Source organism: Pseudophryne corroboree, chromosome 2 (genome assembly GCF_028390025.1).
Source record: "Pseudophryne corroboree isolate aPseCor3 chromosome 2, aPseCor3.hap2, whole genome shotgun sequence".
NCBI classification, from domain to species: domain Eukaryota; kingdom Metazoa; phylum Chordata; class Amphibia; order Anura; family Myobatrachidae; genus Pseudophryne; species Pseudophryne corroboree.
In genome coordinates, this window is record NC_086445.1 from 535,587,579 (window position 1) to 535,731,757 (window position 144,179).

Sequence of the window (144,179 nt, forward strand, 5' to 3'; positions counted from 1 at the left end):
TTGCACCGAGGTCGCTGTGTGAGTAAGATAAGCGACCCTAGTGGCCGACACAAACACCGGGCCCATCTAGGAGTGGCACTGCAGTGTCACGCAGGATGTCCCTTCCAAAAAACCCTCCCCAAACAGCACATGACGCAAAGAAAAAAAGAGGCGCAATGAGGTAGCTGACTGTGTGAGTAAGATAAGCGACCCTAGTGGCCGACACAAACACCGGGCCCATCTAGGAGTGGCACTGCAGTGTCACGCAGGATGGCCCTTCCAAAAAACCCTCCCCAAACAGCACATGACGCAAAGAAAAAAAGAGGCGCAATGAGGTAGCTGACTGTGTGAGTAAGATAAGCGACCCTAGTGGCCGACACAAACACCGGGCCCATCTAGGAGTGGCACTGCAGTGTCACGCAGGATGTCCCTTCCAAAAAACCCTCCCCAAACAGCACATGACGCAAAGAAAAAAAGAGGCGCAATGAGGTAGCTGACTGTGTGAGTAAGATAAGCGACCCTAGTGGCCGACACAAACACCGGGCCCATCTAGGAGTGGCACTGCAGTGTCACGCAGGATGTCCCTTCCAAAAAACCCTCCCCAAACAGCACATGACGCAAAGAAAAAAAGAGGCGCAATGAGGTAGCTGACTGTGTGAGTAAGATAAGCGACCCTAGTGGCCGACACAAACACCGGGCCCATCTAGGAGTGGCACTGCAGTGTCACGCAGGATGGCCCTTCCAAAAAACCCTCCCCAAACAGCACATGACGCAAAGAAAAATAAAAGAAAAAAGAGGTACAAGATGGAATTGTCCTTGGGCCCTCCCACCCACCCTTATGTTGTATAAACAGGACATGCACACTTTAATCAACCCATCATTTCAGTGACAGGGTCTGCCACACGACTGTGACTGATATGACGGGTTGGTTTGGACCCCCCCCAAAAAAGAAGCAATTAATCTCTCCTTGCACAAACTGGCTCTACAGAGGTAAGATGTCCACCTCATCATCCTCCGATATATCACCGTGTACATCCCCCTCCTCACAGATTATCAATTCGTCCCCACTGGAATCCACCATCTCAGCTCCCTGTGTACTTTGTGGAGGCAATTGCTGCTGGTCAATGTCTCCGCGGAGGAATTGATTATAATTCATTTTAATGAACATCATCTTCTCCACATTTTCTGGATGTAACCTCGTACGCCGATTGCTGACAAGGTGAGCGGCGGCACTAAACACTCTTTCGGAGTACACACTTGTGGGAGGGCAACTTAGGTAGAATAAAGCCAGTTTGTGCAAGGGCCTCCAAATTGCCTCTTTTTCCTGCCAGTATAAGTACGGACTGTGTGACGTGCCTACTTGGATGCGGTCACTCATATAATCCTCCACCATTCTTTCAATGTTGAGAGAATCATATGCAGTGACAGTAGACAACATGTCCGTAATCGTTGTCAGGTCCTTCAGTCCGGACCAGATGTCAGCATCAGCAGTCGCTCCAGACTGCCCTTCATCACCGCCAGCGGGTGGGCTCGGAATTCTGAGCCTTTTCCTCGCACCCCCAGTTGCGGGAGAATGTGAAGGAGGAGATGTTGACAGGTCGCGTTCCGCTTGACTTGACAATTTTCTCACCAGCAGGTCTTTCAACCCCAGCAGACTTGTGTCTGCCGGAAAGAGAGATCCAAGGTAGGCTTTAAATCTGTAAAATGTAGTGCTCTGATTTCAACAGATTGACCACCCGTGAATCCTTGTTAAGCAAATTAAGGGCTCCATCCACAAGTCCCACATGCCTAGCGGAATCGCTCCGTGTTAGCTCCTCCTTCAATGTCTCCAGCTTCTTCTGCAAAAGCCTGATGAGGGGAATGACCTGACTCAGGCTGGCAGTGTCTGAACTGACTTCACGTGTGGCAAGTTCAAAGGGCATCAGAACCTTGCACAACGTTGAAATCATTCTCCACTGCACTTGAGACAGGTGCATTCCACCTCCTATATCGTGCTCAATTGTATAGGCTTGAATGGCCTTTTGCTGCTCCTCCAACCTCTGAAGCATATAGAGGGTTGAATTCCACCTCGTTACCACTTCTTGCTTCAGATGATGGCAGGGCAGGTTCAGTAGTTTTTGGTGGTGCTCCAGTCTTCTGTACGTGGTGCCTGTACGCCGAAAGTGTCCCGCAATTCTTCTGGCCACCGACAGCATCTCTTGCACGCCCCTGTCGTTTTTTTAAAAATTCTGCACCACCAAATTCAAGGTATGTGCAAAACATGGGACGTGCTGGAATTTGCCCATATTTAATGCACACACAATATTGCTGGCGTTGTCCGATGCCACAAATCCACAGGAGAGTCCAATTGGGGTAAGCCATTCCGCGATGATCTTCCTCAGTTGCCGTAAGAGGTTTTCAGCTGTGTGCGTATTCTGGAAAGCGGTGATACAAAGCGTAGCCTGCCTAGGAAAGAGTTGGCGTTTGCGAGATGCTGCTACTGGTGCCGCCGCTGCTGTTCTTGCGGCGGGAGTCCATACATCTACCCAGTGGGCTGTCACAGTCATATAGTCCTGACCCTGCCCTGCTCCACTTGTCCACATGTCCGTGGTTAAGTGGACATTGGGTACAACTGCATTTTTTAGGACACTGGTGAGTCTTTTTCTGACGTCCGTGTACATTCTCGGTATCGCCTGCCTAGAGAAGTGGAACCTAGATGGTATTTGGTAACGGGGGCACACTGCCTCAATAAATTGTCTAGTTCCCTGTGAACTAACGGCGGATACCGGACGCACGTCTAACACCAACATAGTTGTCAAGGTCTCAGTTATCCGCTTTGCAGCAGGATGACTGCTGTGATATTTCATCTTCCTCGCAAAGGACTGTTGGACAGTCAATTGCTTACTGGAAGTAGTACAAGTGGGCTTACGACTTCCCCTCTGGGATGACCATCGACTCCCAGCAGCAACAACAGCAGCGCCAGCAGCAGTAGGCGTTACACGCAAGGATGCATCAGAGGAATCCCAGGCAGGAGAGGACTCGTCAGAATTGCCAGTGACATGGCCTGCAGGACTATTGGCATTCCTGGGGAAGGAGGAAATTGACACTGAGGGAGTTGGTGGGGTGGTTTGCGTGAGCTTGGTTACAAGAGGAAGGCATTTACTGGTCAGTGGACTGCTTCCGCTGTCGGCCAAAGTTTTTGAACTTGTCACTGACTTATTATGAATGCGCTGCAGGTGACGTATAAGGGAGGATGTTCCGAGGTGGTTAACGTCCTTACCCCTACTTATTACAGCTTGACAAAGGGAACACACGGCTTGACAAATGTTGTCCGCATTTCTGGTGAAATACTTCCACACCGAAGAGCTGATTTTTTTGGTATTTTCACCAGGCATGTCAACGGCCATATTCCTCCCACGGACAACAGGTGTCCCCCCGGGTGCCTGACTTAAACAAACCACCTCACCATCAGAATCCTCCTGGTCAATTTCCTCCCCAGCGCCAGCAACACCCATATCCTCCTCATCCTGGTGTACTTCAACACTGACATCTTCAATCTGACTATCAGGAACTGGACTGCGGGTGCTCCTTCCAGCACTTGCAGGGGGCGTGCAAATGGTGGAAGGCGCATGCTCTTCACGTCCAGTGTTGGGAAGGTCAGGCATCGCAACCGACACAATTGGACTCTCCTTGTGGATTTGGGATTTCGAAGAACGCACAGTTCTTTGCGGTGCTACTGCTTTTGCCAGCTTGAGTCTTTTCATTTTTCTAGCGAGAGGCTGAGTGCCTCCATCCTCATGTGAAGCTGAACCACTAGCCATGAACATAGGCCAGGGCCTCAGCCGTTCCTTGCCACTCCGTGTGGTAAATGGCATATTGGCAAGTTTACGCTTCTCCTCCGACAATTTTATTTTAGGTTTTGGAGTCCTTTTTTTACTGATATTTGGTGTTTTGGATTTGACATGCTCTGTACTATGCCATTGGGCATCGGCCTTGGCAGACGACGTTGCTGGCATTTCATCGTCTCGGCCATGACTAGTGGCAGCAGCAGTTTCAGCACGAGGTGGAAGTGGATCTTGATCTTTCCCTAATTTTGGAACCTCAACATTTTTGTTCTCCATATTTTAATAGGCACAACTAAAAGGCACCTCAGGTAAACAATGGAGATGGATGGATACTAGTATACAATTATGGATGGACTGCCGAGTGCCGACACAGAGGTAGCTACAGCCGTGGACTACCGTACTGTACTGTGTCTGCTGCTAATATAGACTGGATGATAATGAGATGTAGTATGTATAAAGAAGAAAGAAAAAAAAAACCACGGGTAGGTGGTATACAATTATGGATGGACTGCCGAGTGCCGACACAGAGGTAGCTACAGCTGTGGACTACCGTACTGTGTCTGCTGCTAATATAGACTGGTTGATAAAGAGATGTAGTATGTATGTATAAAGAAGAAAGAAAAAAAAACCACGGGTAGGTGGTATACAATTATGGACGGACTGCCGAGTGCCGACACAGAGGTAGCTACAGCCGTGGACTACCGTACTGTGTCTGCTGCTAATATAGACTGGTTGATAAAGAGATGTAGTATGTATGTATAAAGAAGAAAGAAAAAAAAAACCACGGGTAGGTGGTATACAATTATGGATGGACTGCCGAGTGCCGACACAGAGGTAGCTACAGCCGTGGACTACCGTACTGTGTCTGCTGCTAATATAGACTGGTTGATAAAGAGATGTAGTATGTATGTATAAAGAAGAAAGAAAAAAAAACCACGGGTAGGTGGTATACAATTATGGATGGACTGCCGAGTGCCGACACAGAGGTAGCTACAGCCGTGGACTACCGTACTGTACTGTGTCTGCTGCTAATATAGACTGGATGATAATGAGATGTAGTATGTATAAAGAAGAAAGAAAAAAAAACCACGGGTAGGTGGTATACAATTATGGATGGACTGCCGAGTGCCGACACAGAGGTAGCTACAGCCGTGGACTACCGTACTGTGTCTGCTGCTAATATAGACTGGTTGATAATGAGATGTAGTATGTATAAAGAAGAAAGAAAAAAAAAAAACACGGGTAGGTGGTATACAATTATGGACGGACTGCCGAGTGCCGACACAGAGGTAGCTACAGCCGTGGACTACCGTACTGTACTGTGTCTGCTGCTAATATAGACTGGTTGATAATGAGATGTAGTATGTATAAAGAAGAAAGAAAAAAAAAACCACGGGTAGGTGGTATACAATTATGGATGGACTGCCGAGTGCCGACACAGAGGTAGCTACAGCCGTGAACTACCGTACTGTGTCTGCTGCGACTGGATGATAAATAATGATATAAAAAATATATATATATCACTACTGCAGCCGGACAGGTATATATTATATAATGACGGACCTGCTGGACACTGTCTGTCAGCAGAATGAGTTTTTTATTTTATAGAATAAAAAAACACCACACAAGTCACACGACGTGTGTTTAACTTTTACAGGCAGACATTCACAATACAATATAGTATACTATATACTGGTGGTCAGGTCACTGGTCAGTCACACTGGCAGTGGCACTCCTGCAGAAAAAAAGTGTGCACTGTTTAATTTTAATATGTACTCCTGGCTCCTGCTATAACCTAACTGCTCCCCAGTCTCCCCCACAATTAAGCTGTGTGAGCACAGTCAGATATTTTACATAGATGATGCAGCAGCACACTGGGCTGAGCACAGATATGGTATGTGACTGAGTCACTGTGTATCGTTTTTTCAGGCAGAGAACGGATTATATTAAATAATATAAAACTGCACTGGTGGTCACTGGTCAGTCACTAGTATAACTAACTAATACTATCAGCAAAATTCTGCACTCTCTGTCTGAGTACTCCTCCTAAGCTCCAGTAAATGAAGTGTCACTGTCTCACTCTGTCACTAGTATAACTAACTAATACTATCAGCAAAATTCTGCACTCTCTGTCTGAGTACTCCTCCTAAGCTCCAGTAAATGAAGTGTCACTGTCTCACTCTCACTCTCCTATCTATTTCTTCTCTAAACGGAGAGGACGCCAGCCACGTCCTCTCACTATCAATCTCAATGCACGTGTAAAATGGCGGCGACGCGCGGCTCCTTATATAGAATCCGAGTCTCGCGATAGAATCCGAGCCTCGCGAGAATCCGACAGCGTCATGATGACGTTCGGGCGCGCTCGGGTTAACCGAGCAAGGCGGGAAGATCCGAGTCGCTCGGATCCGTGTAAAAAAAGCTGAAGTTCGGGCGGGTTCGGATTCCGAGGAACCGAACCCGCTCATCACTAGCGGAGACACCACATTAATTTGCTCCCGCTCTGCTTCCACATAGCCTTCCTCATCAGACATGTCGACACAAGCGTACCGACACACCACACACACAGGGAATGCCCTTTTTAAAGACAGTTCCCCCACAAGGCCCTTTGGTGAGACAGAGAGAGAGTATGCCAGCACACACCCCAGCGCTATATAACCCAGGAATAACACAGTAACTTAATGTTAACCCAGTAGCTGCTGTATTTGTGTTTTTAGCGCCTAATTATGTGCCCCCCCCCCCTCTCTCTTTTTACCCTTTTTCTACCGTGATCTGCAGGGGAAAGCCTGGGGAGCTTCTTCTCAGCGGAGCTGTGGAGAAAAAATGGCGCTGGTGAGTGCTGAGGAAGAAGCCCCGCCCCCTCGACGGCGGGCTTCTGTCCCGCTAAAATACATATCTTTTTGGCGGGGGCTCATACATATATACAGTGCCCAACTGCATATATGTTTACTTTTGCCAACAGAGGTCCATATGCTGCCCAGGGTGCCCCCCCCCCCCCCCCCCCCCCCCTGCGCCCTGCACCCTTATAGTGACCTGAGTATGTGAGGTGTGTATGGAGCAATGGCGCACAGCTGCAGTGCTGTGCGTTACCTCATGTGAAGAACGGAGTCTTCTGCCGCCGATTTCGAAGTCTTCTTTGCTTCTCATACTTACCCGGCTTCTGTCTTCCAGCTCTGCGAGGGGGACGGTGGCGCGGCTCTGGGATCGGACGACGAGGGTGAGATCCTGTGTACGATCCCTCTGGAGCTAATGGTGTCCAGTAGCCTAAGAAGCAGGACCTATCTTCAGAGAGTAGGGCTGTTTCTCTCCCCTCTGTCCCACGATGCAGGGAGTCTGTTGTCAGCAGAGCTCCCTGAAAATAAAAAACCTTACAAAATACTTTCTTGCAGCAAGCTCAGGAGAGCTCACTGAACAGCACCCAGCTCGTCCAGGCACAGATTCAAACTGAGGTCTGGAGGAGGGACATGGAGGGAGGAGCCAGAGCACACCAGAATCTAAATTATTTCTTGGGGTGCCCATGTCTCCTGCGGAGCCCGTCTATTCCCCATGGTCCTTACGGAGTCCCCAGCATCCACTAGGACGTTAGAGAAATATATAAAACCGAAACATTTTAATAACATTGATATGAGACAGGCTATGATTAGCGCTGGCTTTGGGGTCAGGTCACCCGCTCTTTTTAAGCACAAAGCTAAGAATAAAAACAGGCATACGATTAACAAAAAAGCTATTAATATGATTAAAATGAAAATCCAACTCAGCTGGAGTTCTAAATGTGTTGTTCATTATGATCAAGGCTCTGGCTGTGTTAATTTGTCATTGGTGCAAATCAAAATCAGTGAAGAGGGAGATCATGCCTTCTGCCAATCACTTAGTACTAGTGATGAGCGGGTTCGGTTCGTCGGAATCCGAACCCCCCCAAACTTCACCCATTTTACAAGGTTCCGAGGCAGATTCGAATCTTCCCGCCTTGCTCGGTTAACCCGAGCGCGCCCGAACGTCATCATCCCGTTGTCGGATTCTTGCGAGATTCGGATTCTATATAAGGAGCCGCGCGTCGCCGCCATTTTCACTCGTGCATTGGAGATTGAACGGAAAGGACGTGGCTGCGTTCTCTCCCTGAAAAGATCCGTAATCTGTGCTCAGTGTGCTGGAAATATCTGTGCTCAGTGTGCTGAAAATATCTACGTTCTCTGCCTGAAAACGCTCCATATCTGTGCTCAGTGTGCTGCAAATATCTTTGCTCAGTGTGCTTTATTTTGGAGACTGGGGACCACCAGTATATAATTATAGTAGCATTTTTGTGAGCAGTATATATAGTATTACAGTGCAGCATTTTGGTGACCAACAGTATATAGTTGTACAGTAGGCCATTGCTGTATCTTGCAGCTCTGTGTCACTGCAAGTATCCATATCTGTGCGGCATTATTGTGAGCAGTATATATAGTATTACAGTGCAGCATTTTGGTGACCAACAGTATATAGTTGTACAGTAGGCCATTGCTGTATCTTGCAGCTCTGTGTCACTGCAAGTATCCATTCCATATCTGTGCTGCATTATTGTGAGCAGTATATATAGTATTACAGTGCAGCATTTTGGTGACCAACAGTATATAGTTGTACAGTAGGCCATTGCTGTATCTTGCAGCTCTGTGTCACTGCAAGTATCCATTCCATATCTGTGCGGCATTTTTGTGAGCAGTATATATAGTATTACAGTGCAGCATTTTGGTGACCAACAGTATATAGTTGTACAGTAGGCCATTGCTGTATCTTGCAGCTCTGTGTCACTGCAAGTATCCATATCTGTGCGGCATTATTGTGAGCAGTATATATAGTATTACAGTGCAGCATTTTGGTGACCAACAGTATATAGTTGTACAGTAGGCCATTGCTGTATCTTGCAGCTCTGTGTCACTGCAAGTATCCATTCCATATCTGTGCTGCATTATTGTGAGCAGTATATATAGTATTACAGTGCAGCATTTTGGTGACCAACAGTATATAGTTGTACAGTAGGCCATTGCTGTATCTTGCAGCTCTGTGTCACTGCAAGTATCCATTCCATATCTGTGCTGCATTATTGTGAGCAGTATATATAGTATTACAGTGCAGCATTTAGGTGACTAACAGTATATAGTTGTACAGTAGGCCATTGCTGTATCTTGCAGCTCTGTGTCACTGCAAGTATCCATTCCATATCTGTGCTGCATTATTGTGAGCAGTATATATAGTATTACAGTGCAGCATTTTGGTGACCAACAGTATATAGTTGTACAGTAGGCCATTGCTGTATCTTGCAGCTCTGTGTTACTGCAAGTATCCATTCCATATCTGTGCTGCATTATTGTGAGCAGTATATAGTAGGACAGTGTAGCATTTTGGTGACCAGCAGTATACTTATATAGTACAGTACAGTAGGCCATTGCTGTATCTTGCAGCTCTGTGTCACTTCTAGTATCCTGATCAGTGCTCAATATCTGCTGCATTGTTGTGACCAGTATGTACACTGTACTGTGCGATGTGTGTTATACACCTGGTGATTATACATCCTGTAATCTGTACTGAGTGATGTGTGAGATACACCTGGTGATTATACACCCTATATTATTATTATTATTATTATTATTATCCTTTATTTATATGGTGCCACAAGGGTTCCGCAGCGCCCAATTACAGAGTACATAAATAATCAAACAGGAAAACAGCAACTTACAGTTGATGACAGTATAAGACACGTACAGGGTAAATAAACATAGTTACATCAGCAGATGACACTGGAATAAGTATCAGGTGGCAGAAGATTGCTGGATGTGGTACGGTTGAAGATTATTAAAGTAAGACAAAGGATAAGCACATGAGGGAAGAGGGCCCTGCTCGTGAGAGCTTACAATCTAAAGGGGAGGGGTAGACAGACATGGGTGACACAGATGGGGTACATAGAGAACGTGGAACAGAGGGTTAGGATGATATTTGGCTGAGTTTGGTGAAGAAGTGGACCCCCAGAAGGAACAAGTCAATACTTAACATTGCAACATTTTACTTGGCTATGCAGGAGAAAATTCAAAATAAGGGAAAATAAAAATTACAAAAAAGAATCGATAACTTCTACCACTTTCAAAAAGGTCAATGGAAGCTGAAATAATGGACAACTACCTCATGGAAGCCAGATACAGTATACCAAACAGTACTTAGCAGAGTTAGGAATGAGTGCTTATGAAATACAGTAACATTTTGTCATAATATTTCAGAAACTGCATGGCTGGACTCTTGCACTCTTTTGCTCTAATACACCACCTGCTTTAGGATTTATATTCAAAAACATTATGTCTCCATAATCCCAAAAACGTCAGTCTTCTTGGAAAGTGGTTTGTTCCTTTGTAAGGGAAAGAGAACAAACGTTCTCAAACAACGGTTTCTCAATTTCTTTTTCCTCTGGGAAGGGATTGTGGATTCGCAGGAATATCTGAGCATTACTGTAATCAGAAAGCAGCGACTTTCTACAAATGTTTACGAATAATTCCAGTGATTTTGTCATTTTCTTCCAGTGATTTGGACCAATAATACCATTGATTAGAATGAATAATTCCAGTGATTTTGTCATTTTCTTCCAGTGATTTGGACCAATAATACCATTGATTAGAATGAATAATTCCAGTGATTTTGTCATTTTCTTCCAGTGATTTGGACCAATAATACCATTGATTAGAACAAATAATTCCAGTGATTTTGTCATTTTCTTCCAGTGATTTGGACCAATCATACTATTGATTAGAACGAATAATTCCAGTGATTTTGTCATTTTCTTCCAGTGATTTGGACCAATAATACCATTGATTAGAACGAATAATTCCTGTGATATTGAGGTGTTTGTGTCGCTTAGCTTAGCCGTCCAGCGACAACAGTGCACCTCTTTTTCTCTTTTCTTTGCATCATGTGCTGTTTGGGGCCACTCCTAGATGGGCCAGGTGTTTGTGCCGCCCGCTTGGGTTGCTCTGCTTAGTCATCCAGCGACCTCAGTGCAAATTTTAGGACTAAAAATAGTTTTGTGAGGTGTGAGGTGTTCAGAATAGACTGGAAATGAGTGGAAATTGTGGTTATTGAGGTTAATAATACTATAGGATCAAAATTACCCCCACATTTTATGATTTAAGCTGTTTTTGAGGGGGTTTTGAAAAAAAACACCCGAATCCAAAACACACCCGAATCTGACAAAAAAAATTTCAGGGAGGTTTTGCCAAAACGCGTCCGAATCCAAAACACGACCACGGAACTGAATCCAAAACCAAAACCCGAAAAATTTCCGGTGCACATCTCTACCCACCACTATTATAAATTTCCACTTTTTCCAAAGGTAAGTCTCTACTGCATCCGTCAATTGGCCTCAAAGAGAAAACAAAACAAAAACACTACTCATAGTGTACGTCAGTGGGTTGGAAACAAATGATAGTAGATGCTTGATTACGTTTGCTTCGTACCCTTTCTAGGCCTCCAATAGACCAGGTATTGCACGTGTACAACAGCAGTCGTCTTGAAAAAACTTCTCCTTCTTAATATTCACCTCAAAGAGATGTAAACAAGCTCCACATAGTGTAAAAAAATCATCCAGATCCAAAGCCAAAACCAAAACACAAAAGGGTGGTTTTGGCAAAAGCAAGCCAAAACCAAAACACGAAAGTGGAATTAGAACCAAAACCAAAACACAAAACACGAAAAGTGCCAGCTGCACATTTATAATTTAAAGGATTCACTCAGTGCCCCTACATGAGTGTTCTGTTGTTTTAGCTCTTGCTAGCCAAATGCATTATTCTGCTGTATTCTCAGGAAGGAGATAGAGCATAATTTATTGCCGTAATTGGCACTATGCTACACACCAAACCAGTAGAATGCAGCTAACCAGGGGTGGATTTAGAGGTGAGGGCGCCCCTAGGCACAACATCCGCCCCCACCTGCCTAATTTTATTCTTTTTGTTGATTGGTTATAAGTAGTGATGAGCGGGTTCGGTTCCTCGGGATCCGAACCCACCCGAACTTCACCCATTTTACACGGTTCCGAGGCAGCCTTGGATCTTCCCGCCTTGCTCGGTTAACCTGAGCGCGCCCGAACGTCATCATCCCGCTCTTGTATTCTCGCGAGATTCGTATTCTATATAAGGAGCCGCGCGTCCCAGCTATTTTAACTCGTGCTTTGGAGATGATAGCGAGATGACGTGGCTGCGTTCTCTCAGTTTCTGTGCTTAGTGTGCTGCAAATATCTGTGCTCAGTGTGCTGCAAATATCTGTGCTCAGTGTGCTTGCAAATATCTGTGCTCAGTGTGCTGAAAATATCTACGTTCTCTGCCTGAAAAACGCTCCATATCTGTGCTGCATTGTAGTATATAGTAGGAGGACAGTGCAGAATTTTGCTGTGACCACCAGTATATATATAGCAGTACGGTACAGTAGTCCACTGCTCTACCTCTGTGTCATCAAGTATACTATGCATCCATACCTATGCTGCATTTTAGTTGTGCGCAGTATATAGTAGAAGGGCAGTGCAGAATTTTGCTGACCACCAGTATATATATAGCAGTACGGTACAGTAATCCACTGCTCTACCTCTGTGTCGTCAAGTATACTATGCATCCATACCTGTGCTGCATTTTAGTTGTGCGCAGTATATAGTAGGAGGACAGTGCAGAATTTTGCTGACCACCAGTATATATATAGCAGTACGGTACAGTAGTCCACTGCTCTACCTCTGTGTCGTCAAGTATACTATGCATTTATACCTGTGCTGCATTTTAGTTGTGCGCAGTATATAGTAGGAGGACAGTGCAGAATTTTGCTGACCACCAGTATATATATAGCAGTACGGTACAGTAGTCCACTGCTCTACCTCTGTGTCATCAAGTATACTATGCATCCATACCTGTGCTGCATTTTAGTTGTGCGCAGTATATAGTAGGAGGACAGTGCAAAATTTTGCTGACCACCAGTATATATATAGCAGTACGGTACAGTAGTCCATTGCTCTACCTCTGTGTCATCAAGTATACTACAAAAGTTCAGTAAAATGACCCAAAAATCTAAATTAAAAGCGTCTGATGAGAAGTGTAAACTTGCCAATATGCCATTTACGACACGGAGTGGCAAGGAACGGCTGAGGCCCTGGCCTATGTTCATGGCTAGTGGTTCAGATTCACATGAGGATGGAAGCACTCATCCTCTCGCTAGAAAACTGCAGTGGCACTCCTAGATGGGCCAGGTGTTTGTGTCGGCCACTTGGGTCGTTTAGCTTAGTTATCCAGCGACCTTGGTGCGCATCTTTTTTTCTTTGTATCATGTGCTGTTTGGGGACTATTTTTTGAATCGGCCATCCTGTCTGACACTGCAGTGCCACTCCTAGATGGGCCAGGTGTTTGTGTTGGCAACTTGGGTCGCTTAGCTTAGCCATCCAGCGACCTTGGTGCACCTCTTTTTTTCTTTGCATCATGTGCTGTTTGGGGACTATTTTTTAAATCGACCATCCTGTCTGACACTGCAGTGCCACTCCTAGATGGGCCAGGTGTTTGTGTCGGCCACTTGGGTCGCTTAGCTTAGTCATCCAGCGACCTCGGTGCAAATTTTAGGACTAAAAATAATATTGTGAGGTGTTCAGAATAGACTGGAAATGAGTGGAAATTATGGTTATTGAGGTTAATAACACTATGGGATCAAAATTACCCCCAAATTCTATGATTTAAGCTGTTTTTGAGGGTTTTTTGAAACAAAACAACCGAATCCGACAAATATTTTTTACTAGAATAATAAAAAATCCACTATGATTTTTTTAAAATATTTTTATACATATTTACTAAGTGAGACAGCTTGAGGGGCAGTATATGCATGTCCTACCTATTTACATTCCATTCAAGATGGCACATGATATGGTACAGTGGAAATATTTTGCAGTTACTGATATTTGGCTGACAGTACCAACACAAGCATCCAAGTGCCGTCCCCAAAACAAGTGCCGTCCCTAGGCAGATGCCTCACGTGCCTAATGCATACCCTCCAACATGACCCATTCCATTAGGTACAAAATGCTCTGTTCCTGGACTTCCCTCTTAATTTATGATTACCATCACCTGTGAAGAAACACCTTTATATCATTTAACTAGTTCAACACAGGTGATGGCAATCATAAATTATGAGGGAAGTCCAGGAAGAGAGCATTTTGTATCTAATGGAATGGATCATGTTGGAGGGTCTGCTAAAGGGAAATTCGCCACTGCAGCTAACTAAAACCAAGATGCAGCATGTGTGCACTGATTAAAGCTAGGTACACGTGACAGATTTAACAATAACTAGACAAATTCTGATGACCCAAACTATCCTGATAACACCAGAAGGGGTATTGTTCATTATATCAACAGTAAAAAGGTTGAAAGTGTCTAGGTTGATCCCAGAAGGTCAACTTGCACATGGTCAACATAAGAAAAAAGTTGACACAAGCAAAATGTTGACATGAAAATGGTCAAGAAAAGATCTATAAGACATCGCGCTTAGGAATATATACTATAATTATATAATATAACGATATAGCAAAAAATATATATAATTTTTTTTGTTTTGAGAGAATGGCTGTGAAGTTGTCAGAAATGAGATTGGGAGACTGTTTATAAATAATAAAAAAGATACATTTTATTTTATACCAAATAATCCATCATATGAAAGATAAAATAACATGTGTATAGTTTTTAAAAAGCATCAATTAATTAATATATTCCAAAAATACGTAGCTAGCTGTTTATGCCAACTCTAAGTTGTATTTATAACAAGATGAATCCTAAAATGTCCTCTTAGGAAGCAATAAATATCGGTAATTACACTCCTTTGAAATATCCACACATTTATAAATGATGGCTGAGGGTGCCGGCGTCCCGGCCACAGTTTTTGGTTAAATAAGGACTGAAGACCGTTGCCCGTAATTCTCACAAATGTAGTTAGGCAGTCTCTCTTATCCCGGTGGTGAGGCTATCACCGCGCCGGGTATATGTAGCGTATGTCCGTACGGACATACGCTACATATACCCGGCGCGGTGATAGCCTCACCACCGGGATAAGAGAGACTGCCTAACTACATTTGTGAGAATTACGGGCAACGGTCTTCAGTCCTTATTTAACCAAAAACTGTGGCCGGGACGCCGGCACCCTCAGCCATCATTTATAAATGTGTGGATATTTCAAAGGAGTGTAATTACCGATATTTATTGCTTCCTAAGAGGACATTTTAGGATTCATCTTGTTATAAATACAACTTAGAGTTGGCATAAACAGCTAGCTACGTATTTTTGGAATATATTAATTAATTGATGCTTTTTAAAAACTATACACATGTTATTTTATCTTTCATATGATGGATTATTTGGTATAAAATAAAATGTATCTTTTTTATTATTTATAAACAGTCTCCCAACCTCATTTCTGACAACTTCACAGCCATTCTCTCAAAACAAAAAAATTATATATATTTTTTGCTATATCGTTATATTATATAATTATAGTATATATTCCTAAGCGCGATGTCTTATAGATCTTTTCTTGTTTAGTTTATGCTAGAGACTCTGACCAAGTCTCAAGACATTCGCTGCTGTCTGCTTATACTGGTATATATTTTTATATGCGCCGGGAGAGTGGGACTGGCATACCACTAGAGATCCGTCTATCTCTCTATATCCTAGTATGAAAATGGTCAATGCATGAAAAGGTCGACATTCATTTTTTTTAACGTTTTTGAGGTGTCAATTGTTAACTTTTTGCACATAGACCCCCAATTAGATTACCACGTCCCCTCAATTCAGACAAGGTACCTCGCTGCGCACGGTACAGGTTACCATTCCCAATAGTAGTCCACGTGGATGGTAAAGCTATAAAAATTAAAAACATTGTGATAAACTCATGTTGACACCTGTTTTTTTTTTTTTTTGTTTTTTGCACTAACAGTAATAGTGTTATAATTTTTATGTGAAGTACAGCACGCAAACTCTAGTTTTTTATATCACTAATCCAGCAGTCCCGCCCCTTATAGGACCAAGGGGCGCAGCTGGGAGGAAGACGGGGCACGCATCTGCATGATGGAGAGGAGTTGGTGCTGAATGGGACCAGTGGAGCCGTGATCCACAGCAGGAGAGCAAAAAGGAAGATCATATAGTTACCCCCTCCCAGGGCTGTGCAATGTAGCAATAGGATGCACAGCCCCCTCCAGTCCTCACTTACAGCTGAGTTGATATGACTGCCAGTGCCTGCTCCTTAAGTGCTGAGCTGCAATGGCTGACATAAAATGACATCTTTGCCAGTTATGTTAGGGTATATGGGGAGTGGGGGGTATAGCTTATGATAGTAATAGTAAGAATAAAGGGGTAATACTTGACTCTGGTTAATAGGAAGAGTTTTTAAAACTGACAGAGAGGAACTGTAATTAGGGGGTTCATTTACATGATTGGAATTATTTGATGATGATGATGATGATGATGATGATGATGATGATAATGGGGATTCTGATGGTAATGAGCATACAAATAGTTAATGGTTTTTAAGAAACGATTCATTATCAATGAAGAAACAGAATTATATAAGGCCGAGTTTACCATACTCTGCCATTACAAACCAGGTATTAAGGATATCCATGCTTGAGTCCAGATGGTTAAATCAAATTGACTGTGGTTTTAATTAAGTCACCTGTGCTCAAGTCTGGATATAACTAAAACCTGCACTGTAATGGCAAAATTGAGGAAACTCAAAAATATTCTGTATTATGTTATAGTTTCTGATGTTCTATATATAACAGTCATTGAATCTTTCTATATATGATGGTCTTTGATGCTTTCTGTATTGTATGTTGGTCACAACTACTCTAGTGTAAAGAGATTACTGATATTTTCTATATTATATGGCTGTCACTGCAATGATTTCCACACTATATAGCGGTCACTGTGATGTTCTCCACGTTACATAATTGTCACAGTGAATATTCTCTGCATTATATGGTGGTCCATGAGATGTTCTTTGGTGGGTGGGGTAGTGTAGTACAGGGAGCTCATTTGAGTCTTGAGACAGTGGAACCTACATGCTTCATTTAAAAGTGAACACTGTAGAATAAATTCAGCAGGCACTGGCACCCTAATGTAATGGGCACTGGACTTTACCCTCACCCTACAAACATTTTCAATGCTTATGTCTTGTTTCAAGCAACCCAAAGGTTAATTACTATTTACAGGGGAAGACCCGGCTGAGTCTTTAGCTTTACCCCAAAGTGGCAGAAAGATGAATTATGATCCTTCTCTATTTGTCCATTTGTGTGTGTTCATATACTGTAGGTCTCCTCTTTGTGTGTGTCTATGCCTTTTTTTCTCCCACATTATGTGTGACTATCTAAGTTCATAAGTGTATATGTCTCTTTATCATTTGTGTCCTTTCCTTCTCATTTCTGTGCCTTTCTGACTCCTTTAAACCCTTATACAGTATTTTTTATTTTCCTCCAACTTTTTCTCCCATTAGCCCCTACAAAACCCCTTTTCCCTTGTGCCCCTCATAGCCTACTTTTTCTCCTGCCCTTCACTCATCACCCCAATCTCCACTTCAGTCCTTTTCACTCCTCACCTTCCGTCTCCCCTTCTGCTGAAGTCAAAGGATTTCTGCAGGCTGACATAATTCTGAGGAAGGCAGGTAAGTACATTCCTTTGATTTAAAAATGTTTACCCTACAGAGCTTGTGAATCATACAACAAGGGCTATCCCTGATACTGGTAAGATTAGGCAGCTTTCATCAGTGAAGGCTTCTCCATACTTCTACTAAGATCTCATATGCCCTCCATAGTCAGACACCCTCACTTGGCTGCCCTTTTCTCTTCATTGGTGCGGTTTCATCTGCTTCTACAATTACATTTACCCATTGGAACCTTTATGCTGCAGACTGACACTGTCCTTGATGGTTTTTCTATTCACTTGAACCTAATCCCACATACTGGCTGCACCTCTTCCCCAAACACACTTCAGTACCAAGGTGAGGGGCACAGTTGCATGCACTTGCTCTGGGTACTATGGTTTCATGATACGCCTCATAGTGAGGGCAATATTTAGGCATCCTGCCACAGTTAATAGATGCTAGTAAATGTAATCAATGTGGGAATCCAACATGCACTGAATGGCAGCATTTCCAAGGAGGCAGAATGGTAAAGAGTCCTCTAGTGCCATGGCAAAGACCACAGAACTACTCCGACCAAAGTAATGGTATACTGGTGCCCACCATAGTTCAAGTGTTACAGTATGGGGGTAATTCTGAGTTGATTGCAGCAGCAAATTTGTTAGCAGTTGGGCAAAACCATGTGCACTGCAGGTGTGGCAGATATAACAATTGCAGAGAGAGTTAGATTTGGATGGGTTATTTTGTTTCTGTGCAGGATAAATACTGGCTGCTTTATTTTTTAAACTGCAATTCAGATTTCAGTTTGAACACACCCCACCCAAATCTAACTCTCTCTGCAAATGTTATATCTGCCCCCCCCTCCCTCCCCTGCAGTGCACATGGTTTTGCCCAACTGCTAACAAATTTTCTGCTGCGATCAACTCGGAATTACCCCTATGTTCTAATTGAAAGTAAGTGTTGAATCTGTGTGTACTGCATTACAGATATAAATACAAATGTTTGAACATATATAATTAAAATAAAAAAAATATTTATACAGTGTTTTTTTAATTCAAAACAAAAAATTCGTAAACTGTCTGTAACCGCTTTGTACAACATAGGTGTGCACAGAGAATCCTGTACACAGCCCATCCCGGCCTCTTTCTCTAGTCCAACTAATCAGTCTCTTCTCTGGTGCCTCAGTGTCGGATCCTCTTGCCTTCTCTTGCTCGTGTCTCTTACTCTTGTCTGGCTGCGCTCTGCTTTCCTCTGTCAGACCAGATATTAATGGTGCATAAAATTAGCCTGATTAAAACACAGCAATGCACTTCCAGTTAGAGAGAAAGCTAACTTAGACTCCAGATCATTTCTTACTACCATGTATGCACAATTAAGAATTCACACATCCTCGCTCAAAGCAGGAACCAGAACATAGTACTGTAGTACAGGTATAAGTGCTATATTGTGCATATTCACACATTAAACCTCTTGTCATACATTACATACGGTAGATAATAACAAGCTAGCCATGGCAGCTGCTGGATTACATGCTGTGCAGTGTGACACCAGCTTCCATTATTTTGTATTGATGCATTACCAATAATAGAGGTTTTATTCCATTTGCTATACAATATATTCATAATATAGGATAAAAAAAGTATAATTTCTTGCCACAGCAAACTGAATATACCATCAAATTAATCTCTGTCTGCCATTTGTAATATGTTAGCACATTAAGAAACAGAACATCTTTGCTTGCTTTTTTGTGCATGCTCGTGCATTTTGTGCAAACATACAATGGGACTGATTCGTGCACAGGGGGTAATTCTGAGTTGATCGCAGCAGGAACTTTGTTAGCAGTTGGGCAAAACCATGTGCACTGCAGGGGAGGCAGATATAACCAGGGACGTGCAGTCAGGGGAGGCAGGGGAGGCAGTGCCTCCCCTGACATTAATGATGAAAATAATACAAAGAAGATACTTATGACACATTATGTGTCATAAGTATCTGCTTTAGCCTTTGTATTATTTTAGTAATTTGTACCTGTGTTTGAGGCAGCGCTGTCAGTGCCTCCCGCTGTCTGTGTGTTAGGGCCGGAAGCGGGGGGGCGGGGCCAGGAATTAGGCAGGAGAAAGGCATTGGAAAAATCCCTATAAGCGGCACCTACTTGCAGTGCCGCTTTGAAGCGGCGATTGGGCAGTGCCTGATTAGGGGAAGACACTTTGCGGCTAGAGGAGACAGGCACATCACGTGGCTGGTTCCGTCAGAGGCGGGGGCGCAGCGCTGACTAAGCTGTATGGAGAGCGGGGGAAATCAGTGGCCGCGGCGGTGATAAGGTGATCTCTCTCTCTCTCTCCTCATTATGCTGCTTCCACTCTCTCTCCGCTATTATACAGCTAAGATTCAGCCATCTCACATGGACTATGGCAGCCTCCTCTCCATACTTCAATCCATCCTCTATGCTGCTGCTTTGTGTTAATTTCCTCTTGTTTCACATCAGCTCTCACTCTGCCAGTTGTTGCACAGGCTCCCTATCCCCTGTCTGTTCCACATCTATAAAGCTATATGTCATGAGTCTCCCTTTCATCTCCAGCATCCTTCCCATGCACTGTGCTCTGCAAAGATTTCCACCCTCAACTGATTGCTACTTCTTACTCCCACTCCAAGCACTGTTTCCCACCTATGGCACTCTTTCCAAAACCCACTCAGGATATGCACTTGTCTCCACAGCTTCAAACACACCCATAAAAACCTCATATTGGCCCTCATTCCGAGTTGATCGGTCGCAAGGCGAATTTAGCAGAGTTACACACGCTAAGCCTACGCCTACTGGGAGTGTATCTTAGCTTCTTAAAATTGCGACCGATGTATTCGCAATATTGCGATTACAAACTACTGAGCAGTTTCTGAGTAACTTCAACCTTACTCTGCCTGTGCGATCAGTTCAGTGCTTGTCGTTCCTGGTTTGACGTCACAAACACACCCAGCGTTCGCCCAGACACTCCTCCGTTTCTCCAGCCACTCCTGCGTTTTTTCCGGAAACGGTAGCGTTTTCAACCACACGCCCATAAAACGCCATGTTTCCGCCCAGTAACACCCATTTCCTGTCAATCACATTACGATCGCCGGAGCGACGAAAAAGCCGTGAGTAAAAATACTATCTTCATTGTTAAATTACTTGGCGCAGTCGCAGTGCGAATATTGCGCATGCGTACTAAGCGGATTTTCATTGCGATGCGATGAAAAATACAGAGCGAACAACTCGGAATGAGGGCCATTGTCATAAAAGCCAGCCAGACCCTCTTCCTAACAAACTCCCCTACGCTCCCACAGTGTCATCCCCTGTTGTACAGCCATTTTGATTGTAAGGTCTCACCAGCAGCCTTATTTCTTACGTTGTGTAACTGTCTGATTTGTAACGTAATATACTGTGGCGCCTATGAACCATGCTGCACATCCTGTTTGCACGCTATTTATAATATTCTTTTGACGGAGGTGGGTTAGCATGTAATATTCATAGCAAGCCATGGCATGAAGTAACTGGCATGAAGCTTTATCACAGCTGATGCTTTTTAGCACAATAATTTGTCATAATAATTCTTAAGGTAAATATACAGATCTGAAAATCGTGCGCAATGGCTTAATGCTTGGCAAATAGATAACTACTAATTTAATTTATTAAAATGGATTGAAGTACCACAGGAAAATCTCGTGCAAAGAAGAATTCTTGCTGAATTATTTTGCCATATACTGTACAGTAGCTGTTTCTATATATTCTAACAAGGACCTGTCTTTTACAGAATGTTACTGTTTATCACAAAGCACAATGCTTACATTAATAAATATCTATACATTCCTTCAGTTAAATTGCTACAGATGTAACAGGGGGTCATGAGATTACAGTAATGGTGGCATAGAATGTTACCCAGGATTAACTCTATCTCAAATGTGTGATGTCTGTCCCATTTGTCATTCTGTAACAACAAAATCGCCTTCACTGCTCGGTGTGTACAGGTGATTGCCGGGTCGCTACCTATGATGGCAGGTTTGTTGTGCTGCACATCAAGCCTAGCATAGGCGGATCCAGAGGGGGGGGCACTCGGGCCCGTGCCCCCCCCCCCCCCCCCCCTGTCGTTTCTGAGTTCTTTTTTTTCTTCAAAAGGAGAACAGCAGCACTACTGCTATTTCCGTCAGTCAGATTTGAAAAAAGAGCCGGCAGGCACTAGGACCTGCCGCGGCTCTAACAGCAAATCCGTGTGGTTACCAATGGGGAGGCTGGAGCTGCACCGCAACCTACCTCCCCCACTGCCAGCCAGCCAGAATCCAGCCCAGGCACGGGGTTCAAATGCCAGCATCGAGTAAGACTGTTACTTATGACGGCGCAGAAGGCTTATTGATTCGTATTTGTGGGCTCAGGGGCAGTGGCGGGCATTGGCTCGGCGGCAGTAGGGGTGATCAGTAGGATTCGGCAGACATTATGGCTGCAGTGCCTCACCAGCCACTGACCTCACCGCACGCCACTGGATATAACATTTGCAGAGAGAGTTACATTTGGGGGAGTTATATTGTTTCTGTGCAGGGTAAAAACTGGCTGCTTTATTTCTACACTGCAATTTAGATTTCAGCTTGAACACACCTCACCCAAATCTAACTCTCTCTGCACATGTTGGTTTTGCCCAATTGCTAACTTTTTTGGTTTGCTAACAAACCTGAATAATGCGCTTTGGCTGTGAATGGATTTGCAAACAGAATGCCAACACAATTATACATAATCATCTATTTGATTACACTGCCCCACTTTTTCCTGTAGCCTGCATCGTATTCATCAGTACTTACACCTACTCAAAAAAAAAGTTTTGTTCAAAATAGGAAAAGAACTAGCTGTATAGTTTTCTTGTTCAGAAATATTAATAAAATAATTATATTCTATGTTCAATCAATCTAAGCAGCCCTAATGATTTACGTGATGGTGATGGAAATGATTTGTGTTATCATTTTACTTTATTAAGGGGGAGATTCAGAGATGGACGCTAATTGCATCGCTGCTGCATCTTTGGACACAGCAGCAATGCTAAATTATGCTAATGTCAGAGTAGGCATCTGAGGTCAAAAGACGCTTACTGTTGACAAGGACGCCATCTGGGGGGAGATTGCTGAGACTACAGTCCCAGGACCGGGCAGAGAGGTTTCCTGCTCTTGGATCCTGCCCAGTGTAGATGGATGGATCCATCTATTACTGTGGTGTGGGGTCCAGGGCCAGGCAACTGCTGGCACTTGCAATCGGTTGCCTGGTACAGTGCAATAAAGTTGTTGTTTTTTTATTGAGACAAGGCATGCCTGCTGCACTGTTGTCGCACAGAGAAGCTCGCCACAGCACGAGGGGGCCAGCCGCAACCAGGAGAGACACAGAAGAAGGCAAGTGTTTGTTAGCTGTGAGGGCCAGCTGGAGACACAGAAGGGGGGCTGGCTGGAGAGAAAGGGGTAGGCTGGAGAAACAGAAGGGTGAGCTGGCTGGAGAGACAGAAAGGGGTGCTGGCTGGAGAGACAGAAGGGAGGGGTTGCTGAAAACACAGAAGGGGGACTGGCTGGAGACACAAAAAGGGGTACTGGCTGTAGACACAAAAGGGGGTCTGGCTTGAGCTAGAGAGACACCGGGGAGCTGAAAAGATAGAAGGAGGCTGACACTGGAGAGACACTGCAGCTGCACATACATGGAGGCTGAAGAGAACTGGGGGGAAGTGACTATGGGGTCTATTCATGAAGCAGTGAAAAGAGTGGAGAAGTCAGCCTGTGGAGAAGTCGCCTATGGCAACCAATCAGCTGCTCCGTACAATTGTATAATATGCAAATTATAAATGTTACTTCAATGCTGTTTGGTTGCCATAGGCAAATTCTCCATTGGCTCACTTCTCCACACTTTTCACTGCTTCATGAATAGACCCTTAACTACTTTACAACCCCGGCTACGCACATGTGCTATGAGGGGAGGGTGGATGGGGGGGGGGGGGTGGATGGGGGGGGGGCACCACCACAGTCTATTTTGCCTTCGGGGGGGACCTGCCTGTTTTGTAATGCTCCCTGAGAGCTGACATCACAGATCCGAGTGCACAGCATCAGAAAACCATCACGACCATCGGTCATCTGAGTGAGCCTAAAGCTACTCAGATTATCTGCCTCATCTGCGCTGCCAAGGCCAGCAGACAGGGCAGTAGAAAACCTGACTGGGCACAGGTACTTTTCGGGGTGTGTGACCTAATAATAGTAGGCATGGCCCTGCACACTTAGAAAACAATACAGGAAATTTTTTTTAATTTAAGTGCTTCCCTGGCCACACTGCAGCCCAGCACACAGCAGCATGTGCTGGACTGAGGACAAGAGCTGCAAGTGCTGTTGCCAGGTAATAGGGAGGGGGACTTGGGCCCACCTTTGGGCCCGGGAAATTAGTACCTCCCCCAGCACCACTGCCAGCAGACACTGGCCTCAGCACTCCCAGAAAACGGCTATGACACGCTCGCATTTTCAGGTATGCTGCCCAGCACCGCCCCCAAATGGTCACATTCAATCAGGCTGTGCCTTAGGGGACTCTGCATGCTATGATTCAGGACCCATTCTGCAAAGAGAATGGGTTCTGCGCAAATTTAGGGCGTACAACTATGAATGAGGCTTTACATTTGTTATGTTACTAATAGAGATGAGCGGGTTCGGCTCTCAGAGAACCGAACCGTACCGAACTTCACCATTCGAGTCCAGTTCCGAGCCAGGCTCGGTTTTCCCGCCTGACTCGAACGAGGCAAAACGTCATCATCCCGCTGTCGGATTCTCGCGGGATTTGAATTCCATATAAGGAGCCGCGCGTTGCGCCCATTTTCACTCCAGTCTCGGAGAGTGTAGTGAGAGGACGTGTCTCCATCCTCAGTGTCTGTGTGGGGGCGGGAAAGTGGGGTGGCGAGTCTTGTGCTGTGTTGTGCTGCTCAGTCCAGTCCAGTGTAGTCAGTGTCTTATGCTGCATCAGTCCAGCCAGTCACAGTGTTGGTGCCCTCTGCTGCTATATGTCCCCAGTGCTGCTGGCTGCTGTATAAGTCCATTGCATCTTTGCTGTGTTGTCTTGCATCAGACCAGGGGTAGTGTCTTGTGCAGCATCAATCCAGTGACCAGTCACAGTGCTGCCATATATCCAGTGTAGCTGTATAAGTCCCTTTCAGTGGTTCTGTGTTGTCCTGCATCAGAACAGGGGTAGTGTCACTGTCTTGTGCAGCATCAGTCCAGTGACCAGTCACAGTGGTGGTGTCCTCTGCTGCCTTATATCCAGTGTAGCTGTATAAGTCCCTTTCAGTGGTGCTGTGTTGTCTTGCATTAGACCAGGGGTAGTGTCTTGTGCAGCATCAGTCCAGTGACCAGTCACAGTGGTGGTGTCCTCTGCTGCCATATATCCAGTGTTACTGCCGCATAATTCCCGTGATACTGGCATATAATTTCTGTGACATTGCCGTATAATTCCAGTGACATTGCCGTATAATTCCTGTGATATTGACATATAATTCTCGGAATACTGGCGTATAATACCTGTGACATTGCCGTATAATTCTCGGAATACTGGCATATTATTCCTGTGACATTGCCGTATAATTCTCGTAATACTGGCAAATAATTCCTGTGATAGTGCCATATAATTCCCGTGATACTGGCGTATAATTCCTGTGACATTGGCATATAATTCCTGTGATATTGCCGTATAATTCTTGGAATACTGCCGTATAATTCCAGTTATCCTGCCGTATAATTCCATATAAATCCATATAATTCCAGTTATCCTGCCGTATAATTCCATATAAATCCATATAATTCCGTATAAATCCAGTCCAGTAGTGGTGCCATATAAATTCAGTGGTGCTGTCCTGTGCTGTATATTATTTACTCCAAATAAAGGGTTATTAATATTTAATCCAAATAATTTTTACAGGGTTTGCAGTAGAGGCCATGTAAAATCCAAAAAGCCAAAGTTCAGTAAAAATACTAGAGATGTGCACCGGACATTTTTCGGGTTTTGTGTTTTGGTTTTGAATTCGGTTCCGCGGCCGTGTTTTGGATTCGGGCGCGTTTTGGCAAACCTCCATGAAAATTTTTTGTCGGATTCGGGTGTGTTTTGGATTTGGGTATTTTTTTACAAAAAACCCTCAAAAACAGCTTAAATCATAGAATTTGGGGGTCATTTTGATCCCATAGTATTATTAACCTCAATAACCATAATTTCCACTAATTTCCAATCAATTCTGAACACCTCACACCTCACAATATTATTATTAGTCCTAAAATTTGCACCGAGGTCACATGATGACTAAGCTAAGCGACCCAAGTGGCCGACACAAACACCTGGCCCATCTAGGAGTGGCACTGCAGTGTCAGACAGGATGGCACTTCAAAAAATAGTCCCCAAACAGCACATGATGCAAAGAAAAAAAGAGGTGCATCAAGGTCGCTGTGTGACTAAGCTAAGTGACCCAAGTGGCCGACACAAACACCTGGCCCATCTAGGAGTGGCACTGCAGTGTCAGACAGGATGGCAGTTTTAAAAAATAGTCCCCAAACAGCACATGATGCAAAGAAAAAAAGAGATACACCAAGGTCGCTGGATGGTTAAGCTAAGCGACCCAAGTGGCCGACACAAACAACTGGCCCATCTAGGAGTGGCACTGCAGTGTCAGACAGGATGGCACTTAAAAAAATAGTCCCCAAACAGCACATGATGCAAAGATAAATTAAAGAAAAAAAGAGGTGCAATATGGAATTGTCCTTGGGCCCTCCCACCCACCCTTATGTTGTATAAACAGGACATGCACACTTTAACAAACCCATATATTCAGCGACAGGGTCTGCCACACGACTGTGACTGAAATGACTGGTTGGTTTGGTCCCCCACCAAAAAAGAAGCAATCAATCTCTCCTTGCACAAACTGGCTCTACAGAGGCAAGGTGTGCACCTCCTCCTCATCGTCCGATTCCTCACCCCTTTCACTGTGTACATCCCCCTCCTCACAGATTATTAATTCGTCCCCACTGGAATCCACCATCTCAGGTCCCTGTGTACTTTCTGGAGGCAATTGCTGGTGAATGTCTCTACGGAGGAATTGATTATAATTCATTTTGATGAACATCATCTTCTCCACATTTTCTGGAAGTAACCTCGTACGCCGATTGCTGACAAGGTGACTGGCTGCACTAAACACTCTTTCTGAGTACACACTGGAGGGGGGCAACTTAGGTAAAATAAAGCCAGTTTGTGCAAGGGCCTCCAAATTGCCTCTTTTTCCTGCCAGTATACGTACGGACTGTCTGACGTGCCTACTTGGATGCGGTCACTCATATAATCCTCCACCATTCTTTCAATGGTGACAGAATCATATGCAGTGACAGTAGACGACATGTCAGTAATCGTTGGCAATTCCTTCAGTCCGGACCAGATGTCAGCACTCGCTCCAGACTGCCCTGCATTACTGCCAGAAGGGTGGGCTCGGAATTCTTAGCCTTTTCCTCGCAGCCACAGTTGCGGGAGAATGTGAATGAGGAGCTGTTGACGGGTCACGTTCCGCTTGACTTGACAATTTTCTCACCAGCAGGTCTTTGAACCTCTGCAGACTTGAGTCTGCTGGAAAGAGAGATCCAATGTAGGTTTTACACCTAGGATCGAGCACGGTGGCCAAAATGTAGTGCTCTGATTACAACATATTGACCACCCGTGAATCCTGGTTAAGCGAATTAAGGGCTCCATCCACAAGTCCCACATGCCTAGCGGAATCGCTCTGTTAGAGCTCCTCCTTCAATCTCTCCAGCTGCTTCTGCAAAAGCCTGATGAGGGGAATGACCTGACTCAGGCTGGCAGTGTCTGAACTGACTTCACGTGTGGCAAGTTCAAAGGGTTGCAGAACCTTGCACAACGTTGAAATCATTCTCCACTGCGCTTGAGTCAGGTGCATTCCCCCTCCTTTGCCTATATCGTAGGTAGCTGTATAGGCTTGAACGGCCTTTTGCTGCTCCTCCATCCTCTGAAGCATATAGAGGGTTGAATTCCACCTCGTTACCACCTCTTGCTTCAGATGATGGCGGGGCAGGTTCAGGAGTGTTTGCTGGTGCTCCAGTCTTCGGCACGCGGTAGCTGAATGCCGAAAGTGGCCCGCAATTCTTCGGGCCACCGACAGCATCTCTTACACGCCCCTGTCATTTTTTAAATAATTCTGCACCACCAAATTCAATGTATGTGCAAAACATGGGACGTGCTGGAATTTGCCCACATGTAATGCACGCACAATATTGGTGGCGTTGTCCGATGTCACAAATCCCCAGGAGAGTCCAATTGGGGTAAGCCATTCTGCGATGATCTTCCTCAGTTGCCGTAAGAGGTTTTTAGCTGTGTGCGTATTCTGGAAAGCGGTGATACAAAGCGTAGCCTGCCTAGGAAAGAGTTGGCGTTTGCGAGATGCTGCTACTGGTGCCGCCGCTGCTGTTCTTGCGGTGGGAGTCCATACATCTACCCAGTGGGCTGTCACAGTCATATAGTCCTTAGTCTGCCCTGCTCCACTTGTCCACATGTCCGTGGTTAAGTGGGCATTGGGTACAACTGCATTTTTTAGGACACTGGTGACTCTTTTTCTGAGGTCTGTGTACATTCTCGGTATCGCCTGCCTTGAGAAATGGAACCTAGATGGTATTTGGTACCGGGGATACAGTACCTCAAGCAAATCTCTAGTTTCCTGTGAATTAACGGTGGAAACCGGAAACACGTTTAACACCACCCAGGCTGCCAAGGCCTGAGTTATCCGCTTTGCAGCAGGATGACTGCTGTGATATTTCATCTTCCTCGCAAAGGACTGTTGGACAGTCAATTGCTTACTGGAAGTAGTACAAGTGGTCTTCCGACTTCCCCTCTGGGATGACGATCGACTCCAGCAGCAACAGCAGCAGCGCCAGCAGCAGTAGGCGTTACACTCAAAGATGCATCGGAGGAATCCCAGGCAGGAGAGGACTCGTCAGACTTGACAGTGACATGGCCTGCAGGACTATTGGCTCTCCTGTCTAAGTAGGAAATTGACACTGAGGGAGTTGGTGATGTGGTTTGCAGGAGCTTGGTTACAAGAGGAAGGGATTTAGTTGGTAGTGGATTGCTTCCGCTGTCACCCAAAGTTTTTGAACTTGTCAATGACTTCTGATGAATGCGCTCCAGGTGACGTATAAGGGAGGATGTTCCTAGGTGGTTAACGTCCTTACCCCTATTACATTGACAAAGGCAACACACGGCTTGACACCAGTTGTCCGCATTTCTGTTAAAATAATTCCACACTGAAGAGGTGATTTTTTTTGTAATTTGACCAGGCATGTCAATGGCCATATTCGTCCCACGGACAACAGGTGTCTCTCCGGGTGCCTGACTTAAACAAACCACCTCACCATTAGAATCCTCCTTGTCAATTTCCTCCTCAGCGCCAGCAACACCCATATCCTCATCCTGGTGTACTTCAACAGTGACATCTTCAATTTGACTATCAGGAACTGGCCTGCGGGTGCTCCTTTCAGCACTTGCAGGGGGCGTGCAAATGGTGGAAGGCGCCACCTCTTCCCGTCCAGTGTTGGGAAGGTCAGGCATCACAACCGGCATAATTGGACTCTCCTTGGGGATTTGTGATTTAGAAGAACGCACAGTTCTTTGTTGTGCTTTTGCCAGCTTAAGTCTTTTCATTTTTCTAGTGAGAGGATGATTGCTTCCATCCTCATGTGAATCTGAACCACTAGCCATGAACATAGGCCGTTCCTTGCCACTCCGTGTCGTAAATGGCATATTGGCAAGTTTACGCTTCTCCTCAGACGCTTTTAATTTAGATTTTTGGGTCATTTTACTGAACTTTTGTTTTTTGGATTTTACATGCTCTCTACTATGACATTGGGCATCGGCCTTGGCAGACGATGTTGATGGCATTTCATTGTCTCGGCCATGACTAGTGGCAGCAGCTTCAGCACGAGGTGGAAGTGGATCTTCATCTTTCCCTATTTTACCCTCCACATTTTTGTTCTCCATTTTTTAATGTGTGGAATTATATGCCAGTATCAATAGCAATGGCCTACTACTAAATATACTGTGCACAACTGAAATGCACCACAGGTATGGATAGATAGTATACTTGACGACACAGAGGTAGGTAGAGCAGTGGACTTCTGTACCATACTGCTATATATTATATACTGGTGGTCAGCAAAATTATGCACTGTCCTCCTACTATATATACTGCGCACAACAACTAAAATGCACCACAGGTATGGATGGATAGTAAACTTGACGACACAGAGGCAGGTAGAGCAGTGGACTACTGTACCGTAATGCTATATATTATATACTGGTGGTCAGCAAAATAATGCACTGTCCTCTTACTACTGCGCAAAACTTAAATGTACCACAGGTATGGATGGATAGTATACTTGACGACACAGAGGTAGGTAGAGCAGTGGACTACTGTACCGTACTGCTATATATTATATACTGGTGGTCAGCAAAATTCTGCACTGTCCTCCTACTACTGCGCAAAACTTAAATGCACCACAGGTATGGATGGATAGTATACTTGACGACACAGACGTAGGTAGAGCAGTGGACTACTGTACCGTACTGCTATATATTATATACTGGTGGTCAGCAAAATTATGCACTGTCCTCCTACTACTGCGCAAAAATTAAATGCACCACAGCTATGGATGGATAGTATACTTGATGACACAGATGTAGGTAGAGCAGTGGACTACTGTACCGTACTGCTATATATTATATACTGCAAAATTATGCACTGTCCTCCTACTATATATACTGCGCACAACAACTAAAATGCACCACAGGTATGGATGGATAGTATACTTGACGACACAGAGGTAGGTAGAGCAGTGGTAGGTAGAGCAGTGGACTACTGTACCGTACTGCTATATATTATATACTAGTGGTCAACAAAATAACAACAAAAATAATGCACTGTCCTCTTACTACTGCGCAAAACTTAAATGCACCACAGGTATGGATGGATAGTATACTTGACGACACAGAGGTAGGTAGAGCAGTGGACTACTGTACCGTACTGCTATATATTATATACTGGTGGTCAGCAAAATTCTGCACTGTCCTCCTACTACTGCGCAAAACTTAAATGCACCACAGGTATGGATGGATAGTATACTTGACGACACAGAGGTAGGTAGAGCAGTGGACTACTTTACCGTACTGCTATATATTATATACTGGTGGTCAGCAAAATTATGCACTGTCCTCCTACTACTGCGCAAAACTTAAATGCACCACAGCTATGGATGGATAGTATACTTGACGACACAAAGGTAGGTAGAGCAGTGGACTACTGTACCATACTTCTATATATTATATACTGGTGGTCAGCAAAATTATGCACTGTCCTCCTACTATATACACTGCGCACAACAACTAAAATGCACCACAGGTATGGATGGATAGTATACTTGACGACACAGAGGTAGGTAGAGCAGTGGACTACTGTACCGTACTGCTATATATTATATACTGGTGGACAGAAAAATTTGCACTGTCCTCCTACTACTGCGCAAAACTTAAATGCACCACAGGTATGGATGGATAGTATACTTGACGACACAGAGGCAGGTAGAGCAGTGGACTACTGTACCGTACTGCTCTATATTATATACTGGTGGTCAGCAAAATTATGCACTGTCCTCCTACTATATACACTGCGCACAACAACTAAAATGCACCACAGGTATGGATGGATAGTATACTTGACGACACAGAGGTAGGTAGAGCAGTGGACTACTGTACCGTACTGCTATATATTATATACTGGTGGACAGAAAAATTTGCACTGTCCTCCTACTACTGCGCAAAACTTAAATGCACCACAGGTATGGATGGATAGTATACTTGACGACACAGAGGCAGGTAGAGCAGTGGACTACTGTACCGTACTGCTCTATATTATATACTGGTGGTCAGCAAAATTATGCACTGTCCTCCTACTATATATACTGCGCACAACAACTAAAATGCACCACAGGTATGGATGGATAGTATACTTGACGACACAGAGGTAGGTAGAGCAGTGGACTACTGTACCGTACTGCTATATATTATATACTGGTGGTCAGCAAAATAATGCACTGTCCTCTTACTACTGCAAAACTTAAATGCACCACAGGTATGGATGGATAGTATACTTGACGACACAGAGGTAGGTAGAGCAGTGGACTACTGTACCGTACTGCTCTATATTATATACTGGTGGTCAGCAAAATTATGCACTGTCCTCCTACTATATATACTGCGCACAACAACTAAAATGCACCACAGGTATGGATGGATAGTATACTTGACGACACAGAGGTAGGTAGAGCAGTGGACTACTGTACCGTACTGCTATATATTATATACTGGTGGTCAGCAAAATAATGCACTGTCCTCTTACTACTGCGCAAAACTTAAATGCACCACAGCTATGGATGGATAGTATACTTGACGACACAGAGGTAGGTAGAGCAGTGGACTACTGTACCATACTGCTATATATTATATACTGGTGGTCAGCAAAATTATGCACTGTCCTCCTACTATATACACTGCGCACAACAACTAAAATGCACCACAGGTATGGATGGATAGTATACTTGACGACACAGAGGTAGGTAGAGCAGTGGACTACTGTACCGTACTGCTATATATTATATACTGGTGGTCAGAAAAATTATGCACTGTCCTCCTACTACTGCGCAAAACTTAAATGCACCACAGGTATGGATGGATAGTATACTTGACGACACAGAGGTAGGTAGAGCAGTGGACTACTGTACCGTACTGCTCTATATTATATACTGGTGGTCAGCAAAATTCTGCACTGTCCTCCTACTACTGCGCAAAACTTAAATGCACCACAGGTATTGATGGATAGTATACTTGACGACACAGAGGTAGGTAGAGCAGTGGACTACTGTACCGTACTGCTCTATATTATATACTGGTGGTCAGCAAAATTATGCACTGTCCTCCTACTATACATACTGCGCACAACAACTAAAATGCACCACAGGTATGGATGGATAGTATACTTGATGACACAGAGGTAGGTAGAGCAGTGGACTACTGTACCGTACTGCTATATATTATATACTGGTGGTCAGCAAAATTATGCACTGTCCTCCTACTATATATACTGCGCACAACAACTAAAATGCACCACAGGTATGGATGGATAGTATACTTGACGACACTCAGGTAGGTAGAGCAGTGGACTACTGTACCGTACTGCTATATATTATATACTGGTGGTCAGCAAAATTCTGCACTGTCCTCCTACTACTGCGCAAAACTTAAATGCACCACAGGTATGGATGGATAGTATACTTGACGACACTGAGGTAGGAGAGCAGTGGACTACTGTACCGTACTGCTATATATTATATACTGGTGGTCAGCAAAATTCTGCACTGTCCTCCTACTACTGCGCAAAACTTAAATGCACCACAGGTATGGATGGATAGTACACTTGACGACACAGAGGTAGGTAGAGCAGTGGACTACTGTACTGTACTGCTATATATTATATACTGGTGGTCAGCAAAATTATGCACTGTCCTCTAACTACTGCGCAAAACTTAAATGCACCACAGGTATGGATGGATAGTATACTTGACGACACTGAGGTAGGAGAGCAGTGGACTACTGTACCGTACTGCTATATATTATATACTGGTGGTCAGCAAAATTATGCACTGTCCTCCTACTATATATACTGCGCACAACAACTAAAATGCACCACAGGTATGGATGGATAGTATACTTGACGACACTGAGGTAGGTAGAGCAGTGGACTACTGTACCGTACTGCTATATATTATATACTGGTGGTCAGCAAAATTATGCACTGTCCTCCTACTATATATACTGCACACAACAACTAAAATGCACCACAGGTATGGATGTATAGTATACTTGATGACACAGAGGTAGGTAGAGCAGTGGACTACTGTACCGTACTGCTATATATTATATACTGGTGGTCAGCAAAATTCTGCACTGTCCTCCTACTATTGCGCAAAACTTAAATGCACCACAGGTATGGATGGATAGTATACTTGACGACACAGAGGTAGGTAGAGCAGTGGACTACTGTACCGTACTGCTATATATTATATACTGGTGGTCAGCAAAATTCTGCACTGTCCTCCTACTATATATACTGCGCACAACAACTAAAATGCACCACAGGTATGGATGGATAGTATACTTGACGACATAGAGGTAGGTAGAGCAGTGGATTACTGTACCGTACTGCTATATATTATATACTGGTGGTCAGCAAAATTATGCACTGTCCTCTTACTACTGCGCAAAACTTAAATGCACCACAGGTATGGATGGATAGTATACTTGACGACACAGAGGTAGGTAGAGCAGTGGACTACTGTACCGTACTGATATAATACTGGTGGTCACTGGTTAGCAAAATTCTGCACTGTCCTCCTACTCCATACTACAATGCAGCACAGATATGGAGCGTTTTTCAGGCAGAGAACGTAGATATTTTCAGCACACTGAGCACAGATATTTGCAAGCACACTGAGCACAGATATTTGCAGCACACTGAGCACAACTGAGAGAACGCTGCACACGTCCTCTCCCTATCATCTCCAATGCACGAGTGAAAATGGCGGCGACGCGCGGCTCCTTATATAGAATACGAATTTCGCGAGAATCCGACAGTGGGATGATGACGTTCGGGTTAACCGAGCAAGGCGGGAATATTCAAGTCCGCCTCGGAACCGTGTAAAATGGGTGAAGTTCGGGGGGGGTTCGGATTCCGAGGAACCGAACCCGCTCATCACTAAAAAATACCCCAAAAAAGAAATTTAAATGGTCTGAGGAGAAACGTAAACTTGCCAATAAGCCAATTACGACACGGAGTGGCAAGGAACGGCTGAGGCCCTGGCCTATGTTCATGACTAGTGGTTCAGCTACACATGACGATGGAAGCCCTCATAACTGAGGCCTTGACACTTATGTTTGTGTTAGACGTGCGTCCGGTATCCGCCATTAGTGCAGTGGGATTTAGACAATTGATGTAGGTACTGTGTCCCAGGTACCAAATCTCATCTAGATTCCACTTAACTAGGCAGGCGATAGCGAGATTTTGACATTTAATTCCAGTGATTTGGACGTATTATTAATTACAGTGATCTTGAAAATTAATTCCAGTGATTTGGACGTATAATTACAGTGATTGTGGCAATTAATTCCAGTGATTTGGATGTATAATTATTAATTACAGTGATCTTGCCAATTAATTCCAGTGATTTGGACGTATAATTATTAATTACAGTGAATTTGCCAATTAATTCCAGTGATTTGGACGTATAATTAGTACAGTGATTTTGCCAATTAATTTGAGTGATTTGGACGTATAATTATTAATTACAGTGATCTTGCCGATTAATTCCAGTGATTTGGATGTATAATTACAGTGATTTTGCCTATTAATTCCAGTGATTTGGACGTATAATTATTAATTACAGTGATTTTACTAATTAATTACAGTGATTTGGACGTATAAGTACAGTGATCTTGCCAATTAATTCCAGTGATTTGGACGTATAATTCCAGTGATTTTGGCAATTAATTCCAGTGATTTGGACGTATAATTCCAGTTGGAATTGTTTGTGTCGCTTGGCTTAGTCATACAGCTACCTCATGGCACCTCTTCGACATCTTTGCATGAGGTGCTGTTTGGGGCCTAGTTTTTGAAAAGTGCCACCCTGTGTGACACTGCCGTATGAGTCCAGGGGTACTGCTGTATTAGTCCTGGGGTACTGCCGTATAAATCCACCAATTGCAGATTTTTTTTTTTAAAGTGACTGGAGCGTGCTGGAGATGCTGTCAGTGGACCGGACAATTGCAGCCCACTCTCGACATTCAGCCACTGCGTGACACTACTAGATGGGCCAATTGTTTGTGTTGCTTGGCTTAGTCATACAGCTACCTCATTGCCATTCTTTTTCTTCATTGCATGATGTGCTGTTTGGGGCCTTTTTTTTTATATCTGTCCTCCTGTCTGCCACTGCAGTGCCACGCCTAGATGGGCCAATTGTTTATGTCACCTGGCTTAGTCATACAACTACCTCATTGCAATTATTTTTCTTCTTTGCATGATGTGCTGTTTGGGGCCTTTTTTTTATATCTGCCCTCCTGTCTGCCACTGCAGTGCCACGCCTAGATGGGCCAATTGTTTGTGTCGCTTGGCTTAGTCATACAACTACCTCATTACAATTCTTTTTCTTCATTGCATGATGTGCTGTTTGGGGCCATTTTTGTTTATATCTGCCCTCCTGTCTGCCACTGCAGTGCCACACCAAGATGGGCCAATTGTTTGTGTCGCTTGGTTTAGTCATACAACTACCTCATTGCAATTCTTTTTCTTCTTTGCATGATGTGCTCTTTGGGGCCTTTTTTTATATCTGCCCTCCTGTCTGCCACTGCAGTGCCACGCCTAGATGGGCTAATTGTTTGTGTCGCTTGGCTTAGTCATACAACTACCTCATTGCAATTCTTTTTCTTCTTTGCATGATGTGCTGTTTGGGGCCTTTTTTTTATGTCTGCCCTCCTGTCTGTCACTGCAGTGCCACTCCTAGATGGGCCAGGTGTTTGTGTTGTCCACTAGTCATCCAGCAACCTCGGTGCAACCTTTTGGCCCAAAAACAATATTGTGAGGTGTTCAGAATAGACTGAAAATTAGTGGAAATGATTGTTATTGAGGTTAATAATACCGTCGGAGCAAAATTACCCCCAAATTCTGTGATTTTAGCTGTTTTTATTTCTTTTTAAAAAATCATCCAGATCCAAAACCAAAACACGAAAGTGGGATTATAACCAAAACCAAAACACAAAACATGAAAAGTGCCAGCTGCACATCTCTAGTTTCTAATTAATATTCTTTAAGCTACATTTGCCATTTATGAAGCAGTCAGAGTCAAGCAGTAGTAAGAAAGGAGTCGGAGTCAAAAGTTTGGTATACTGACTCCACACCACTGACTCTTGCTTCACATGCATGACACACCCCGACACATCCACATAACCATTCCTTTGCATGCACCAACATTTTGCCTCCTAGAAACCCCCATTTATTGTCTGCAGAGAAACAGTTGAGATACATTCTCTGAATAGTGCGACTCTGGAAAGATGTGTATGCAGCCTGGGAGACTTGTTCAGTAAACTAAAAATTGCGAGATACTGTAGACCGTATACTATACGTAGTTGCATGCAATTCAGGAATAATATGTACAGTACACACCCACAAAGTACATTCATTTTCCCACAGATTGTATAAATGTAATACGGTGCAATTTGCAAAGTGCAGATTTTGCTGTGCGAATTAAAACAAACATTTCTTTAGAGGCAGAGGCATAAAAAAATCTGCACTTTCTCAAATAGCACACTGTTATGTTTGGTCTAAATTGTTTACCACTACGGTGCCTACAGGAAGTAACCTTAAAAACTCTTTCTTTCTTTCTTTCTTTCTTTCTTTCTTTCTTTCTTTCTTTCTTTCTTTCTTTCTTTCTTTCTTTCTTTCTTTCTTTCTTTCTTTCTTTCTTTCTTTCTTTCCTCATCATCTTCATCAAAATGTTCCATGCTGAAATCTCTGTAAATTGCTACATGGTGTTGACATCACAATAACACTGCAGGGATCCTGCATTACTCCGTCTGTATGTAAATTAGCTCTACTGCATAATAAACCAAAGCTTTGTTAAACAGAATGCAATGTTATGATTTCCTTGGAAAAAAAGGAATCTTGCAGCAATCAGTCGCAATGTTATGATTTCCTTGGAAAAAAAGGAATCTTGCAGCAATCAGTCTACACTTCATGGTAAAACAGAGCAAAGGGATTAATGTTTTGAGATGAGATGGGGATGGAACTCATAAATGCTGACTCTGTTATAATGCCATTCAATGCAAAGTGTACAAGCACTTCCCATTAATGACATAATTCAGCATCTGGCTCCTGACGTTTGCATCTAAAAGGCAATTAGGTTACAGTGTCCTTTAAAAGCGGGCGTCCCTCAGGCTATAAATTTTGCAACCCACTCACAAATAAAATAGCTTTAAATTCTGCCAGGCAAATTCAAACAGAAAACAGGCTGCATTTCAGGGTTCATTAGCTGCCAGCTCAGAATGCTGAAACCATTTGCTGTCCCTCCACTGACATGCTTGCTTATCTCAGAGTTTACTAACACTCAATATAGAAAGATACTGACTGTAATCTCCCAGTGTCATTGTGTGCTCCTGTCATATGGTTTCTCAGCACAAAGTAAAGAGGGAGCTTACAGTAACTTACTGTCCAGTAAATCAGGGGGTGCTTGTCATATCATAGGTCTAACAGGATATAATGCAGAATGTTGTATTCTGCCTCATCAGTCCCTGGCTGCCCAGCATACGATATGCAAATATACATACTGCCCAGTCAATCATTTATTCCTCCTATTGTTACCCAGAAAATAATACTGACATACTGTAAATGATGTACCCTATTAATTAGCATGTTATTAACAATGTGTTAGATTGGCCAACACTGCATAACATTGGCAGAACCTCACAATACTCTTGCCATTTAGTTAGAGGAGATACCTGTAGTTAAAGAATGTGATGGGAAATTTGTCATAAGCAAAGAGGGTGCACATGTCCTGTGCCATCATAGGACTGTTCCAGTATGTGCCATGAAGAAAGTCCCATAATAAATACGATTGTTATAGTTTGTCAGAATGAGCAATTGGCATGACTTAAATGTAACTAATAAAAACACACAATAATATAAAATGAAGGAGGGAATCGGTAAATATGTATTATGTGGAAGAGTGAGTTACATGAGACCATATAAGTCATTTATTTATTTCATAGCAATTAAAAAGTAATGCATCTGACAATCATAATGCAGTATACCATACTCTGGGGCCTATTCATTTAGGAGTAATAGGGGCAAGTGATCATTATAACTAGAGATGAGCGGGTTCGGTTCTCCGAGATCCGAACCCCCCCGAACTTCACCTATTTTACACGGTTCTGAGGCAGCCTCGGATCTTCCCGCCTTGCTCGGTTAACCCGAACGCGCCCGAACGTCATCATCCCGCTGTCGGATTCTCGCGAGATTCGTATTCTATATAAAGAGCCGCGCGTCGCCACCATTTTCACTCGTGCATTGGAGATTGAACGGAGAGGACGTGGCTGCGTTCTCTCCCTGAAAAGCTCCGTAATCTGTGCTCAGTGTGCTGCAAATATCTGTGCTCAGTGTGCTGCAAATATCTGTGCTCAGTGTGCTGAAAATATCTACGTTCTCTGCCTGAAAACGCTCCATATTTGTGCTCAGTGTGCTGCAAATATCTATGCTCAGTGTGCTGCATTGTGGGGCCTGGGCACCATGAGTATATAATTATAGTAGTACAGTACAGTAGGCCATTGCTGTATCTTGCAGCTCTGTGTCAAGTATACTATCTATGTGCTGCATTATTGTGAGCAGTATATAGTAGGACAGTGCAGCATTTTTGTGACCAGCAGTATACATATATAGTACAGTACAGTAGGCCAATGCTGTATCTTGCAGCTCTGTGTCAACTATACTTTCTCTGTGCTGAATTATTGTGAGCAGTATATAGTAGGACAGTGCAGCATTTTGGTGACCAGCAGTATACATATATAGTACAGTACAGTAGGCCATTGCTGTATCTTGCAGCTCTGTGTCAAGTATACCATCTCTGTGCTGCATTATTGTGAGCAGTATATAGTAGGACAGTGCAGCATTTTGGTGACCAGCAGTATACATATATAGTACAGTACAGTAGACCATTACTATTGATATATTACTGGCATATAATTCCACACATTAAAAAATGGAGAACAAAAATGTGGAGGGTAAAATAGGGAAAGATCAAGATCCACTTCCACCTCATGCTGAAGCTGCTGCCACTAGTCATGGCCGAGACGATGAAATGCCATCAACGTCGTTTGCCAAGGCCGATGCCCAATGTCATAGTAGAGAGCATGTAAAATAAAAAAAACTAACGTTCAGTAAAATGACCCAAAAATCTAAATTAAAAGCGTCTGAGGACAAGCGTAAACTTGCCAATGTGCCATTTACGACACGGAGTGGCAAGGAACGGCTGAGGCCCTGGCCTATGTTCATGGCTAGTGGTTCAGCTTCACATGAGGATGGAAGCACTCATCCTCCCGCTAGAAAACTGAAAAGAGTTAAGATGGCAAAAGCACAGCAAAGAACTGTGCGTTCTTCTAAATCACAAATCCCCAAGGAGAGTCCAATTGTGTCGGTTGCAATGCCTGACCTTCTCAACACTGGACGGGAAGAGGTGGTGCCTTCCACCATTTGCACGCCCCCTGCAAGTGCTGGAAGGAGCACCCACAGTCCAGTTCCTGATAGTCAAATTGAAGATGTCACTGTTGAAGTACACCAGGATGAGGATATGGGTGTTGCTGGCGCTGAGGAGGAAAATGACAAGGAGGATTCTGATGGTGAGGTGGTTTGTTTAAGTCAGGCAACCGGGGAGACACCTGTTGTCCATGGGATGAATATGGCCATTGACATGCCTGGTCAAATTACAAAAAAAATCACCTCTTCAGTGTGGAATTATTTTAACAGAAATGCGGACAGCAGGTGTCAAGCCGTGTGTTGCCTTTGTCAAGCTGTAATAAGTAGGGGTAAGGGCGTTAACCACCTAGGAACATCCTCCCTTATACGTCACCTGGAGATCATTCATCAGAAGTCATTGACAAGTTCAAAAACTTTGGGTGACAGCGGAAGCAGTTCACTGACAACTAAATCCCTTCCTCTTGTACCCAAGCTCCTGCAAACCACACCACCAACTCCCTCAGTGTCAATTTCCTCCTTAGAGAGGAACGCCAATAGTCCTGCAGGCCATGTCACTGGCAAGTCTGACGAGTCCTCTCCTAGCTGGGATTCCTCCGATGAATCCTTGAGTGTAACGCTTACTGCTGCTGACGCTGCTGTTGTTGCTGCTGGGAGTCGATTGTCATCCCAGAGGGGAAGTCGGAAGACCACTTGTACTACTTCCAGTAAGCAATTGACTGTCCAACAGTCCTTTGCGAGGAAGATGAAATATCACAGCAGTCATCCTGCTGCAAAGCGGATAACTCAGGCCTTGGCAGCTGTGTTGGTGTTAGACGTGTGTCCGGTATCCACCGTTAATTCACAGGGAATTAGAGAATTTCTTGCGGTAGTGTGTCCCCGGTACCAAATACCATCTAGGTTCCACTTCTCTAGGCAGGCGATACCAAGAATGTACACAGACGTCAGAAAAAGAGTCACCAGTGTCCTAAAAAATGCAGTTGTACCCAATGTCCACTTAACCACGGACATGTGGACAAGTGGAGCAGGGTAGACTCAGGACTATATGACTGTGACAGCCCACTGGGTAGATGTATTGCCTCCCGCAGCAAGAACAGCAGCGGCGGCACCAGTAGCAGTATCTCGCAAACACCAACTCGTTCCTAGGCAGGCTACGCTTTGTATCACCGCTTTCCATAAGAGGCACACAGCTGACTACCTTTTACAGAAACTGAAGAACATCATCGCAGAATGGCTTACCCCAATTGGACTCTCCTGGGGATTTGTGACATCGGACAACGCCACCAATATTGTGCGTGCATTACATGTGGGCAAATTCCAGCAGGTCCCATGTTTTGCACATACATTGAATTTGGTGGTGAAGAATTTTTTTTAAAAACGACACGGGCGTGCAAGAGATGCTGTCGGTGTCCCGAAGAATTGCGGGCCACTTTCGGCATTCAGCCACCGCGTGCCGAAGACTGGAGCACCAGCAAACACTCCTGAACCTGCCCCGCCATCATCTGAAGCAAGAGGTGGTAACGAGGTGGAATTCAACCCTCTATATGCTTCAGAGGATGGAGGAGCAGCAAAAGGCCGTTCAAGCCTATACATCTGCCTATGATATAGGCAAAGGAGGGGGAATGCACCTGACTCAAGCGCAGTGGAGAATGATTTCAACGTTGTGCAAGGTTCTGCAACCCTTTGAACTTGCCACACGTGAAGTCAGTTCAGACACTGCCAGCCTGAGTCAGGTCATTCCCCTCATCAGGCTTTTGCAGAAGCAGCTGGAGAGATTGAAGGAGGAGCTAAAACAGAGCGATTCCGCTAGGCATGTGGGACTTGTGGATGGAGCCCTTAATTCGCTTAACCAGGATTCACGGGTGGTCAATCTGTTGAAATCAGAGCACTACATTTTGGCCACCGTGCTCGATCCTAGGTTTAAAGCCTACGTTGTATCTCTCTTTCTGGCAGACACAAGTCTGCACATGTTCAAAGACCTGCTGGTGAGACACTTGTCAACTCAAGCGGAACGTGACCCGTCAACAGCTCCTCCTTCACATTCTCCCGCAACTGGGGCTGCGAGGAAAAGGCTAAGAATTCCGAGCCCACCCACTGGCAGTGATGCAGGGCAGTCTGGAGCGAGTGCTGACATCTGGTCCAGACTGAAGGACCTGCCAACGATTACTGACATGTCGTCTACTGTCACTGCATATGATTCTGTCACCATTGAAAGAATGGTGGAGGATTATATGAGTGACCGCATCCAAGTAGGCACGTCAGATAGTCCGTACGTATACTGGCAGGAAAATGAGGCAATTTGGAGGCCCTTGCACAAACTGGCTTTATTTTACCTAAGTTGTGTCCCCCCCTCCCTCCAGTGTGTACTCCGAAAGAGTGTTTAGTACAGCCAGTCACCTTGTCAGCAATCGGCGTACAAGGTTACTTCCAGAAAATGTGGAGAAGATGATGTTCATCAAAATGAATTATAATTAATTCCTCCGTGGAGACATTCACCAGCAATTGCCTCCAGAAAGTACACAGGGACCTGAGATGGTGGATTCCAGTGGGGACGAATTAATACTCTTTTTTCTTTGCATCATGTGCTGTTTGGGGACTCTGTGAGGAGGGGGATGCACACAGTGAAAGGGGTGAGGAATCGGATGATGAGGAGGAGGTGGACATCTTGCCTCTGTAGAGCCAGTTTGTGCAAGGAGAGATTGATTGCTTCTTTTTTGGTGGGGACCAAACCAACCAGTGATTTCAGTCACAGTCGTGTGGCAGATCCTGTGGCTGAAATGATGGGTTTGTTAAAGTGTGCATGTCCTGTTTATACAACATAAAGGTGGGTGGGAGGGCCCAAGGACAATTTCATCTTGCACCTCTTTTTTTTTTTTTTTATCTCTGCATCATGTGATGTTTGGGGCTAATTTTTTTAAGTGCCATCTTGTCTGACACTGCAGTGCCACTCCTAGATGGGCCAGGTGTTTGTGCTGCCCACTTGGGTCGCTTAGCTTAGTCATCCAGCGACCTCGGTGCAAATTTTAGGACTAAAAATAATATTGTGAGGTGTGAGGTGTTCAGAATAGACTGGAAATGAGTGGAAATGATGGTTATTGAGGTTAATAATACTATGAGATCAAAATTACCCCCACATTCTATGTTTTAAGCTGTTTTTGAGGGTTTTTTGAAAAAAAACAGCCGAATCCAAAACACACCCGAATCTGACAAAAAAATTTCAGGGAGGTTTTGTCAAAACGCGTCCGAATCCAAAACACAGCCGCGGAACCGAATCCAAAACCAAAACACAAAACCCGAGAAATTTCCGGTGCACATCTCTATAACTAAGGGGTCTATTCATGTAACAGTGAAAAATCCTTTGTCAGTGATAACAGGAGTTTTCACTGCTTTATCCTATTCAGAGAAGTGGCTACTGTGGAGAACCCTCAGTGGTTCCCTTGATTGGTGTAGACATCACTTCCCCATACAGTGTTATGGGGAGAGCGAAACGGATTCAGTATGATATACCGGTGGCCGGGATGCCTGCCGTCAGTATACCAACAGCAGCAGCCCAGCAGGGCCGGTTCTAGACCTTGTGGTGCCCCGGGCGAAAATAGTGGTGTGGCTTCATACAGGGACGTGGTCAGTTATGCCCCCTGTAGAGTTGTGCCCCCATTTGTGCCCCCTGTAGAGTAGCACTGCATACAAAAAAAATAAAGAAAAAAAATAATACTTACTATCCCCGCTCCTGATTCCCGACCGCTGCTGACCTCCGCTGCAGACCTCCGCCGGCGCCGCTCCTCAGATCTATGGGAGAGACGTCATGACGTCTCTCCCATAGCACAGCATAGATAGACACTAGAGGTCAATTATGACCCCTAGCGTCTGTGCCAGTCCCACAATGCTGTGTGGTGCGCGACGTCATCGCGCACCGCACAGCAAAGGTCCTCTCCACGAAGGGAAACTAGACGGGTAGCGTCTAGTTCCCTTCACAGCGGGGGGCACAGCTGGGGGCACTGCCAAACAGTAGCAGATCTTGCCGTGGTGCGGCGCCCTCCGGAAGGCGACGCCCCGGGCAAAAGTCTTGTGTGCCCGTATCAAGATCCGCTACTGCATCCCGGCCACCAGTATGCCGGCAGCAAGGCAAGCACTAGAAAGTCCCTTGAAGGCATGGTTGCTTAAAGCACTCGCCGCATGTTATAGTCTCCCTCTATGGGTGACACCCACAGAGGGAGAATAGCCTGGGTTGCCGGTATTCCGGCATCGGCGTTTCACTGCTTGTCAGGATTCCAGCATCTGTATTGTGACTGGCGGTATGGTAACCGCTTCCCAGCGAAACGCTTTCAGTTTTGCTTCTCCAAAAACATTTGTCATCTCCGGATGGCATAAGGAGGCTTGTTCAGGGAGAAGAGCAGTGAAGACAGCTATCTCTCTGCCTTCTCCTTGCGTTCTCCACGCCCCAAGCCAATCAGAGGAACCCAGGGCATATGCAAATGTCCTGTCTCCTCCTCCTGACTGCCTACTGCCCCAGTGCCCCCTCGCTTTGCTCCTCTCTCTGAAGCCGCTATAGTAAGGTGAGCCAACATATGCATATGCAAGGTCTCCTCCTAACTGCCCGCTGCCTCTTCACTCTGCCCCTACCTTCGACCCGCTATAAGTAAGGTGACCCGACATATGCATATGCCAGGTCACCATTCGACCAAAGCATGATTGAAAAATAATAGGGCTACATTTTAAGTTCTGGAATGACCAAGTCAAACTCCTGACCTTAATCAAACCTATATGTTGTGGAAGCCTGGGGTCTAATTCAGACCTGATCATAGCAGCAAATTTGTTAGCAGATGGGCAAAACCATGTGCTCTGGAGGGGGGCAGATATAACATGTACAGAGAGAGTTAGATTTGGGTGATGTGTGTTCAAACTGAAATCTAAATTGCAGTGTAAAAATAAAGCAGCCAGTATTTACCCTGCACAGAAACAATATAACCCAGCCAAATATAACTCTCTCTGCACATGTTATATCTGCCCCCCCTGCAGTGCACATGGTTTTGCCCATCTGCTAACAAGCTGCTACGATCAGGTCTGAATTAGGCACCTGAAGCGAACAGTTCATGGGAGGAAACCTACAAACATAAGAGTTGAAGCTGTTTTGTATGGAGGAACAATTCCTCCTAGTCGATTTTCAGGACTAATGCACATGGGGGTCATACCAGATACTGAAAGCAAAGGTTCACATACTTTTGCCACTCACAGATATATGATATTGGTTCATTTCCTCAATAAAATTTTTTTTATCATGTCTAATTTTTGTGTCTCATTTGAATGATTTGGTTCTCTTTATCTACTTTTAGGACGTGTAAAAATCTGAGGTAGTTTTAAGCCAAATTTCAGCAAAAATCCAGAAAAATCGGAAGGGTTCACAAACTTTCAAGCACCACTGTATATATCACATCATACTGATGCAATATATAGGGTGATATCCTATTAGCCACAAAATCGGGGTTTCATGATAAATTATTGCAAATGCAATAATTCGATGTCCTATTACCGGCGATAAGTTTCCATAGGGCTTATCGCAGATTTCTCTTCACCAGCTCAGAGCTAGTGATAAGTAGTGCAAAATTCCTACTTTGAGCTAAAAATGTGAGGGTTTGGTTCAGAACCCATTGGACCCTACCCCCCCCCAAATGATGAAATTAGGCACAAGAAGTTTTCAATTATTTTTAAATAGCTAATAATGACATGCAATGTTGGGGGTCAAAAAATGCAAAGTGATGGAAAGTGGGGTACAAGTACTGTATGGGACAGGTATATTGGGGTGCGTTATGAGTGAGACAAGTGTTTGTAGACGTGCAGATGGGAGCAATCGGACTGTTTCCATTTTTTTTAAAGTCCCCTAAAGTCCCCTAAAATGACCCATATATATATACTTATACTAATTTTTATGTACCACAAATTTAACTTATTGTACTGAAAAAACAGCCATTTTACTTTATTAAATTACACCAAATACTTTTATTATAACCAATAATAGACTTCTATAATATTTTTCTATATTAGTTTTGCTTTTTGGAGGGTACAGGCAGATTTCCCCACTGTCTTCTATACTTATCACCATTTTTGCCAGGTAGAATTATCGCGCGAGATACCAAGGGCAGGATGTACTAAGCTGTTCCACTGCGCTAATTGCCTTCTTACCGCTCCGTTGACATTGATTCCTCCACACCTCCCAGCGCTGCCATTACCGTAATTAATTCTACACAGGTGTGCAACTAGTCCTCTGGTCAGGAATGAAACTCATTTAATGTACCTCTGAAAATTAGTTATCCAAGTCAAACTTATTAAATTGGACTGTACACCCTATTTTTAAACATAATAAGAGGTGTTACCATGCTGAGGCTTCTAGTATCACACAGAGAAAAGAAAAATGAAGGTACACACTCTGGACCTAATTCAGATGTGGTTGTTCATGCGATTGCTGTTGTTATCTATTGCCGTATACTGTACAGTACTAATTATATGTTAATATGAACAGAAGCTAACCTAAGCATAGGAACGCCCACTGCTGTCGCATAATTTCCATCTAACGGTGTCTAATTGCTGATACATTAGTACCACCACCACAAATTGGGTCATGTGGCAGAGTCTAAGTAACCTCTGTAGACGCCGTTCTCCTGGGACACAGAGGGCTCTCTAGCAGCAAGACTGCTAATTTATGCACGACTATAAAACAACGTCTGAACGGCCATGACATGCCTGCATTTACTCGACCGCTCCCATTTACCACCCCACAACGATGTCTTCCTGTCACTCATTTTGCAACTAATTCCTTGGTACAACCGCGGCAGCAATTCACGTGCTGCGCGTGCTTACTGCAGGTCAGATGCATGCACTGTAAGAAAACATTGACCGATTTGCGAATAGCAACCACATCTGAGTTAGGCCCCCTAAGCACTAAGAACACTTATAGTCAAAATAATTTTGTTAAACTCTTAAAATGAACATGTTATAAGTGAAAATAAGTTCTTAGCACAAATTTGGGCAAAAATGTGGGCCCATCCATCGTGTCCAGGTAAACTTCATTAGGTGGGTTCCTAACATCTCTAATTCTAACACTGGGCCATATGTATTAAGCCTGGAGAAGTGATAATGTGGAATATGATAATGCGCCAGCCAGTCACCTCCTAACTGCCATTTTTCAAACCCAGCCTGTAACATGGCAGTTAAGAACTGATTGGCTGGTGCGTTATCACCTTCCACTTTATCACTTCTCCAGGCTTAATACATCTGCCGCACAATCGGCTAGATGCATCATCACTTGGAAAGTGAAAAAATCGAGAGTGAAAAGGTACCAGCCAATCAGCTCCTGTCATGTCACAGGCAGTGTTTGAAAAATGGCAGGAGCTGATTGGCTGGTACTTTTTCACTCTCCATTTTATGACTTTTCAAGCGATGATGCATCTGGCCCAGAATGGATTTTTATCCAGGTCTTACCTTTGAATAGAACCCATTCTAATTAGAGATGAGCGGGTTCGGAGCTCACAGAACCGAACCCTACCGAACTTCACATCCCGAGCCCGGATCCAAGACCGGCTCGGGACTTCCCGCTAGACTCAGAAACCAGAACAAGGCAAAACGTCTGTCAGATTCTCGCGGGTTTTGGATTCCATATAAGGAGCCGTGCGTCGCAGCCATTTTCACTCCGGAATTGGAGAGTGTAGCGAGATGACGTGTCTCCGTCCTCAGTGTCTGTGCAGGAAAGTGGGGTGGCGAATCCAGTGCTGTCTTGTGCTGTTCAGTCCAGTGTAGTGTCTTATGTTGCATCAGTCCAGTCACAGTGGTGGTGTCCTCTGCTGCCATATGTCCAGTGTAGCTGTTGTAAGTCCAGTGCAGTGGTACTGTGTTGTCCTGCATCAGTACAGTGGTAGTGTCTTGTGCTGCATCAGTCCAGTCACAGTGGTGGTGTCCTCTGCTGCCATATGTCCAGTGCTGCTGTATAAGTCCAGTCAAGTGGTGCTGTGTTGTGCTGCATCAGTCCAGTGGTGGTGTCTTGTGCTGCATCAGTCCAGTCACAGTGGTGGTGTCCTATGCTGCCATATGTCCATTGCTGCTGTATAAGTCCAGTCCAGTGGTGCTGTGTTGTGCTGCATCAATCCAGTGGTGGTGTCTTGTGCTGCATCAGTCCAGTCACAGTGGTGGTGTCCTCTGCTGCCATATGTTCAGTGCTGCTGTATAAGTCCAGTCCATTGCAGTGGTGCTGTGTTGTCCTGCATCAGTCCAGTGGTAGTGTCACTGTGCTGCCGTATATGTCCAGTGGTACTGCCATATAAATCCAGTGGTACTGCCGCATTAATCTAGTCCAGTAGTACTGCCGTATAAGTCCAGTGGTACTGCCGTATAAATACAGTCCAGTGGTAATGCCGTATAAGTCCAGTGGTACTGCCATATAATTCCAGTGATACTGCTGTATATGTCCAGTTGTACTGCCGTATAAATCCAGTGGTACCAGGGTTGGACTGGCCCACAGGGGTACAGGGGAAACCACCAGTGGACCCTACTGCCTAGGGGCCCACACCCTCCTCTAGGGATCAGGTTACAGACTGTGCTGTTACTATCTAGTACATTATTATGCATGCACTACAGTATTTACTGTTTAAATTTATCTAGGGGACCAACCCATGCAAAATGGTTAGGCAAACCAATGTGGCGGCTGGGCACACCACCTCTAGAGACTGGCCACACCCCTAAACATGGGCCTCTACCACTGTATTCCTCCGGTGGGCCCTACATGCCCCTGTCCGACCCTGAGTGGTACTGTCATATAATTCAAATGATAATGCCGTATATGTCCAGTGGTACTGCCGTATAAATCCAGTGGTACTGCCGTATAAGTCCAGTGGTACTGCCATATAAATCGAATCCAGTGGTACTGCCGTATAAATCCAGTGGTACTGCCGTATAAATCCAGTCCAGTGGAACTGCCATATAAGTCCAGTGGTACTGTCATATAATTCCAGTGATCCTGCCGTATATGTCCAGTGGTACTGCCGTATAAATCCAGTGGTACTGCCGTATAAATCCAGCCCAGTGGTACTGCCGTATAGTTCAGTGGTGCTGTACTGTGCTGTATATTATTTACTCCAAATAAAGGGGTTATTAATATTTAATCCAAATTATTTTCACAGGGTTTGCCCTATGTGTTGTAGAGGTACGCTCTCCTGTGCCGCATATTGTTATATAACTCCAGAAAAATAATGGAGAACAAAAATTTGGAGGATAAAATAGGGAAAGATCAAGAACCAATTCCTCCTAGTGCTGAAGCTGCTGCCACTAGTCATGACATAGATGATGAAATGCCATCAACGTCGTCTGCCAAGGCCGATGCCCAATGTCATAGAAGAGGACATGTAAAATCCAAAAAGCCAAAAGGGGTCATTCTGACCCGATTGCACGCTGCAGTTTATCGCAGCGGTGCGATCGGGTCAGAACTGCATATGTGCCGGCGCTGTAATGCGTTGGCGCATGCCAGATGGCCGATGGCCATCGCTGCGGTACGATCGCCTCTGCCTGACTGACAGGCAGTCGCTGGGTGGGGGGGACAAAACGGCGGCGTTTGGCCGCCGTTTCGTGGGCGCGGTCCGGCCAACTCAGGCGTAGCCGGACCATGCGGGGGGCCGGCCGCTGCAGCTGCGTGATGTCACACGCAGCCGTTGCGGGCCGGGGAGTGACGAGTAGCTCCCGGCCAGCACGCTAAAGCTGCTCTGGCCAGGAATTACTCCTAAAGTGCAAAAGCATCGCCGCTGTGCGATGCTTTTGCACTTCTGCATGGGGGCCGGCACTGACATGCAGGGTGGGATAGCCCTGTGCTGGGCGTCACCCCGCATGTCTATGGACATGATCGTAGCCCTGCAAAATTTTGCAGAGCTACGATCAACTCGTAATGACCCCCAAAGTTCAGTAAAATGACCCCAAAAATTAAATGTAAACGATCTGAGGAGAAAAGTAAACTTGCCAATATGCCATTTACGACATGGAGTGGCAAGGAACGGCTAAGGCCCTGCCCTATTTTCATGACTAGTGGTTCAGCTTCACTTGACGATGGAAGCCCTCATCATCCCGCTAGAAAAATGATAAGAGTTAAGCTGGCAAAAGCACAGCAAAGAACTGTGTGTTCTAAGATGGTATCACAAATCCCCAAAGATTGTCCAATTGTATCGGCGGTTGCGATGCCTGACCTTCCCAACACTGGATGGGAAGAGGTGGCTCCCTCCACCATTTGCACACCCACTGCTAGTGCTGGAAGTAGCACACACAGTCCAGTTTCTGATATTCAAATTGAAGATGTCACTGTTGAAGTACACCAGGATGAAGATATGGGTGTTGCTGGCGCTAAGGAGGAAGTTGACGATGAGGATTCTGATGGTGATGTGGTTTGTTTAAATCTGGCACCAGGGGAGACAGTTGTTGTCCGTGGGATGAGAAAGCCCATTGTCATGCCTGGGCAAAACACAAAAAAAACCACCCCTTCAGTGTGGAATTATTCTCCACAAATCCGGACAACATGTGTCAAGCTGTGTGTTGCCTCTGTCAATCTGTAATAAGTAGAGGTAAGGACGTTAACCACCTAGGAACATCCTCCCTTATACGTCACCTGCAGTGCATTCATCAGAAGTCATTGTCAAGTTCAGAAACTTTGGGTAGGAGTGTAAGCAGTCCACCGACACCTAAATTCCTTCTTCCTCTTGTACCCAAGCTTCTGCAAGCCACACCACCAACTTCCTCAACGTCAATTTCCTCCTCAGTCAGGAACGTTAGTGGTCCTGCAAGCCATGTCACTGGCATGACTGACAAGTCCTCTCCTAACCAAATTTGCTCCGGAGGATCCTTGGTGGAGAGAGTCAGTGAGGCCAAGCAGGTGCCTGCATAAGAAGAACAGCTAGTAGGCTAGGATAAGAATCGGAAACGGGGGCTGGTGTGTGGACGTACAGGTGCCACGTGGTGTGACGTCACCGCACAGTACAATGAGGTGGATCCAGGACTCAGGGGTTGAAAGCCAGTGAATGGCGTGGCACCCGTGATACACAGACAGGGGGCAGGAATCGGCCGCTCAGAGAATACTGCAGCAGGCTTCTGTGAGGGGGGTCCCGGACATTAGTGGGTGCCCGTGTGCACTCCTATGCTTTTGAATACCTTGCAACGTTCTCCTTCATTCTCTATGCTGTTAAACCTACTTTAAAGTTTTACAGAATATTAAACTTAAGCATTTTTTTATCCTATTTTCAAATCTGAACTAGCTATTTTATAGGCTGCTGCATCCTTTGATTGAAATGCCTTCTCTTGGGCAGCACGCATGGAGCGAACCTCTTTGCTTATCCCCAGTTTTTCATTGGTAAACAACTGTAAGTGTTTCCTCTCAGTCATGTTCTCTATGCAACAATTATATAACGAAGAAAGTAGAGGGAAGTAATTCAACATTGATATTATCTTACCTTACCATAGCCCCCAGTGTGACATGCAGTCACGCCCCCAAAATAGCATCATTATAGGGGCGTGGCCTAACAGAACCGGGAACATACCCCCTCCCATATCTGGAATGTTGGGAGGTATAGAGTATCTTACACCCTAGCTTCATCAATAAGCATGTCCCAGTTAGTAATTTCAATAAACATCTTAGTGATATTTGGTGGACCCCTTTCTTTGAAAGTAAAGCATTCATAATCATAACCAGAAATAACGACACTGAGACTTGAATTTGGCAGAAAATTGCTAGCTATTTATTTGTCCCTAACCATTAGGAAACCTGTAATAAAAAGAGATTAATTTAATATGCCGCTCCATCTGGCATATGGTGGCGGCCCAAAAGAACGGCTCCTTAATCTAAATTAACTTAAATAACTCAATCCTATAAATTTACTAAAAGCTTACCATAAACCGGTAATAGGTGACAACTCAACCCCCACAGTGGCTACCCACCGCTCCTGGGTGCCCTGCCGCTGCCTTCCCGGATGGGTGGTCAAGCGGCCATAAGTCGATGGAGGTGAGTGCACCTAAACCACAACAAACTGTAAAACACTACAGTTTTCTCTACCATACGAAACTGCCGTTCTTTTCCGCCAATAAATAGCCAACGAAAACAGCCAACAACTTAGAGCCAAAGCACCACGTGCCACAATCTCCAACTACCAGGGCGGGAGGGAGGGAAACCAAATCACCAAGAGACTTAAAATGGCCTCGCCTTCCCTATATATATCAAGCCCTCCCCTTAAAGGCTGTACTTTCCTAACAGCTAGGTCCACCCCTCCCCAGATGTTTAACTCTTTTCTCTCCTATGCAGTCAATACTCTCTTCTAAACATCTTAGTGATATTTGGTGGACCCCTTTCTTTGAAAGTAAAGCATTCATAATCATAACCAGAAATAACGACACTGAGACTTGAATTTGGCAGAAAATTGCTAGCTATTTATTTGTCCCTAACCATTAGGAAACCTGTAATAAAAAGAGATTAATTTAATATGCCGCTCCATCTGGCATATGGTGGCGGCCCAAAAGAACGGCTCCTTAATCTAAATTAACTTAAATAACTCAATCCTATAAATTTACTAAAAGCTTACCATAAACCGGTAATAGGTGACAACTCAACCCCCACAGTGGCTACCCACCGCTCCTGGGTGCCCTGCCGCTGCCTTCCCGGATGGGTGGTCAAGCGGCCATAAGTCGATGGAGGTGAGTGCACCTAAACCACAACAAACTGTAAAACACTACAGTTTTCTCTACCATACGAAACTGCCGTTCTTTTCCGCCAACAGCGAAAGACTCATCCCCAAAGTCTTTCGCACCGCCACCAGAAACCTACCCTAACTCCTGCAAAGCGAAACCTAGATCCTCCAGAAAAAACATCATCTCCTCCTCGGATAGATGTACTCCATCGCACCGGAAAAGGTGGCTGTCTCTGCACCGTATCCTCGGGTGGCGGACCACCCTACCCGCCGTGGGACAGCACCCACTGTGCCACAGCTCCTTACACCATTTTCCGGGCCTCATCAATCCGGCGACCATCCGCCACACCCCTCCAACACAAATCTCGGCACCATCATGGAAAAAACCAACACACAAATTGGTCCATTGCGCGGTCACACTTGCCAGATCCTGTATCATGGCCCACCGCAGCTCCAAGGATGTCCTCTTCCCCTAGTCGCTGCCCCCTAGATGGACAACGAAAACCTTAGGGACTCCATGCTTGCTGGCCTGACTCACTAACCTACTACTCAGCTCACCCCACATCATTCCTCGCCAGCCAAGCCGTCTGACACCCTGTATTCCAAACAATGCCTGAGACCCTTCTGAGGCCACAAACCTGGCCGCCCCGTAAATGTAAGAGTGGCCAACCACCCAAATGGTCAAATTGACTTAAAACCATCCTGAAGGGAAAAAGAGGGGTAGGATTGATTACTAAGAGGCTTATTCATTGTTTATACTGAAGGATCTGCCAAAAAAGAAAACTTATGACTCGCTGTTGCAGCAGTCACGGCCTAGCCGACTGCACCACGTTTCGTTGCCAATTTAGAAGTGCAATTAAAGACACAAAGGGGGAAAATCAAATAAAATTAAACGAAATAAAAACAGGGGGGGGGGGGTGGAAGGGGGGGGGGGGGGGTATAAAATGGGAAACACATGTAATAACTCAGCTGGAGGTGAAACGTAAAGACCTGCTGAGGGACTCTGATTAGACCAAATTAGCCGAATTATGGATTAGAATTCAGTCCGTCAAGTCAGGCAAAAAATCGCAAATAACTCCAGACCCCCGCTGCCGACTCATGCCAGCAACGGCGAGTAGCTAATCCCTGAGTAGGATAACAAACAAAAACAAAACAAAAGGGGTAACACCAACAGACGCACAACACCACAAATTCACAGAACTGTAACAGCATAATACATTGCGACTTTACGCAAAGCACCAAGCGCAAACCGACCTCTCATGCGACGGGGCGAATATATCGTCTATAACTCGCTGCTTTCCATCGCCCCACCGCCTGTATATCCGTTCTGGAGTAGCCCGCCGCAGCAGCCGACGTCACTGCGCCTATGCGAAAGGAGTGGGTACCAAAAGCAGTGGGTGGGAGGCCCAGGCCCGCCAAACAGCGACTCAGCATCCATTGAAACTGGTATTTCGTGACTGGCAGCCCATCATAATGCAACAGCCCAGACCCCTCCTTAACGGGTCGCACCCCCACGTATTGCAGTGCCAGCCTCACCGGGCAAGGCTCTCTTCCAGCGCTGATACCATTGTAACCCAGCGCCCTCTCCCCACCTGATCCGTCTTGGAGCGTCGTAACCTGCACAGCCAGGACCTCTCACCCACTACCAAGTCCTCGACCAGCAAACGCGAATCTGCTCTCTTGGAAGGCGCTAACAACTCAGAAAATCGAAAGGCTCCGTGGAAAGCCATCGAGAACGCCAAACTAAACAAAAGCGTCTCAAACCTGGACGACTCAACTCGCCCTCCGGCCATTATTACGGCCGGCAACAAAGCCGCATCGATGGCCGCCTCCTATCTGGTGGCGACGGCGCAACTCGCGCCCACCCTTTCACTGCCTTCCGCAGAACTTCGCTTTTCGTTACGTCAGGGACGCCTCGCAGCTTGCAGAAAAAGAAATGCCTGCCAAGTACCGAGAAACCACTGCTCGTGACCTGTCGGAGACGTAGCGCTGCCACCTAACAGAAAGCAACAGCCGATGCCTGCTCTTACCTTGATGTTGCCGCCCCCGGACAAACTCCTCCCACTCACTCCAAGCCTGTCCGTACACCTTGCGCGTGTCCGGCGCGATTGACCGCAACGCTAAACCCTTCAGTCCGGTACGGTCACCTGCCAAACATAACCGGGACAGTGAAAACCTTGCTCTTCGGCCTTGGGAGCCAAACCCCCGAAATCTCTCCCACTGTCCACGCGACAACGCGTCTGCGATTTCGTTTTCCAACCCGAGCACGTGCTGCGTCCGGAACTATAGGTTCTTACGCAAGCAAGTGAAAAGCAGTTGTACAAGAACCCGTAGTACCACCAGCGATTTCGCCCTTTGGTTATTAATCGCATGTACCACGGCCAGATTAACTCCCTGAACACTATGCTGCGGTTAGCCAACCGATCGCCCCAAACTTCCAGCGCCACCATAATGGGAAAAAAGCTCCAGCAGCACCAGATCCTTTTTAAGACCTTCGCTATGCCACTTCGCCGGCCAAGATGCCGCACACCACGATCCCTACAGAAGACAGCCGAATCCAGAGGAACCCGCAGCATTGGTAAAAAACTGCAAACTCTCGCTGTCAATGGCTGGCGCTTGCCATATGCTCACCCCGTTGAATTCCTCCAGGAATGAAGCCCAAACGGCCAAATCCCTTTTTAACTCAGAGGACAAACGAACGAAATGATGCGGCCTGGCACACCCCGCTGCAGCTCTGTCGAGCTTCCTGCAGAAAACCCTGCCCATCGGTATCACCCGACAAGCAAAGTTCAGCATGCCCCGCACGGACTGAGCCTGCCGCAGCGTGACTTTACGCGAGCCGTTGAAACGGCGAATAGTTTCGCGGAGCTTTGACACTTCGTCCTGGGGCGGGCTACACTCTCCCGCCACGGTGTCAATTTCATTCCCCCAAAATTGATAGACAGGATGCCGCAGTAATCTAAAAGCTGACTCAACATCGATCCTAGCCATGAGGGCCCCGCTCCCGTAGCTGCGGACCATACCTAGCGTCTCGTCGAACGACTGATACACCACCGAGCAATGAGCCGGTGGTATGGCGTCGCTGACCGACGCTCGTGGCGGGTAAGAAAAATGCTGAATCAGCCGAAAGGCGCCCGGAGTCTTCTTTGGCACCACCCGAACCGGGGAGATGACCAAGTCATCCACCGGGATTGACTTAAACGGCCCCTCCATCCTGCTCAACCTGAGCTCCCTATCCACTTTTCCCGCAACACCATCGGCGAAGCTCGGGCGGATTGAAGGTTCTGTGCGCACGCACGGACATCTCGCTTGCAACAGGCAAGCGGAACCCGAACTTAAAAACATCTAACCAAAAATTTGCATCCCGTTTATTAGGATAAAGACCCAACCATTTACCCATAGTTTCCAACTTAACTGGCGCTGGTGCCCTGCTGAGCGGTCCCGCTCGCGGCCTGCTTAGGGTAGGGTTGTTTCCCCCGATTGCCCTGTCGTCCCCCTTTGGAACGAAAGGAGGCTGGTTGGGTTCCACCGCCCTGCTGGCAAGAGTGGCGAAAACGGCACTGTTTGTCAATGAACATGCTCCGCTGTTAAAAGCGAAGCATTTCCCCCGAGGGGCAGACCGCCCGCCCATGCGAACGGCCAATCCGCCTGTTTTGGCAAATGCCCCGTCCGCGCCCGCTCCCTGCGCTGACGACCCCCCGCGGCGCCCCCCCGTACCCTGTTCCTGGGTCTCGTCCTCCCGCTGGGATGCCCGGGTCACTTTGAGACAGACCTCCAGGTCTTTGAACGCGAAGTCCATGACCCGTAACCTGTCCTGCTTCTCCCGAAACTCTTGGTCATATCGCCGCCATTCCGAACCCCAGGATGTGCGCTGCATGTCGTGCACTAGATGAAGGTACCGGGTGATATTCACGTGCTCTTCCGGCCTGTCCTCCAAATAGCAAGCCGCAAACACCCCAATCCGGCCAGCCATTTATCAAAAGACCTGGAAGCTTCCGCCCCCATGCCCTTTGTAGCGGCCGCCGCTTTGTAATCCTTCTTCATGGCCTTAGTCAAACCAAATAGTCTACAAAGTCACCCCTACGTATCTGTTTGCGGCAGCTATCTCGCAGGCCCCGCGTCACTGCCGTATACCCGCAGCGCACTACCCCCGGAAGATCTCGCCTCTTCTTCGCCCTACGCTCCTCTTCCCACATTCGCCTGCCGCTTACGCCTCTTCTGCTGCTTTGCCGCCCTTTTGGCAAGTTTCTCAGTCTCCTTCCGTGTCCTAGCAGTACTATCAGCGTCGGACGTCTGCGATGCCCAAGAGGAGGATGAGGAGGGGGATGAAGAGTTACGCGAACTCGAGCTCGCGGCGGAATTTGATAAAGACTGTCCCAACTCACCGGATGCCGTCGACCTCTCCGACCCGGATTCTTCGTCGTCATCCTTCCAATCATCGTCAATCACGAAGTCTGCCAAATCCCTGTCACCTCGGTCCTCTGTGGAAGATAAAACAAAAAAAAGGGGGGGGGGGGGGGGGGGGCGGCCCCCACCTGCGGCGCACGCCGGGCACCCCGCGTGGAATACGCAGCGACCGTGCTCCCCTGCCGTTACCGGTCTGATCCTAGCTTATAAATGAATATATATATAAATCTCGCAGCCTTTTTCTAGTGCTGCATGCGTGATTTTGCGATTCACCTGGAGATTCCATCTGCCAAGTCCTTTGCCATGACCTATGCGGAGCACTGTTTCCAGGTGTAGGGTCCTTGCTTTAGACATGTTGGTTAAAACCCCGTACCAGGGTATTTCACAGCACTGCCACCCTTTTAACTAGGAAGAGAAAGGCTGTGAGTGATGACGGAGCAAGGCTATCGGATCCGGCTGGAATTACTGTTCTCTTCTTTACATAGAATCCAGAACATGAGAAATGTATATATATAAATAAATGGGGGGAAAACGTTTAAACCACCAGCCGACATGCCGATATACACCCTTAACTGTAACTCAGCTACGCGGTAGAGTTGGTATCCGCTTGCTTCGTTGTATTCCTTTCAGGATCTTTATAATAGAAGTCCTTTGGACATACAATAGTCCAAAGGATTATTTTGTAAAGTAGATCCTCACATTTCTGCATATACTTTTTCGCCATTAGAGGGAGCTATTGGCACACATAAAACATCCCTCTGATCTATACAGGGGGGGGGGGGGCTATCCCTTCCCCGTAAATGGCGCTCGTTTGGGATATTTAAGATAGCTGACTATTAAGACCTTTTTAATAATTCTAACCATATGGGGAGGCGCGCTATTGTACTGAGCGGCCTCTCCCCCACACAAAGCTGAGGAGAACTTCTCCTACAGCCGCCCGGAAACACTGCGGCGTCTCTGGTGTGCGCATGCGCTACGAGACCGTTTCACACCAAGTCCCGTAGCGGCGCCATACAGTGTCTCCCCGCACGCTGGTAATGTCCCGGACGCGGCTCTCCCCCTGGCCGCTGGTGATTAGCACCCATTCAGTGCCTGCCCGCAGCTGAGTAAATCTCCTCAGCTGCGTGCTCACTGCCGCGTCTCTCCCCTGCTCCCCGCCTCCGGCGGCTGAGGGCATGTGCACCGCCGCACGGCATTGGGATCTCCCGCTGGCTGGGCGCGCTGGGACCGCTCGATCAGGTCCCGCAGGGCGCCTCCCTGTTAGGGGAAACTTTGCGGGAGGGATCCCGGCCGCCTCACAGCGGTGTGTCCGCTGCGATACAGAGGGGAGGGGGAAACTGACCACAATAAATGGTTTCTAAAACCTGTCATATGCAGGAAGCTGTGCTAACTGGCCCTTAATACAACCAGTACTCACAGCCAGATGATTTGCAGAGGATCGCCTGTGCCTCTCCCAGTGATGCAGATCCCTTCAAAAGGGGATCTTTGTCTCCTCTGCATTATCAGGCTTTGTCCCCCTTTTCCTAGGGAGACGCAGCACTGTCTTGCATAAAACCAAATCACCAAGAGACTTAAAATGGCCTCGCCTTCCCTATATATATCAAGCCCTCCCCTTAAAGGCTGTACTTTCCTAACAGCTAGGTCCACCCCTCCCCAGATGTTTAACTCTTTTCTCTCCTATGCAGTCAATACTCTCTTCGACTGTTTTATAGCTTCAACATAAGTCCCTTAAGCCTAACAGTAACAAATCTTTTAACGGGATCGGTATGAAATACCTACAATCAAAATCCCGACGGTCGAAATCCCGACAGCAATTGACTGACGGTCAAAATCCGGACAAGGTCAAAATCCTGACATGGACAAAATACCGACATTTAAAATACCGACAAGGTCAAAATAACGACATGCAAAATGTCGACAGGTCAAAATGCCGACATGAGTGTTTAAAAATTTGTGTGTGCCGACATAGGTCGACACGGACACCATATAAGTGTACCGCGTCCCCTCGCAAGGCTCGCCGTGCTTCGGGCACGGTGCCTCGCTGCACTCGGCACACTATTATGTTCCCCCTCTGAATCCACTGGGATGGTAAAGTATGAACAAGTCGGTTTCAATGAAAAAATCATGAAAAACTCATGACGGCATTTTGACCTGTCGACATTTTACATGTCTGTATTTTGACCTTGTCAGTATTTTAAATGTCGGAATTTTGTCCATGTCGATATGTTGACCTTGTCAGGATTTTGACCGCCAGTCAATTGCTGACTGTATTTTGACCGTCGGGATTTTGATTGTCGGAAAATTGACTGCATTCCCTTTTAACAGGGGGGGCATACAACAGTCTTGAAAACATTGTTGAGTTTTGCATACAGTACACATGATCATGAGTGGTTTACACCTTGTGTGGGAACAGTAACATTTTGATGGAATTTCTACAGTACAGAATATAAATTTGCCTGATAAAAGACTCCAGTGACTACTAAATGTCTCAGATCCATCTGCATCAGCAATAGGGCTCATGCAAAGAGTGTATGTGCTGATAACGATGACAGCTACTTCCACAAGGGATGGCACTACCATATAGATGTGTGGAGCTCACTGTACAGGCCAATGGGGGTAATTCAGAGTTGATCACAGCAGCAAATTTGTTAGCAGTTGGGCAAAACCATGGCCCTCATTCCGAGTTGATCGCTCGCTAGCTGCTTTTAGCAGCCATGCAAACGCATAGTCGACGCCCATGGGGGAGTGTATTTTCGCTTTGCAGGAGTGCGAATGCCTGTGCAGCAGAGCGTCTACAAACACATTTTGTGCAAAACAAGACCAGGCCTGTGGTTACTTATTCTCTGCGATGATTGCTGCGATGAAGGAACCGGTATTGACGTCAGATACCCGCCCAACAAATGCCCAGCCACGCCTGCGTTTTTCCAAACACTCCCAGAAAACGGTCAGTTGCCACCCATAAACTCCCACTTTCTGTCAATCTCCTTGCGTTCGCTAGTGTGACTGAAAGCGTCGCTAGAACCTGTGCAAAACCACAATGCTCTTTGTACCTGTACGCCGCGCGTGCGCATTGCAGCGCATATGCATGCGCAGTTTTGCCATTTTTTTAATGATCGCTACGCAGCGAACAACGGCAGCTAGCGATCAACTCGGAATGAGGGCCCATGTGCACTGCAGGTGGGTCAGATGTAACATGTGCAGAGAGAGTTAGATTTGGGTGGGGTGTTTTCAAATCTAAATTGCAGTGTAAAAATAAAGCAGCTAGTATTTACCCTGCACAGAAACAAAATAACCCACAGAAATCTAAATCTTTCTGCAAATGTTATATCACACCTGCAGTGCACGTGGGGGTAATTCCAAGTTGATCGCAGCAGGATTTTAGTTAGCAATTGGGCAAAACCATGTGCACTGCAGGGGAGGCAGATTTAACATGTGCAGAGAGAGTTAGATTTGGGTGGGTTATTTTGTTTCTGTGCAGGGTAAATACTGGCTGCTTTATTTTTACACTGCAAATTAGATTGCAGATTGAACACACCCCACCCAAATCTAACTCTCTCTGCACATGTTATATCTGCCTTCCCTGCAGTGCACATGGTTTTGCCCAACTGCTAAAAAATGTCGTGCTGCGATCAACTTGGAATTACCCCCAGTATTCCTGCTGCGATCAACTTGGAATTACCCCCATGGTTTTGCCCAAATTTGCTGCTGCGATCAACTCTGAATTACCCCCAATATCTGCATTGTGAGGGTCATACCGACCCGATCGCTCGCTGCAGTTTATCGCCGGATGGCCAAAGGCCGTTGTTCCCTAGCGATCGCCTCTCCCTGATTGACAGGCAGAGGCAGTCGCTGGGCGGGAGGTGGTGGCACGGCGGCGTTTGGCCGCCATTATGAGGGCGCGGTCCGGCCAACGCAGGCGTGGCAGGACCGTGCGGGGGGGGGGCAGGCCGCAGCGGCTGCGTGACTTCACACGCAGCCGCTGCGAACAGGGGCAGCGACGATCAACTCCCAGCCAGCCGCAGGAGCTGCGCTGGCCAGGAGTTACTCCACAAGTACAAAAGCATCGCCGCTGTGCGATGCTTTTGTACTTGTGCGGGGGGGTGGGGACTAGCCCAGTGCTGGGCGTCCCCCCACATGTCTGGGAATATGATCGTAGCTGTGCGAAATGTAGCACAGCTACGATCAACTCGGAATGACCCCCTAATTTCCATGCACAAAATGCTAGAACACTTATAGCCAACTTGCATGCACCTCTGAATCAGCCCCACAGTGTACAAGGATTGTCACAATAATCCTTTGACCTGATAAAATCAAAGCATTGTTATCAGGTACTATGACCTGATAACAGTCAGAAGAAGAAAATTGATATATAAATATTTAATGAAGGAGTCATTTAATGTATGTGCCTGTGTTACATCATGCTTTGTTTAATATTGGTACAGTATTCTGCATTACAATAAGTACAATTTATCATGAGACATATACTGATTATCAAACCATTCTAAAGGCATTTTCTGTCATTAGAGGTATTCTCATCCACTAGAGATTACAGTGCCCCTATTTGCCACCCACCTCTCACTTCCAGACATGACAAGCTGTTTTAATGAGGTACTTTCTCTCGGCTGATTGCAGTAACCTCTCTTCTCGCAAAGCCTTGTATTGATCATTTGCAAATAGCTTCACATCTCAATATGAAATATTGGATCTGCAATTAGCGTTGACTTCGCTCCCTGAGCATGGGGAGGGAGGGAGAGTTGGTACAGAGTGTAAAGGGAACACACTGACTGGATAACCATGGGAGAACTTTAACTTAATGCAGTGAACTGATTTGAACAAAATGTAAATAAAAATACATTGCTCTAAGTGGTTTTATCAAAATTGTTGTACATAAATGCTTATGTAGAGTTTTTCTGTTCATGTTCATGTAGATTGTGGGCCTAATTCAAGGTTGATTGCAAAAGCAAAATCTTCATCTAATGGGCAAAACCATGTGCACTGCAGGTGGGGCAGATGTAACGTGCAGAGAGAGTTAGATTTGGGTGGGTTATTTTGTTTCTGTGCAGGGTAAATACTGGCAGCTTTATTTTTACACTGAAATTTAGATTTCAGTTTGAACACACCCCACCCACATCTAACTCCCCCTGCACATGTTATATCTGCCCCCTCTGCAGTGCATATGGTTTTGCCCATTAGAGGAAGATTTTGCTTTTGGGATCAACCTTGAATATGCCCTGTATACCGTATGTGATATGTTCAAAAAGTCTATTGAAGCTATAATACTGTATGAAATGCGTCTATTATGAGCAGAGCCAGATTAAGACCTGATGGAGTCCTAGGCAAGATTGTGGTTTAGTGCCTTCCCTCCTCTGAACGCTATATATAACTTATACCCCTTTTCCACTACTGTAGCACGGGTGCAGCCGTGTCGCCTGACACGGCTGCGACCCGTGCTACAGCCCCTTAATGCCCTAGTGACACGGCAGGGGCGGCACTGGGAGAGCACATGATCTCCCAGCGCCACCCTCCCATACACAGCGCCGCCCTCCTCGACACGGCTCCCGTTCACACTAGACAGCTAGCCGGGTTGAACACGTGTTCAACCCGGCTAGCTACCCGGGTAGGATTCCCGAATCACTTGATCCGGGAATTTGCCGGGGAACCCTTTTCCACTAGGGAAAAACACGGGTAAATGCACGCCCCCGCGCATTTACCCGTGTTGTAAAAAGATAGTGGAAAAGGGGTATCAGTTTACTAACTCAACCACTGACATCACCCCCTGTGCACACGTGGGATGAGAAGTAGAGATGAGTTGCGGTGACTCACATAGGGAAGTTTTTTTTATGCTGTGCTACTTTAAAAGCAAAAAGCAGCGCACACTTGGTCCACAAAAGGGGCCCAGGGCACATGCTCCTGTGTTCTAATTTTATTAATTCCTCCAACTCAGCACACAGATTGCCAGCACTGGCAAGGATCTTAGAGACGGCAGTCAGTCACTCCCACCATATACACCGCAATCATAAATGCAGGGGAAGGAAAGAGTCTGGGAGGGTGCAGTATGGTATGCCGGCAGCCGGGATGCCGGCAGCCAGCATACCGGCGCCGGGATCCTGACCGCCAGCATAATGACAGCGTGGCGAGCACAAATGAGCCCCTTGCAGGCTCGCTGCACTCGCCATGCTATTTATTTTCCCTCCAGGGGGGTCGTGGACCCCCAAGCGGGAAAATAGTTGCCGGGTGTCGGGATTCCGGCGCCGGTATACTGAGCGCCAGGATCCCAACAGCCGGCATACAGGCAGGCAGTGTTCGGCAGACCCCCATAGACTCACTGGGCCTTAGCCTTGGTTTCCTAACAGGTAATCCAACCCTAATCCTGAATCAGTTAAAGATAGTCATTGGGGGAGATTTATCAAAGCTTGAAGAGAGATAAAAGTAGTGATGAGCGGGTTCGGTTTCCGAGAAACCGAACCCCCCCGAACTTCACCCTTTTTAGACGGGTCCGAGCCATACTCGGATTCTCCCGTATGGCTCGGTTAACCCGAGCGCGCCCGAACGTCATCATTCCGCTGTCGGATTCTCGCGAGATTCGGATTCTATATAAGCCGCGCTTCACCGCCATTTTCACACGTGCATTGAGATTGATAGGGAGAGGACGTGGCTGGCGTCCTCTCCGTTTATATAGTTACACAGTTGATCTGATTGCTTAGCTTATTGTGGGGAGGATTGGGAAGCAGCTGTTAGGAGGAGTACAGTGCAGAGTTTTGCTAATAGTGACCACCAGTTTTTTATCCGTTCTCTGCCTGAAAAAAACGCTCCATACCATATCTGTGCTCAGTGTGCTGCATGATATATCTGTGCTGAGTGCTCACACTGCTTAATTGTGGGGACTGGGGAGCAGCTATAGCAGGAGTACAGTGCACAGTTTTGCTGACAGTGACCACCAGTATACGTTTGTCTGCCTGAAAAACACTCCTGTGGTGTGTTTTTTTTTATACTATAAACGCAGTCTGCTGACAGTGTCCACCAGGTCCATTATACTGTATATAGCAGTATGGTAGGCCACTGCTGTACCTACCTCTGTGTCGTCACTCGTCGTCCATAAGTATACTATCCATCCATCTACATTGTATACCTGTGGTGTCTTTTTTTTTTATACTATAAACGCAGTCTGCTGACAGTGTCCACCAGGTCCATTATACTGTATATAGCAGTACGGTAGGCCACTGCTGTACCTACCTCTGTGTCGTCACTCGTCGTCCATAAGTATACTATCCATCCATCTACATTGTATACCTGTGGTGTCTTTTTTTTTTATACTATAAACGCAGTCTGCTGACAGTGTCCACCAGGTCCATTATACTGTATATAGCAGTACGGTAGGCCACTGCTGTACCTACCTCTGTGTCGTCACTCGTCGTCCATAAGTATACTAAGTATCCATCCATCTACATTGTATACCTGTGGTGTCTTTTTTTCTTTATACTATAAACGCAGTCTGCTGATAGTGTCCACCAGGTCCATTTTACTGTATATAGCAGTACGGTAGGCCACTGCTGTACCTACCTCTGTGTCGTCACTCGTCATCCATAAGTATACTAAGTATCCATCCATCTACATTGTATACCTGTGGTGTCTTTTTTTTTTATACTATAAACGCAGTCTGCTGACAGTGTCCACCAGGTCCATTATACTGTATATAGCAGTACGGTAGGCCACTGCTGTACCTACCTCTGTGTCGTCACTCGTCGTCCGTAAGTATACTATCCATCCATCTACATTGTATACCTGTAGTGCCTTTTTTTCTTTATACTAGTAGTACTAGTTTAGCAGTCTGCTGACAGTGTCCACCAGGTCCATTATACTGTATATAGTAGTACGGTAGGCCACTGCTGTACCTACCTCTGTGTCGTCACTCATCATCCATAAGTATACTAAGTATCCATCCATCTACATTGTATACCTGTGGTGTCTTTTTTTTTTTATACTATAAACGCAGTCTGCTGACAGTGTCCACCAGGTCCATTATACTGTATATAGCAGTACGGTAGGCCACTGCTGTACCTACCTCTGTGTCGTCACTTGTCGTCCATAATTATACTATCCATCCATCTATATTGTATACCTGTGGTGCCTTTTTTCTTTATACTAGTAGTACTAGTTTAGCAGTCTGCTGACAGTGTCCACCAGGTCCATTATACTGTATATAGCAGTATGGTAGGCCACTGCTGTACCTACCTCTGTGTCGTCACTTGTCGTCCATAAGTATACTACCATCCATCTACATTGTATACCTGTGGTGGCTTTTTTTTTATACTAGTAGTACTAGTTTAGCAGTCTGCTGACAGTGTCCACCAGGTCCATTATACTGTATATAGCAGTACGGTAGGCCACTGCTGTACCTACCTCTGTGTCGTCACTCGTCATCCATAAGTATACTATCCATCCATCTACATTGTATACCTGTGGTGCCTTTTTTTCTTTATACTAGTAGTACTAGTTTAGCAGTCTGCTGACAGTGTCCACCAGGTCCATTATACTGTATATAGCAGTACGGTAGGCCACTGCTGTACCTACCTCTGTGTCGTCACTCATCGTCCATAAGTATACTATCCATCCATCTACATTGTATACCTGTGGTGGCTTTTTTCTTTATACTAGTTTAGCAGTTTGCTGACAGTGTCCACCAGGTCCATTTATTATACTGTATATAGCAGTACGGTAGGCCACTGCTGTACCTACCTCTGTGTCGTCACTCGTCGTCCATAAGTATACTATCCATCCATCTACATTGTATACCTGTGGTGCCTTTTTTTCTTTATACTAGTAGTACTAGTTTAGCAGTCTGCTGACAGTGTCCACCAGGTCCATTATACTGTATATAGCAGTACGGTAGGCCACTGCTGTACCTACCTCTGTGTCGTCACTCGTCGTCCATAAGTATACTACCATCCATCTACATTGTATACCTGTGGTAGCTTTTTTTTATACTAGTAGTACTAGTTTAGCAGTCTGCTGACAGTGTCCAACAGGTCCATTATACTGTATATAGCAGTACGGTAGGCCACTGCTGTACCTACCTCTGTGTCGTCACTCGTCGTCCATAAGTATACTAAGTATCCATCCATCTACATTGTATACCTGTGTGTCTTTTTTTTTTACTATAAACGCAGTCTGCTGAGTGTCCACCAGGTCCATTATACTGTATATAGCAGTACGGTAGGCCACTGCTGTACCTACCTCTGTGTCGTCACTTGTCGTCCATAAGTATACTAAGTATCCATCCATCTACATTGTATACCTGTGGTGTCTATTTTTTATACTATAAACGCAGTCTGCTGACAGTGTCCACCAGGTCCATTATACTGTATATAGCAGTACGGTAGGCCACTGCTGTACCTACCTCTGTGTCGTCACTCGTCGTCCATAAGTATACTATCCATCCATCTACATTGTATACCTGTGATGTCTTTTTTTTTTATACTATAAACGCAGTCTGCTGACAGTGTCCACCAGGTCCATTATACTGTATATAGCAGTACGGTAGGCCACTGCTGTACCTACCTCTGTGTCGTCACTCGTCGTCCATAAGTATACTAAGTATCCATCCATCTACATTGTATACCTGTGGTGTCTTTTTTTGTTTATACTATAAACGCAGTCTGCTGATAGTGTCCACCAGGTCCATTTTACTGTATATAGCAGTACGGTAGGCCACTGCTGTACCTACCTCTGTGTCGTCACTCGTCGTCCATAAGTATACTAAGTATCCATCCATCTACATTGTATACCTGTGGTGTCTTTTTTTTTATACTATAAACGCAGTCTGCTGACAGTGTCCACCAGGTCCATTATACTGTATATAGCAGTACGGAAGGCCACTGCTGTACCTACCTCTGTGTCGTCACTCGTCGTCCATAAGTATACTATCCATCCATCTACATTGTATACCTGTAGTGCCTTTTTTTCTTTATACTAGTAGTACTAGTTTAGCAGTCTGCTGACAGTGTCCACCAGGTCCATTATACTGTATATAGCAGTACGGTAGGCCACTGCTGTACCTACCTCTGTGTCGTCACTCGTCGTCCATAAGTATACTAAGTATCCATCCATCTACATTGTATACCTGTGGTGTCTTTTTTTTATACTATAAACGCAGTCTGCTGACAGTATCCACCAGGTCCATTATACTGTATATAGCAGTACGGTAGGCCACTGCTGTACCTACCTCTGTGTCGTCACTCGTCGTCCATAAGTATACTATCCATCCATCTATATTGTATACCTGTGGTGCCTTTTTTCTTTATTCTAGTAGTACTAGTTTAGCAGTCTGCTGACAGTGTCCACCAGGTCCATTATACTGTATATAGCAGTACGGTAGGCCACTGCTGTACCTACCTCTGTGTCGTCACTTGTCGTCCATAAGTATACAACCATCCATCTACATTGTATACCTGTGGTGGCTTTTTTTTTATACTAGTAGTACTAGTTTAGCAGTCTGCTGACAGTGTCCACCAGGTCCATTATACTGTATATAGCAGTACGGTAGGCCACTGCTGTACCTACATCTGTGTCGTCACTCGTCATCCATAAGTATACTATCCATCCATCTACATTGTATACCTGTGGTGCCTTTTTTTCTTTATACTAGTAGTACTAGTTTAGCAGTCTGCTGACAGTGTCCAACAGGTCCATTATACTGTATATAGCAGTACGGTAGGCCACTGCTGTACATACCTCTGTGTTGTCACTCGTCATCCATAAGTATACTAAGAATCCATCCATCTACATTGTATACCTGTGTGTCTTTTTTTTTTTTACTATAAACGCAGTCTGCTGACAGTGTCCACCAGGTCCATTATACTGTATATAGCAGTACGGTAGGCCACTGCTGTACCTACCTCTGTGTCGTCACTTGTCGTCCATAAGTATACTAAGTATCCATCCATCTACATTGTATACCTGTGGTGTCTTTTTTTTATACTATAAACGCAGTCTGCTGACAGTGTCCACCAGGTCCATTATACTGTATATAGCAGTACGGTAGGCCACTGCTGTACCTACCTCTGTGTCGTCACTCGTCGTCCATAAGTATACTATCCATCCATCTACATTGTATACCTGTGGTGCCTTTTTTTCTTTATACTAGTAGTACTAGTTTAGCAGTCTGCTGACAGTGTCCACCAGGTCCATTATACTGTATATAGCAGTACGGTAGGCCACAGCTGTACCTACCTCTGTGTCGTCACTTGTCGTCCATAAGTATACTATCCATCCATCTACATTGTATACCTGTGGTGCCTTTTTTTCTTTATACTAGTAGTACTAGTTTAGCAGTCTGCTGACAGTGTCCACCAGGTCCATTATACTGTATATAGCAGTACGGTAGGCCACTGCTGTACCTACCTCTGTGTCGTCACTTGTCGTCCATAAGTATACTAAGTATCCATCCATCTACATTGTATACCTGTGGTGTCTTTTTTTTATACTATAAACGCAGTCTGCTGACAGTGTCCACCAGGTCCATTATACTGTATATAGCAGTACGGTAGGCCACTGCTGTACCTACCTCTGTGTCGTCACTCGTCGTCCATAAGTATACTATCCATCCATCTACATTGTATACCTGTGGTGCCTTTTTTTCTTTATACTAGTAGTACTAGTTTAGCAGTCTGCTGACAGTGTCCACCAGGTCCATTATACTGTATATAGCAGTACGGTAGGCCACAGCTGTACCTACCTCTGTGTCGTCACTCGTCGTCCATAAGTATACTATCCATCCATCTACATTGTATACCTGTGGTGCCTTTTTTTCTTTATACTAGTAGTACTAGTTTAGCAGTCTGCTGACAGTGTCCACCAGGTCCATTATACTGTATATAGCAGTACGGTAGGCCACTGCTGTACCTACCTCTGTGTCGTCACTCGTCGTCCATAAGTATACTATCCATCCATCTACATTGTATACCTGTGGTGCCTTTTAGTTGTGCGCATTAAAATATGGAGACCAAAAATGTGGAGGTTAAAAAAATAGGGAAAGATCAAGATCCACTTCCACCTCGTGCTGAAGCTGCTGCCACTAGTCATGGCCGAGACGATGAAATGCCATCAACGTCGTCTGCCAAGGCCGATGCCCAATGTCATAGTACAGAGCATGTAAAATCCAAAACACAAAAGATCAGTAAAATGACCCAAAAATCAAAATTAAAAGCGTCTGAGGAGAAGCGCAAACTTGCCAATATGCCATTTACGACACGGAATGGCAAGGAACGGCTGAGGCCCTGGCCTATGTTCATGGCTAGTGGTTCAGCTTCACATGAGGATGGAAGCACTCATCCTCTCGCTAGAAAAAAGAAAAGACTTAAGCTGGCAAAAGCACAGCAAAGAACTGTGCGTTCTTCGAAATCACAAATCCCCAAGGAGAGTCCAATTGTGTCGGTTGCGATGCCTGACCTTCCCAACACTGGACGGGAAGAGCTTGGGCCTTCCACCATTTGCACGCCCCCTGCAAGTGCTGGAAGGAGCACCCGCAGTCCAGTTCCTGATTGTCAAATTGAAGATGTCAGTGTTGAAGTACACCAGGATGAGGATATGGGTGTTGCTGGCGCTGGGGAGGAAATTGACAAGGAGGATTCTGATGGTGAGGTGGTTTGTTTAAGTCAGGCACCCGGGGAGACGCCTGTTGTCCGTGGGAGGAATATGGCCATTGACATGCCTGGTCAAAATACAAAAAAAATCAGCTCTTCGGTGTGGAATTATTTCAACACAAATGCGGACAACAGGTGTCAAGCCGTGTGTTGCCTTTGTCAAGCTGTAATAAGTAGGGGTAAGGAAGTTAACCACCTCAGAACATCCTCCCTTATACGTCACCTGCAGCACATTCATCATAAGTCAGTGACAAGTTCAAAAACTTTGGGCGACAGCGGAAGCAGTCCACTGACCAGTAAATCCCTTCCTCTTGTATCCAAGCTCCTGCAAACCACACCACCAACTCCCTCAGTGTCAATTTCCGCCTTACCCAGGAAAGCCAATAGTCCTGCAGGCCATGTCACTGGCAAGTCTGACGAGTCCTCTCCTGCCTGGGATTCCTCCGATGCATCCTTGAGTGTAACGCCTACTGCTGCTGGCGCTGCTGTTGTTGCTGCTGGGAGTCGATCGTCATCCCAGAGGGGAAGTCGGAAGACCACTTGTACTACTTCCAGTATGCAATTGACTGTACAACAGTCCTTTGCGAGGAAGATGAAATATCACAGCAGTCATCCTGCTGCAAAGCGGATAACTGAGGCCTTGGAAGCCTGGGCTGTGAGAAACGTGGTTCCGGTATCCATCGTTAATTCAGAGCCAACTATAGACTTGATTGAGGTACTGTGTCCCCGGTACCAAATACCATCTAGGTTCCATTTCTCTAGGCAGGCGATACCGAAAATGTACACAGACCTCAGAAAAAGACTCACCAGTGTCCTAAAAAATGCAGTTGTACCCAATGTCCACTTAACCACGGACATGTGGACAAGTGGAGCAGGGCAGACTCAGGACTATATGACTGTGACAGCCCACTGGGTAGATGTATTGCCTCCCGCTGCAAGAACAGCAGCGGCGGCACCAGTAGCAGCATCTGGCAAACGCCAACTCGTTCCTAGGCAGGCTACGCTTTGTATCACCGCTTTCCAGAATACGCACACAGCTGAAAACCTCTTATGGCAACTGAGGAAGATCATCGCAGAATGGCTTACCCCAATTGGACTCTCCTGGGGATTTGTGACATCGGACAACGCCAGCAATATTGTGCGTGCATTACATCTGGGCAAATTCCAGCACGTCCCATGTTTTGCACATACCTTGAATTTGGTTGTGCAGAATTATTTAAAAAACGACAGGGGCGTGCAAGAGATGCTGTCGGGGGCCCGAAGAATTGCGGGCCACTTTCGGCGTTCAGGCACCGCGTACAGAAGACTGGAGCACCACCAAAAATACCTGAACCTGCCCTGCCATCATCTGAAGCAAGAGGTGGTAACGAGGTGGAATTCAACCCTCTATATGCTTCAGAGGATGGAGGAGCAGCAAAAGGCCATTCAAGCCTATACATCTTGCCACGATATAGGCAAAGGAGGCGGAATGCACCTGTCTCAAGCGCAGTGGAGAATGATTTCAACGTTGTGCAAGGTTCTGCAACCCTTTGAACTTGCCACACGTAAAGTCAGTTCAGACACTGCCAGCCTGTGTCAGGTTATTCCCCTCATCAGGCTTTTGCAGAAGAAGCTGGAGACATTGAAGGAGGAGCTAAAACAGAGCGATTCCGCTAGGCATGTGGGACTTGTGGATGGAGCCCTTCATTCGCTTAACCAGGATTCACGGGTGGTCAATCTGTTGAAATCAGAGCACTACATTTTGGCCACCGTGCTCGATCCTAGATTTAAAACCTACGTTGTATCTCTCTTTCCGGCAGACACAAGTCTGCAGGGGTTCAAAGACCTGCTGGTGAGAAAATTGTCAAGTCAAGCGGAACGTGACCCGTCAACAGCTCCTCCTTCACATTCTCCTGCAACTGGGGGTGCGAGGAAAAGGCTAAGAATTCCGAGCCCACCCGCTGGCGGTGATGCAGGGCAGTCTGGAGCGAGTGCTGACATCTGGTCCGGACTGAAGGACCTGCCAACGATTACTGACATGTCGTCTACTGTCACTGCATATGATTCTCTCACCATTGAAAGAATGGTGGAGGATTATATGAGTGACCGCATCCAAGTAGGCACGTCAGACAGTCCGTACTTATACTGGCAGGAAAAAGAGGCAATTTGGAGGCCCTTGCAGAAACTGGCTTTATTCTACCTAAGTTGCCCTCCCTCCAGTGTGTACTCCGAAAGAGTGTTTAGTGCAGCCGCTCACACTGTCAGCAATCGGCGTACGAGGTTACTTCCAGAAAATGTGGAGAAGATGATGTTCATTAAAATGAATTATAATCAATTCCTCCGTGGAGACATTCACCAGCAGCAATTGCCTCCAGAAAGTACACGGGGACCTCGGATGGTGGATTCCAGTGGGGACGAATTAATAATCTGTGAGGAGGGGGATGTACACAGTGAAAGGGGTGATGAATCGGACGATGAGGAGGAGGTGGACATCTTGCCTCTGTAGAGCCAGTTTGTGCAAGGAGAGATTGATTGCTTCTTTTTTGGTGGGGGCCCAAACCAACCAGTCATTTCAGTCACAGTCGTGTGGCAGACCCTGTCGCTGAAATGATGGGTTCGTTAAAGTGTGCATGTCCTGTTTATACAACATAAGGGTGGGTGGGAGGGCCCAAGGACAATTCCATCTTGCACCTCTTTTTTCTTTCATTTTTCTTTGCATCATGTGCTGTTTGGGGAGTATTTTTTTGAAGGGCCATCCTGCGTGACACTGCAGTGACACTCCTAGATGGGCCAGGTGTTTGTGTCGGCCACTAGGGTCGCTTAGCTTAGTCACACAGCTACCTCATTGCGCCTTTTTTCTTTGCGTCATGTGCTGTTTGATGAGTATTTTTTTGGAGGGCCATCCTGCGTGACACTGCAGTGACACTCCTAGATGGGTCAGATGTTTGTGTCGGCCACTTGGGTCGCTTATCTTAGTCACACAGCAACCTCATTGCGCCTCTTTTTTTCTTTGCATCATGTGCTGTTTGGGGAGTATTTTTTTGAAGGGCCATCCTGCGTGACACTGCAGTGCCACTCCTAGATGGGCCAGGTGTTTGTGTCGGCCACTAGGGTCGCTTAGCTTAGTCACACAGCTACCTCATTGCGCCTCTTTTTTTTCTTTGCATCATGTGCTGTTTGGGGAGTATTTTTTTGAAGGGCCATCCTGCGTGACACTGCAGTGCCACTCCTAGATGGGCCAGATGTTTGTGTCAGCCACTTGGGTCGCTTATCTTAGTCACACAGCTACCTCATTGCGCCTCTTTTTTTCTTTGCATCATGTGCTGTTTGGGGAGTATTTTTTTGAAGGGCCATCCTGCGTGACACTGCAGTGCCACTCCTAGATGGGCTAGGTGTTTGTGTCGGCCACTTGTATCGCTTAGCTTAGTCACACAGCGAACTTGGTGCGCCTCTTTTTTTCTTTGCATCATGTGCTGTTTGGGGAGTATTTTTTTGAAGGGCCATCCTGCGTTACACTGCAGTGCCACTCCTAGATGGGCCAGGTGTTTGTGTCGGCCACTTGGGTCGCTTATCTTAGTCAAACAGCTACCTAATTGCGCCTCTTTTTTTCTTTGCATCATGTGCTGTTTGGGGAGTATTTTTTTGAAGGGCCATCCTACGTGACACTGCAGTGCCACTCCTAGATGGGCCAGGTGTTTGTGTCGGCCACTAGGGTCGCTTAGCTTAGTCACACAGCTACCTCATTGCGCCTCTTTTTTTCTTTGCATCATGTGCTGTTTGGGGAGTATTTTGTTGAAGGGCCATCCTGCGTGACACTGCAGTGACACTCCTAGACGGGCCAGGTGTTTGTGTCGGCCACTAGGGTCGCTTAGCTTAGTCACACAGCTACCTCATTGCGCCTCTTTTTTTCTTTGCATCATGTGCTGTTTGGGGACAATTTTTTTGAAGGGCCATTCTGTCTGACACTGCAGTGCCACTCCTAGATGGGCCAGGTGTTTGTGTCGGCCACTTGGGTCGCTTAGCTTAGCCATCCAGCGACCTCGGTGCAAATTTTAGGACTAAAAATAATATTGTGAGATGTGAGGTGTTTAGAATAGACTGAAAATGAGTGGAAATTATGGTTATTGAGGTTAATAATACTATGGGATCAAAATTACCCCCAAATTCTATGATTTAAGCTGTTTTTTAGGGTTTTTTGAAAAAAAAACACCCGAATCCAAAACACACCCGAATCCGACAAAAAAAATTTCGGTGAGGTTTTGCCAAAATGCGTCCGAACCCAAAACACGGCCGCGGAACCGAACCCAAAACCAAAACCAAAACACAAAACCCGAAAAATTTCCGGTGCACATCACTAGATAAAAGTACAGCCTGTAAACTGCCTGGTAGAAGCTGAGGGGTTGGTACTTTCCACTTTATCTCTCTCCAAGCTTTTTAAAATCTCCCCCAATGTCAATAACCATCTCAACAAGTAGTCTGGTTCCTTTCTGGTCACATGACTATTATATAGTTACATTGTTGAATAATTTCAATACAAACTAGTGATGAGCACCGGAAATTTTTCGGGTTTTGTGTTTTGGTTTTGGGTTCGGTTCCGCGGCCGTGTTTTGGGTTCGAACGCGTTTTGGCAAAACCTCACCGATTTTTTTTTGTCGGATTCGGGTGTGTTTTGGATTCGGGTGTTTTTTTCAAAAAACCCGAAAAAACAGCTTAAATCATAGAATTTGGGGGTCATTTTGATCCCAAAGTATTATTAACCTCAATAACCATAATTTCCACTCATTTTCAGTCTATTCTGAACACCTCACACCTCACAATATTATTTTTAGTCCTAAAATTTGCACCGAGGTCGCTGGATGACTAAGCTCAGCGACCCAAGTGGCCGACACAAACACCTGGCCCAACTAGGAGTGGCACTGCAGTGTCACGCAGGATGGCCCTTCAAAAAACTACTCCCCAAACAGCACATGACGCAAAGAAGAAAGAAAAGAGGCGCAATGAGGTAGCTGTGTGACTAAGATAAGCGACCCTAGTGGCCGACACAAACACCTGGCCCATCTAGGAGTGGCACTGCAGTGTCACGCAGGATGGCCCTTCCAAAAAACACCCCCCAAACAGCACATGACGCAAAGAAAAAAAGAGGCGCAATGAGGTAGCTGTGTGACTAAGATAAGCGACCCAAGTGGCCGACACAAACACCTGGCCCATCTAGGAGTGGCACTGCAGTGTCACGCAGGATGGCCCTTCCAAAAAACACCCCCCAAACAGCACATGACGCAAAGAAAAAAAGAGGCGCAATGAGGTAGCTGTGTGACTAAGATAAGCGACCCAAGTGGCCGACACAAACACCTGGCCCATCTAGGAGTGGCACTGCAGTGTCACGCAGGATGGCCCTTCCAAAAAACACCCCCCAAACAGCACATGACGCAAAGAAAAAAAGAGGCGCAATGAGGTAGCTGTGTGACTAAGATAAGCGACCCAAGTGGCCGACACAAACACCTGGCCCATCTAGGAGTGGCACTACAGTGTCACGCAGGATGGCCCTTCCAAAAAACACCCCCCAAACAGCACATGACGCAAAGAAAAAAAGAGGCGCAATGAGGTAGCTGTGTGACTAAGATAAGCGACCCAAGTGGCCGACACAAACACCTGGCCCATCTAGGAGTGGCACTGCAGTGTCACGCAGGATGGCCCTTCCAAAAAACACCCCCCAAACAGCACATGACGCAAAGAAAAAAAGAGGCGCAATGAGGTAGCTGTGTGACTAAGATAAGCGACCCAAGTGGCCGACACAAACACCTGGCCCATCTAGGAGTGGCACTGCAGTGTCACGCAGGATGGCCCTTCCAAAAACTACTCCCCAAACAGCACATGACGCAAAGAAAAATGAAAGAAAAAAGAGGTGCAAGATGGAATTGTCCTTGGGCCCTCCCACCCACCCTTATGTTGTATAAACAGGACATGCACACTTTAACCAACCCATCATTTCAGTGACAGGGTCTGCCACACGACTGTGACTGAAATGACGAGTTGGTTTGGACCCCCACCAAAAAAGAAGCAATTAATCTCTCCTTGCACAAACTGGCTCTACAGAGGCAAGATGTCCACCTCATCATCATCCTCCGATATATCACCGTGTACATCCCCCTCTTCACAGATTATCAATTCGTCCCCACTGGAATCCACCATCTCAGCTCCCTGTGTACTTTGTGGAGGCAATTGCTGCTGGTCAATGTCTCCACGGAGGAATTGATTATAATTCATTTTAATGAACATCATCTTCTCCACATTTTCTGGATGTAACCTCGTACGCCGATTGCTGACAAGGTGAGCGGCGGCACTAAACACTCTTTCGGAGTACACACTTGTGGGAGGGCAACTTAGGTAGAATAAAGCCAGTTTGTGCAAGGGCCTCCAAATTGCCTCTTTTTCCTGCCAGTATAAGTACGGACTGTCTGACGTGCCTACTTGGATGCGGTCACTCATATAATCCTCCACCATTCTTTCAATGGGGAGAGAATCATCTGCAGTGACAGTAGACGACATGTCCATAATCGTTGTCAGGTCCTTCAGTCCGGACCAGATGTCAGCATCAGCAGTCGCTCCAGACTGCCCTGCATCACCGCCAGCGGGTGGGCTCGGAATTCTGAGCCTTTTCCTCGCACCCCCAGTTGCGGGAGAATGTGAAGGAGGAGATGTTGACAGGTCGCGTTCCGCTTGACTTGACAATTTTGTCACCAGCAGTTCTTTGAACCCCAGCAGACTTGTGTCTGCCGGAAAGAGAGATCCAAGGTAGGTTTTAAATCTAGGATCGAGCACGTTGGACAAAATGTAGTGCTCTGATTTCAACAGATTGACCACCCGTGAATCCTTGTTAAGCGAATTAAGGGCTCCATCCACAAGTCCCACATGCCTAGCGGAATCGCTCTGTGTTAGCTCCTCCTTCAATGTCTCCAGCTTCTTCTGCAAAAGCCTGATGAGGGGAATGACCTGACTCAGGCTGGCAGTGTCTGAACTGACTTCACGTGTGGCAAGTTCAAAAGGTTGCAGAACCTTGCACAACGTTGAAATCATTCTCCACTGCGCTTGAGACAGGTGCATTCCACCTCCTATATCGTGCTCAGTTGTATAGGCTTGAATGGCCTTTTGCTGCTCCTCCAACCTCTGAAGCATATAGAGGGTTGAATTCCACCTCGTTACCACTTCTTGCTTCAGATGATGACAGGGCAGGTTCAAGCGTTTTTGGTGGTGCTCCAGTCTTCTGTACGTGGTGCCTGTACGCCGAAAGTGTCCCGCAATTCTTCTGGCCACCGACAGCATCTCTTGCACGCCCCTCTCGTTTTTTAAATAATTCTGCACCACCAAATTCAAGGTATGTGCAAAACATGGGACGTGCTGGAATTTGCCCATATTTAATGCACACACAATATTGCTGGCGTTGTCCGATGCCACAAATCCACAGGAGAGTCCAATTGGGGTAAGCCATTCTGCGATGATCTTCCTCAGTTGCCGTAAGAGGTTTTTAGCTGTGTGCGTATTCTGGAAAGCGGTGATACAAAGCGTAGCCTGCCTAGGAAAGAGTTGGCGTTTGCGAGATGCTGCTACTGGTGCCGCCGCTGCTGTTCTTGCGGCGGGAGTCCATACATCTACCCAGTGGGCTGTCACAGTCATATAGTCCTGAGCCTGCCCTGCTCCACTTGTCCACATGTCCGTGGTTAAGTGGACATTGGTTACAACTGCATTTTTTAGGACACTGGTGAGTCTTTTTCTGAGGTCTGTGTACATTTTCAGTATCGCCTGCCTAGAGAAATGGAACCTAGATGGTATTTGGTACAGGGGACACAGTACCTCCAACAGTCTCTAGTTGGCTCTGCAGTAATGATAGATACCGGAACCACGTTTCTCACCGCCCAGGATGCCAAGGCCTCAGTTATCCGCTTTGCAGCAGGATGACTGCTGTGATATTTCATCTTCCTCGCAAAGGACTGTTGGACAGTCAATTGCTTGGTGGAAGTAGTAAAAGTGGTCTTACGAGTACGACTTCCCCTCTGGGATGACCATCGACTCCCAGCAGCAACAACAGCAGCGCCAGCAGCAGTAGGCGTTACACGCAAGGATGCATCGGAGGAATCCCAGGCAGGAGAGGACTCGTCAGAATTGCCAGTGACATGGCCTGCAGGACTATTGGCTTTCCTGGGGAAGGAGGAAATTGACACTGAGGGAGTTGGTGGGGTGGTTTGCGTGAGCTTGGTTACAAGAGGAAGGGATTTACTGGTCAGTGGACTGCTTCCGCTGTCGCCCAAAGTTTTTGAACTTGTCACTGACTTATGATGAATGCGCTGCAGGTGACGTATAAGGGAGGATGTTCCGAGGTGGTTAACGTCCTTACCCCTACTTATTACAGCTTGACAAAGGCAACACACGGCTTGACAAATGTTGTCCGCATTTCTGTTGAAATACACACCGAAGAGCTGATTTTTTTGGTATTTTCACCAGGCATGTCAATGGCCCTATTCTTCCCACGGACAACAGGTGTCTTCCCGGGTGCCAGACTTAAACAAACCACCTCACCATCAGAATCCTCCTTGTCAATTTCCTCCCCAGCGCCAGCAACACCCATATCCTCCTCATCCTGGTGTACTTCAACACTGACATCTTCAATCTGACTATCAGGAACTGGACTGCGGGTGCTCCTTCCAGCACTTGCAGGGAGCGTGCAAATGGTGGAAGGCGCATGCTCTTCACGTCCAGTGTTGGGAAGGTCAGGCATCGCAAACGACACAATTGGACTCTCCTTGTGGATTTGTGATTTCGAAAAACGCACAGTTCTTTGCTGTGCTTTTGCCAGCTTGAGTCTTTTCATTTTTCTAGCGAGAGGCTGAGTGCTTCCATCCTCATGTGAAGCGGAACCACTAGCCATGAACATAGGCCAGGGCCTCAGCCGTTCCTTGCCACTCCGTGTGGTAAATGGCATATTGGCAAGTTTACGCTTCTCCTCCGACAATTTTATTTTAGATTTTTGAGTCCTTTTTTTACTGATATTTGGTGTTTTGGATTTTACATGCTCTGTACTATGACATTGGGCATCGGCCTTGGCAGACGACTTTGATGGCATTTCATCGTCTCGGCCATGACTAGTGGCAACAGCTTCAGCACGAGGTGGAAGTCGATCTTGATCTTTCCCTATTTTTGGAACCTCAACATTTTTGTTCTCCATATTTTAATAGGCACAACTAAAAGGCACCTCAGGTAAACAATGGAGATGGATGGATACTAGTATACTTATGGATGGACGAGCGACTGCCGACACAGAGGTAGCTACAGCCGTGGACTACCGTACTGCGTCTGCTGCTAATATAGACTGGATGATAATGATATAAAAAATATATATATATCACTACTGCAGCCGGACAGGTATATATTATATAATGACGGACCTGCTGGACACTGTCAGCACTGCAGACTCCTAAAGTAAGCTACTAGTATCAAGAAGATAGAAAAAAAAACCACCACAGGTAGGTGGTATACAATTATGGATGGACGAGCGACTGCCGACACAGAGGTAGCTACAGCCGTGGACTACCGTACTGCGTCTGCTGCTAATATAGACTGGATGATAATGATATAAAAAATATATATATATCACTACTGCAGCCGGACAGGTATATATTATATAATGACGGACCTGCTGGACACTGTCAGCACTGCAGACTCCTAAAGTTAACTACTAGTATGAAGAAGATAGAAAAAAAAAAAACCACCACAGGTAGGTATACAATTATGGACGAGCGACTGCCGACACAGAGGTAGCTACAGCCGTGGACTACCGTACTGCGTCTGCTGCTAATATAGACTGGATGATAATGATATAAAAAATATATATATATCACTACTGCAGCCGGACAGGTATATATTATATAATGACGGACCTGCTGGACACTGTCAGCACTGCAGACTCCTAAAGTAAGCTACTAGTATCAAGAAGATAGAAAAAAAAAAAAACACAACAGGTAGGTGGTATACAATTATGGATGGACGAGCGACTGCCGACACAGAGGCAGCTACAGCCGTGGACTACCGTACTGCGTCTGCTGCTAATATAGACTGGATGATAATGATATAAAAAATATATATATATCACTACTGCAGCCGGACAGGTATATATTATATAATGACGGACCTGCTGGACACTGTCAGCACTGCAGACTCCTAAAGTAAGCTACTAGTATCAAGAAGATAGAAAAAAAAAACACCACAGGTAGGTGGTATACAATTATGGATGGACGAGCGACTGCCGACACAGAGGTAGCTACAGCCGTGGACTACCGTACTGCGTCTGCTGCTAATATAGACTGGATGATAATGATATAAAAAATATATATATATCACTACTGCAGCCGGACAGGTATATATTATATAATGACGGACCTGCTGGACACTGTCAGCACTGCAGACTCCTAAAGTTAACTACTAGTATGAAGAAGATAGAAAAAAAAAAAACCACCACAGGTAGGTATACAATTATGGACGAGCGACTGCCGACACAGAGGTAGCTACAGCCGTGGACTACCGTACTGCGTCTGCTGCTAATATAGACTGGATGATAATGATATAAAAAATATATATATATCACTACTGCAGCAGGACAGGTATATATTATATAATGACGGACCTGCTGGACACTGTCAGCACTGCAGACTCCTAAAGTTAACTACTAGTATGAAGAAGATAGAAAAAAAAAAAAACACCACAGGTAGGTATACAATTATGGACGAGCGACTGCCGACACAGAGGTAGCTACAGCCGTGGACTACCGTACTGCGTCTGCTGCTAGTATAGACTGGATGATAATGATATAAAAAATATATATATATCACTACTGCAGGACAGGTATATATTATATAATGACGGACCTGCTGGACACTGTCAGCAGAATGCGTTTATAGAATAAAAACACCACACGACGAGTGTTTAACTTTTTCAGGCAGACAATCACAATATACTGGTGGTCACTGGTCACTGGTCAGTCACACTGGCAGTGGCACTCTGGCAGCAAAAGTGTGCACTGTTAAATTTATGTACTCCTGCTATAACTGCTCCCCAGTCTCCCCCACAATTAAGCTGTGTGAGCAGTGAGCACTCAGCACAGTCAGATATACATAGATGATGCAGCACACTGAGGCTGAGCACAGATATGGTATACTGTGTCACTGTGTATCGTTTTTTTTCAGGCAGAGAACGGATTATATTAAATAATAATAAAACTGCACTGGTGGTCACTGGTCAGTCACTAGTAAACTCTGCACTCTCTGAGTACTCCTAAGCTCCAGTAAATCAAGTGTCTCACTCTCACTATCTATTTCTATTCTAAACGGAGAGGACGCCAGCCACGTCCTCTCCCTATCAATCTCAATGCACGTGTGAAAATGGCGGCGACGCGCGGCTCCTTATATAGAATCCGAGTCTCGCGATAGAATACGAGCCTCGCGAGAATCCGACAGCGGGATGATGACGTTCGGGCGCGCTCGGGTTAGCCGAGCAAGGCGGGAAGATCCGAGTCTGCCTCGGACCCGTGTAAAAAGCGTGAAGTTCGGGGGGGTTCGGTTTCCGAGAAACCGAACCCGCTCATCACTAATACAAACTTGCGTATAATCAATCTAATACAGCATTTATACAAATTACTTGATTGATTAATGAACACTGAAAAAGAAAGCAGTGTTTAGAAGAGACCAATTAAGCCCATCATTATCTTCATAATGATTAATAAGCTAACAGAAACGTACAACAGCAGACATGACCGCAGAAATAAACAAGCAGCATTGTACATATGGTGTATACGGTACCAACAAAACTGGCAAAATATACAAATGCTTAGCGCTATAAATTGAAAATGTGTGCATGATTCAAAGCTGAAAAAGACATTCAACAGGATAGTAACAAAATATATGTATAGGGCCTGATTCAGGTTTGTAAGCAAATAAAAAAAGTATATAAATGGGCAAAACCATGTTGCACTGCAGATGGGGCAGATGTAACATGTGCAGAGAGAGTTAGATTTGGTTGGTGGGGTGTGTTCAAACCAAAATCTAAATTGCAATGTAAAAATAAAGCTGTCTAATATATGTGGGTTACATACAAAAGGCCAGTATTTACCCTGCACAGAAACCCACCCAAATCTAAATCTCTCTGCACATGTTACATCTGTCCCAACTACAGTGCAACATGGATTTGCCCTGTGCTTCTTTGCTTTGCTAACAAACCTGAATCGGGCCCATTGGCCTTCATCCACTTAACCTACTGTTGCTCCTCCTCCGAGCCCTCACTAGAACTCCGCTGGTGGATCAGGACCGCTGCCTGACACTGGTCCTACTGTTGTCAAGCAAGTAGGTCAACAAAGGATACAGATTTTCACCTGGAACTATTGGGGGAAGTTACGCAAGAGTAGGCAAGAAAAGTGAATAAACAAGAGTAGAGGAAGGCATACTCAACTTCCTTTCTTTCAGAAAAAACATGCAGAGCCAACACATTGCATATAATGCTGCAAGTTCAGTCATCCAAAGCTATTAGTGGATGGAAAATGGTATGTCTGAGAGAACTGGAAAACAGTAATGCAGGTGGTGAGAATCGCTTTGGAGGAAAAGAGTCTGGTGTGGCTGTAGGGGCAGGTGTTTGCAGGAGACTTGGAATTGACGTACCAGACATATTGGCAAATCCTATAGATTTTGCTATAGGTGCCAGTGTGTGACTGGGCTCAGTGCAATAGGTGCCGGTGTGTGACTGAAGTCAATCCATGAGCTTCCTGGTTTAAATTAGTGATGTGCACCGGAAATTTTTCGGGTTTTGTGTTTTGGTTTTGGATTCGGTTCCGCGGCCGTGTTTTGGATTCGGACGCGTTTTGGCAAAACCTCCCTGAAAATTTTTTGTCGGATTCGGGTGTGTTTTGGATTCGGGTGTTTTTTTTACAAAAAACCCTCAAAAACAGCTTAAATCATAGAATTTGGGGGTCATTTTGATCCCATAGTATTATTAACCTCAATAACCATAATTTCCACTCATTTTCAGTCTATTCTGAACACCTCACACCTCACAATATTATTTTTAGTCCTAAAATTTGCACCGAGGTCGCTGGATGGCTAAGCTAAGTGACCCAAGTGGCCGACACAAACACCTGGCCCATCTAGGAGTGGCACTGCAGTGTCAGACAGGATGGCACTTCAAAAAAATAGTCCCCAAACAGCACATGATGCAAAGAAAAAAAGAGGCGCACCAAGGTCGCTGGATGGCTAAGCTAAACGACACAAGTGGCCGACATAAACACCTGGCCCATCTAGGAGTGGCACTGCAGTGTCAGGCAGGATGGCACTTCAAAAAAATAGTCCCCAAACAGCACATGATGCAAAGAAAAAAAGAGGCGCACCAAGGTCGCTGTGTGACTAAGCTAAGCGACACAAGTGGCCGACACAAACACCTGGCCCATCTAGGAGTGGCACTGCAGTGTCAGGCAGGATGGCACTTCAAAAAAATAGTCCCCAAACAGCACATGATGCAAATAAAAAAAGAGGCGCACCAAGGTCGCTGTGTGACTAAGCTAAGCGACACAAGTGGCCGACACAAACACCTGGCCCATCTAGGAGTGGCACTGCAGTGTCAGGCAGGATGGCACTTCAAAAAAATTGTCCCCAAACAGCACATGATGCAAAAAAAAATGAAAGAAAAAAGAGGTGCAAGATGGAATTGTCCTTGGGCCCTCCCACCCACCCTTATGTTGTATAAACAGGACATGCACACTTTAACAAACCCATCATTTCAGCGACAGGGTCTGCCACACGACTGTGACTGAAATGACTGATTGGTTTGGGCCCCCACCAAAAAAGAAGCAATCAATCTCTCCTTGCACAAACTGGCTCTACAGAGGCAAGATGTCCACCTCATCATCATCCTCCGATTCCTAACCCCTTTCACTGTGTACATCCCCCTCCTCACAGATTATTAATTCGTCCCCACTGGAATCCACCATCTCAGATCCCTGTGTACTTTCTGGAGGCAATTGCTGCTGGTGAATGTCTCCACGGAGGAATTGATTATAATTCATTTTGATGAACATCATCTTCTCCACATTTTCTGGAAGTAACCTCGTACGCTGATTGCTGACAAGGTGAGCGGCTGCACTAAACACTCTTTCGGAGTACACACTGGAGGGAGGGCAACTTAGGTAGAATAAAGCCAATTTGTGCAAGGGCCTCCAAATTGCCTCTTTTTCCTGCCAGTATACGTGCCTACTTGGATGCGGTCACTCATATAATCCTCCACCATTCTTTCAATGGTGAGAGAATCATATGCAGTGACAGTAGACGACATATCAGTAATCGTTGGCAGGTCCTTCAGTTCGGACCAGATGTCAGCACTCGCTCCAGACTGCCCTGCATCACCGCCAGCGGGTGGGCTTGGAATTCTTAGCCTTTTCCTCGCACCCCCAGTTGCGGGAGAATGTGAAGGATGAGATGTTTTGACGGGTCACGTTCCGCTTGACTTGACAATTTTCTCACCAGCAGGTCTTTGAACCTCTGCAGACTTGTGTCTGCCGGACAGAGAGATACAACGTAGGTTTTAAATCTAGGATCGAGCACGGTGGCCAAAATGTAGTGCTCTGATTTTAACAGATTGACCACCCGTGAATCCTGGTTAAGCGAATTAAGGGCTCCATCCACAAGTCCCACATGCCTAGCGGAATCGCTCTGTTTTAGCTCCTCCTTCAATGTCTCCAGCTTCTTCTGCAAAAGCCTGATGAGGGGAATGACCTGACTCAGGCTGGCAGTTTCTGAACTGACTTCACGTGTGGCAAGTTCAAAGGGTTGCCGAACCTTGGACAATGTTGAAATCATTCTCCACTGCGCTTGAGTCAGGTGCATTCCCCCTCCTTTGCCTATATCGTGGGCAGATGTATAGGCTTGAATGGCCTTTTGCTGCTCCTCCATCCTCTGAAGCATATAGAGGGTTGAATTCCACCTCGTTACCACCTCTTGCTTCAGATGATGGCAGGGCAGGTTCAGGAATGTTTGGTGGTGCTCCAGTCTTCGGTACGCGGTGCCTGAACGCCGAAAGTGGCCCGCAATTCTTCGGGCCACCGACAGCATCTCTTGCACGCCCCTGTCGTTTTTTAAATAATTCTGCACCACCAAATTCAATGTATGTGCAAAACATGGGACGTGCTGGAATTTGCCCAGATGTAATGCACGCACAATATTGCTGGCGTTGTCCGATGTCACAAATCCCCAGGAGAGTCCAATTGGGGTAAGCCATTCTGCGATGATGTTCCTCAGTTTCCGTAAGAGGTTGTCAGCTGTGTGCCTCTTCTGGAAAGCGGTGATACAAAGCGTAGCCTGCCTAGGAACGAGTTGGTGTTTGCGAGATGCTGCTACTGGTGCTGCCGCTGCTGTTCTTGCTGCGGGAGGCAATACATCTACCCAGTGGGCTGTCACAGTCATATAGTCCTGAGTCTGCCCTGCTCCACTTGTCCACATGTCCGTGGTTAAGTGGACATTGGGTACAACTGCATTTTTTAGGACACTGGTGAGTCTTTTTCTGAGGTCTGTGTACATTTTCGGTATCGCCTGCCTAAAGAAATGGAACCTAGATGGTATTTGGTACCGGGGTTACAGTACCTCAATCAAGTCTCTAGTTGCCTCTGAATTAACGGTGGATACCGGAACCACGTTTCTCACCGCCCAGGCTGCCAAGGCCTGAGTTATCCGCTTTGCAGCAGGATGACTGCTGTGATATTTCATCTTCCTCGCAAAGGACTGTTGGACAGTCAATAGCTTACTGGAAGTAATACAAGTGGTCTTCCGACTTCCCCTCTGGGATGACGATCGACTCCCAGCAGCAACAACAGCAGCGCCAGCAGCAGTAGGCGTTACACTCAAGGATGCATCGGAGGAATCCCAGGCAGGAGAGGACTCGTCAGACTTGCCAGTGACATGGCCTGCAGGACTATTGGCTTTCCTGTGTAAGGTGGAAATTGACACTGAGGGAGTTGGTGGTGTGGTTTGCAGGAGCTTGGTTACAAGAGGAAGGGATTTAGCGGTCAGTGGACTGCTTCCGCTGTCATCCAAAGTTTTTGAACTTGTCACTGACTTATGATGAATGCGCTGCAGGTGACGTATAAGGGAGGATGTTCCAAGGTGGTTAACGTCCTTACCCCTACTTATTACAGCTTGACAAAGGCAACACACGGCTTGACACCTGTTGTCCGCATTTGTGTTGAAATAATTCCACACCGAAGAGCTGATTTTTTTTTTGTATTTTGACCAGGCATGTCAATGGCCATATTCGTCCCACGGACAACAGGTGTCTCCCCGGGTGCCTGACTTAAACAAACCACCTCACCATCAGAATCCTCCTTGTCAATTTCCTCCCCAGCGCCAGCAACACCCATATCCTCATCCTGGTGTACGTCAACAGTGACATCTTCAATTTGACTATCAGGAACTGGACTGCGGGTGCTCCTTCCAGCACTTGCAGGGGGCGTGCAAATGGTGGAAGGCGCAAGCTCTTCCCGTCCAGTGTTGGGAAGGTCAGGCATCGCAACCGACACAATTGGACTCTCGTTGGGGATTTGTGATTTAGAAGAACGCACAGTTCTTTGCTGTGCTTTTGCCAGCTTAAGTCTTTTCATTTTTCTAGCGAGAGGATGAGTGCTTCCATCCTCATGTGAAGCTGAACCACTAGCCATGAACATAGGCCAGGGCCTCAGCCGTTCCTTGCCACTCCGTGTCGTAAATGGCATATTGGCAAGTTTACGCTTCTCATCAGACGCTTTCAATTTTGATTTTTGGGTCATTTTACTGAACTTTTGTTTTTTGGATTTTACATGCTCTCTACTATGACATTGGGCATCGGCCTTGGCAGACGACGTTGATGGCATTTCATCGTCTCGGCCATGACTAGTGGCAGCAGCTTCAGCACGAGGTGGAAGTGGATCTTAATCTTTCCCTATTTTAACCTCCACATTTTTGTTCTCCATTTTTTAATGTGTGGAATTATATGCAAGTATCAATAGCAATGGCCTACTACTATATATACTGCGCACAAATGAAATGCACCACAGGTATGGATGGATAGTATACTTGACGACATAGAGGTAGGTACAGCAGTGGCCTACTGTACCGTACTGCTATATATTATATACTGGTGGTCAGCAAACTGTGCAAAACTGAAATGCACCACAGGTATGGATGGATAGTATACTTGACGACACAGAGGTAGGTACAGCAGTGGCCTACTGTACAGTAATGCTATATATTATATACTGGTGGTCAGCAAACTGTGCAAAACTGAAATGCACCACAGGTATGGATGGATAGTATACTTGACGACACAGAGGTAGGTACAGCAGTGGCCTACTGTACCGTAATGCTATATATTATATACTGGTGGTCAGCAAACTGTGCAAAACTGAAATGCACCACAGGCATGGATGGATAGTATACTTGACGACACATAGGTAGGTACAGCAGTGGCCTACTGTACCGTAATGCTATATATTATATACTGGTGGTCAGCAAACTGTGCAAAACTGAAATGCACCACAGGTATGGATGGATAGTATACTTGACGACACAGAGGTAGGTACAGCAGTGGCCTACTGTACCGTAATGCTATATATTATATACTGGTGGTCAGCAAACTGTGCAAAACTGAAATGCACCAGAGGTATGGATAGATAGTATACTTGACGACACAGAGGTAGGTACAGCAGTGGCCTACTGTACCGTACTGCTATATATTATATACTGGTGGTCAGCAAACTGTGCAAAACTGAAATGCACCACAGGTATGGATGGATAGTATACTTGACGACACAGAGGTAGGTACAGCAGTGGCCTACTGTACAGTAATGCTATATATTATATACTGGTGGTCAGCAAACTGTGCAAAACTGAAATGCACCACAGGTATGGATGGATAGTATACTTGACGACACAGAGGTAGGTACAGCAGTGGCCTACTGTACCGTAATGCTATATATTATATACTGGTGGTCAGCAAACTGTGCAAAACTGAAATGCACCACAGGTATGGATGGATAGTATACTTGACGACACGTAGGTAGGTACAGCAGTGGCCTACTGTACCGTAATGCTATATATTATATACTGGTGGTCAACAAACTGTGCAAAACTGAAATGCACCACAGGTATGGATGGATAGTATACTTGACGACACAGAGGTAGGTACAGCAGTGGCCTACTGTACCGTAATGCTATATATTATATACTGGTGGTCAGCAAACTGTGCAAAACTGAAATGCACCACAGGTATGGATGGATAGTATACTTGACGACACAGAGGTAGGTACAGCAGTGGCCTACTGTACCGTAATGCTATATATTATATTCTGGTGGTCAGCAAACTGTGCAAAACTGAAATGCACCACAGGTATGGATGGATAGTATACTTGACGACACAGAGGTAGGTACAGCCAGTGCCGGCGGAACCCGCTCAGCGAAGGGATGCAGTGCAGGTAGGCGCCAGGCAGGAGAGGTGCTCTAACTCCTCAGCATCCCTCCACTGCACTGTTGTTGCCGGCTGCCGCTGCGCCTACCACTGTACAAGCAGCAGCAGCCGGCAGCCTGGATCGCGGATCTTCTGTCCCCCCCACTCCTGCCCCGCCGCTGATGTCTCATCCTCCCCTCCTGTGTCAGCGCTGTGACGCTAATAAGGGGAGGTGTGGGGTCGGGACCAGCAAAGGACAGCTTCGGGAGCAGAGAGCTGCAGTCACTGCTGACTGCAGTTCTGCCAGGAGCCACTAGGTGCCCCCATGTGTATGGACGGAGCCATCTCATCACAGGACTCGGAAACAAAAGAGACTGCCCGGGACCAGTACAGAGGAACTAAAGTGAGTTTTCTTTTTATGTGTGATTGTCTATCTATCTATCTATCTATCTATCTATCTATGTGTCTGTCTGTTTATCTATCTGTCTATCTATCTATGTGTCTGTCTACTATCTATCTATGTGTCTGCCTATTATCTATCTGTCTGCCTATTATCTATCTATTTATCTATCTATGTGTCTGTTGATCTATCCATCTTTCTATCTCATATCTATGTGGGAGTGTATGCTAGATTCAAGTGGCCTAAGGGACCTTTTATGACAGGGGGAGGAGGCACGACACAAGGGGGAGGAGCTAGGCCAGCGGGATAGGTCCTCTACTATCCACGCCACCAACTATTACCTATAGTAATCAGGTGGTGAGCGGAGCGGAGCGAGCGTACTTTTCGGGTACCCTGTTTGGCCGTAGCTCCTCCCCCTGGTGACGTGTCTCCTCCCCTAATGACGTCTGAAGGTCCCTTCTCCCACTCCGATTTGGAACCAACCATTTTAGCATAGCAGGGCTGCGATCGCTTGTGCAACCCTGCTATGCTAAAAAAAGTTTAAAGCACAACAAGACCAGCCCTGCAGCTACTTACCATTGCGACGGATCTAGCGATGATGTTCCCGGCTGTGACGTCAGACATCCGCCCCCCAAACGCCTGGATCCGCCTGCGTTGGACTCACCACGCCTGGAAAACGGTGAGTATCCGCCCTGGAACGCCTCCTGCCTGTCCGTCTTCTTGCGATCGCCGATGCAATCACATTTCTCGCTGGCGACATCGCTTCCCGGTGACGGCCGTCGACAGGCAACGCTGCACGTGCGCAATGCGTCTGGCGCGCATGCGCAGTTCCGACCCGTTTGCACTGCAGCGAAGAACCGCTGCGTGCGAACGGGTCGGAATGACCCCCAGTGTGCGGTGTAATGTGAACAAGATTGTGCTACTTTATGGAGTAATTTGAATTGGTACTATTGTGTGGCCACACCCCACCTGCTTCTTGCGGCGTGTGACTTCGGTGCGCATTGTCCCTTTATTAAGTATGGGAGAGAGGGCGCAAATTTATAGTTTGCAGGGAGGCGCCGAACAACCTTGCACCGGTCCTGGGTACAGCAGTGGCCTACTGTACCGTAATGCTATATATTATATACTGGTGGTCAGCAAACTGTGCAAAACTGAAATGCACCAGAGGTATGGATAGATAGTATACTTGACGACACAGAGGTAGGTACAGCAGTGGCCTACTGTACCGTACTGCTATATATTATATACTGGTGGTCAGCAAACTGTGCAAAACTGAAATGCACCACAGGTATGGATGGATAGTATACTTGACGACACAGAGGTAGGTACAGCAGTTGCCTACTGTACCGTAATGCTATATATTATATACTGGTGGTCAGCAAACTGTGCAAAACTGAAATGCACCACAGGTATGGATGGATAGTATACTTGACGACACAGAGGTAGGTACAGCAGTTGCCTACTGTACCGTAATGCTATATATTATATACTGGTGGTCAGCAAACTGTGCAAAACTGAAATGCACCACAGGTATGGAGGGATAGTATACTTGACGACACAGAGGTTGGTACAGCCAGTGCCGGCGGAACCCGCTCAGCGAAGGGATGCAGTGCAGGTAGGCGCCAGGCAGGAGAGGTGCTCTAACTGCTCTGCATCCCTCCACTGCACTGTTGTTGCCGGCTACCGCTGCGCCTACCACTGTACAAGCAGCAGCAGCCGGCAGCCTGGATCGCGGATCTTCTGTCCCCCCCTACTCCTGCCCCGCCGCTGATGTCTCATCCTCCCCTCCTGTGTCAGCGCTGTGACGCTAGTAAGGGGAGGTGTGGGGGCGGGACCAGCAAAGGACAGCTTCGGGAGCAGAGAGCTGCAGTCACTGCTGACTGCAGTTCTGCCAGGAGACACTAGGTGCCCCCATGTGTATGGACGGAGCCATCTCATCACAGGACTCGGAAACAAAAGAGACTGCCCGGGACCAGTACAGAGGAACTAAAGTGAGTTTTCTTTTTATGTGTGATTGTCTATCTATCTATCTATCTATCTATCTATCTATGTGTCTGTCTATTTATCTATCTATCTATCTATCTATGTGTCTGTCTACTATCTATCTATGTGTCTGCCTATTATCTATCTGTCTGCCTATTATCTATCTATTTATCTATGTGTCTGTCGATCTATCCATCTTTCTATCTCATATCTATGGGGGAGTGTATGCTAGATTCAAGTGGCCTAAGGGACCTTTTATGACAGGGGGAGGAGGCACGACACAAGGGGGAGGAGCTAGGCCAGCGGGATAGGTCCTCTACTATCCACGCCACCAACTATTACCTATAGTAATCAGGTGGTGAGCGGAGCGGAGCGAGCGTACTTTTCGGGTACCCTGTTTGGCCGTAGCTCCTCCCCCTGGTGACGTGTCTCCTCCCCTAATGACGTCTGAAGGTCCCTTCTCCCACTCCGATTTAGAACCAACCTTTTTAGCATAGCAGGGCTGCGATCGCTTGTGCAGCCCTGCTATGCTAAAAAAAGTTTAAAGCACAACAAGACCAGCCCTGCAGCTACTCACCATTGCGACGGATCTAGCGATGATGTTCCCGGCTGTGACGTCAGACATCCGCCCCCCAAACGCCTGGATCCGCCTGCGTTGGACTCACCACGGCTTAAAAACGGTGAGTATCCGCCCTGGAACGCCTCTTGCCTGTCCGTCTTCTTGCGATCGCCGATGCAATCACATTTCTCGCTGGCCACGTCGCTTCCCGGTGACGGCCGTCGCCAGGCAACGCTGCGCATGCGCAATGCGTCCGGCGCGCATGCGCAGTTCCGACCCGTTTGCACTGCAGCGAAGAACCGCTGCGTGCGAACGGGTCGGAATGATCCCCAGTGTGCGGTGTAATGTGAACAAGATTGTGCTACTTTATGGAGTAATTTGAATTGGTACTATTGTGTGGCCACACCCCACCTGCTTCTTGCGGCGTGTGACTTCGGTGCGCACTGTCCCTTTATTAAGTATGGGAGAGAGGGCGCAAATTTATAGTTTGCAGGGAGGCGCCGAACACCCTTGCACCGGCCCTGGGTACAGCAGTGGCCTACTGTACCGTACTGCTATATATTATATACTGGTGGTCAGCAAACTGTGCAAAACTGAAATGCACCACAGGTATGGATAGATAGTATAGAAAATGGGTACCAGCGCTGGCTGAATGAGGTTAGGTTGATATATTATCAATAATATTGAAGGAAATAGTAATAATGATAACAATAATAATAATGATAATGATAATAATAAAAATACGGATGGTTTGTTCTATGTAAAAAGTTATCAGTTTAATAACATAACACATAAGACAATTCTAAAAAGGAGGAATTCCTCTTGCCACTAAGTGGCAATAAAAGCTTAAATATAGCTTATCTGGACAGAATTAATAGATTTCACATTCTCCAATATTAAGGTTTGTCCAATCTTAAAGGCTAGGACAGCCTCCCTCTGTGCATTCACTGTACTTGGTAAATATTTACCAGATCCCCTTGTTGGTGAGCATCAGCCTTGGAACAAGTCCTTAGTATAGCTGTGGGGGTAAAGCCAGTTGGTGGAGAAATCCAGTGATGGGAGAGAAGTCCAAATTATGCCAAGGAGGACACGGCTTTTGCGGGCCGGTTGGGAGAACGGAGTCCAGATAGAGCAAATGGGTTCAGGTCCAAATAAGAAAAAGCTCAACGCGTTTCACTGGTATAATCCAGCTTCCTCAGGAGCATAAAGTCCATAAGCATAAGGTGCTCTATTTATACCCTTACTAATGAGTTCATTGGTGTCACCTGTTTAGGTAATTACTCATGCATAGAAACAAACCATCCAAAATAATACAAGAAACACTTAATCCAAAGTGTACATTAGATATTTAATCATAAATTATATTAAACTTAAAAAATGAGTATAAATACCTCATTTAAACTTAAAAAGAAAATAAGATAGTGCCGATCACGTGACCCACCTCGTCACGTGATCGGCAAAAAGGCAGTCCTATTGGTCCACATATATATCACTCAATGGTCACATGATGTTTAAGAAGCGTCCACGTGACGCGCATCATCACGTCACGTGAGCGCAACCCTCGCGTGAATTCCCCTTCGTGGTGGAAACTCGGAAGTCCACATGGTCTTTTGACTTGTGGAGACCCAAGGGAACCTCCCTTTCCGTATACATATGTTACCTAATAGAGGCGTCCTCGTGACGCGCGTCATCGCGTCACGTGAGCGCAATCCACACATAGGTTTCCCTTCAAAATAGAGACCCGGAAGTCCACAGGGTCTCTTGTTGTGATGGTCACCTCATTCAGTGCCTCCCCCATACATCGGCTCCCGTACCACACGGTTGCTATGGAAGCCGACCCGTCACTAAACCTCCCCTGAATCTATATGTAATTATCACAGGTTCCACTTTAATCTGAGATGTGCATTATATAAAGAAGGAAGACAGTACTAATGAAAAGACTCAATAAGGATTGAAAAAATTATTAGTTAAAAATTCGTCAGAAGACAAATAACATTAACTTTGACTGAAAATGGACCCAAATAACTTTTGTCTATACATTTATGTATCCTTATAATATTAAATATTTCACTGTTATTAAATTTTCAAAAGGATTACATCAATGAAAACATCAGTTATCTCTTGTATAGTCCCCAGATCGTTTCTTGGACGTCATCCTGATAACTGAAGTATATTGACTCTTAGCAGATGTCTAATTAGTTACATTTCAGCCGATAGTGAAAGTGTCAATATACGTATCTCAATAGAAGTGCTCATATTTGTCAATTAATCTTGTCTAACAGCCCGCAAAGAAATGTGTCCATAGAGGACCAATATTGATGTTCATCATATGGTGATCCAAATATCCATAACATTATTAATAATATTATCAATACTACCCTAAACACCACTATCAATAGTATTAACATAAAAGGTATATATTTGGATGAACCTTAGTTTGGAGAGAGAAAGGGAAGGTACCACATGACCCTAAATGACAGAGTTCAGTTCTATAGCCTCGTTTAATCCATCTGGGTGTAATGAGTTATATTTGAGCATCCAGAAGACTTCCCTACGACATAATTGGTTGAACCTGTCGCCCCCTCTATCTGTTGGTGTGATGTGTTCCAAACACACAATGGAAAGACAGGCAGGATTGCCTTCATGTTTCACTAGATAGTGTCGTGAAACACTATGTGTCACTAACTTGCGTATTATGTTACGACGATGTTCCATAAACCGTGTGTGTATCGCTCTCGTGGTTCTGCCTACATAATTTAGGCCACACCCACATGTTAAAACATATATCACAAATCTTGAGTCACAATTCATAAAAGATTTAAGAATGTATTTCTCAGAAGAACCGGGTATAGAGATATATGTAGTTTTGCGGTCCATATGGTGACACATGGATAGATAGTATACTTGACGACACAGAGGTAGGTACAGCAGTGGCCTTCTGTACCGTACTTCTATATATTATATACTGGTGGTCAGCAAAATTATGCACTGTACTCCTACTATATACTACAATGCAGCACAGATATGGAGTGTTTTTCAGGCAGACAACGTATTCTGGTGGTCACTGGTCAGCAAAACTCTGCACTGTACTCCTCCTATATAATACTGCTGGTCCCCAGTCCCCACAATAAAGCAGTGTGAGCACAGATATATGCAGCCTAGAGATGAGCGGGTTCGGTTCCTCGGAATCCGAACCCCCCCGAACTTCAGCCTTTTTACACGGGTCCGAGGCAGACTCGGATCTTCCCGCCTTGCTCGGCTAACCCGAGCGCGCCCGAACGTCATCATCCCGCTATCGGATTCTCGCGAGGCTCGTATTCTATCGCGAGACTCGGATTCTATATAAGGAGCCGCACGTCACCGCCATTTTCACATGTGCATTGAGATTGATAGGGAGAGGACGTGGCTGGCGTCCTCTCCGTTAGAATAGATAGAGACACTTGAGTTGATTACTTAGTAATTTTGGGGAGCATTAGGAGTACTCAGAGTGCAGAGTTTTGCTGATAGTTAGTTACTAGTGACTGACCACTTTATTATTTAATATAATCCGTTCTCTGCCTGAAAAAAAACGATACACAGTCACATACCATATCTGTGCTCAGCCTCAGTGTGCTGCATGATAATATCATCTATGTATATCTGACTGTGCTGAGTGCTCACTGCTCACACAGCTGAATTGTGGGGGAGACTGGGGTGCAGTTATAGCAGGAGTACAGTGCACACTTTTGCTTCCAGTGTGACTGACCAGTGACCACCAGTATATTGTCTGCCTGAAAAAGTTAAACACTCCTGTGGTGTTTTTTTATTTTATTCTATAAACGCATTCTGCTGACAGTGTCCAGCAGGTCCGTCATTCATTATATTATATAAATATTTACCTGCAGTAGTGTTATATTTTTTTTGTTCATCTCTATCATCTTTATCATCTCTATATTAGCAGACGCAGTACGGTAGTCCACGGCTGTGGCTACCTCTGTGTCGTCAGTGCTCGTCCATAATTGTATACCTACCTGTGGTGGGGGGTTTTTTTTTCTATCTTCTTCATACTAGTAGTTTAGGAGTCTGCTGACAGTGTCCAGCAGGTCCGTCATTATATTATATATACCTGCAGTAGTGATATATATATATTTTTTATATCATTATCATCTCTATACTAGCAGACGCAGTACGGTAGTCCACGGCTGTAGCTACCTCTGTGTCGTCAGTGCTCGTCCATAATTGTATACCTACCTGTGGTGGGGGTTTTTTTTCTATCTTCTTCATACTAGTAGTTTAGGAGTCTGCTGACAGTGTCCAGCAGGTCCGTCATTATATTATATATACCTGCAGTAGTGATATATATATTTTTTTTATATCATTATCATCTCTATACTAGCAGACGCAGTACGGTAGTCCACGGCTGTGGCTACCTCTGTGTCGTCAGTGCTCGTCCATAATTGTATACCTACCTGTGGTGGGGGGGGTTTTTCTATCTTCTTCATACTAGTAGTTTAGGAGTCTGCTGACAGTGTCCAGCAGGTCCGTCATTATATTATATATACCTGCAGTAGTGATATATATATATTTTTTATATCATTATCATCTCTATATTAGCAGATGCAGTACGGTAGTCCACGGCTGTGGCTACCTCTGTGTCGTCAGTGCTCGTCCATAATTGTATACCTACCTGTGGTGGGGTTTTTTTTTCTATCTTCTTCATACTAGTAGTTTAGGAAACACACTGACTACAGGGGTGTGACACCCTGTAGAAAATCAAGAGCGCTGTCCGCACTGATTAAAGAGACAATTTAAACTATACAATTAAAATGTTGACAATATCAAATTGTTAGCAATTTTTATTAAAAATGAATAAAATTTATTTAATAAATTTTATTCATTTTTAATAAAAATTGCTAACAATTTGATATTGTCAACATTTTAATTGTATAGTTTAAATTGTCTCTTTAATCAGTGCGGACAGCGCTCTTGATTTTCTACAGGGTGTCACACCCCTGTAGTCAGTGTGTTTTCTTTTGGTCTTTGTGAGGATTGCAATTATCCTTTATTAGGAGCAGCAGTCCGCACTGTTATTTGATCTCCATCTTTCTGGTAGGAACCAGCGCCTAGGGGTATTCACACCCGTCCACACACGTTGGTGTGGGGGTGGTTGTGTATACATTTAGAACGTCATAGTAGTTTAGGAGTCTGCTGACAGTGTCCAGCAGGTCCGTCATTATATTATATATACCTGCAGTAGTGATATATATATATATTTTATATCATTATCATCTCTATACTAGCAGACGCAGTACGGTAGTCCACGGCTGTGGCTACCTCTGTGTCGTCAGTGCTCGTCCATAATTGTATACCTAACTGTGGTAGGGGTTTTTTTTCTATCTTCTTCATACTAGTAGTTTAGGAGTCTGCTGACAGTGTCCAGCAGGTCCGTCATTATATTATATATACCTGCAGTAGTGATATATATATATTTTTTATATCATTATCATCTCTATACTAGCAGACGCAGTACGGTAGTCCACGGCTGTAGCTACCTCTGTGTCGTCAGTGCTCGTCCATAATTGTATACCTACCTGTGGTGGGGTTTTTTTTTCTATCTTCTTCATACTAGTAGTTTAGGAGTCTGCTGACAGTGTCCAGCAGGTCCGTCATTATATTATATATACCTGCAGTAGTGATATATATATATTTTTTATATCATTATCATCTCTATATTAGCAGACGCAGTACGGTAGTCCACGGCTGTGGCTACCTCTGTGTCGTCAGTGCTCATCCATAATTGTATACCTACCTGTGGTGGGTTTTTTTTTCTATCTTCTTCATACTAGTAGTTTAGGAGTCTGCTGACAGTGTCCAGCAGGTCCGTCATTATATTATATATACCTGCAGTAGTGATATATATATATTTTTTATATCCTTATCATCTCTATACTAGCAGACGCAGTACGGTAGTCCACGGCTGTAGCTACCTCTGTGTCGTCAGTCACTCGTCATCCATAAGTATACTAGTATCCATTCATCTCCATTGTTTACCTGAGGTGCCTTTTAGTTGTGCCTATTAAAATATGGAGAACAAAAATGTTGAGGTTCCAAAAATAGGGAAAGATCAAGATCCACTTCCACCTCGTGCTGAAGCTGCTGCCACTAGTCATGGCCGAGACGATGAAATTCCATCAACGTCGTCTGCCAAGGCCGATGCCCAATGTCATAGTACAGAGCATGTAAAATCCAAAACACAAAATATCAGTAAAAAAAGGACTATGTTCATGGCTAGTGGTTCAGCTTCACATGAGGATGGAAGCACTCAGCCTCTCGCTAGAAAAATGAAAAGACTTAAGCTGGCAAAAGCACAGCAAAGAACTGTGCGTTCTTCTAAATCACAAATCCCCAACGAGAGTCCAATTGTGTCGGTTGCGATGCCTGACCTTCCCAACACTGGACGGGAAGAGCTTGCGCCTTCCACCATTTGCACGCCCCCTGCAAGTGCTGGAAGGAGCACCCGCAGTCCAGTCAGATAGTCAGATTGAAGATGTCAGTGTTGAAGTACACCAGGATGAGGAGGATATGGGTGTTGCTGGCGCTGGGGAGGAAATTGACAAGGAGGATTCTGATGGTGAGGTGGTTTGTTTAAGTCAAGCACCCGGGGAGACACCTGTTGTCCGTGGGAGGAATATGGCCATTGACATGCCTGGTGAAAATACCAAAAAAATCAGCTCTTCGGTGTGGAAGTATTTCAACAGAAATGCGGACAACAGGTGTCAAGCCGTGTGTTGCCTTTGTCAAGCTGTAATAAGTAGGGGTAAGGACGTTAACCACCTCGGAACATCCTCCCTTATACGTCACCTGCAGCGCATTCATCAGAAGTCAGTGACAAGTTTAAAAACTTTGGGCGACAGCGGAAGCAGTCCACTGATCAGTAAATTCCTTCCTCTTGTAACCAAGCTCATGCAAACCACCCCACCAACTCCCTCAGTGTCAATTTCCTCCTTCCCCAGGAATGCCAATAGTTCTGCAGGCCATGTCACTGGCAATTCTGACGAGTCCTCTCCTGCCTGGGATTCCTCCGATGCATCCTTGCGTGTAACGCCTACTGCTGCTGGCGCTGCTGTTGTTGCTGCTGGGAGTCGATGGTCATCCCAGAGGGGAAGTCGTAAGACCACTTTTACTACTTCCACCAAGCAATTGACTGTCCAACAGTCCTTTGCGAGGAAGATGAAATATCACAGCAGTCATCCTGCTGCAATGCGGATAACTGTGGCCTTGGCATCCTGGGCGGTGAGAAACGTGGTTCCGGTATCCATCATTACTGCAGAGCCAACTATAGACTTGATTGAGGTACTGTGTCCCCGGTACCAAATACCATCTAGGTTCCATTTCTCTAGGCAGGCGATACCGAAAATGTACACAGACCTCAGAAAAAGACTCACCAGTGTCCTAAAAAATGCAGTTGTACCCAATGTCCACTTAACCACGGACATGTGGACAAGTGAAGCAGGGCAGACTCAGGACTATATGACTGTGACAGCCCACTGGGTAGATGTATTGACTCCCGCCGCAAGAACAGCAGCGGCGGCACCAGTAGCAGCATCTCGCAAACGCCAACTCTTTCCTAGGCAGGCTACGCTTTGTATCACCGCTTTCCAGAATACGCACACAGCTAAAAACCTCTTACGGCAACTGAGGAAGATCATCGCAGAATGGCTTACCCCAATTGGACTCTCCTGTGGATTTGTGGCATCGGACAACGCCAGCAATATTGTGTGTGCATTAAATATGGGCAAATTCCAGCACGTCCCATGTTTTGCACATACCTTGAATTTGGTGGTGCAGAATTATTTAAAAAACGAGAGGGGCGTGCAAGAGATGCTGTCGGTGGCCAGAAGAATTGCGGGACACTTTCAGCGTACAGGCACCACGTACAGGAGACTGGAGCAACACCAAAAACGCCTGAACCTGCCCTGCCATCATCTGAAGCAAGAAGTGGTAACGAGGTGGAATTCAACCCTCTATATGCTTCAGAGGTTGGAGGAGCAGCAAAAGGCCATTCAAGCCTATACATCTGACCACGATATAGGAGGTGGAATGCACCTGACTCAAGCGCAGTGGAGAATGATTTCAACGTTGTGCAAGGTTCTGCAACCTTTTGAACTTCCCACACGTGAAGTCAGTTCAGACACTGCCAGCCTGAGTCAGGTCATTCCCCTCATCAGGCTTTTGCAGAAGAAGCTGGAGACATTGAAGGAGGAGCTAACACTGAGCGATTCCGCTAGGCATGTGGGACTTGTGGATGGAGCCCTTAATTCGCTTAACAAGGATTCACGGGTGGTCAATCTGTTGAAATCAGAGCACTACATTTTGGCCACCGTGCTCGATCCTAGATTTAAAACCTACGTTGTATCTCTCTTTCCGGCAGACACAAGTCTGCAGGGGTTCAAAGAACTGCTGGTGAGAAAATTGTCAAGTCAAGCGGAACGCGACCTGTCAACATCTCCTCCTTCACATTCTCCCGCAACTGGGGGTGCGAGGAAAAGGCTCAGAATTCCGAGCCCACCCGCTGGCGGTGATGCAGGGCAGTCTGGAGCGACTGCTGATGCTGACATCTGGTCCGGACTGAAGGACCTGACAACGATAACGTACATGTCGTCTACTGGCACTGCATAGGATTCTCTCTCCATTGAAAGAATGGTGGAGGATTATATGAGTGACCGCATCCAAGTAGGCACGTCAGACAGTCCGTACGTATACTGGCAGGAAAAAGAGGCAATTTGGAGGCCCTTGCACAAACTGGCTTTATTCTACCTAAGTTGCCCTCCCACAAGTGTGTACTCCGAAAGAGTGTTTAGTGCCGCCGCTCACCTTGTCAGCAATCGGCGTACGAGGTAACTTCCAGAAAATGTGGAGAAGATGATGTTCATTAAAATGAATTATAATCAATTCCTCCATGGAGACATTCACCAGCAGCAATTGCCTCCACAAAGTACACAGGGAGCTGTGATGGTGGATTCCAGTGGGGACGAATTGATAATCTGTGAGGAGGGGGATGTACACGGTGATGAATCGGAGGATGATGATGAGGTGGACATCTTGCCTCTGTAGAGCCAGTTTGTGCAAGGAGAGATTAATTGCTTCTTTTTTGGTGGGGGTCCAAACCAACCCGTCATTTCAGTCACAGTCGTGTGGCAGACCCTGTCACTGAAATGATGGGTTGGTTAAAGTGTGCATGTCCTGTTTATACAACATAAGGGTGGGTGGGAGGGCCCAAGGACAATTCCATCTTGCACCTCTTTTTTCTTTCATTTTTCTTTGCGTCATGTGCTGTTTGGGGAGTGTTTTTTGGAAGGGCCATCCTGCGTGACACTGCAGTGCCACTCCTAGATGGGCCAGGTGTTTGTGTCGGCCACTAGGGTCGCTTATCTTAGTCACACAGCTACCTCATTGCGCCTCTTTTTTTTCTTTTTTGCGTCATGTGCTGTTTGGGGAGTATTTTTTGGAAGGGCCATCCTGCGTGACACTGCAGTGCCACTCCTAGATGGGCCAGGTGTTTGTGTTGGCCACTAGGGTCGCTTAGCTTAGTCACACAGCTACCTCATTGCGCCTCTTTTTTTCTTTGCGTCATGTGCTGTTTGGGGAGTGTTTTTTGGAAGGGCCATCCTGCGTGACACTGCAGTGCCACTCCTAGATGGGCCAGGTGTTTGTGTCGGCCACTTGGGTCGCTGAGCTTAGTCATCCAGCGACCTCGGTGCAAATTTTAGGACTAAAAATAATATTGTGAGGTGTGAGGTGTTCAGAATAGACTGAAAATGAGTGGAAATTATGGTTATTGAGGTTAATAATACTTTGGGATCAAAATGACCCCCAAATTCTATGATTTAAGCTGTTTTTTAGGGTTTTTTGAAAAAAACACCCGAATCCAAAACACACACGAATCCGACAAAAAAAATTCGGTGAGGTTTTGCCAAAACGCGTTTGAACCCAAAACACGGCCACGGAACCGAACCCAAAACCAAAACACAAAACCCGAAAAATTTCCGGTGCACATCTCTATGCAGCACACTGAGCACAGATATGGAGTGTTTTTCAGGCAGACAACGTATACTGGTGGTCACTGTCAGCAAAACTCTGCACTGTACTCCTCCTATATAATACAGCTGCTCCCCAGTCCCCACAATTAAGCAGTGTGAGCACAGATATATGCAGCACACTGAGCACAGATATGGAGTGTTTTTCAGGCAGACAACGTATTCTGGTGGTCACTGGTCAGCAAAACTCTGCACTGTACTCCTCCTATATAATACTGCTGGTCCCCAGTCCCCACAATAAAGCAGTGTGAGCACAGATATATGCAGCACACTGAGCACAGATATGGAGTGTTTTTCAGGCAGACAACTTATACTGGTGGTCACTGGTCAGCAAAACTCTGCACTGTACTCCTCCTATATAATACAGCTGCTCCCCAGTCCCCACAATTAAGCAGTGTGAGCCAGTGACGTGCGGTGGGGTGAGGCAGGTGAGGCAGAGCCTTTCCTTTCAAACTTACGTTTGCACCAGAGTTTTGATAGTATAAAGTATGTGTAAAATACAAAGAATGTGTGAAATATCTTCTTTGCATTATTCTAATCATTTTTATAGCCAAAACTCTGCTGTAAAAAGTTTATGGCAGGGGAGGCAGCGCCTCACCTGGCAATCTTTTCCGCACATCTCAGATCAAAACTCACCAAATTTCCAGAGGTTTATAATGCTGCACCTGTGTATAATGCCCAGATGTACCCTTTGGCTCATATATTGCATTTAAATCTGTCTCTTGTGCTAGCCAGTGCCTCCTAAGCCATTTAGCTCACCGCACGTCCCTGGTGTGAGCACAGATATATGCAGCACAATGAGCACAGATATGGAGTGTTTTTTTCAGGCAGAGAACGGATAAAACTGGCGGTCACTGATCAGCAAAACTCTGCACTGTACTCCTCCTATATAATACAGCTGTTCCCCAGTCCCCACAATTAAGCAGTGTGAGCACATATATATGCAGCACACTGAGCACAGATAAGGAGCGTTTTTTTCAGGCAGAGAACGGATAAAACTGGTGGTCACTGATCAGCAAAACTCTGCACTGTACTCCTCCTATATTAATAATACAGCTGCTCCCCTGTCCCCACAATTAAGATATAAGCAAGCACAAATATTTGCATCAACAATGAATAAACGGAGAGGACGCCAGCCACGTCCTCTCCCTAACATTTCCAATGCACGAGTGAAAATGGCGGCGACGCGCGGCTGCTTATATAGATTCCGAATCTCGCGAGAATCCGACAGCGGGATGATGACGTTCGGGCGCGCTCGGGTTAACCGAGCCATACGGGAAAATCCGAGTATGCCTCGGACCCGTGTAAAATGGGTGAAGTTCGGGGGGGTTCGGTTTCCGAGGAACCGAACCCGCTCATCACTAGTTTAAATGGGTGGTACGGTAAGCACAATTAAAGCGACATCCATAATGTCATCTTAAAGAAGTAGCACTGATGTCTAGAATGAAGTGCACAGAGAATGCAAGCCCAGAATGTAAACAAATAAAAAAATAAAAAAAGAGTACAAAAAGCAATTAATAGGGTACTAAAAACTACAGTAGGCTTACTATACTACTTCATTAAGCCGGGACACTCATGAATTACACAGGTTCTGTAGCTGGCTGACTTTAAACCTGCATTTCACCTGGTTTTAAGCAGCCACAGAACCTGTGTTATCCATGAGAGTCCAGGTTTAAAGGGATAGTATGGTAAGTCTACTAATAACAATATAGTAAAACATATAATACTGTAAGTCCATGTTCTAATAAATTACATGCAGTCCATTTTTTTAAATTAAACAAGTAACTATTTCACAAAAAAACAAGAAAAAGATAGTTCCTCATTGAGGCCAGCTGGCGAAATAGTATTGATCTTACATATCCATTGGCACTCCATCTGCAGAAGTAATTTGTGCCTATCACCAACTCTGCGAAGAGGGGAAATATGATCTAACGTCAAAAATACAAAATCTATCATAGTATGGCCTCTTTCAGCAAAATGTTTGGCCACTGGTGGAGTGGTTTGATCAGTTATTGAGAATGCCTTCTTGATAGAAGATCTATGCAATGCATAGCTACTCTCTCCTGTACCATGTGAATCGTTGTGCTGACATAAATCAATTTACACAGACAAGAGTATCAAATCTATATCAAATTTATACATGTCAGACAAAGTATGTAATCTGCTCTTTTATATCGAAACTCAGCTTAATAGAACTCCGGCTCATGCTGACAACTGAGGACCAATAAGCTGCAGGTACAATGTATACAGACCCCATAGACTTATCCATTGTTACATACATTCCCAATTTACTAAAGCAGCGCTACCACCCATCAGTAAAACATTTTCTGGAGGTGTCATACCCTTTCCATTTAAGTCACTGGAAAAATGACTACACATAGTAGTCCCACTGTCTCAAACGCCACTGGGGCTGGTGGAACATAAATCAGTGGACAGGCAGTGCATGGACTGCGGGCAGGATGGAGAAGGGGAGAGTCAGTATATAAATAATCTGTGGAATATTCCCAGCAGCTGACTGTGTAACAGACCTCACTTAAAGGGTATATTCAATTAGCGTCGGATCCATTCCGACATGCATTTGTCGGAATGGATCCGACAACCCCTATTCAATCTCATTTCAATTCAACTTTTTCAAGTCGAATTGAGATGAGAGACCCAGAGGAGGAGACGGGGGGGGGACCGCGGGGAGACCAGCGGGGACAGCCGCCGGCAGACGGAAGAAACCAGCGCTACAGTAGCGCTGCAGGAGGATGTCACACAGCCGCCCGACCTCACGGCAGTGTCCATCCGGCTCCAGCAAGTATGACCTCACTTGCTGGAGCCGGGTGGAAGTTGCCGTGAGCATCGCAGCTGTGAGACATCATGCTGCAGCGCTGTGCTGTAGCGCTGCTCTCCCCTGTATGCCCGCGGCTGTCCCCCGTCTCCCTGCGGCTCTCCCCCCTCTCCTCCTTTGGGTCCCACATCTCAGTCCAACATTTTTTTATGTCGGACTGAGATGGTCGAAAAGGGGGCCAAAACCTGTAGTTTTGGCCGCGTTTTCGACACAAGCACGTGGATCGGCAGCTATTCCGCCGATCCACGTGCTTTTTGACAAGTCGAATACCTCAACTTGTCGAAAATATTGAATAGGTTGGAACCCCTTTCGACCTAAAAAAAGTCAAAAACTGCCGTCTTTTCGACAGACGGCAGATTTCTACGTCAGTTGAATATACCCCTTATAGTTTATAGTAATATGGTGGGGGGCATGCTGAGTGGACATAAAGTGAAGTGAATTGGTCAGGCATAGTGATGTGCACCGGAAATTTTCGGGTTTTGTGTTTTGGTTTTGGATTCGGTTCCGCGGCCGTGTTTTGGATTCGGACGCGTTTTGGTAAAACCTCCCTGAAAATTTTTTGTCGGATTCGGGTGTGTTTTGGATACAGTATTATTTTTAGTCCTAAAATTTGCACCGAGGTCGCTGTATGGCTAAGCTAAGCGACCCAAGTGGCTGACACAAACACCTGGCCCATCTAGGAGTCCCACTGCAGTGTCAGACAGGATGGCACTTAAAAAAAATAGTCCCCAAACAGCACATGATGCAAAGAAAAAAAGAGGTGCAATGAGGTAGCTGTGTGACTAAGCTAAGCGACCCAAGTGGCCGACACAAACACCTGGCCCATCTAGGAGTGGCACTGCAGTGTCAGACAGGATGGCAGATATAAAAAATAGTCCCCAAACAGCACATGATGCAAAGAAAAAAAGAGGTGCAATGAGGTAGCTGTGTGACTAAGCTAAGCGACCCAAGTGGCTGCAAGTGGCTGACACAAACACCTGGCCCATCTAGGAGTGGCACTGCAGTGTCAGACAGGATGGCAGATTTAAAAAATAGTCCCCAAACAGCACATGATGCAAAGAAAAAAAGAGGTGCAATGGGATAGCTGTGTGACTAAGCTAAGCAACCCAAGTGGCCGACACAAACACCTGGCCCATCTAGGAGTGGCACTGCAGTGTCAGACAGGATGGCAGATTTAAAAATAGTCCCCAAACAGCACATGATGCAAAGAAAAAAAGAGGTGCAATGAGGTAGCTGTGTGACTAAGCTAAGCGACCCAAGTGGCCGACACAAACACCTGGCCCATCTAGGAGTGGCACTGCAGTTTTCTAGCGAGAAGATGAGTGCTTCCATTCTCATGTGAATCTGAACCACTAGCCATGAACATAGGCCAGGGCCTCAGCCGTTTCTTGCCACTCCGTGTCGTAAATGGCATATTGGCAAGTTTACGCTTCTCATCAGACGCTTTTAATTTTGATTTTTGGGTCATTTTACTGAACTTTTGTAGTATACTTGACGACACAGAGGTAGAGCAGTGGACTACTGTACCTTACTACTATATATATACTGGTGGTCAGCAAAATTCTGCACTGTCCTCCTACTATATACTGCGCATAACTAAAATGCAGCACAGGTATGGATGCATAGTATACTTGACGTCACAGAGGTAGAGCAGTGGACTACTGTACCGTACTGCTATATATATACTGGTGGTCAGCAAAATTCTGCACTGTCCTCCTACTATATACTGCGCACAACTAAAATGCAGCACAGGTATGGATGCATAGTATACTTGACGACACAGAGGTAGAGCAGTGGACTACTGTACCGTACTGCTATATATATACTGGTGGTCAGCAAAATTCTGCACTGTCCTCCTACTATATACTGCGCACAACTAAAATGCAGCACAGGTATGGATGCATAGTATACTTGATGACACAGAGGTAGAGCAGTGGACTACTGTACCATACTGCTATATATATACTGGTGGTCAGCAAAATTCTGCACTGTCCTCCTACTATATACTGCGCACAACTGAAATGCAGCACAGGTATGGATGCATAGTATACTTGACGACACAGAGGTAGAGCAGTGGACTACTGTACCGTACTGCTATATATATACTGGTGGTCAGCAAAATTCTGCACTGTCCTCCTACTATATACTGCGCACAACTAAAATGCAGCACAGGTATGGATGCATAGTATACTTGACGACACAGAGGTAGAGCAGTGAACTACTGTACCGTACTGTTATATATATATATATATATATACTGGTGGTCAGCAAAATTATGCACTGTCCTCCTACTATATATACTGCACACAACTAAAATGCAGCAGAGGTATGGATGCATAGTATACTTGACGACACTGAGGTAGAGCAGTGGACTACTGTACCGTACTGCTATATATATACTGGTGGTCAACAAAATTCGGCACTGTCCTCCTACTATATACTGCGCATAACTAAAATTCAGCACAGGTATGGATGCATAGCATACTTGACGACACAGAGGTAGAGCAATGGACTACTGTACCGTACTGCTATATATATACTGGTGGTCACAGCAAAATTCTGCACTGTCCTCCTACTATATACTACAATGCAGCACAGATATGGAGCGTTTTCAGGCAAAGAACGTAGATATTTTCAGCACACTGAGCACAGATATTTGCAAGCACACTGAGCACAGATATTTGCTGCACACTGAGCACAGATATTTGCAGCACACTGAACACAGAACTGCGAGAACGCAGCCACGTCCTCTCGCTATCATCTCCAAAGCACGAGTAAAAATGGCGGCGACGCGCGGCTCCTTATATAGAATACCAATCTCGCGAGAATCCGACAGCGGGATGATGACGTTCGGGCGCGCTCGGGTTAACCGAGCAAGACAGGAAGATTCGAGTCTGCCTCGGAACCATGTAAAATGGGTGAAGTTCGGGGGGGTTCGGATCCCGAGGAACCAAACCCGCTCATCACTAGTCAGGCATATTGTGAATATCTTTTATCTTGTGTTAAACCAAGATTCCCTAAACAGGTTAGGTATGAAATGCCGGACGTCGGCATGCCGGTGGTCACATGAGCGACCACATCATCCTGACAGTAACAATCCCAAAACTGGATGGGGCTAAGTATTTTACCCATCTCCCCTACCCTACCCCTCTGCGGGTGTCGGCTAGGACTAGCCCTCCAGGGGTGTTGGCTACGGCTAACCCCCCCGTGGTGTCAGCTTCGGCGCTACCCCCCCAGTGCCTAACCATCACCGCCCCCCCCCTTAGTGCCTAACCCTCCCCCCGGGCCCTAACATTAACCCCCACCCCAATACTTGCCTCCGGGATATCGGCTGTGTCCTGGTGCCATTCTCTCAAGGGGTGTCAGGATTCCGGCGTAAGTCACATGACCACCAGCATCCCAACCACCAGGATGCCTAACACATCCCCCCTGTACAGTCACTGGAGGAGGTTTGCGTAATCAAGGCTAACACCCACAGCCTATGCAAGTAGTGGCAATATCAAAGGGACAAACAGCATTGGGTCCCCCTAAAAAATTTTTTACCACTAGGCTATGACAGGCTGAATTGGGGACACTATAGCAGGGTATGGGGTCACCAGGGCCTGATTAAAGGAGGGGCAACAAGGGCTGTAGTCCAGGGGCAATTACACAGGGTAATCTGACCCTGCAATTGGGACTGGGGCTGTCGCAGCTCAGTCTGCATTTATGTCTGTGCTGCTGATGAAAGAACTCGGGAGCTGCTCTGCCCTGTGCTATATGCAGTCTGAGCAGCGGCAGACCCTTTCCCAATTGCAGGCTCAAAAATAATGCAGAACACGGGAGGTGAGTACCCAGAGGGCGGGGGAGGGGGGAGAGGCATGTCAAACTCTCTTTCTCCAATTTATTGCTCATCTACTGTAGCTCCAGAGGGGATTTTCTTCTTCCTTCATGTGTTGCTTTCAACATGGAAAAATCATAGACAACACAAAGACCTATCATTCTAGTGCTGGGCATACACATGTCTGTCAACCAACAAACGTTATATTTGACAGCTTGCCTTGAACCCAGCAGATATCATGGCCATAGAATTAGATATTTCACACTGTATGGCCACATGATATGTGGGTTCCTCCCCTGATGAGGAAACATTTCCTTGTTTCTACCTGGTGAAGGAACAGGGGAAATGTCGGGTGGTTAGTTGCTGCAGCACATACACTGCCAGATGCGGACAACCAAGGATCGGAGCACTAGGGCATGTTGGCAGAGTTCTAATGCCCAGCTGTCCGATTATCGCTGATTAGTCGCAGACATACACTATCCGATTATCGCCCACATTCCTGATAATCAGCGAATCATGCTAATAATTGTATAATATATGCCCAGAATAAGCAAAAATATTGATTGGTCACAAAGTGGGCAATCTGATATTTTAGAACCATCTAAAACCATGTACTACATAATTTTTATATATATATATATATATATATATATACATACATATTTATATATTTTTATACATTGTATTGCTGTAGTACCCATGTGTGTTCTTTAGTAAATTTCCGAGTTTAAAAAAAAAAGGCCAAACACTCCCGTACAATTGCCAATAACAAAATAAGTATTGTGACAGACTATAGGATTTGTAGTTTTTCAATGCCAGAAAATATTAAGAAAAATGGTTCACTGATAGGACACAGCTACATGTATTTTTTCCCCTTGCTCCCTATTCAGGAAAACTCTGCCTGCTAGTTACAGTTCTACGCTAAGACCTGAAGCTGTGGACATTTCTGCCTATAAAGAGATGTTCCATCTAGGCTTGAGAAATATTGGCTTGTGTTAATGTAATTCTTATTAGCTATATTAAAAGCCTTGAATTACCAGGAGACAAATGAATCTCCAAGCTTGGAGTACAAGAAAAGGGGGCAGTTAGGTTCCCCAGGAGTAGACCGGGGCCAGGAATGTAAAAGAAACCTGATTAAACATGATCAGCACTTTATTAAAAATAATTTGGATTTATTTCTCCCTCAGCAGCACATAAATTGTGGAGAGAGAAAGGAGGTGCTCGCATTGCCCAGCACACTGCAAATCCTGTGCCAGCTCTTCCTGCAGAGTGGCTGGTAAGACTGACCAGTCACCCTCTGTGCTCACATATCCCCTGACTCAGCATGGGTGCAATGCTCGATAAAAGTTACTGTGCATTGATTGCAGATCTTTGTATACAATAATTCCAACTGCATACACAATGAGCTAAATCTACAGACCTATCTAGAGTACATTACAAAGGAATATACATGTAATTATACAAGTAACAATAATCAACTCTACTAATCTATTAGCCCAATCACTGAAATCAGAGCTAGATCAAGGGGTCCATTTATCATTGTATATTTGCATATTAATCTCCGAAAACACATTTTCAGGGATTAACTGCAAATAATAACTATCCCCTGAATGTATACATGAGGGACAGCAACAGATATCTCCGGTACCTGTTGCGATCCCTCCATTCCTGCCAGCAGCTGCATCCCCCATAGGTGTCTGTGAGGCATGCGATGCTGCCAGGTTTACCAATTTCCGGAATGCAATGCATTCCGCAGATTGGCCCCCGATGGTACCGCCATATGATGATGGCAGTAGCCAACTGTAGCCTATGGGCTACGCACCGCAAAACCAGTTAGCCGTAGAGATGAGCGCCGGAAATTTTTCGGGTTTTGTGTTTTGGTTTTGGGTTCGGTTCCGCGGCCGTGTTTTGGGTTCGACCGCATTTTGGCAAAACCTCACCGAATTTTTTTTGTCGGATTCGGGTGTGTTTTGGATTCGGGTGTTTTTTTCAAAAAACCCTAAAAAACAGCTTAAATCATAGAATTTGGGGGTCATTTTGATCCCAAAGTATTATTAACCTCAAAAACCATAATTTCCACTCATTTTTAGTCTATTCTGAATACCTCACACCTCACAATATTATTTTTAGTCCTAAAATTTGCACCGAGGTCGCTGTGTGAGTAAGATAAGCGACCCTAGTGGCCGACACAAACACCGGGCCCATCTAGGAGTGGCACTGCAGTGTCACGCAGGATGTCCCTTCCAAAAAACCCTCCCCAAACAGCACATGACGCAAAGAAAAAAAGAGGCGCAATGAGGTAGCTGTGTGAGTAAGATAAGCGACCCTAGTGGCCGACACAAACACCGGGCCCATCTAGGAGTGGCACTGCAGTGTCACGCAGGATGTCCCTTCCAAAAAACCCTCCCCAAACAGCACATGACGCAAAGAAAAAAAGAGGCGCAATGAGGTAGCTGACTGTGTGAGTAAGATAAGCGACCCTAGTGGCCGACACAAACACCGGGCCCATCTAGGAGTGGCACTGCAGTGTCACGCAGGATGTCCCTTCCAAAAAACCCTCCCCAAACAGCACATGACGCAAAGAAAAAAAGAGGCGCAATGAGGTAGCTGACTGTGTGAGTAAGATAAGCGACCCTAGTGGCCGACACAAACACCGGGCCCATCTAGGAGTGGCACTGCAGTGTCACGCAGGATGTCCCTTCCAAAAAACCCTCCCCAAACAGCACATGATGCAAAGAAAAAAAGAGGCGCAATGAGGTAGCTGACTGTGTGAGTAAGATTAGCGACCCTAGTGGCCGACACAAACACCGGGCCCATCTAGGAGTGGCACTGCAGTGTCACGCAGGATGTCCCTTCCAAAAAACCCTCCCCAAACAGCACATGACGCAAAGAAAAAAAGAGGCGCAATGAGGTAGCTGACTGTGTGAGTAAGATAAGCGACCCTAGTGGACGACACAAACACCGGGTCCATCTAGGAGTGGCACTGCAGTGTCACGCAGGATGTCCCTTCCAAAAAACCCTCCCCAAACAGCACATGACGCAAAGAAAAAAAGAGGCGCAATGAGGTTGCTGACTGTGTGAGTAAGATAAGCGACCCTAGTGGCCGACACAAACACCGGGCCCATCTAGGAGTGGCACTGCAGTGTCACGCAGGATGTCCCTTCCAAAAAACCCTCCCCAAACAGCACATGACGCAAAGAAAAAAAGAGGCGCAATGAGGTAGCTGACTGTGTGAGCAAGATAAGCGACCCTAGTGGCCGACACAAACACCGGGCCCATCTAGGAGTGGCACTGCAGTGTCACGCAGGATGTCCCTTCCAAAAAACCCTCCCCAAACAGCACATGACGCAAAGAAAAAAAGAGGCGCAATGAGGTAGCTGACTGTGTGAGTAAGATAAGCGACCCTAGTGGCCGACACAAACACCGGGCCCATCTAGGAGTGGCACTGCAGTGTCACGCAGGATGGCCCTTCCAAAAAACCCTCCCCAAACAGCACATGACGCAAAGAAAAATAAAAGAAAAAAGAGGTGCAAGATGGAATTGTCCTTGGGCCCTCCCACCCACCCTTATGTTGTATAAACAAAACAGGACATGCACACTTTAACCAACCCATCATTTCAGTGACAGGGTCTGCCACACGACTGTGACTGATATGACGGGTTGGTTTGGACCCCCCCCCAAAAAAGAAGCAATTAATCTCTCCTTGCACAAACTGGCTCTACAGAGGCAAGATGTCCACCTCATCATCATCCTCCGATATATCACCGTGTACATCCCCCTCCTCACAGATTATCAATTCGTCCCCACTGGAATCCACCATCTCAGCTCCCTGTGTACTTTGTGGAGGCAATTTTTGCTGGTCAATGTCTCCGCGGAGGAATTGATTATAATTCATTTTAATGAACATCATCTTCTCCACATTTTCTGGATGTAACCTCGTACGCCGATTGCTGACAAGGTGAGCGGCGGCACTAAACACTCTTTCGGAGTACACACTTGTGGGAGGGCAACTTAGGTAGAATAAAGCCAGTTTGTGCAAGGGCCTCCAAATTGCCTCTTTTTCCTGCCAGTATAAGTACGGACTGTGTGACGTGCCTACTTGGATGCGGTCACTCATATAATCCTCCACCATTCTTTCAATGGGGAGAGAATCATATGCAGTGCCAGTAGACGACATGTCCGTATCCGTAATCGTTGTCAGGTCCTTCAGTCCGGACCAGATGTCAGCATCAGCAGTCGCTCCAGACTGCCCTGCATCACCGCCAGCGGGTGGGCTCGGAATTCTGAGCCTTTTCCTCGCACCCCCAGTTGCGGGAGAATGTGAAGGAGGAGATGTTGACAGGTCGCGTTCCGCTTGACTTGACAATTTTCTCACCAGCAGGTCTTTCAACCCCAGCAGACTTGTGTCTGCCGGAAAGAGAGATCCAAGGTAGGCTTTAAATCTAGGATCGAGCACGGTGGCCAAAATGTAGTGCTCTGATTTCAACAGATTGACCACCCGTGAATCCTTGTTAAGCGAATTAAGGGCTCCATCCACAAGTCCCACATGCCTAGCGGAATCACTCCGTGTTAGCTCCTCCTTCAATGTCTCCAGCTTCTTCTGCAAAAGCCTGATGAGGGGAATGACCTGACTCAGGCTGGCAGTGTCTGAACTGACTTCACGTGTGGCAAGTTCAAAGGGCATCAGAACCTTGCACAACGTTGAAATCATTCTCCACTGCGCTTGAGACAGGTGCATTCCACCTCCTATATTGTGCTCAATTGTATAGGCTTGAATGGCCTTTTGCTGCTCCTCCAACCTCTGAAGCATATAGAGGGTTGAATTCCACCTCGTTACCACTTCTTGCTTCAGATGATGGCAGGGCAGGTTCAGTAGTTTTTGGTGGTGCTCCAGTCTTCTGTACGTGGTGCCTGTACGCCGAAAGTGTCCCGCAATTCTTCTGGCCACCGACAGCATCTCTTGCACGCCCCTGTCGTTTTTAAAAAAATTCTGCACCACCAAATTCAAGGTATGTGCAAAACATGGGACGTGCTGGAATTTGCCCATATTTAATGCACACATAATATTGCTGGCGTTGTCCGATGCCACAAATCCACAGGAGAGTCCAATTGGGGTAAGCCATTCCGCGATGATCTTCCTCAGTTGCCGTAAGAGGTTTTCAGCTGTGTGCGTATTCTGGAAACCGGTGATACAAAGCGTAGCCTGCCTAGGAAAGAGTTGGCGTTTGCGAGATGCTGCTACTGGTGCCGCCGCTGCTGTTCTTGCGGCGGGAGTCCATACATCTACCCAGTTGGCTGTCACAGTCATATAGTCCTGACCCTGCCCTGCTCCACTTGTCCACATGTCCGTGGTTAAGTGGACATTGGGTACAACTGCATTTTTTAGGACACTGGTGAGTCTTTTTCTGACGTCCGTGTACATTCTCGGTATCGCCTGCCTAGAGAAGTGGAACCTAGATGGTATTTGGTAACGGGGGCACACTGCCTCAATAAATTGTCTAGTTCCCTGTGAACTAACGGCGGATACCGGACGCACGTCTAACACCAACATAGTTGTCAAGGCCTCAGTTATCCGCTTTGCAGCAGGATGACTGCTGTGATATTTCATCTTCCTCGCAAAGGACTGTTGAACAGTCAATTGCTTACTGGAAGTAGTACAAGTGGGCTTACGACTTCCCCTCTGGGATGACCATCGACTCCCAGCAGCAACAACAGCAGCGCCAGCAGCAGTAGGCGTTACACGCAAGGATGCATCGGAGGAATCCCAGGCAGGAGAGGAATCATCAGAATTGCCAGTGACATGGCCTGCAGGACTATTGGCATTCCTGGGGAAGGAGGAAATTGACACTGAGGGAGTTGGTGGGGTGGTTTGCGTGAGCTTGGTTACAAGAGGAAGGGATTTACTGGTCAGTGGACTGCTTTCGCTGTCGGCCAAAGTTTTTGAACTTGTCACTGACTTATTATGAATGCGCTGCAGGTGACGTATAAGGGAGGATGTTCCGAGGTGGTTAACGTCCTTACCCCTACTTATTACAGCTTGACAAAGGGAACACACGGCTTGACAAATGTTGTCCGCATTTCTGGTGAAATACTTCCACACCGAAGAGCTGATTTTTTTGGTATTTTCACCAGGCATGTCAACGGCCATATTCCTCCCACGGACAACAGGTGTCTCCCCGGGTGCCTGACTTAAACAAACCACCTCACCATCAGAATCCTCCTGGTCAATTCCCTCCCCAGCGCCAGCAACACCCATATCCTCCTCATCCTGGTGTACTTCAACACTGACATCTTCAATCTGACTATCAGGAACTGGACTGCGGGTGCTCCTTCCAGCACTTGCAGGGGGCGTGCAAATGGTGGAAGGCGCATGCTCTTCACGTCCAGTGTTGGGAAGGTCAGGCATCGCAACCGACACAATTGGACTCTCCTTGTGGATTTGGGATTTCGAAGAACGCACAGTTCTTTGCTGTGCTTTTTCCAGCTTGAGTCTTTTCATTTTTCTAGCGAGAGGCTGAGTGCTTCCATCCTCATGTGAAGCTGAACCACTAGCCATGAACATAGGCCAGGGCCTCAGCCGTTCCTTGCCACTCCGTGTGGTAAATGGCATATTGGCAAGTTTACGCTTCTCCTCCGACAATTTTATTTTAGGTTTTGGAGTCCTTTTTTTACTGATATTTGGTGTTTTGGATTTGACATGCTCTGTACTATGACATTGGGCATCGGCATTGGCAGACGACGTTGCTGGCATTTCATCGTCTCGGCCATGACTAGTGGCAGCAGCTTCAGCACGAGGTGGAAGTGGATCTTGATCTTTCCCTAATTTTGGAACCTCAACATTTTTGTTCTCCATATTTTAATAGGCACAACTAAAAGGCACCTCAGGTAAACAATGGAGATGGATGGATACTAGTATACAATTATGGATGGACTGCCGAGTGCCGACACAGAGGTAGCTACAGCCGTGGACTACCGTACTGTACTGTGTCTGCTGCTAATATAGACTGGTTGATAATGAGATGTAGAATGTATGTATAAAGAAGAAAGAAAAAAAAAACACGGGTAGGTGGTATACAATTATGGACGGACTGCCGAGTGCCGACACAGAGGTAGCTACAGCCGTGGACTACCGTACTGTACTGTGTCTGCTGCTAATATAGACTGGATGATAATGAGATGTAGTATGTATAAAGAAGAAAAAAAAAACCACGGGTAGGTGGTATACAATTATGGACGGACTGCCGAGTGCCGACACAGAGGTAGCTACAGCCGTGGACTACCGTACTGTACTGTGTCTGCTGCTAATATAGACTGGATGATAATGAGATGTAGTATGTATAAAGAAGAAAAAAAAACCACGGGTAGGTGGTATACAATTATGGATGGACTGCCGAGTGCCGACACAGAGGTAGCTACAGCCGTGGACTACCGTACTGTACTGTGTCTGCTGCTAATATAGACTGGTTGATAATGAGATGTAGTATGTATGTATAAAGAAGAAAGAAAAAAAAACCACGGGTAGGTGGTATACAATTATGGACGGACTGCCGAGTGCCGACACAGAGGTAGCTACAGCCGTGGACTACCGTACTGTACTGTGTCTGCTGCTAATATAGACTGGATGATAATGAGATGTAGTATGTATAAAGAAGAAAGAAAAAAAAACCACGGGTAGGTGGTATACAATTATGGACGGACTGCCGAGTGCCGACACAGAGGTAGCTACAGCCGTGGACTACCGTACTGTACTGTGTCTGCTGCTAATATAGACTGGATGATAATGAGATGTAGTATGTATAAAGAAGAAAGAAAAAAAAAACACGGGTAGGTGGTATACAATTATGGATGGACTGCCGAGTGCCGACACAGAGGTAGCTACAGCCGTGGACTACCGTACTGTACTGTGTCTGCTGCTAATATAGACTGGATGATAATGAGATGTAGTATGTATAAAGAAGAAAAAAAAACCCACGGGTAGGTGGTATACAATTATGGATGGACTGCCGAGTGCCGACACAGAGGTAGCTACAGCCGTGGACTACCGTACTGTACTGTGTCTGCTGCTAATATAGACTGGATGATAATGAGATGTAGTATGTATAAAGAAGAAAGAAAAAAAAAACACGGGTAGGTGGTATACAATTATGGACGGACTGCCGAGTGCCGACACAGAGGTAGCTACAGCCGTGGACTACCGTACTGTACTGTGTCTGCTGCTAATATAGACTGGTTGATAATGAGATGTAGTATGTATAAAGAAGAAAGAAAAAAAAAACACGGGTAGGTGGTATACAATTATGGATGGACTGCCGAGTGCCGACACAGAGGTAGCTACAGCCGTGGACTACCGTACTGTACTGTGTCTGCTGCTAATATAGACTGGATGATAATGAGATGTAGTATGTATAAAGAAGAAAAAAAAAACCACGGGTAGGTGGTATACAATTATGGATGGACTGCCGAGTGCCGACACAGAGGTAGCTACAGCCGTGGACTACCGTACTGTACTGTGTCTGCTGCTAATATAGACTGGATGATAATGAGATGTAGTATGTATAAAGAAGAAAGAAAAAAAAAACCACGGGTAGGTGGTATACAATTATGGATGGACTGCCGAGTGCCGACACAGAGGTAGCTACAGCCGTGAACTACCGTACTGTGTCTGCTGCGACTGGATGATAAATAATGATATAAAAAATATATATATAGCACTACTGCAGCCGGACAGGTATATATTATATAATGACGGACCTGCTGGACACTGTCTGTCAGCAGAATGAGTTTTTTATAGAATAAAAAAACACCACACAAGTCACACGACGAGTGTTTAACTTTTTCAGGCAATCACAATATAGTATACTATACTGGTGGTCAGTGTGGTCAGGTCACTGGTCAGTCACACTGGCAGTGGCACTCCTGCAGCAAAAGTGTGCACTGTTTAATTTTAATAATATCATTAATATGTACTCCTGGCTCCTGCTATAACCTATAACTGCTCCCCAGTCTCCCCCACAATTAAGCTGTGTGAGCACAGTCAGATATTATACATAGATGATGCAGCACACTGGGCTGAGCACAGATATGGTATGTGACTGAGTCACTGTGTATCGTTTTTTTCAGGCAGAGAACGGATTATATTAAATAAAACTGCACTGGTGGTCACTGGTCAGTGGTCAGTCACTAGTAAACTCTGCACTCTCTAGTACTCCTAAGCTCCAGTAAATCAAGTGTCTCTGTCTCAATCTCACTCTCTCTCTTCTAATCTAAATGGAGAGGACGCCAGCCACGTCCTCTCCCTATCAATCTCAATGCACGTGTGAAAATGGCGGCGACGCGCGGCTCCTTATATAGAATCCGAGTCTCGCGATAGAATCCGAGCCTTGCGAGAATCCGACAGCGTCATGATGACGTTCGGGCGCGCTCGGGTTAACCGAGCAAGGCGGGAAGATCCGAGTCGCTCGGATCCGTGTAAAAAAAGCTGAAGTTCGGGCGGGTTCGGATTCCGAGGAACCGAACCCGCTCATCTCTAGTTAGCCGGACCACCCATGTGCAAGATCCTCGGCATCTCACTGAACACATCGCAGGTACAGGTTCCTTTCGAGCTCCTGTCCCTGCAGGTGCCCGATGATACGTCCTGCTGTTATAATTACATATTGCAGTTCGATTCTGGGCACTAATATTGTGCCCAGATCACATTGAATATGCGATTAATAATAAATGTGCCACTAAGACCCATGTAGCCTTAGGCAATAAACTTGTTTGATAACCCCCTGCTCCAATTATGTCAATACAACCCTATATATTGTATCTATTTTACAAACACCTAATTAGCAATGATAACTATGCACAGATCACACTGACATCACACACCTGTTACTAACTAGTCACTATAGACAGGCTTCATTCATATGACATCTGGTTGACAATGATCACTATACACAGGGCCCACAGATTACTATATACAGGTCACACAAATATCACACACCTGATACATACTGATCATTATACACAGGTCCAGTGGCGTAACTACCGAGGGTGCACCCCTGCACCCTGCCACTGGGTACCTCCGAGGGCCCATTGCTCCCACTTCACCTCCGGCTGCTCTGCCCCGCCCTCTACCTGGCCGTCAGCAGGGAGTGCAGTGCCGCAATTCGTGGGTATTTAGGGGGCGTGACCTAATGTTGTGAAGTGCCCGCCTCCATCACAGACATGTGCAGTAACCAGGTAATGACTCTCCTGCTAATTCCGACACCCTCTCTCTCCCCCCTCTCTCTTCTGCTCACTTCCACTCTCTCTCTCCTGCTCACTCCCCCCTCCCTCTCTCTCCCCCCTCTCTCACTCCTGCTCACTCCCACTCCCTCTTTCTCTTGCTCACTTCCCCTCCCTCTCTCTTGCTCACTCCCACTTTTTCTTTTTATCTCATCTTTCTTTCTCTCCTGCTCACTCCCCATCCCTCTCTGTCTCTCCTGCTCGCTCCACCTCTCTCTCTCTCTCTCTCTCTCTCTCTCTCTCTCTCTCTCTCCTGCTCACTCCCTCGCTCTCCTGCTCACAACCCCTACCTTTCTCTCTCCGACACTCTCACTCTCTCCCAGACATGGTCTCTCTCTCTTTCCCTATCTCTCTCTGACACTTTCTCTCTCTCCTTGATGCTGCCTCTCTATCTATGCCTGACACCCCCTCTCTCTCTGTCTCTCCCTGACACTCTCTCTTATTCCCCTCTCTTTCTCTCCCATCTTAACACTCTGTCTCTCCCTCTTCCTCCCCTCCGTCTCTCTCTTTTGCTCCCCTTCACTCTTTCTCTCTTCTTCTGACACTGTCTCTCCGTCTCTCTGTACCTGACACCGTCTCTCCCTCTCTCTCCTCCCGACACCGTATTTCTCTCTCACATGCACTTTTTCTCTCTCTCCCTCTCTCTCTCTCTCTGACACTTTCTCACTCTCTCCCCCTAACACTTTCTCTCTCCCTGGCACTCTCTCAGACTGATACTCCCTCTAACTCTCTCTCTCTCTTTCTCTCATTCTCTCTTTCTCTTCTTGACACCCTTTGTCTCTCCCTCTCAATGATGTTCCCACTCTCTCATTCCCCTCTCTTTCTCTTTCCTTCCCTCCCTGACACTCTCTCACTCCCGCTTGCTCCCCTCCCTCTCTCTATCTCTCACACACCCTCTCTCTCTCCCTGATGCCCTGTCTCTCCCCTCTCATCCCATTCTTTCCCTTTCTCCCTGACAACCTCTCTTTCTTGCTCCTCTCTCTTTCTTTCATTCTCTCTTTTTCCATGAAACCCTTCTCTCTCTCTTTCTCACTCCTCTATCTCTTTCTCCCCCTGACATCCTCTTTGTCTCTCTCACTCCCCTCACACACTTTCTCTTGCTCGCCTAAGCGGCATTGTAGTGAGAAGGGGAGGAGGGGCTCTTTCAAGATTTTGCTATGGGGCCCACACAGTTCTAGTTATGCCCCTGCATAGGTCACACCAATATCACACACCTGGTCTACACTTATATCTATACTGTACACAAGTCACACCTACAGATGTGTCATCACCCATATTTGCTGAAAAAGCAGCATGGCGTGGCGTTCGCGGGAACATTCTGCAGCCATGCACACTCACGCTCTGCAACCCTGCATACACACTTTCTGCAACCATGCACACTCTCTGCAGCCCTGCACACTCACATTCTGCAGCCATGCACACTCACACTCTGCATCCCTGCACACTCTGCAGACCTGTACACTCACATTCTGCAATCGTGCACACTGACACTCTTCAGCCCTGCATACACGCATTGTTGTTCCAGCCCCCTTCTACCTTAGCCAGCAAACTTACCCTTCTCCTGATCTAGGCTGCTCCTCAGGCACTGCGGCTCCTCTGTCCTCCAGTACATTGTGTCGTCACGCACACTTTATTGTACGACAGCAGCTGCAGCAAGCAATGGGCAGCGGCTGGTGGGTGGTAGGACCGGGGCCCCCTTTCCTCTTCATGCAGCACTGACAGTAGCAGCAGCGACAGTTGGTAGGAGTGGGCTGGGCCCCACCCTTCTCTATCAGAGTGTCCTGGCCCGAGACTGCTGTACTGGCAGTTCCCCCCTGATGGAGGCCCTGCCTGTGACTAGAAACTCAGGTCACACGTGTAGTCGGCCAGCACAGCACTGATAAATAACACTACTACTTTGGTAGCTGTGTTAGTGATCCTTTGGACAGCTGCTTTTTGCAAAAGCTGTCTCTCGTGGAGCAATACTGTATTGCTTCAGTAGTTAAGTATCCAATGCCATAACTCGTCTAATCCCCGATGATCAACAGGCCCTACAGTGCCTTACTGGTCACACTACTTGATCTGATCTGTGATGCTATGGGCTTTTACATCAGGCAGGGTCAGTGGACCACTGTAAGGGTGGGATGTATTAAAATACATCGCAGCCCCTCGCTGCCCATCGCAGCGATGTTAATCGCATATGAACTAACATATGCGATTAACATCGCAATGCAGTGATGGAGGCCCCCCGCAAATACCTGTGAGGTGGTATGCGAGGGGTCTCCGTCACCTCCCTGGGGTTGCCGTCTCCTCCCTGCACGGCATGCTGGCAGCAGGCTGTCCCGGGTGCCTCCTCCTCCTCCCTGAAGCCGGAAGGACCTTTCGGCTGTGTACCTAGGGGGAGCTGGAGTTTAGCTTCCGGGACCAGGGCTGCCTTAACGGAGGTATGCCGGGGGGCGGGGGTTCGGTGTCAGATGCGTGGGGCGGCGAAGGCGGCGGTAAAAAGCCCATAGGCGTCTATGGGGTGTCTCCATCAAAAGATGGCGATAACCTCAGGGGCAAAAATGCCGCTGCCAAGTGTTAGTACATATGAAAATGCTGTAAAACCCCTGAAAATTAAGGTTTTACCGTATTTTTCCATTAGTACATCCCGCCCTAAGACTGGTAAGCATGGGCAGGATGGAGGATGCTGCTCTACCGGGATGTAGTTATGTGACCTGCGGTCAGGAGACCGCCGGTCACATTACCGGCACCTACATCCCGTTACCCCCTTATCCCGACAGTCGGCATGCCAACTAGCAGAGATTATTCCCACTTGTGGGTGTCCACGACACCCATAGAGTGGTAATAAAACCTGTGGCGAGCGCCAAACCCAACCTGCTCTACCTTCTAACATCTGGGTTTTACTCCACAAAATCCTCACATTTGAATTGGAACAAGTGATGGTTACTGCATGCGCTGAGGCATAGCACCAACAGCATAACAGCAATTTGTGGCACACGAACTGGCATTAGCACCGGGTAAGTGAGTGCTGGTGAACTCGGCCTTGATTTCGTGTACACTGTAGTTGTCAGAGGTAGGCCAAAACATAATTACTTACTCTTGATTTCTCCTCACTGGGAGAAATCCAGAGAGGAGACGCTGCAGGGAACTTCACATAATCAAGTCCCGTCCCCACCTAAGGAAAACACAGCGATTTGCGGGTACGCGAGAAGGGGATGGGGCTTAAATGACACAATTCACATCATTTTAGCGCCTCCATCTCCACACGGACACTTGAATGCCAGAGATTATTGCTCCATCCTGCCCACATCACTAGGGTGAGGGCAGGATGCGGGAGATCTGCCTGCGCTTTTGCAGGGGTGCGGTGGGCTACCCCAAAAATCTGGAGCCTCTGCAGCTTCCGGGACAGTAGGCACGTTATGCCCAAAGTCAGCAGTCAGGAAAAAGGGTTCATTATAAATAATCAGTCTGAATTCACTAAAATGTCACCAACAGGACAGGGAAGCAGGAGTCAATATTTCACATTGTCATAATTAAAAAATTATGCAGTGTGAAACTATACATTTAGGTCATTGCAAAACACACAAATTACATACAGTGAAACAAAAAGGGAAAAGGGTTCCCAAATGAGCATACAATCTAACATATGGGGAGAGTACATGGTGCAGTACTTAAAGAAGGGGAAAATAATGACAGTTCAGTAGCTGTGAGTTTGTTGGCTCATTTAATAAACAGAAGGAGATAAAGATATTATGGTGGATAATGATCAGATTTTCTGAATACATAGGTCTCCGAGCAACTATTACAGTACATTTATAAAGGTTCCATAGGGTAAGCCAAAGATGGGAAACTCTATGGAACATGCCTTAAATTTGGGCACAAAGAGATAACATTGGGTCTAATTCAGCAAGTATCACTATAGAGACTGAAATTACAATTTTTCCAAAACTGATCTTTCTTAAAATCGTATGTGAAGAGCAGCCCAGAAACAGTAAAAGACGCCCACCAAATCTGCATATGCATAAGCAGAATTAAGATCCATATGCAGAAACCGAGTGCCATCGTCAGTTGTGGTTGACCCATGCCTACTCAAAATAATGAAATTGCAGTAGCATCGGGTGCCATGTTTTGAATCGCAGCTGGCGTCGGATTCACGCCCCGAAAACGGCCATGACACGCTTGTGTTTTCCCAACCACTCCCCACAAACTCGATGTTGCCTCCCACAAACAGTCACTCAGGGCCATCTATACAGCAGTGTAGGCCCCTGGGCACAGAAATGCACTGGGCCCCCAACCTATCCTCCAGCGGCAGGGGTGGGGGGTGCTATCAGCAGCAGCATTGATGTCGAGAGGACGGTAGGGGGTGTTCTATCTTCCACTCAGCATGTAGCACCTGAAGCAGTAATTTCTTCTTATTACTCCATTACTGCTCAGATAGGGCAGAAGGGAGAACACCAAACTGTAGAAGGGGGCATGGGGCTGAGTGAAGGGGCCCTAGTACATGACTTCCAGGGTGGTAAGGGGTGTTTAATACGTAGGGGAGGTGTGGATGGTGGAGTGGCCTTAATATTCATAATTTTCAGGTGGGAGGACAGCTTGCTTGACTGCAGATATCTCAAGTTCCTGAAAATAGATTTCTTAACTTTGAATGGGATAAAAAAAAACTAGAGAGTCCCACCTTTCAGGAGGTACTGGGAACTTGGGGATCAGAGTTCAGGAGTCAGAGTAATCCACCAATGAAAATATAAAACTGCATATTGGGCATGTGGAGCTGGAGCAGGGACCAGCTGCTTGAAGGCTGATATCTCTGGTTCTGGGCATAGTATAGACAAGCTGTTAGTGTCCACCAAAAGGTGAGAGTCTCAGGTTTTGGAATATACCCTCGTAAAAACTCTAAGTCAGACAGAACCCACGATATCTGGCTGAGAAGAGCAATTAACAGGCTTGGATGGGGATCACTGCTTTGAAGTCAGATATCTCCGGTTCCCCAAGGTCGATTTTCAAAAATCTGGAACCTCTGGAAAGAGGAGACCCTCAGCTATTATTCTAAAGATGGCCCTTCAGTCACTTCCTGTCAATCACTTCACAGTCGCATTTCACTGGTCCTGCGATTGCAGAGTGTCATGATCCGGGTACTGAGACTCCATTTTCCCTTCTGGATGCACGTCCTCCATGTGCCTCTGCTGCCACTCCTGTCTCTCTGGCCACCGCTGGGCGCATGTGATTCTGCTACTGCTGCCTTCTTCGCCATTGTTACACCTTTCCTATAGTAGTTAATTCCCCTTCTGTTCCTGTCTATGGGCGCAGCCATGATGGATTCTAATCACGTGTCATATTCCACCAATCCTCAGTGCTGCTGGAGCCCAGGTGCTATGGTCAGCCAATCCCTGCTGGTCATCCTGTATAAATAGGCTGCATCCACACCCAGAAGGTTGTCAGTGCTTCAATTGTCTTCAGTGATTCCAGTGTGCAGTTCTCCCATGGACTTTCTCTACAGTACATCATGACTCCCTGGTGATTACACTCTGCAGTGTAACCCGACTCTCCAGTCTACCCTGATTCACCTGTGTCTGAACTTTGGCTTCCCAGCAGCCATTCTCCAGCTTCTTCTACAGCTCTCCAGCGATCCCCAGCATCACTTCATGCTTCACCTGTGCTTCTAAGTACAATAGTGCATTTCTATCTGCGAACCCCAGCTTCTTCTACAGGTCTCCAGCGAACCCCAGCTTCATTTCTCTTCTTCCAGCGAACCCTAGCTTCATTTATTGTTTACAGAACTTTCCTCCATATTTCAGGTTCCTGGTTTTAACCAGTTGTGCACCTGATTATCACTTGTGACTTTTTATTATTCTTTTGCACGTTATTTGACTTTTTATTTAATAAAAGCACTTAAGGCATTTCCAGTTGTTGTGGTCACGCCCTCGGGCATTCATTGCTACTGTCATTACGCATGTCCAGGAGTCCCATAGCTCCTCCTAAATTCAAGTACCCATCAGTCCCTACAACTGAGGCTCCCAGTCACGGTCATCAGCCCTCAGTTGTGACACAGAGCAATCGCACTTTCATCTACACGCACGTGCAATGCGTTTGCAGCACATGCACAGTCTGTGGATAATAGGCCGATTTGAATTTTTGCTATTTAGTGAACCTTACTAAATTAGGCCTATAGACAACTGTTAGTATTAGTGAGGTCACAAATGTGGTGAAGGCAGGAATTGTTTATAGAAGAATCAAGAGTTTTTATTTTATTCTGGAGTTTCTAAGGTAATAATGTAAATACTGACAGAGAATAGTAGCTGATAATGAATAATGCAGTGGTTCTCAAACTGTTTGCCATGGCACCCTGGGGTGCCACGAGGTTCTTGTAGGGGTGTCTTGGATTGGTGGTCTAGGACCAATTCAAATTATTTATGGTCAATGTAATAGGCAATACCTGTGCTGGTGGGGGGGCGTGGTCTGGCTGCACAGGGAAGTGGACGTGCGTTCCACGAGCTCCTGCTATAACTACTTCTAAAAGCCCTTCTCCCTGCATCCATATCTGTTTTACCCGCTCTCCCTCTGATACCCCTTCTCACCGCTCATTTCTGCTGCGGGCGGGTGAGGTACGCGGAATCGGGGAGCTCTCCTAGGGCTCCCGCGGGTTGCGGCCGCCCTGTCCCCCTGAAGCCGCGGACTCCGGTTCATCAGCGTTGGAGCCGGATCCTCTGCGCTGCCCGCCCTCTCCACCCACGTAATATCAGCCTACGGACCCGGCTCACTGCCACTGGCGCAGGCCTCGCTGCCGGCTTCTGTACGGGGGCTGCCTCTCCCTGCCCTGCTGTACTCCTGTACTGTGCGGCTCCGGATTTCAGCGGGCACGGCCATCTTACCTCCCTGGCGCTTTGGCCCTGCACGGAAGGGGAACGCTCCCCGGAGCCGGCGCACTGGTTTCCTGGTCTCCTGCTTAGTGTGCCTGAAGGGAAGGGCAGGATCTCGCTGACACCACTACGGGAGGTCTCCGCTACAGTCACCTTACTGGGAGCTACTGTATCTGCATACACAGAGTGTCCACTGCAGAGGCGTAACTAGGGTTTTTGGAGCCCAGGGCAAGATCAATAATGGCGCCCCCCCCCCCCCCCCAAAAAAAATAATAATAATAATTTTTTCTTAATAAAAATAATAAATTAATAAAATGATAATAAAAAAAAAATACAAAAGGAAAGTATGTGCAGACGCCACCGGTGTCACTGCATATAAAGATGTCAGGGTGTGTGTGTATGTATGTGTATGTTGGTGCAGTGGTCGAAGTTGAATTTTTGAAGGTGGAATGAAAGAGTGCAGATAGCAATTATGCGCGCGCCGAAGGCGCGCGCGCTCCGGAAAGGGGCGTGGTCACTCAAAAGGGGCGTGTCCTTCAGTGTAGTAGGACCCCTTATACTATCTAGTACTGGTGCCCCTTTCACATTATAGCACACGGTATGAGCCGAAATTCACATTATAGCACACAGTATGAGCCGAAATTCACATTGCCCCACACGGCATGAGCCGAAATTCACATTATAGCACACAGTATGAGCCAAAATTCACATTACCCCACATGGTATGAGCCATAATTCACATTATAGCACACGGTATGAGCCGAAATTCACATTATAGCACACGGTATGAGCCAAAATTCACATTACTCCACATGGTATGAGCCAAAATTCACATTTCCCCACATGGTATGAGCAGAAATTCACATTACAGCACACGGTATGAGCCGAAATTCACATTACAGCACACGGAATGAGCCAAAATTCACATTACCCCACATAGTATGAGCCGAAATTCACATTATAGCACACGGTATTAGCCAAAATTCACGTTACAGCACATGATATGAGCCAAAATTCCCATTATAGAGTTAGGGGATCCTACCCCCAGAATTAACATGGCCTGTGGGGCACTATGATGAGGGGAGCCCACCCCCTTAATAGACTGATTGCAGAGTTTAGCAGCGGAAGGGCTGCAGCGGTTTCTCACCCCAAGCTGCGGCGCTTCTGCCACCTCCGACACTCCACATCTTCGGCACCACCCGGGATGCAGAGCACCGCACCGGGTATGCACCCTTTTCAGTGTGGCCTGCTGCGCTCCGAAGGGGTTCTTGTTTCATGCTGCAGGATCCCGATGTGCGCCTTCCGCCCCGCTGTTACTGTCACGGTAAACATTAGTATCGTTTACCGCAGAGGCCATTTTCTGAGGCATATGTGTTAAACCTCAGGAACTGAGATGCCCTTCTCACCATACAGCTGTGTGGCCGAGCCGGGCGGGGGGACAGCCAGCAGCAGCATGCCGGATATCAGCAGCAGAGGGTGCGGGCTGTACATACTTGAGGCAGCTGAATATTCAACAGTGCTGAAAGCCTCCGGAGCCCGCACCCCCGGAGCTGCAGTACACCGGCAGAGGACACCCATCCCCCGAACCCTGCGTAGCCCAAAGCCGGAGATCAGCAGCATGTTGAACGCGGAAGCAGAAGCTGCTTATTGCCGGTCAGCATGCTGCTGATCTCCGGCTTTGGGCTCCGCATGTGCATTACAGCCCCCACCCTCGGCTGCTGATATCCGGCATGCTGCCCCTGCTGCTGGCTTTCCACCCGCCCGGCTCACCCACCCAGCTGGATGGTGAGTGAGAAGGGCATCTCAGTGCCCGTGGTTTAATACATATCTCTCTTCGGTAAATGGCCATTAGTACATCCCACACACACTGATTACACACACACAGACTGGTCACCCCCAAATCCTACACACACCCACTCAGACTACACACACACACATTATCATACTTTCCTCTCCCCCACACACACACTGGACTGCAAAAATTTACACACACTGACACTGTTCCACACACACACAATTAACACACACTCACACTGTCCCACACACACAATTAACACACACGCACACTGTCCCACACACCAGTGGCGTGCGGTGAGGTCAGTGGCATGCGGTGAGGCACTACAGCCATAATGTCCGCCGAATCCTGTCGATGAACCCTACCGCCAATGCCCGCCACTGCCTCTGAGCCGATGCCCGCTGCCACCACCAATGGCTTACAAACTCGCCCACCATCAACTGACCCAGCCCTCCGCCACTAATTTGCAACTCAGTCCAAAGTCGCCAATGCCCGCTGCATGCCTGCTCATCATACTTGTGATATATTGTACATTTTTATAGAAAAAAATAATAATCAGTGTTTGGGACTGGGAAGGGAGTGGGAGGAGGACATGAATGCAATTTTGTTGTCCAGGGTTTCCATTAACTTAGTGGAGAAGGGTCTGAATGGGTTAAAAATGTAAAAAAAAACTGCGTGAGGTCCCCCTCCTAAGTATAACCAGCCTCGGGCTCTTTGAGCCGGTCCTGGTTGTTTAAATACTGGGAAAAAATTGGACAGGGGTTCCCCGTATTTAGACAACCAGCATCGGGCTCTTAGTCCGGTCCTGGTTCCAAAAATACGGGGGACAAAAGATGTAGGGGTCCCCCCGTATTTTTAAAACCAGCACCGGGCTCCACTAGCCAGGGTCATAATGCCACAGCCAGGGGACACATTTATGTAGGTCCCTGCGGCCGTGGCATTACCCCCCCAACTAGTCACCACTGGCCGGGGTTCCCTGGAGGAGTGGGGACCCCTTAAATCAAGGGGTCACCCCCCCTCCAGGCACCCAAGGGCCAGGGGTGAAGCCCGAGGCTGTCCCCCCCCATCCGTGGGCTGTGGATGGGAGGCTGATAGCCATGTAAGTAAAAAAAGAATATTGTTTTTTGTTGTGGAACTACAAGGCCCAGAAAGCCTCCCCCGCTTGCTGGTACTTGGAGAACCTCAAGTACCAACATGCAGGGAAATAATGGGCCCGCCGGTACCTGTAGTTCTACAACAGAAAAAATACCCAAATAAAAACACAACTCACACACCGTGACAGTAAAAATTTATTAAAGCACACTGACACACTCACACATACTTACCTATATCCCACGCCGGTCACGTCCACTTGTCCAGTAGAATCCAATAGGGGTAGCTGTAAAAATGAGAGACACATTACTTACCTACATCCCACGCCGGTCACGTCCACTTGTCCAGTAGAATCCAGTAGGGGAATCTGTAAAAATGAGAGACAGATTACTTACCTACATCCCACGCCGGTCACGTCCACTTGTCCAGTAGAATCCAGTAGGGGAATCTGTAAACATGAGAGACAGATTACTTACCTACATCCCACGCCAGTCACGTCCACTTGTCCAGTAGAATCCAATAGGGGTACCTGTAAAAATGAGAGACAGATTACTTACCTATATCCCACGCCGATCACGTCCACTTGTCCAGTAGAATCCAATAGGGGTACCTGTAAAAATGAGAGACAGATTACTTACCTACATCCCACGCCGATCACGTCCACTTGTCCAGTAGAATCCAATAGGGGTACCTGTAAAAATGAGAGACAGATTACTTACCTACATCCCACGCTGGTCACGTCCACTTGTCCAGTAGAATTCAATAGGGGTACCTGTAAAAATGAGAGACAGATTACTTACCTACATCCCACGCTGGTCACGTCCACTTGTCCAGTAGAATCCAGTAGGGGAATCTGTAAAAATGAGAGACAGATTACTTACCTACATCCCACGCCGGTCACGTCCACTTGTCCAGTAGAATCCAATAGGGGTACCTGTAAAAATGAGAGACAGATTACTTACCTACATCCCACGCCGATCACGTCCACTTGTCCAGTAGAATCCAATAGGGGTACCTGTAAAAATGAGAGACAGATTACTTACCTACATCCCACGCTGGTCACGTCCACTTGTCCAGTAGAATTCAATAGGGGTACCTGTAAAAATGAGAGACAGATTACTTACCTACATCCCACGCTGGTCACGTCCACTTGTCCAGTAGAATCCAGTAGGGGAATCTGTAAAAATGAGAGACAGATTACTTACCTACATCCCACGCCGGTCACGTCCACTTGTCCAGTAGAATCCAATAGGGGTACCTGTAAAAATGAGAGACAGATTACTTACCTACATCCCACGCCGGTCACGTCCACTTGTCCAGTAGAATCCAATAGGGGTACCTGTAAAAATGAGAGACAGATTACTTACCTACATCCCACGCCGATCACGTCCACTTGTCCAGTAGAATCCAATAGGGGTACCTGTAAAAATGAGAGACAGATTACTTACCTACATCCCACGCTGGTCACGTCCACTTGTCCAGTAGAATTCAATAGGGGTACCTGTAAAAATGAGAGACAGATTACTTACCTACATCCCACGCCGATCACGTCCACTTGTCCAGTAGAATCCAATAGGGGTACCTGTAAAAATGAGAGACAGATTACTTACCTACATCCCACGCTGGTCACGTCCACTTGTCCAGTAGAATTCAATAGGGGTACCTGTAAAAATGAGAGACAGATTACTTACCTACATCCCACGCTGGTCACGTCCACTTGTCCAGTAGAATCCAGTAGGGGAATCTGTAAAAATGAGAGACAGATTACTTACCTACATCCCACGCCGGTCACGTCCACTTGTCCAGTAGAATCCAATAGGGGTACCTGTAAAAATGAGAGACAGATTACTTACCTACATCCCACGCCGGTCACGTCCACTTGTCCAGTAGAATCCAATAGGGGTACCTGTAAAAATGAGAGACAGATTACTTACCTACATCCCACGCCGATCACGTCCACTTGTCCAGTAGAATCCAATAGGGGTACCTGTAAAAATGAGAGACAGATTACTTACCTACATCCCACGCTGGTCACGTCCACTTGTCCAGTAGAATTCAATAGGGGTACCTGTAAAAATGAGAGACAGATTACTTACCTACATCCCACGCTGGTCACGTCCACTTGTCCAGTAGAATCCAGTAGGGGAATCTGTAAAAATGAGAGACAGATTACTTACCTACATCCCACGCCGGTCACGTCCACTTGTCCAGTAGAATCCAATAGGGGTACCTGTAAAAATGAGAGACAGATTACTTACCTACATCCCACGCCGGTCACGTCCACTTGTCCAGTAGAATCCAATAGGGGTACCTGTAAAAATGAGAGACAGATTACTTACCTACATCCCACGCCGATCACGTCCACTTGTCCAGTAGAATCCAATAGGGGTACCTGTAAAAATGAGAGACAGATTACTTACCTACATCCCACGCTGGTCACGTCCACTTGTCCAGTAGAATTCAATAGGGGTACCTGTAAAAATGAGAGACAGATTACTTACCTACATCCCACGCCGATCACGTCCACTTGTCCAGTAGAATCCAATAGGGGTACCTGTAAAAATGAGAGACAGATTACTTACCTATATACCACGCTGGTCACGTCCACTTGTCCAGTAGAATCCAGTAGGGGAATCTGTAAAAATGAGAGACAGATTACTCACCTACATCCCACGCCGGTCACGTCCACTTGTCCAGTAGAATCCAATAGGGGTACCTGTGAAAATGAGAGAGAGATTACTTACCTACATCCCACGCCGATCACGTCCACTTGTCCAGTAGAATCCAATAGGGGTACCTGTAAAAATGAGAGACAGATTACTTACATATATCCCACGCTGGTCACGTCCACTTGTCCAGTAGAATCCAGTAGGGGAATCTGTAAAAATGAGAGACAGATTACTTACCTACATCCCACACCGGTCACGTCCACTTGTCCAGTAGAATCCAATAGGGGTACCTGTAAAAATGAGAGACAGATTACTTACCTACATCCCACGCCGGTCACGTCCACTTGTCCAGTAGAATCCAATAGGGGTACCTGTAAAAATAAGAGACAGATTACTTACCTACATCCCACGCCGATCACGTCCACTTGTCCAGTAGAATTCAATAGGGGTACCTGTAAAAATTAAAATGATACTTACAAACTGCAATCCACAGGAGGAGAGAGAGAGAGAGAGAGGGGGGGGGGGGGGGAGAGACTAACCTGCCGCTGCTGCTGGGGAGACCGGCACACACTGCAGGGCCACGACGGGAGGACGGAGCCGGCGGAGGAGGGGGAGAGCCGCACACCGCCGCTCCTGTCAGCGGCAGCGGAGGAGGATGGGGCGCACACTACAGACGCCAATAACCGCCGGGACAATTAACACACACACACACACAATTAACACACGCACACTGTCCCACACACAATTAACACACACGCACGCACACTGTCCCACACACACAAATAACACACACGCACACTGTCCCACACACAATTAACAAACACGCACTGTCCCACACACACACAATTAACACACTCACACTGTCACACACACACACACTTAACACACGCACTCTGTCCCACACACACACAATTAACACACACGCACACTGTCCCACACACACACAATTGATACACACGCACACTGTCCCACACACACACAATTAACACACACGCACACTGTCCCACACACACACAATTAACACACACTCAAACTGTCCCACACACACACAATTAACACACTCACACTGTTCCACACACACACACACACACACACACAATTAACACACTCACACTGTCCCACACATACACAATTAACACACACGCACACTGTCCCACACACACACAATTAACACGCACTCAAAACTGTCCCACACACACAATTAACACACTCACACTGTCACACACACACACAATTAACAAACACGCACTGTCCCACACACACAATTAACACACTCACACACACACTGTCCCACACACACACACAGTCACACACACACACAATTTACACAAACTGTCCCACACACACAATTAACACACTCACACTGTCCCACACACACACAATGTCCCACACACAACACACACGCACACTGTCCGACACACACACACTTAACACACACACACACACAAACAAAATGTCCCGCACCCCCTTCCCGCTCACCTGCACTCACTGCTGTTCAGGGCAGGGGCCGCACGCCCCCCCGAGGTCGCGCACGCGCATGCGCGCACCTCCGCGCACCTCCGCGGTCGCGATCGCGCACGCGATCGCGTACACACAGTCACTCACTTTGCAGGGGGGAGTAGGGGGAGGCTCCTGGCTGCCGCTGCCTGTCTATTGTGACAGGCACAGCAGCCGGGGAGACAGGGAAAGCGCCGCGGGTAGCGCCGGCGGAATCCCTGAAGCATGGGGCGAGTGGGCCGTGCAGGTGCCGGTGGCACCCCCCTCTGTTGGGGCTGCCATGGCGCCCAGGGCACGTGCCCTGCTCGCCCCGTGCTAGATACGCCTCTGGTCCACTGTCCCCCTGAGGGGTGCCCCTGCATGCTCTGGATCCTGAGCTGCTGACATGCTGCTGGCACACTCTGGCCCTAATACAGGATCCTGGAAGCACTTCTTTGGGCAGTGGTGAGTCCACGATTGGGGTGCTATGTTGTACTTTCAGTTTTAGTATTGGTCCTCAGGCCCAAGTATCACCAGCTGCTGCTATTATGTTAATTCCTATTGAGCTCCCTGGGGGAAGCTGTGGGTACAACTCCCTCCCCATAATCACCAGGGCTATGTCCTTGGCGGAATGTAGTCCACGTTGACAATGTCTCTTCTCCATAACCCCCCGCAATCATCTTAACCGACGCATTTATCCATGTGGTATAGAGGATACCTAACGTTCTCAGGGCCTCACGGAATTCTCCAGTCTTACTAGTGTTATTGTCTCCCTTGGCGGTGATACGCCATGCATCCGAAAAAAATAAAGCCTCCAAACCGATTTCTCAAGTTGCCTTCTTTAAGCCTTCTCCTTATTGTAACACGTCTCAAGGGTCTGGGGCCCCTGCCACAGAATCCGGCCCACTGTCCGCCACTTCTTCTCCTATGGCGACCTCCTCTTCACCCTATCTTCTCCCCTTCTCACCATGCTTAGAGGACGGCAAAGCCTTAACGGTGGGCACGATGAAGCTTTTGTTACACCAATTTAAAGATGAGGTGGCCTCTTAGTTTCGTGTTATGCTGCAGTCCTGCCAAAGTTCTATTGATGATCTAGGCGAGAGAACTGGACATCTGGAAACTAAGATGGGTGAAGTGGTGGGCTCCCATAATACCCTCCTTGACTCTAATGATGTCCTTGAAGGTGAAGTGGCGACTATGCGGGACAAAATAGCAGATTTAGAGGACTGCTCGCGCAGGAATAACCTCAAGCTTCAGGGAGTTCCTGAGTCCGTTTCTAACAGCAGCCTGCATGACTATACTTTGGAGATATTTAAACAACTGCTGCCTTCTGTTACCTCTGAATCAGAGATTTTATGTATTTGGAAATAAGGCGGGTCGACTTTTAGCACGGAAATTACGGGGTAGGTGAGCTAAAGCCAGAATTCATTATATTTGTTCCCCTACGGGATCCAGAGTATATGACCCCTATGGTATAGCAAACACTTTTGCAGAGTATTACTCCCAAGTTTACAATTTACAGTCGGATCCACCCACTCCTCAGCCCATGGAGGCCGAAATCCAGTCCTTTTTGAATAAGCTTTCCCTCCCGACGCTGGACTTCGAGGCCTGCCTGTCCCTCAGCTCCCCTTGGACTATACCTGAACTAGTTGCAGTCACTGGTGCTCTCCCGCGAGATAAAGCGGACTTAGTGCCAATGCTGTTGACCGTCTTTGATGAGGTGTCCGATGTTGGGAGGTTCCCGAGGGAGATGCTTGAAGCGCAGATAGTTGCTATCCCTAAGCCAGGTAAACCTCCCACTTCTGTCCAAAATTACCATCCTATAGCTCTGTTGAACACAGACGTAAAGCTCTTTTCAAAGCTTATCGCTAACCACCTTTGCCCCTTATTACCTTCCCTTATAGCTGCGACTCTGAAGGATCTTTGCTCTGAAGCTGATACAGTACCTTTCACCTACAATCCCATTTTGACATACCAAAACGTGACTTCTTTAAGTACTTGCAAATACGCCACTGGCTCCATTCTTCTCCTCGTAAGTTTGGAGGTCCCTCTCCTCTTCCTGCTCCTATATTTTCTAGGCTGTCCTCCCCTGAGCATAGGGGTGGGATATCTCGATGGTATCAGTACATTGTACTTCTGAATAAAACGGGTAAGATATCTTCGCAGATTAAATGGGAAGGAGACCTCTCTATGGTTCTCCGGGAGGAGGAGTGGGATGCTATTTCCTTAATGTGCTTTAAGATCTCTCAATGTCTCCAACATTCCGAAATATTTTATAAGTTGTGCCACAGGGCGTACTTCACTCCGCAGTGGCTTCATAGTATATGGCCCTCAATATCCCGACTATGCTGGAGGAATTGTGGACAGGTGGGCACTATCTTACATAATTTTTCGGACTGCCCGATCCTGAGGCCGCTGTGGACGGAGGTGCTCTCTCTTTTGCGGGAGGTGCTGGGTATGGAGGTGCCGCTGGACCCTGTGTTTGCTTTATTTCACTACTCCCCATATTCCCTACTAAGCTGCGGTAGGTACGTTGCTGACCACGTCTTGATATCAACTAAGGCGGCAATAGGTCAATTGAGGAAATCACAGTCAATACCCAATATCCAGACTATCATTAATAATACCCACAAGCATTTCTTATTCAAAACGGCAGGGGGTGTGTACTCTATGACGCCTCCCTCACCTCATAGGAATTGGTCGAAATGGAGGGGCTTCCGGGAAAAGAGGGCCATATCATGGCTGTTAATGACTCCACAGATTTGTCAATTTTAAACTCTCTACAATCTGATACTAACTAATTGCAATAGCTATTTTTATTCTACTCCTATGTACTAATACCTGGGTGTGCCTTTCCCATGGACACATTGTTATGATATTTTACCTCTGTCTATTTGTTTCCCCTTATGTGTCGTTGTATTGTTCTCTTCTTTCTTCTCTCCCTCTTTGTATTTTTGATGTTTTCTCCATTTTTTTGTGCTTCCGTTTTGTTTGTTTATGATTGATGTTGAAGTTATAAGTACACGGTTGGATAATTGAGCACTCTGATCGAGTGCTATTGTGATATGTAATCTTTTACAGTTTGCTCAATTCTGTTATTTTATGCACAATTCTTGTTAGTGTACTTCTATTCTTTGTTCCTGTATATTTGGAACTTAATAAAAACAACATTATATAAAAAAAAAAAAACCTGTGCTGGTGGCTTCAGATCATAAAGTATGTGGACAAACAGAATAAAATATTGGCCCTCACCACACAATTGAACCTAAGGATGACTTATAAACACAGTTATTTTCATTTAATATTTCATGTGCACAGACACGGCTCCTAGGGTACTTTTATCTCTCTCCACTTTATCTCTCTACAAGGCTTAGTACATAGGCCCTTAACTCCACTGCTGCCCCTAGAAGCACGATAAGGCTGCCAATGGAACAATTGGAGTGACTTCACATAGAAAGCTCTCTCTGTTAATACCACACCAGACTGGCAGTCGCAGGGAGAGGAGTTTTATTCCCCTAAGACATCAGGTGTGTGATTTACAGAGAGAGTTTTAAAACTAAGCCACTGAGTGCAGTAAGAGCTCCATTGGTTTATTCCTAAAACACCATTAAATATCCTGAACCTATCATTAACCAACTGAAACCAGTTATTAACTTATACCGAACCCTTCATCGTTAAACCCCTTTAAACTCAGGTACTTAAGGGCAAACTTAACACTACAAATAATAACACTGACACAAGCCACTGAGTGCAGTTAACTATACCTATACACTGAGGGTGGTTTACTGGGGTTTGGGAGAATCATTGACTGGTGGATTTTCTTGAGGGGGCAGCCCCTAAGTAAAATCTGCCACTGTAGGGAAGACTGTAAAATGTTTTCTTTTGCTACAGTAAGTATAACTTTACATTTATTTTTCGATATCCATGAGCAGATGACTGAAACACAGCTGGAGTTGTTGTATAATAGGGGTAACAAGTTAGGAAGTATAGCGTTAGAACTAGGTGTGATGGGCACAAAAGTGGTGTTGGAAGAACCCATAAGCAGCTAGGAGTTTAGTAGAAGAAGTAGGTTTAAGTGAGTAGCGGGCAGTGGCGGTGTTCACACAACATTGTGCAGGGGGAGCGGGATAGCACATGTGAACATACATGCAGGGATGTATGTAACATATGTGCTGGATGCGGGTCTCCAGGAATGCTAATATGCTCCCCCCCTTCCCTGCACAATGTGGTGTAAGCTGTAGCCCGGCCAAGCGGCTTAGGGGGACCCAGACCCAGAACATATAGTTTCCGACCAAGGTCCAACCTGCTGCCCAACCTGAAAGCAAAGACTCGTCAGCGCTCCTATATATAGCATTCTCTGTCTCAGCCCCTACGTGATGCTCCACACTGATATGATCCATCTCTCACGCTCCCATCTCATGCCCACAGGCACAGCTTTGCTAATCAGCCTGGCACTATCAGAGAGAAGGCTTCGCCTTGATTGCAAGGCAATTACTAGGACCCTACTATGGCTTATAACATTAACTAGGATACTGCTATGGGGCATAACATTAACTAGGACACTACTGTGGGGCATATCATTAACTGCAGCACTACTATGAGGGCATAACATCTGCTAGGGCACTACTATGGTGGTATAACATTAACTAGGGCACTACTATGGTGGTATAACATTAATTAGGGCACTACTATGAGGGCATAGCATCTGCTAGAGCACTACTATGGTGGTATAACATTAACTAGGGCACTACTGTGGGAAATAAATAACATCAACTTGAGCAGTACTAGTTAGCATTACAGAAAGAGATGTCTCTAGAAGCATTGAGGCTGGGGCAACTTCAGCATGTTGCTATAGGGCCTATAATATTCTAGCCACACATCTAGTAGGGAGAGTTGTAATAGGCCTTATGGTGCATTCAAAAAAGAGATGTGTGGTGTAGATGAAGTTCTGTTGTATAAAAAAAAATGTCCAGAATCTAACAGGAAAAAGTATTTGCAGGAATAGACGGTGGTTAATGTTTTCCCAAATTTGGGGCTAGGGCTAACTTGTACAGAGGAAGTAATAATAAGATTTTACTCACCGGTAAATCTATTTCTCGTAGTCCGTAGTGGATGCTGGGAACTCCGTAAGGACCATGGGGAATAGCGGCTCCGCAGGAGACTGGGCACAACTAAAAGAAAGCTTTTAGACTACCTGGTGTGCACTGGCTCCTCCCACTATGACCCTCCTCCAAGCCTCAGTTAGGATACTGTGCCCGGAAGAGCTGATACAATAAGGAAGGATTTTGAATCCCGGGTAAGACTCATACCAGCCACACCAATCACACCGTATACAGAGCCGGCGCCACCACTAGGCAGCTTTAGGCAGCTGCCTATGGGCGGTGGCCACTGGAGGGCGGCAGGTCATGCTTACTCTTGCTCAGCTCCTCCTCTTCTTTAAGAGGAGGAATATTTCGAGCGTTACCGGAGTAGACGCGGAGAGGAGCAGAAGAACTGTAGGTACCACTAGCTGGCAGCACGCCCCGTATGCAGTGTGTGTCCTTGTGGTGCTGGAATATGTCGGTGCGGAGAGGAGCAGAAGAAATGTAACAATAGCCGGCAGCATGCTGCTTACTCTATGTGCATAGAGTATTAGAGCCGCTGCCGATGGGTTACACTCACACTGACAGCGCTGGTGGGCGGCTGATAACAGATGGGCGGCCGTGGCATCCCTGCAGCGCAGTCAGTGTGAGTGTAACCCATCGGCAGCGGCTCTAATACTCTATGCACATAGAGTAAGCAGCATGCTGCCGGCTATTGTTGCATTTCTTCTACTCGTCTCCGCGCCGACATATTCCCGCACCACAAGGGGACACACTGCATTCGGGGCGTGCTGCATGGATGATTATGTTGTACTAAGTGAGGGACTGGTGCTACACTGCGGAGCAGACTGCGGGCGGCTCCCCTGCTGCTGTTCCCTGTCTTCTGCAGCCTGCAATGTAGTGGCCTCAGATTGGTCCCTAAGTCTTTGCTTTACTGGGACTCCTTGTCAGTGCTCCATTCCTCTACTGGTGTGTGTATATATATATATATATATATATATATATATGTATTTTATATATATATTATATATATACTGCATGGCATTGAATGTATAAATCTTCAGTTCTTCTGCACTCAGGAGTAATGTATCCTACGTTGTCCAGACACATTGTAGCCTGTCTGGGGGTCCCCGCAAAATGTCACACATGGTGGCTTTTTAAAATATAATTTTTAAAGGCTGTGTGGGTTTTTTTTTGGGAAGGGGAGGTGCAAAGGGGGCGGCGGGGGGGGGGAGGGGTGTTGCAGCAGGCATATGTTTTGCCTAGGGTGCCGAAAAACCTTGCACCGGCCCTGACCGTATAACTTGTGATACTATACCCAGTTAACAGTATGAAATATAACTGAGCCTCTCAACAGATGGCTCAACAATAACCCTTAGTTAGGCAATAACTACATACAAGTATTGCAGACAATCCGCACTTGGGATGGGCACCCAGCATCCACTACGGACTACGAGAAATAGATTTACCGGTGAGTAAAATCTTATTTTCTCTGACGTCCTAGTGGATGCTGGGAACTCCGTAAGGACCATGGGGATTATACCAAAGCTCCCAAACAGGCGGGAGAGTGCGGATGACTCTGCAGCACCGAATGAGAGAACTCAAGGTCCTCCTCAGCCAGGGTATCAAATTTGTAGAATTTTGCAAACGTGTTTGCCCCTGACCAAGTTGCAGCTCGGCAAAGTTGTAAAGCCGAGACCCCTCGGGCAGCCGCCCAAGATGAGCCCACTTTCCTCGTGGAATGGGCTTTTACTGATTTAGGATGCGGCAATCCAGCCGCAGAATGCTCCAGCTGAATTGTTCTACAAATTCAGCGAGCAATAGTCTGCTTAGAAGCAGGAGCACCTATTTTGTTGGGTGCCTACAGGATAAAAAGCGAGTCAGTTTTCCTGACTCCAGCCGTCCTGGAAATATAAATTTTTAAGGCCCTGACTACGTCCAGTAACTTGGAATCTCCCAAGTCCCTAGTAGCCGCAGGCACTACAATAGGTTGGTTCAAGTGAAAAGCTGATACCACCTTAGGGAGAAACTGGGGACGAGTCCTCAATTCTGCCCTATCCATATGGAAAATCAGATAAGGGCTTTTACATGACAAAGCCGCCAATTCTGACACACGCCTGGCCGAAGCCAATAACATGACCACTTTCCACGTGAGATATTTCAAATCCACAGTTTTAAGTGGCTCAAACCAATGTGATTTTAGGAAACTCAACACCACGTTGAGATCCCAAGGTGCCACAGGAGGCACAAAAGGGGGCTAAATATGTAGCACTCCCTTTACAAATGTCTGAACTCCAGGCAGTGAAGCCAGTTCTTTCTGGAAGAAAATCGACAGAGCCGAAATCTGGACCTTAATGGAACCCAAGTTTAGGCCCATAGTCACTCCTGACTGTAGGAAGTGCAGAAAACGACCCAGCTGAAATTCCTCTGTTGTGGCCTTCCTGGCCTCACACCACGCAACATATTTTCGCCAAATACGGTGATAATGGTTTGCGGTTACTTCTTTCCTGGCTTTTATCAGCGTAGGAATGACTTCCTCCGGAATGCCCTTTTCCTTTAGGATCCGGAATTCAACCGCCATGCCGTCAAACGCAGCCGCGGTAAGTCTTGGAACAGACAGGGCCCCTGCTGTAGCAGATCCTGTCTGAGCGGTAGAGGTCATGGGTCCTCAGATATAATTTCTGGAAGTTCTGGGTACCAAGCTCTTCTTGGCCCATCCTGAACCACGAGTATCGTTCTTACTCCTCATTTTCTTATTATTCTCAGTACTTTTGGTATGAGAGGCAGAGGAGGGAATACATAAACCGACTGGTACACCCACGGTGTCACTAGAGCGTCCACAGCTATTGCCTGAGGGTCCCTTGACCTGGCGCAATATCTAGTTTTTTGTTTAGGCGGGACGCCATCATGTCCACCTGTGGCCTTTCCCAACGGTTTACCAACAGTTGGAAGACTTCTGGATGAAGTCCCCACTCTCCCGGGTGTAGGTCGTGTCTGCTGAGGAAGTCTGCTTCCCAGTTGTCCACTCCCGGAATGAACACTGCTGACAGTGCTAAGACGTGATTTTCCGCCCATCGGAGAATCCTTGTGGCTTCTGCCATCGCCATCCTGCTTCTTGTGCCGCCCTGTCGGTTTACATGGGCGACCGCCGTGATGTTGTCTGATCAGATCAGTACCGGCTGGTGTTGAAGCAGAGGCCTTGCCAGACTTAGGGCATTGTAAATGGCCCTCAGTTCCAGAACATTTATGTGTAGGGACGACTCCTGACTTGACCAAAGTCCTTGGAAATTTCTTCCCTGTGTGACTGCCCCCCAGCCTCGAAGGCTGGCATCCGTGGTTACCAGGACCCAGTCCTGTATGCCGAATCTGCGGCCCTCTTGAAGATGAGCACTCTGCAGCCACCACAGTAGAGATACCCTGGTCCTTGGAGACAGGGTTATCAGCCGATGCATCTGAAGATGCGATCCCGACCACTTGTCCAAGAGGTCCCACTGAAAGGTTCTTGCATGGAACCTGCCGAATGGAATTCTGCTTCGTAAGAAGCTATCATTTTCCCCAGGACTCGTGTGCAGTGATGCACCGATACCTGTTTTGGTTTCAGGAGGTCTCTGACAAGAGATGACAGCTCCTTGGCTTTCTCCTGCGGGAGAAATACTTTTTTCTGTTCTGTGTCCAGAACCATCCACAGGAACAGTAGGCGTGTGGTAGGAACCAGCTGTGACTTTGGAATGTATAGAATCCATCCGTGCTGTTGTAGCACTTCCTGAGATAGTGCTACTCCTACCAACAACTGCTCCTTGGACCTCGCCTTTATAAGGAGATCGTCCAAGTACGGGATAATTAATACTCCCTTTTTTCGAAGGAGTATCATCATTTCTGCCATTACCTTGGTAAAGACCCTCGGTGCCGTGGACAGTCCAAACGGCAGTGTTTGGAATTGGTAATGGCAATCCTGTACCACAAATCTGAGGTACTCCTGGTGAGGATGGTAAATGGGGACATGTAGGTAAGCATCCTTGATGTCCAGGGATACCATGTAATTCCCCTCCTCCAGGCTTGCAATAACCGCCCTGAGCAATTCCATCTTGAACTTGAATTTTTTTATGTATTTGTTCAAGGATTTCAAATTTAACATGGGTCACACCGAACCGTCCGGTTTCGGTACCACAAACAGTGTGGAATAGTAACCCCGTCCTTGTTGAAGTAGGGGCACCTTGACTATCACCTGCTGGGAATACAGCTTGTGAATTGCCTCTAGCACAGCCTCCCTGCCTGAGGGAGTTGTCGGCAAGGCAGATTTGAGGAAACGGCGGGGGGGAGACGCCTCAAATTCCAGCTTGTACCCCTGAGATACTACTTGAAGGATCCAGGGATCCACCTGTGAGCGAGCCCACTGATCGCTGAAATTTTTGAGGCGGCCCCCCACCGTAACTGGCTACGCCTGTGGAGCCCCCGCGTCATGCGGTGGACTCAGAGGAAGCGGGGGAAGAATTTTGATTCTGGGAACTGGCTGACTGGTGCAGCTTTTTCCCTCTTCCCTCATCTCTGTGCAGAAAAGAAGCGCCTTTGACCCGCTTGCTTTTCTGAAGCCGAAAGGACTGTACCTGATAATACAGTGCTTTCTTAGGCTGTGAGGAAACCTGAGGTCAAATTTTTTCTTCCCAGCTGTTGCTGTGGATACGAGGTCCCAGAGACCATCCCCAAACAATTCCTCACCCTTATAAGGCTCTATGTGCCTTTTAAAGTCAGCATCACCTGTCCAGTGTCGGGTCTCTAATACCCTCCTGACAGAATGGACATTGCATTAATTCTGGATGCCAGCCGGAAAAATATCCCTCTGTGCATCCCTCATATATAAGACGACGTCTTTAATATGTTCGCAAAATAGTATCCCTGTTTGACAGGGTCACAGACCACGCTGCAGCAGCACTATCTGCAGGTCTCAGTCTAGTACCTGAGTGTGTAAATACAGACTTCAGGATAGCCTCCTGCTTTTTATCAGCAGGTACCTTCAAAGTGGCCGTATCCTAAGACGGCAGTGCCACCTTTTTTGACAAACGTGTGAGCGCCTTATCCACCCTAGGGGATATCTCCCAGCGTAACTTATCCTCTGGCGGGAAAGGGTACGCCATCAGTAACTTTTTAGAAATTACCAGTTTCTTATCGGGGGAACCCACGCTTTTTCACACTTCATTCACTCATTTGATGGGGGAACAAAACACTGCCTGCTTTTTCTCCCCACACATAAAACCCTTTTTTAGTGGTACTTGGGTTAATGTCAGAAATGTGTAACACATTTTTTATTGCCGGGATCATGTAACGGCTGTTCCTAGTGGATTGTGTATATGTCTCAACCTCGTCGACACTGGAGTCAGACTCCGTGTCGACATCTGTGTCTGCCATCTGAGGGAGCGGGCGTTTTGAGCCCCTGATGGCCTTTGAGACGCCTGGGCAGGCGCGGCTGAGAAGCCGGTTGTCCCACAGCTGTTACGTCATCCAGCCTTTTATGTAAGGAGTTGACACTGTCGGTTTATACCTTCCACCTATCCATCCACTCTGGTGTCGGCCCCACAGGGGGCGACATCACATTTATCGGCATCTGCTCTGCCACCACATAAGCCTCCTCATCAAACGTGTCGACACAGCCGTACCGACACCCGCACACACACAGGGAATGCTCTGACTGAGGACAGGACCCCACACAGCCCTTTGGGGAGACAGAGAGAGTATGCCAGCACACACCAGAGGCTGAGCGCTATATAATTTAGGGATTAACACTATATTGAGTGAATTTTTCCCAATAGCTGCTTGTATATACAATATTGCGCCTAAATTTAGTGCCCCCCTCTCTTTTTAACCCTTTGAGCCTGCAAACTACAGGGGAGAGCCTGGGGAGCTGTCTTCCAGCTGCACTGTGAAGAGAAAATGGCGCCAGTGTGCTGAGGGAGATAGCCCCGCCCCTTTTTCGCGGACTTTTCTCCCGCTTTTTTATGGATTCTGGCAGGGGTATTTATCACATATATAGCCTCTGGTGCTATATATTGTGATATATTTGCCAGCCAAGGTGTTTTTATTGCTGCTCAGGGCGCCCCCCCCCCCCAGCGCCCTGCACCCTCAGTGACCGGAGTGTGAAGTGTGTATGAGGAGCAATGGCGCACAGCTGCAGTGCTGTGCGCTACCTTGGTGAAGACTGATGTCTTCTGCCGCCGATTTTCCGGACCTCTTCTTGCTTCTGGCTCTGTAAGGGGGACGGCGGCGCGGCTCCGGGAACGAACACCAAGGCCAGTTCCATGCGGTCAATCCCTCTGGAGCTAATGGTGTCCAGTAGCCTAAGAAGCCCAAGCTAGCTGCAAGCAGGTAGGTTCGCTTCTTCTCCCCTTAGTCCCTCGATGCAGTGAGCCTGTTGCCAGCAGGTCTCACTGTTAAATAAAAAACCTAAAATAAACTTTCTTTCTAGGAGCTCAGGAGAGCCCCTAGTGTGCATCCAGCTCGGCCGGGCACAGAAATCTAACTGAGGCTTGGAGGAGGGTCATAGTGGGAGGAGCCAGTGCACACCAGGTAGTCTAAAAGCTTTCTTTTAGTTGTGCCCAGTCTCCTGCGGAGCCGCTATTCCCCATGGTCCTTACGGAGTTCCCAGCATCCACTAGGACGTCAGAGAAAGAGAAGATATTTAATGCATATACAGAAGTCATCCTTCATTATTTATCTGAAGTTTTGCATGCATCTGGAGTGTGTACTTTATCCATGTGCAAGTTGATATGAAGCAAAAAAGCAATTAGCAATGGATATTTATGTGGCTTTTATCTTTGGTTCCACTACTTGAGAGCTATGTGTATGACTGGTGCTAATGGGTTATTCTCTTGCCAAGTCACTCATCAATTCTCAACACCCTGTCTTCTCCCTTATAAATGACATCCCATACGCATCCTGCTAATTAGAGATGATCTGTAACTTTCTGACAATCTGGACAAAAATTCCCAACCTGGGAGATACAGATATTTGGGGCAAATGTGCCAAGAAAAGTAATCTCAGACAGCTACAGAAAGTCTTCCATGACTCAGATCAACTCTGCGGAGATCTTCAGCTTTGTATGGAAATATTTACCTTTTCTTTTTCTTGTGTTTGTGTGTAATCAGCAATCATCTCTATCCAGGATGGGGAAACAATGCAAGATGTCTGAAATGATGAAAGCTCTTTTCTCT

The 144,179-nt window shown here is 46.4% G+C and overlaps 1 long non-coding RNA gene across 1 annotated transcript; it reads right to left on the bottom strand.

The window, feature by feature from the left end:
• Positions 1-18,562: 18,562 nt before the first annotated feature.
• LOC135050940 (uncharacterized) lies at positions 18,563-119,748 on the bottom strand. Its single transcript, XR_010241936.1, has 2 exons — positions 119,580-119,748; positions 18,563-18,713 (listed from the first exon to the last, which is right to left on the bottom strand). It is a non-coding gene; the product is annotated as an uncharacterized LOC135050940 (long non-coding RNA).
• Positions 119,749-144,179: the final 24,431 nt, after the last annotated feature.